Source organism: Pelodiscus sinensis, chromosome Z (assembly GCF_052426305.1).
Source record: "Pelodiscus sinensis isolate ZL-2025 chromosome Z, ASM5242630v1, whole genome shotgun sequence".
Taxonomy (NCBI): Eukaryota; Metazoa; Chordata; order Testudines; family Trionychidae; genus Pelodiscus; species Pelodiscus sinensis.
The window spans coordinates 3,149,447-3,273,782 of NC_143085.1; the positions used below are offsets into that span (position 1 = coordinate 3,149,447).

Here is a 124,336-nt window from a genome sequence, read left to right on the forward strand (position 1 = left end):
CGCCACATAGCCCCGCCCAGCCCCCAGCCTCGCCCCCCCAACTCCCCCTGGCCACGCCCACCGCCACATAGCCCCGCCCAGCCCCCAGCCTCGCCCCCCCAACTCCCTCCTGGCCCCGCCCAGCCCCCTGCCTGGCCCCCCCCAACTCCCTCCTGGCCCCGCCCATCCCCCTGCCTGGCCCCGCCCAACTCCCTCCTGGCCCCCCCCCAACTCCCTCCTGGCCCTTTCCATTCCCTCTTCCTGCTCTCCAACCCCATCCTGGCCCCCTCAAAACCCGTCCTGGCCCCACCCAGCCCCTCAGGAGTGCCCTGCCCCATTCTGGCCCTGCCCAATCCAATCCCCCTCCTGGCCCCGCCCACTCTCACATGGTCCCACCCAACCCCCTCCCCAAACCTTGTCCTCATCCCACCCACCCCCTCCTGGCCCGACCCAGCCCAACCCAACCCCCTCCTGGCCCAGCCCGGTCCTGACCCCACCAAGCCTGATCCTCGCCCACCTCCCTGACCCTGTGGTTAATGGAATCCCACAAACTCGTTTTTGTCGTTCCTCGAGGCCACGGCCGGGAAAACCACGGGGCTGTCCTGTCCCTGCACCACAAACGCCCCCGTAACCACGGCACACCCGTGAAGAGCCACAGAAGAGCTCTACAGCAGATGTCTCCACCCCGCGGCTTCCAAACTTTGTCCCCCATCACCCAGTTGAAGCAAATTGCTGGTGCTTGACTCCCACCCTAATGTGACTAGAATGTGCTCTCTATAATCACGAGTGGTGTGGAGAAAGTGAACAAGGAAAAGTGATTGACTTGTGCCCATCGTACAAGAACGAGGGGCCACCCAATGAAATGAACGGGCAGCAGGTTTCAAACAAATCAAAGGAAGTTCTTCACACCTGCGGAACTCCTCGCTGCATGAGATTGTGAAGGCAAGGACTATAACAGGGTGGAAAAGAGACCTAGATAAATTCATGGCCGTTAAGTCCATTCATGGCTATTAGCCAGGATGGGTAAGGACTGGTGTCCCTGGCCTCTGTTTGTCAGAGGGTGGAGATGGATGGCAGGAGAGAAATCGCTTGATCGTTACCTGTTCGATTCCCTCTAGGGCATCTGGAATTGGCCACAGTCGGCAGACAGGATACTGGGCTGGATGGATCTTTGGTCTGATCCAGTCTGGCCGTTCTTATGATCGCAGTTCCCACTGGCTTTGGACTGACATTCCTGGCCAAAGGGAGTGGCAGGATGGGACGTGGACCGGGATACCGTTTCCCGCAGCTCCTATTGGGCAAGAACAGCGATCCACAGCCAATGGGAGCTCTGATCACCTGTATCTGCAGAGGCTCAGGTAAATATAGTGGTGGGAGCCCACCAAGAGTTACACCTGGCGGACGGGTTCCAGCCCACAGAGCTAGTAATTGCCTGCCCTTGTTTGGATGGCTTCTGAACCCGGCGTATCTTCTTCACCAAGTGCGCAGTCAACCTGCAGGGCCACAGGCAAAGCTGGAGACGAAAGAGGATAGGATAGAGGTCTATAAAATCATGAGTGGTGTGGAGAGAATGGATAAAGAGAAGTTATTGACTTGTTCCCATAATATAAGAGCTCGGGGCCACCAAATGAAACGAATGGGCCGCAGGTTTAAAACAAATCAAAGGACGTTCTTCTTCCCAGAGCGCATAGTCAATCTGTGGAACTCCTCGCCGGAGGAGGTGGTGAAGGCGAGGACTATAACAGGGTTTCAAAGAGAACTAGATACATTCATGGAGGTTAGGTCCACCAATGGGTATTAGCCAGGATGGGTAAGGAATTGTATCCTTAGCTTCCCTGGGTCTATCTACACTTCAGCGTTATTTCGAAATATCTAATTTCGAAATAACGCGCCTGCACACAAAACGCATTTCGAAATAGCTTTTTGCTATTTCGAAATAGCGCGTCCACACTGAATGAACGCCGTATCACATTTAAGGCCAGCCAGAACTAGTTCCAGAAGGGCATCAGGTCAGACGTTACCTTGTGGCCAAAGCGGCCAGCAGGGCACCCTGGAAAGGGCTGGAGACCCCCTATTTCGAAATAAGCGTCTACACAGTGCTTATTTTGAAATAGCAGTTTGAAAACTGGCGCTATTACTCACGGACTGAGGTTTCCCAATTTCGAAAGAAGCCTTCCGCTATTTCGAATTCATTTCAAAATAGCAGTTGGTTTGTGGAGACTCTAGGAAAGTTATTTCAAAATACCGGCTGTTATTTCGAAATAACTTTGCTGTGTAGACATACTCGGTGTGTCTAGACTAGAGGGTTTTGTCAACAAAAGTGGCTTTTTGTCAACAAAACTATACCTGCGTCTACACTATTGCCGAGTTCTGTCGACATAAGGTCGACAGAACTCGGAAGTTTTGTCGATGGCGGTAAACCTCATTCTACGAGGAATATTGCCTTTTGTCGACAGAGTTCTGGCGACAGAAGGCGTTATTGCATCTACACTGTCCTTTGCGTCTACATTCTCATGTCGACAAAGTGGCTTGCTTTGTCAACAGAACTGGGTGTAGTCTAGATGCTCTTTGTCGACAGTATGGGTGTGTGTAGACTACAGGGTTTTGTCGACAGAAGTTTTGTCGACAGATACGGTCGATAAAGCGTCTATCGACAAAGAGCATCTAGACTACATCCAGTTCTGTCGACAAAGCAAGCCGCTTTGTCGACATGACAGTGTGGACGCAAAGGACGGTGTAGATGCAATAATGCCGTCTATCGACAGAACTCTGTCGACAAAAGGCGTTATTCCTCGTCGAATGAGGTTTACATACGTCGACAAAACTGCTGAGTTTTGTTGACGTTATGTCGACATAACTCAAAGGTAGTGTGGACGCAGGTATAGTTTTGTCGACAAAAGTCCACTTTTGTCGACAAAACCCTGTAGTCTAGACACACCCATACTGTCGACAAAGCGTCTATCGACAAAGAGCGTCTAGACTACATCCAGGTCTGTTGACAAGGCAAGTCACTTTGTCGACATGACAGTGTAGACGCAAAGGACAGTGTGGATGCAATAACGCCTTCTGTCGACAGAACTCTACCCACAAAAGGAGTTATTCTTCATAGAATGAGGTTTACCGCCATCGACAATACTGCCGAGTTCTGTCGATGTTTTGTCGACAGAATTCAGCGGCAGTGTGGACGCAGGTATAGTTTTGTAGACAAAAGTCCACTTTTGTCAACAAAAGCCTGTAGTCTAGATGTACCCATACTATCGACAAAGAGTGTCTAGACTACAGCCAGTTCTGTTGACAAAGCAAGCCGCTTTGTCGACATGACAGTGTAGACACAAAGGACAGTGTAGATACAACACCTTTTGTCAACAGAATTCTGTCGACAAAAGGCGTTATTCCTCGCAGAATGAGGTTTACAGCAGTCGACAAAACTGCCAAGTTCTGTCGATGTTGTGTCGACAGAACTCAGCGGCAGTGTAGACGCAGGGATAGTTTTGTCGACAAAAGTCCACGTTTGTCGACAAAACCCTGTAGTCTAGACACACCCTATCTGTCGACGACGCTTCTGTCGACAAAACCCTGTCGTCTAGACACACCCTATCTGTCGACAAAGCCTCTGTCGACAAAACCCTGTAGTCTAGACACACCCTATCTGTCGACGAAGCTTCTGTCGACAAAAGCCTGTAGTCTAGACACACCCTATCTGTCGACGAAGCTTCTGTCGACAAAACCCTGTAGTCTAGACACACCCTATCTGTCGACGAAGCTTCTGTCGACAAAACCCTGTAGTCTAGACACACCCTATCTGTCGACGAAGCTTCTGTCGACAAAACCCTGTAGTCTAGACACACCCTATCTGTCGACGACGCTTCTGTCGACAAAACCCTGTAGTCTAGACACACCCTATCTGTCGACGACGCTTCTGTCGACAAAACCCTGTAGTCTAGACACACCCTATCTGTCGACGACGCTTCTGTCGACAAAACCCTGTAGTCTAGACACACCCTATCTGTCGACGAAGCTTCTGTCGACAAAAGCCTGTAGACTAGACACACCCACCCTGTTTGTCAGAGGGTGGAGAGATGCTAGAGATAGCGATTCTACCCAGCTGGTGAAAAATTAACTCATGTCCCTGTGTTAGAGGGGGAAGAAATTGCTTGAGGAAAAAAAAACCGGGGACTAACGTTGTTGAGCAAAAAAAAAACCCACATCAAAAATAGTCACGATGCTTTTGGAGGGGTCTTCTGCTTTCAAGACAATGTGCCAGGCTACGTTGTTGTAGAGCAGTTCGCCTGTGCTAACCCTTGCTCTTCAGTACAACAGCGTTAGCACAACCCTCGCATTCCTGTTGTTGCTGCGCCGGAAGGCACATATCTTACTGCAGCGGCAAGGAGTTTTTCCATGCTTAACGTCTCATGGTAAGTTGACCCAGTTTTGGTCGAGTCTCCTGTAGCTTCTCACGCCGAACGGACCGAATTATCGCAATTCACCGATCCATTTCCATGGCGATCACGGTGTCCTTTTGTCAGGAGAGAAACAACCCAGGTGCCTACCTGATGCAGTAACTATTCACGTTCCCACTTGAGGGTGCTGTTTGACTTCTTGTAGCCGCCGGCGCGCTAGCATACAGTTCATTATGTGCATGGAGAGACACACACACACATGCACGTTGCCTTTACATAATCTCTTGCAAAACGTTGCTTGGCTTTCATGGGAAATCAGGATTTTATAACTCAGGAAAACGAGGTTTCGTATTTTCACAAGTAACTCTCTAATCTAGTTGAAACAAAATACAGGACTTTGTAGCACTTTAAAGACAAACAAGATGGTTTATTAGGTGATGAACTTTCGTGGGCCAGACCCACTTCCTCAGATCAAATAGTGGAAGAAAATTGTCACAATCATATATACCATACCAAGATGCAGCCTGAGCGTGTAGTTAACCTGTGGAACTCCTTGCCAGAGGAGGCTGTGAAGGCTAGGACTATAATAGAGTTTAAAGGGAAGCTAGATAATAAGCCATCTTAGTCTTTAAAGTGCTACATAGTCCTGTTTTTTGTTTCAGCTACACCAGACTAACACGGCTACATCTCTATTACTATTCTCTTATCTAGTATTTTCGACAGGGTCTGATCAATACACATTCAACAGGCATGGTACCACAGATATGGTTTCTCACGAGGAAGCGGTATATTGAGAAAGTAGATTTAAACGGAGAGACAAGATACCAGCCTGGGATTTGGAATATCAATTTCAGAGGCAGTCTGTTTTGAAGAGTCCGGTAGAGGTGCCAGATAGTGTCCCGAAAACTATCGAACATGGCGGGGAAAAAATTGCTCGAGGAAAAAAAAAAAAAACGGGGACTAAAGTTGAGCAAAAAAAAAAAAAAAAAAAACCCACAGCAAAAATAGTCACAATGCCTTTCAATACCACACTCTCCGCCCGCACCAGATGCAGCAGTGGAAGAATGTACCAAGCAGCCTTCTGTCCGAGAAAAACAAAAATACCAGACATTTTCCACGTCCGGTATTTTCTGGGGTTTTTTTTTTTACCGGACAGAAGCCACAAATACCTGGCAACCCTAAAGTCTGGTGTCTCGTTCGAGCCAATTTATGAATCCACTAATACGTTGAGGCTACGTCTAGACTGGCATGATTTTCCGCAAATGCTTTTAATGGAAAAGTTTTTCCGTGAAAAGCATTTGCGGAAAAGAGCGTCTAGATTGGCACGGACGCTTTTGCGCAAACGCACTTTTTACGGAAAAGCGTCCGTGCCAATCTAGACGCGGTTTTGCGCAAGAAAGCCCCGCTCGCCATTTTCACCCGCGGGGCTTTTTTGCGCAAAACGGTTCTCAGTTGTCTACACTGGCCCTCTTGTGCAAAAGCATTTGCGCAAGAGGGCTTTTTCCCGAATGGGAGAGTCATTGTATTTGCGCAAGAACACCGACAATCATACATTAGATCGTCAGTGTTCTTGCGCAAATTCAAGTGGCCAGTGTAGACAGCTGGCAAGTTTTTCCGCAAAAGCGACTACTTTTGCGGAAAAACTTGCCAGTCTAGACGCAGCCTGAGCGTGTAGTTAACCTGTGGAACTCCTTGCCAGAGGAGGCTGTGAAGGCTAGGACTATAACAGAGTTTAAAGAGAAGCTAGATAATTTCATGGAGGTTAGGTCCATCAAAGGCTGTTAGCCAGGGGATAGAAATGGTGTCCCTAGCTTCTGTTTGTCTTCACACAGCGCAGAGTCAACCTGTGGAACTCCTCGCCGGAGGAGGCTGTGAAGGCTAGGACTATAACAGAGTTTAAAGAGAAGCTAGATAATTTCATGGAGGTTAGGTCCATAAAAGGCTATTAGCCAGGGGATAAAATTGGTGTCCCTGGCCTCTGTTTGTCAGAGACTGGAGAAGGATGGCAGGAGCCAAATCGGTTGATCATTGTCTTCGGTCCACCCTCTCTGGGGCACCTGGTGCTGGCCACTGTCGGCAGACAGGATACTGGGCTAGAAGGACCTTTGGTCTGACCCAGTACGGCCGTTCTTATGTTCTTATTTGAAGGTCTTTAACATGCTACCAGATTCCTTATTGGTTTTGGTACAGTTCCCTCTTCTCCCCCAAACTTTGTGCTTGATTCTGGGGTAAGCTCTCTGTATCCCTTGTCTGTAAAATGGGAATAATAGAATCGCTCTGACGCCCAGAGGTGTGGAGACGATAGCTACGGGGGAGAATCGCCATTGTCTTATGAGGATAGTTTGGGAAGAAGAGGAGAACAGAAATGGGAGCACTGAAACTTTCTCGTTCAGGGGTGTGAAAAACGGCACTCAGAGTACAGCAAGTTACCACACTGTAAAATATCAGTGTGAAGCAGGCTACAGCACTGTTCACTACTCCCCTCGCACGAGTGGTTTCCATGGAGCGATGGGAGAGCTCTACCCTAGTGCTGTTAGCTACTCCCCTCGCACGAGTTGTTTCCATGGAGTGCCAGGAGAGCTCTCCCCCAGCGCTGTTCACTACTCCCCTCGCACGAGTGGTTTCCATGGAGCGCCAGGAGAGCTCTCCCCCAGCACTGTTAGCTACTCTCCTCGCACAAGTGGTTTCCATGGAGCACTGGGAGAGCTTTTCCCCAGCACTGTTAGCTACTCCTCTCGCACGAGTGGTTTCCATGGAGCGCCAGGAGAGCTCTCCCCCAGCGCTGTTAGCTACTCTCCTCACACAAGTGGTTTCCATGAGCACCGGGAGAGCTCTTCCCCAGCACTATTAGTTACTCCCCTCGCACGAGTGGTTTCCATGAAGTGCCAAGAGAGCTCTTCCCCGTCACTGTTAGCTACTCCCCTTGCACAAGTGGTTTCCATGGAGCGATGGGATAGCTATTAGCTACTTCCCTCGCACAAGTAGTTTCCACGAAGTGCGTGGAGAGCTCTTCCCCAGCACTGTTAGCTACTCCTCTCGCACGAGTGGTTTCCATGAAGTGCCAGGAGAGCTCTCCCCCAGCGCTGTTCGCTATCCCCCTCACACTTGTGGTTTCCATGGAGCGCTGGGAGAGCTCTCCCCCAGCACTATTAGTTACTCCCCTCGCACGAGTGGTTTCCATGAAGTGCCAGGAGAGCTCTCCCCCAGCGCTGTTCGCTACTCCCCTCACACGAGTGGTTTCCATGGAGCGCCGGGAGAGCTCTCCCCCAGCACTATTAGTTACTCCCCTCACACGAGTGGTTTCCATGAAGCGCCAGGAGAGCTCTCTCCCAACACTGTTCGCTACTCCCCTCACACTAGTGGTTTCCATGGAGCGCCGGGAGAGCTCTCCCCCAGCACTATTAGTTACTCCCCTCGCACGAGTGGTTTCCATGAAGCGCCAGGAGAGCTCTCTCCCAACACTGTTCGCTACTCCCCTTGCACGAGTGGTTTCCATGGAGCACCGGGAGAGCTCTACCCCAGCGCTGTTCGCTACTCCCCTCGCACGAGTGGTTTCCATGGAGCGCCAGGAGAGCTCTACCCCAGCGCTGTTCACTACTCCCCTTGCACGAGTGGTTTCCATGGAGCGCCGGGAGAGCTCTCCCCCAGCGCTGTTCACTACTCCCCTCGCACGAGTGGTTTCCATGGAGCGCCGGGAGAGCTCTCCCCCACCACTCATGCCTTGGCCATGCTTAATCATTTTTCTGAATGCGGCACTAACAGACGTGCCTTCCAAGCTACTCGGGTAGGAGGGGCTTTACTGTCAGTACTGTCTCTCCAAACCATGCAGAGCCCCGTTCGGCCTCTCTGCTCTCATAGCCTGATGTTTCTATGGCTCTTGCCCTAGCTACCTCTCCCTCCACACCTATCAGCTAGACCAGTGTCTCTCAACCTTTTTTTTTTTTATATATATAAAGAACCCCTTTTTAAAAAAAGGTATCAGTGGAGCCAGGGCAAAGTTGTGAGCAAAAAAAAAAAAAGTTCTGCCCCTTTAAGAAAATGCTTTTTGGCCACATCAGGCTCCCGTCAGATGACAGCATCTTTAATGCTCCATCTTTAAGGGCCACGCCGGATGGCTCCCCTGCCCAGATCAGCACAGGGAGCCAGGAGGAGAGGGCCGGCTTTACAAGCCATGGGGGGGCGGGGCTTCCCCTGGAGGGGAAGAACCGCATGCGGCTCACGAGTTGCCGATTGGCCACTGCTGACCTACAGTTTTCAGACACACACAACTTTTTTTCTACCATTGCAACACATTTGTTTCCACAACGTCATCGTAGCTGGGTGGGCCATGACATTTGTGGGTGTAAAAAGTGCCGAAATAATAAATCGCTGTGAAACTTACAACAAACATTCTGTTTTCTCCACTTTTCAGTGGTGTTGACGTACTCCCCAGACGTCTCTCGAGTACCCCGAAGGGTTCTCATACCCGTGGTTGAGACACACTGGTCTAGAACTTCCCACCAACGGCCGAGGCTCATAATAGGTATGTCTAGACTACAGGGTTTTGTCGACAAAAGTGGCCTTTTGTCGACAAAACTATACCTGCGTCTACACTATCACCGAGTTCTGTCGACGTAACATGGATAGAACTCGGCAGTTTTGTCGACGGTGGTAAACCTCATTCTACGAGGAATAACGCCTTTTGTCGGCAGAGTTCTGTCGACAGAAGGCGTTATTGCACCGACACTGTCCTTTGCGTCTACACTCTCATGTCGACAAAGCTCGATTTGCCGACAGAACTGGATGTAGTGTAGACGCTCTTTGTCAACAGACACTTGGTCGACAGTATGGGTACATCTAGACTACAGGCTTTTGTCGACAGAAGTTTAGTCGACAGATACACGGGATATCAAATTTGTTGAGGAAAAAAAAAAGGGAGACCTAACTTGTTGAGGAAAATAAAACAGGAGACCACATTTGTTGAGGGAAAAAAACGGGAGACCAAACTTGTTGAGGAAAATAAAACGGGAGACCACATTTGTTGAGGGAAAAAAAACGGGAGACCAAACTTGTTGAGGAAAAAAAAAACGGGAGACCAAATGTGTTGTGAAAAAAAACGGGAGACCAAACTTGTTGAGGAAAATAAAAGTCGCTGTGCCTTTAAATTCCCGCATTCCCTCCGCCAAACACGGCAGAGGAAAAATGTCCCTACCGGCCTTCCGTCTGAGAAAAACAGAAAATACCGGACATTTTACATGTATTTTCTGGGGGTTTTTTACCGAACAGCAGCCACAAATATCGGACTGTCCAGCCGAAAACTAGACACCTCGCAACCCTTTGTCAGCCAGTCTGGGAATCAGGCTGACAAAGCTGTGCTCCCAAAATACTCCGGGATGCAGACTCTGTCTCGTTGCTTCAGATCGTTGCTGTGGGGTTGCGACTTCTTTGGAGGATAGGGACATAATTCAAAATGACCTTAGCAAGTTAGAGAAATGGTCAGAGGTAAACAGGATGAGGTTTAATAAAGAGAAATGCAAAGTGCTCCACTTAGGAAGGAACAATCAGTTCCATACATACAAGATGGGAAGCGACTGTCTAGGAAGGAGCATGGCGGAAAGGGATCTAGGGGTCATAGTGGACCACAAGTTGAATATGAGTCAACAGTGTGATGCTGTTGCAAAAAAAGCAAATATGATTCTAGGTTGTATCAACAGGTGTGTTGTAAGCAAAACTCGTGAAGTCATTCTGCCGCTCTACTCTGCACTAGTTAGGCCTCAGCTGGAGTACTGTGTCCAGTTCTGGGCGCCACATTTCAAGAAAGATGTGGAGAAATTGGAAAGGGTGCAGAGAAGAGCGACAAGGAATGATTAAAGGTCTAGAGAACATGACCTATGAAGCCAGGCTTCATGAACTGGGCTTGTTTAGTTTGGAAAAAAGAAGATTAAGGGGGGACATGGTAGCGGTTTTCAAATATCTAAAAGGGTGTCACAAGGAGGAAGGAGAAAATTTGTTCCTCTTGGTTTCTGAGGACAGGACAAGGAGTAATGGGCTTAAAGTGCAGCAGGGGAGGTTTAGATTGGACATTAGGAAAAAATTCCTAACTGTCAGGGTGGTCAAATATTGGAATAAATTGCCAAGGGAGGTGGTGGAATCTCCCTCTCTGGAGATATTTAAGAACAGGTTGGATAGATCTCTGTCAGGGATGGTGTAGATGGAGCTTGGTCCTGCCTTGAGGGCGGGGGGCTGGACTCGATGACCTCTTGAGGTCCCTTCCAGTCCTATGATTCTATGATCCCCTGGCCTGCAAAGGGGCCACCTTCTGGAGTGGAGGTTGCTTTGAAGTGTTTCTCAAAGGGGAACATCTCTTCAGAAGATTCCCCCCATGCAGCCAAGCCTGGATGTTGATTCTACCAAAGAAAGCTGGTTCGGATAGCATGTGAAGCACCGACTCCTTTCAGGAAGGCCGCGGAACAATCCGCAGCGGCCCTGTGGTGGAAGGCGTTTAGGGTGCGAGTTCTGTAGTTGGGGTACATCTCGACAACGTTCTTCTTTCGAAAGGCGAGATGCCCGTTCGGTGCTAAATTGCATGTCTTCTTCCGATCGCTTTTTCGAAAGCATTTTTTTTTTTTGAAAAAAAAGCCGTGTAGACGCGGTTCGTTTGGGGAAAAAAACGCCCTTTTTTGAAAAAACCCTTCTTCCTCAAGACGTGCATGTCTCGATGACATTCCTCTTCCGAAAGAGGAACATAAAGGAGCCCAATCGAAAATGCAAATGAAGCGCAGATTTAAAGCCCCCCCGCTTCCTTTGCATATTCACGTCCGAGCGCTTTTTCGAAAAAGGAGTTTTCGAATGTGAAAGCGCCGTCTACACGGGCTTCTTTCGAAAGAAAAACCCCTCTTTCGAAAGAATCCGTACTCCTCGTTTTTTCAGGAGTACGGGTTCTTTTGAAAAAGGGGGTTATTTCGAAGGAACCGCGTCTAAACTGCTTTCTTTTTTGGAAAAAAAAAAACCCTCTTCCGATAACGTGATCGGAAGAAGACATGCAAATGAGCCCAATCGAAAATGCAATTGAAGCGCAGATTTAAAGTCCTCCCGCTTCCTTTGCATATTCGCGTCTGAGTGCTTTTTCGAAAAAGGAGTTTTCGAACGTGAAAGCGCCGTCTACACAGGCTTCTTTTGAAAGAAAAACCCCATTTTCGAAAGAACCCATACTCCTCGTTTTTTCAGGAGTACGGGTTCTTTTGAAAAAGGGGGTTATTTCGAAAGAACCGCGTCTAAACTGCTTTCTTTTTCGGAAAAAAAACCCCTCTTCCGATACCGTGATCGGAAGAAGACATGCAAATTAGCGCTGAATTTGCATATCGCCTTTCGAAAGGCGAACGTAGTCCAGATGTAGCCGTGCAGAGGCGCGCTTTCTGCCGGCTATCCAGAAAGCGCTGTCGACAGGCTCCAGCGGAGTCTGGTTTTCCTAGATTACATCCGTGCTCGTGTTCTCTGTAGGAACTCACTCAAAGGCTACGTCTAACCTGCAGGCTTTCTTCGGAAGAAGCTTTTCCGGAAGAGATCTTCCGGAAAAACTTATTCCAAAAGAGAGCAACTACACCAGTGTTTCTCAAGCTTATTTGATAAAGTAACCCTTTTCCAAAAAAAAAAATGTTGTGAGTTTCAGATCCCCAGAGCAGACGGAGGTTTCAGAGGGGTTAAAAATCTGCTTCTCCACTTATTACGTGGCTCCTTGCAGCCGTTTTTTCCGTAACGTGCTTCCCCAGGTAACAGTGCACCATACGGACAATATAACTAACATCTATAGATAACAGATTCAAAATGGAGTTTGTGGACTGAGGGATAATTCAAAATGGGAACCTGAAAATTACCATCTGCACACGGCACATGGCTGTGCACACGGCACCACGGTGCTGCACACAGTGCGAAAGTTTGCACCCGACTCTAGTTTTGCACCCAGCACGACACCCTGCTTTGCACTAGAGACGCTTCGAGTTTTCCCGCCTCGAGCTGGATAAAACCCAGAATCCTGAGGAGATCGGGTGGGCAGTTTTACTACACCATCGCGGAAGAAGGAGACCTCTAGTCAGGAGACAGTGGTGAAGGCCGATTCGAGCTGAGAGATCGACCCATTCCATACCTGCCACCCTCGGGGTGCGTCGGCCCACACTGTGCCGATAGCCGAGTAATAGTGAACGTTGGCTACTTGATTGCTCCCTCCATCATCGGGACTCACAGAGCATCAACATCACGGCGCCTAGAACCACTCTGACATCACCCACAAAGTGCGCGTCCGTCCATCGTACCAGCAGCGGTAACATCTAACCAAGCATCTCTCCATACCCTCAAGGACGTCTCAGTGTTCCTCCCACCAAAGCTGCCTCTGATGGACTCAATATATCATCTGCTTTCAGTCATCTCTCCTATATTCTTTTATTTCAGAGGGTGACCGGCTGGGTTACGAGTTCGGTGTCGTGCTGTTGTTATTTGCCTGTTGTATTTCAATATATCTTTTTGGCTGCGTCTAGACATTCCGTAAAAGGGATGCAAATTCGACACATCGCAATTGCAAATGAAGCGGGGATTTAAATCCCCCCCTGTTTAATTTGCATAAACATGGCTGCCGCTTTTTTCCGGCTCGGAGCTTTGCCGGAAAAAAGCGCCAGTCTAGACGCGGATCTTTCGGAAAATAAAGCCTTTTCCGAAAGATCCCTTATTCCTCTAGACACAGCCTTTTATATTTAAATCTGATAGTGCCTGTGTTTATTCAAACTACAGGACTATGTAGCACTTTAAAGACTAACAAGATGGTTTATTAGGTGATGAGCTTTCATGAGCCAGACCCACTTGCTCAGATCAAATAGTGGAAGAAAATAGTCACAACCATATATACCAAAGGATACAATTAAAAAAATGAACACATATGAAAAGGACAAATCAAATTTCAGAACAGAAAGGGGATGGGGGGAGGAAGGTAAATGTCTGTGAGCTAATGATATTAGAGGTGATAATTGGGGAAGCTATCTTTGTAATGGGTAAGATAATTAAAGTCTTTATTCAAACTTAGGTGTAAAGTGTTGAATTTAAGCATCAATGCCAGTTCAGAGGATTCCCTTTCAAGTGCAGATTTAAAAGGCTTCTGCAGCAGGATGCAGGTAATTAAGTTGTTGAGACAGTGTCCTTTCGGGTTGAAATGGCAAGAAACTGTTTTTTCTTTGTGGTGCTGTCTAATATCTGTTTTGTGGGCATTGATCCTTTGGTGAAGTGTCTGAGACCGTCTGTGGCCAATGTAGACGGGCTTTTCCGGAAAAAAGCCCCGATCGTCATTTTCGCGATCGGGGCTTTTTTGCGGAAAAGACTACTGTGCTGTCTACACTGGTGCTTTTCCGGAACAGTTTTTCCGGAAAAGGACTTTTGCCCGAACGGGAGCAGCATAGTTTTTCCGGAAAAATACCGACAATTTTACAGGAGATTGTCATTGCTTTTCCGGAAAAGCAAGCGGTCAGTGTGGCACATGGTCAGTGCCAGCCCCGGGTGCGTGGCGGTTAGGTCAGCGTGGTCAGTGTGGCACATGGTCAGTGTGGCACATGGTCAGTGCCAGCCCAGGAGTGCGGCACGTGGGTGGTGCCAGCTCCGGGCACGCAGCATATGGGTGGCCTCGCCCCCAGGCGTGTGCGTGGCCCCGCCCCCGGGGGCCCGACGTGTGAGCAGCCCCACCCCCGGGCGCCCGGCAGCCCCAAAAGGTTGGGGACCACTCTCCTAGGGAAATCGTTTTTTCTAATCCACCCCGACATCACACCCTGCAGAAAGAATTCCTTCCACAGCCCTCTCCCGGCTACATCTACACCGGCATGCTTTTCCGAAAATGCTTTTAACGGAAAAGTTTTCCGTTCAAAACATTTTCAGAAAAGCGCATGGGCTACCTAGTTTGGTAGGATGCTTTTCCGCAAAAGCATTTTTTGCGGAAAAGCATCCGTGGCCAATCTAGACGCGGTTTTCCGCAAAAAAGCCCCGATCGCCATTTTCGCCATCGGGGCTTTTTTGCGGAAAATAAATCTGAGCTGTCTACACTGGCCCTTTTGCGCAAAAGTCTTTCGGAAAAAGACTTTTGCCCGAACGGGAGCAGTGTAGTATTTCCGGAAAAGCACTTACAATCTTACATGAGATCCTCAGTGCTTTTCCGGAAATTCAAGCGGCCAGTATAGACAGCTGGCAAGTTTTTCCGGAAAAGCAGATGATTTTGTGGAAAAACTTGCCAGTCTAGACACAGCCCAGATGTTCCCCTGAGTCCTTCAATTTAGCCTACTTCTGTGGCCAGTTCTCTCTCTGACCAATAGTGACTTGTTACGTACCAGCCCTGTGCTCTTGGGAGCCAGGGCGTGACACTCATGGAAAACCATCCCCCTCCTCTTCCCCTAAGCCAGAGGTTCTTAACCAGTGAGGTGCGCCTCCCCAGGGGTGGTGTGCGGTGCCTGCCAGACAGTTTACCGCAGGCCTAAGGGAAGGCGGCTGTGGGAGACCCGGGCTAGGTTTCAACCTCGTCAGGTAGGAGCTCTGAGCAGGCCTCTGTCTCCCTCCAAGGCTGGACCCCGACTGAGCTCCCTGGCGGAGTTCTTATAGTCCTAGCCACGCCCCTTAGCTTCCTGTCAGGTGAGGGGGCGGGGCTAGGCAGTGCACAAAATGGCTCCCGGAGGTGTGTCCACATGCAGTTCACTTTCAGGGGGAGGTGTGAAGGTAAAAAGGTTAAAAACCGCGGCACTAAGCCATTGCTAGAAGCAGACAAAGCAAGGAAAAGGCCACCTAAATGGATTACGGAAACACCCCCGCCTCATCTGCATTGAAGATCGAACTCATTAGCATACAGAAAGGAGAGCAGCTCTTCCAAGGCAGGAACCGCACTGAGCTAGGGGATACCGAAAGCAGAGAAGCACTGCCTGATGGGAAATCTACTCCAGATGCTAACGAACCCAGGTCAGCTCACACCCAAATGCGGCGTTATCAGACCCATTCTAGGAACGATCCTAGTGACAGCCAAAATACGGAAACGGCCTAGTTGGATTGTGAGCTCGTTCAAGGAACATGCCCCATAACCAGCGATCTGGCCATATTGTCTCGCCTCTTTTTCTTCGAACTATCCCTATCAAAACTCCTATCCTTGCCCCAAGAAAAACTGATCCGATACCTGGATTTAAACGGCATCAGTTCCATTGAGACATCTTCATCTCCTGTCTGATCTGCTCTGCTTGTCTCCTGCTTCTGGACCCCCAGCTACCATCACCATCTGGGAACCCCGATTAGTGCAAGCTCCATCCAGTGGTGAGGTCTCTCCCACTCTCTCTCTCTCTTCCTCTCCACCATCAACTACCTCTCTAAGCACAGCCTCCTGACCCTGCCCTACGTAAACTGTGATATGGTTACCTTACATTTGTAATCAGTTTCAATTTAGATTTAATACTGTAACTGTTTTGTGTGTTTTCGCTCCCTATATACTAGTTAGGCCTCAGCTGGAGTATTGTGTCCAGTTCTGGGCGCCACATTTCAAGAAAGATGTGGAGAAATTGGAAAGGGTGCAGAGAAGAGCGACAAGAATGATTAAAGGTCTAGAGAACATGACCTATGAAGCCAGGCTTCATGAACTGGGCTTGTTTAGTTTGGAAAAAAGAAGATTAAGGGGGGACATGAGAGCGGTTTTCAAATATCTAAAAGGGTGTCACAAGGAGGAAGGAGAAAATTTGTTCCTCTTGGTTTCTGAGGACAGGACAAGGAGTAATGGGCTTAAAGTGCAGCAGGGGAGGTTTAGATTGGACATTAGGAAAAAATCCCTAACTGTCAGGGTGGTCAAATATTGGAATAAATTGCCAAGGGTGGTGGTGGAATCTCCCTCTCTGGAGATATTTAAGAACAGGTTGGATAGACATTAGTCAGGGATGATGTAGACGGAGCTTGGTCCTGCCTTGAGGGCGGGGGGCTGGACTCGATGACCTCTCGAGGTCCCTTCCAGTCCTATTATTCTATGATTCTATGATATATATAATAAATCACTTTCATTATTAAGCTGGTTGCGTCTCTCTCTTTTTCTCTTTCTTCCGCAAGGGGTGTTGCTTTGGCTTTTCCATTCATTCTGCAACAACGCCTCTTGTACCCAAGCGAAAGATCCCTGGAGTGCCCAAAGTCCTGTGGGGTTTGCGCATCGTGTGGTTTACTAGTGAATGATTGTGGTGTGAAAGTGGGGATAGGGAAGTGCTGAACCTCGGGGGCTGTGTCTAGACTGGCAAGTTTTTCCGCAAAATCATTCGATTTTGCGGCAAAACTTGCCAGCTGTCTACACTGGCCGCTTGAATTTCCGCAAAAGCACTGACGATCTCATGTAAGATTGTCAGTGTTCTTGCAGAAATACTATGCTGCTCCCGTTTGGGCAAAAGTCCTTTTGCGCAAAACTTTTGCGCAAAAGGGCCAGTGTAGACAGCACAGGACTGTTTTCCGCTAAAAAGCCCCGATCGCGAAAATGGCGATCGGGGCTTTTTTGCGGAAAACCGCGTCTAGATTGGCCACGGACAAGCCAATCCTGCCAATCTAGACGCGCTTTTCTGAAAATGCTTTTAACGGAAAACTTTTCCGTTAAAAGCATTTCCGGAAAATCATGCCAGTGTAGACGCAGCCGGGGTGTATGAGGATGGCAGCTGAATGTGTTGTTTAATCCAGATCTCTGAGTCCAAAGACACATGAGGGTGCATTGTGGTATTGCTGTTAACCCAGCCTGCTGAGTCCAGGGACATATGAGGGGGATTACCCAGTCCGCTCAGACATGCTTGCTTCGTCTATATTGGCAAAATTTTGCGCAAATACTCTTTAACGCAAGAGTTTTTGCGTTAGAGTATTTGCGCAAGAGAGCATCTACACTGGCATGTGCCTTTCCGCAAAAGATGTGCTTTTGCGCAAAAGCATCCGTGCCAGTGTAGACTCTCTCTTGCGCAAGAAAGCGCCGCTGGCCGTTTTAAACATCGGGCTTTCTTGCGCAAGAAATCGATGTTGCCTGTCTACACTGGCCTCTTGCACAAGAGGGCTTATCCCTGAGCGGGAGCGTCAGAATATTTGAGCAAGAAGCCCTGATTTCACACATTAGAACGTCAGTGTTCTTGCGCAAGAACTCGCGGCCAGTGTAGACAGGTGGCAAGATTTTGCGCAAAATCTTGCCAATGTAGACGTAGCTGATCTGTTAGGGTGTGTCTACACTACAGGGTTTTGTCGACAAAAGTTGACTTTTGGGGTATGTCTAGAGTACAGGGTTTTGTCGACAGAAGTTTTGTCGACAGATACTGTCGACAAAGCTTCTGTCGACAAAGAGCGTCTAGACGACAACCAGTTCTGTCGACAAAGCAAGCCGCTTTGTCAACATGACAGCATAGACGCAAAGGACAGTGTAGATGCAATGATGCCTTCTATGAACAGAACTCTGTTGATAAAAGCCGTTATTCCTCGTAGAATGAGGTTTACATATGTCGACAAAACTGCTGAGTTTTGTCGACGTTATGTCGACGTAACTCAAAGGCAGTGTAGACGCAGGTATAGTTTTGTCGGCAAAAGTCCACTTTTATCGACAAAACCCTGTAGTCTAGACGCACCCTTGGGGTACGTCTAGACTACAGGCTTTTGTCGACAGAAGTTTTGTCGACAGATACTGTCGACAAAACTTCTGTCGACAAAGAGCGTCTACACTACATCCAGTTCTGTCGACAAAGCAAAGTGCTTTGTCGACACGGTAGTGTAGACGCAAAGGACAGTTTACATGCAATAACACCTTCTGTCGACAGAGCTCTGTCGACAGAAGGCGTTATTCCTCGTAAAATGAGGTTTACCAGCGTCGACAAAACTGCTGAGTTCTGTCGACGTTATGTCGACAGAACTCAGCGGTAGTGTGGACGCAGGTATAGTTTTGTCGACAAAAGTCCACTTTTGTCGACAAAACTCTGTAGTCTAGACACACCCTTGTTGACAAAACTATACCTGCGTCTACACTACTGCCGAGTTCTGTCGACGTAACATCGACAGAACTCGGCAGTTTTGTTGACGGCGGTAAACCTCATTCGACGAGGAAAAACGCCTTTTGTCGATGGAGTTCTGTCAACAGAAGGCGTTATTGCATCTACACTGTCCTTTGCGTCTACACTCTCATGTCGACAAAGCGGCTTGCTTTGTCGACAGAACTGGATGCAGTCTAGACGCTCTTTGTCGACAGAAACTTTGTCGACAGTATCTGTCGACAAAGCCTCTGTCGACAGAAGCCTGTAGTCTAGTTGTACCGTTAGCGGGTGTGAGTGTCTGGGTGTGTTGCTAAGATGGGAAGAACCCCATCCTGAGGAATCTAGTTCTACAGGAGCGCTCCAGTGGGAGGGGAATTGGCAGCAAGGAGAATTCAGCTCCATATGAGAGCACAAGTAGCATAAGCCGCACGCGGATAGAATTGTTAACCTCCCCCCAGTCCCATAAGAGTAACCCTAAGAAATGAGCATACCCCAAAGTATTTGGCAAATCCGGCAACAGAACACCATTCCTGGCTTTTGTGGTTACTCACCGCCATCATGGGCTACTTTCGTAGAGCGCCAGGCATTTCTCACATCTTCCCACAACCTACAGGTTGATGAAGACGGGTGCTGGTGAGAGTAGGTGACCACCAGCATGTTTATTAGTTTAACGAGGAAGGAGTCCTGCAGAAAGGAATCTACGGGTCAGAGTGGACCGCAAGCTAAATATAAGTCAATGGTGTGTCGCTGTTGCAAAAAAAGCCAACCTGATTCTGGGAGGCAGTCACAGGAGTGTTGTGAGTGAGACACGAAAAGTCCTTCTTCCGGTCTACTCTGCACTGATTCGATCTCAGTTGGAGTACAGAGGTTCCCAGCTATAAGTCGTCCCGGTGTGCATCAAAGTTGTTGACGTTTGTAGGAATGCATGCAATGTAAGTCCTCCCAGTCCCCACTATAAGTCGTGCGAAATACTCCCCCAATTTGCTTAAATGGAAGTCAGCCCTGGGAAAAATATTCCACACTCTAAGTTGTTTTGCTATGGGTGTGTCTAGACTACAGGGTTTTATTGACAAAAGTGGACTTTTGTCGACAAAACTATACCTGCGTCTACACTGCCGCTGAGCTCTGTCGACAGAACGTCGGCAGAACTCGGCAGTTTTGTCCACGGCGGTAAACCTCATTCTACGAGGAATAACGCCTTTTGTCAACAGAGTTGTGTCGCCAGAAGGCGTTATTGCATCTACACTGTCCTTTGCGTCTATACTCTCATGTCGACAAAGCCAGTTGCTTTGTCGACAGAACTGGATGTAGTCTAGATGCTCTTTGTCAACAGAAGCTTTGTCGATAGTCAGGATGTGTCTAAACTACATGGCTCCATCGAAGGAGCCATGTAGATTAGGCTGATCGGCAAAGGGAAATGAAGCTGCGATTTAAATAATCGCGGTTTCATTTAAATTTAAATGGGTGCCACGCTGAGCCGACAAACAGCTGATCAGCTGTTTGTCGGCTCAGCGCGCTAGTCTAGGCACTCCCGCGCCAACCTGAAAGCCCTTTATCGACCTCCCCGTTATGCCTCGTAGGATGAGGTTTACCGGGAGGTCGATAAAGGGCTTTCATGTCGACAGGGGAGTGTCCAGACTAGCGCGCTGAGCCAACAAACAGCTGATCAGCTGTTTGTCGACTCAGCGTGGCAGCCATTTAAATTTAAACGAAGCCGCGATTATTTAAATCGCGGCTTCATTTCCCGTTGCCGAACAAACAAATCTACATGGCTCCGTCAACGGAGCCATGTAGTTTAGACATACCCTATCTGTCCACAAAGTCTCTGTCAACAAAAGCCTGTAGTCTAGATGTAACCTATAAGTCCAAGTTTCTTGGAACGTATCTTGGACTTATAGTGAGGACCCCCTGTATTGTGTCCAGTTCTGGGCACCACATTTCAAGAAAGAGGTGGAGAAATTGGAGACGGTCCAGAGAAAAGCAACAAAAATGATGAAAGGTCTAGAGAACATGAGCGATGAGGGAAAACTGGAACAACTGGTCTTGTTTCGTTTGGAAAAGAGAAGATTGAGAGGGGACATGAGAGCCGTTTTCAAGTATCTAAAAGGGTGTTACAAGGAGGAGGGAGAAAAATTGTTCTCGTTGGCCTCTGAGGACAGAACAAGAGGCCATGGGCTTACACTGCAGCAAGAGAGGTTAGGTTGGACATTAGGAAAAAGTTCCTAACTGTCCGGGTGGTTAAACACTGGAATAAGTTGCCGAGGGAGGTTGTGGAATGTCCATCTCTGGAGATATTGTAGAGCGGGTGGGATAGACATTGACCAGGTGCGATCTAGAGCAGGTCTACTCAACTTTGGAAGCCCTGGAGGCCACAATGATATGCACAGCACATGCCGAGGGCCGCAACTTAAATGTGGTTATATATATGCAAATATGTATGCAAATATATGCAAATAGCGTCTTACACACTGACGGGCATGAATACACAGATTAAGCCTTATGCCGTGGAGCCGGACCCAAATGTGGCCAGTCAGCACCTGTCACGCTCTGCCCACAAGGCTAAGCAGCCAGGACTTCCCACAATGCCCCAGCACTCCCGGCACCTCCTCCCTGAGGGCTAGAAACACCGACACCCTGTATCTGTCTATTCCCGCCAGCCCATCCTCTTGTGTCTTTCGATGCTCACCCCACCTGGGAGACGCCTTGCCGTCATGGACCGTGTTCCCAGTGGAGGCCATGTTCAAAGGATCCCACTTGTGGGCCACGTGTTGTGTAGCCCTGATCTAGATGGGGCTTGGTGAGGGCAGGGGACTGGACCCGATGACCTCTTGAGTTCCCTTCCCGTTCTACTGTTATATGATTCTGCAGACATCTACCAGGGATGGTCTAGATGGGGCTTGGTCCTGCCGGGAGGGCAGGGGACTGGACTCGATGACTTTTCAAGGTCCCTTCCAGTTCTATGATTCTACAGACTTTACCAGGGATGGTCTAGATGGGCCTTGGTCCGGCCGGGAGGGCAGGAGACTGGACTCAATGACTTCTCAAGGTTATTTCCATTTCTACAATTCTATAGACATCTACCAGGGATGGTCTAGATGGTGCTTGGTCCTGCCGTGAGGGCAGGGGACTGGACTTGATGACCTCTCGAGGTCCCTTCCATTTCTAGTATCCTATGATTCTGTAGACATCTACCAGGGATGGTCTAGATGGTGTTTGGTCCTGCCATTGGGGCAGGGGACTGGACTTGATGACCTCTCGAGGTCCCTTCCATTTCTAGTATCCTATGATTCTGTAGACATCTATCAGGGATGGTTTAGATGGTGTTTGGTCCTGCCATGGTAACAGGGGACTGGACTCGATGACCTCTCGATGGCCCTTCCAGTCCTAGTGTTCTATGTTTCTGTGGTTCTATAGACATCAACCAGGGATGGTCTAGATGGGGCTTGGTCCTGCCAGGAGGGCAGGGGACAGGACTCTACGTCCTCTCGAGGTCCCTTCCAGTTCTAGGGTTCTATGTTATGCAGCACCAATGACCCAACAGCGCTCCCTGTAGCAAACCTGGATCCACATAGTACTCCCAGGTCCCAGTCAGGGCAGACAGACACGTCATCATGTTTACTGCCTTCGGTTCAGAATTTGTCTTCCCCCCCAGCGGAGGATTTCTGAACGTCAGCACAAGCCTGGGCAGAACGAGAGATCCGGCGTCGGAAAGCTACCCAGCCAGCTGGCCCAGGCATTCGAGTCCTGGCAAGCGTGAGGCATCTGAACTACACCTGGGCTGTCCGTCTGGGCCTGCCTGCTCTGGGTGAGGATCCGGTGCTGGATTTCTATCTTGCTCCGTCCGTGCAGGCCTGCCGACATGGGCGGGTCCGCCCCAGGGCCCTGTGATTCCCAGACGGCTGGCGCTTTAAATCATCGCCCGTGCTGAAAGCTGGGGGAGGGGTATCCAGTGACACAGTCTATCCCCGGCCCTGCCCCTTCCGCCTGAGGCTCCGCCCCTTCTGGTGGGGGGAGGGGAGCATGGTGCAGCCACTCCCACCTTGCCTCGGGGTACTGATCAGGCTGAAGGCTTCCTTACTTCTTACAGACACCACTGGATACTGATTGTATCCGAGAGCGCCTCACGATCTTTTGACCCTCCCCGAAATCCCTGGGAGTAGTGAAATGGTATTACACCAATCTCGTGTTCTGGGGAAAGAGCTTAGTCGCATCGGAGGTCTGTAGCGGAGCAGGAAAATTGACCCTGGGTCTCCCACGTCCCAAGCTATCGCACTAGATACTGTACCGTCCTTCCTCTCCTCTGTTGGACTCTGGAATGACAGACTATGCCGGCGAGGAGAAGAACAGAAGACCATAAGAACGGCCAGACTGGGTCAGACCAAAGATCCATCCAGCCCAGTGACCTGTCTGCCGCCTGTGGCAAATGTCAGGTGTCCCAGGGGGAGTAAACTGAACAGGGAATCATCAAGCGATCCCACTGCTGCCACCAATTCCCACCCTCTGACAGAGGCTCGGGACACCATTCCTTACCCATCCTGGCTAATAGCCATGAATGGACTTAACCTCCATGAATGTATCTAGTTCTCTTTTCAACCCTGTTATAGTCCTCGCTTTCCCAACCTCCTCCGGCGAGGAGTTCCACAGGTTGACCATGCGCTGTGTGAAAAAGAACGTCCTTTGATTTGTTTGAAACCTGCGGCCCATTCGTTTCATTTGGTGGCCCCTCGTTCTTATAGGATGGGAACAAGTCAATAACTTTTCCTTATTCACCCTCTCCACACCACTCATGATTGTATAGACCTCTCTCCTATCCCCCCCTTAGTCTCCTCTTTTCCAAGCTGAAAAGTCCCAGTCGCTTTAACCTCTCCTCATATGGGACATAAGAACATAAGAACGGCCGTACTGGGTCAGACCAAAGGTCCATCTAGCCCAGTATCCTGTCTGCTGACAGTGGCCAGCACCAGGTGCCCCAGAGAGGGTGGACTGAAGACAATGATCAAGCGATTTGTCTCCTGCCATTCCTCTCCAGCCTCTGACACACAGAGGCCAGGGACACCATTTTATCCCCTGGCTAATAGCCTTTTATGGCCCTAACCTCCATGAAATTATCTCGCTTCTCTTTAAACTCTATTATAGTCCTAGCCTTCACAGCCTCCTCCGGCGAGGAGTTCCACAGGTTGACTACACGCTGTGTGAAGAAGAACTTTCTTTTATTCGTTTTAAACCTGCTCCCCATTCATTTCATTTGGTGTCCTCTAGTTCTTCTATTTCGGGAACTAATAAATAACTTTTCTTTATCGGCCCTCTCCACACCACTCATGATTTTACAGACCTCGATCCTATCCCCCTGTTTCAAAGCCCGAATCGTGTTAGTGGCTCTTCTCCAAACCTTTTCTAATGCCAGTAGATCTTTTTTGGAGATGCGGAGGCCACATCTGTACACAGTATTCCAGATGTGGGCGTCCCATGGATTTATATACACCTAGACCTAGACCCACAAAGAAGAATTCAGTATCTGCCTGAAAACTACCAGGGATTTCTATGCAGCCCTGGGAGGAAACAGAAGCCTTCAACTTTTGGTAGCAGCGTTCAGCTCTCTGAGGAGAGGTTCCAACGAGGATGGAGAAAGGCTGTTCTCAGGGATGGCAGACCAAGGAGCAATGGTCTTACGTTGCAGTGGGGGAGGTCTAGGTGGGATATTAGGAAAAACGATTTCCCTAGGAGGGTGGGGAAGCGCTGGGATGAGGTGGTGGAAAGTCCATCCCTAGAGGTTTGGAAGTTCTGGCTTGACCAAGCCCTGGCTGGTTTGATTAAGTTGGGATTGGTCCTGCTTTGGGCAGGGGGCTGGACTTGATGACTCCTGAGGTTTCTTCCAGCCCTGGGGTTCTAGGAGTCTATGAAATTAATCCGTGACACTAGAGGTGGAGAAGGTCTGTTCTCTCCCCTAGCCCATCTCTTACCCATGGCTGTGTCTAGAGTGGCAAGATTTTCTGCGAAATCATCTGATTTTGCGGAAAAACTTGCCAGCTGTCTACACTGGCCGCGTGAATTTCCGGAAAAGCACTGACGATCTCATGTAAAATCCGGAAAAACTATGCTGCTCCCGTTCGGGCAAAAGTCTTTTTCCGAAAGACTTTTGCGCAAAAGGGCCAGTGTAGACCGCATAGTATTGTTTTCCGCCAAAAAGCCCCGATGGCGAAAATAGCGATTGGGGCTTTTTTCGCGGAAAACCGCGTCTAGATTGGCCATGGACGCTTTTCCGGAAAAAGTGCTTTTGCGGAAAAGCATCCTGCCAATCTAGATGTGATTTTTCCGAAAATGCTTTGAACGGAAAATTTTCCGTTAAAAGCATTTTCGGAAAATCCTGCCAGTCTAGACGTAGCTACTGTGTATTTTCTTGAACTCACACTGTGCTTGCCATAGCTTGCATAGACACACCATCTACCGCTCCTTCCGGCGTTAGCGGCTGCCGCTGGCTCCATGAAGGCGATTTAAAAAGCAGACAAGACTCGGGAATTATTAAATTACATTAAAAAATATCTCAGCTCTGAGATGGCTTCAGGGCTGTGTTTGTACATTCAGCCAACTTTTTGGCTGGCTCCAGTATCTGGCAGGAATCGGAGTGCAACGTTTGTGTTGGCATAGTAATTAATTGCGGCGTACATGTTCTTGTGTGCCCGTGTAAGGACGCCTCCCATAGTGCACACGCACAGAGAGATGCCGGGACTGCCAGGGTATATTTCCCACAGTCACGGAGGGTGGATCGCCCTTCGATCCTGGGCATCTTTCCTCTCGTGTATTCTGGCATGATGGCCACTTTCCTTGGGTCATTCTGGGTTTTTATGGGAGTCCCGCATCATGGTAGAATAGGGGAATTTTGCTGCTCACGGGTCTACATAATCCGAAACACTAAAATAGTTGCATAATAGCATTGGTCATAGCACTGTTTCGAAATGCACCATTTGCAGAGACTTATTGAGATGACTCCGTGCCTGCCTAGACGTTTGCACATGGAATCCATTAATTACCCACATGTATGGGCAGCACACTGGGTGTATTATGTGTTTTTGCTCTTCTTCCCATGTTTGGCACTTTTGCCCTTCTTCAGATGTTTTGTGCTTTTGCTCTTCTTCGGATGTTTGGCGCTTTTGCCTTTCGGATGTTTGGTGCTTTTCCTCTTCTTCAGTTGTTTGGCGCTTTTGCCCTTCTTCGGATATTTGGCGTTTTTGCTTTTCTTCGGATCTTTGGCGTTTTTTGCCCTTCTTCGGATGTTTTGTGCTTTTGCTCTTCTTCGGATCTTTGGCCTTTTTGCTCTTCTTCAGATCTTTGGCGCCTTTGCCTTTCGGATGTTTGGTGCTTTTCCTCTTCTTCAGTTGTTTGGCGCTTTTGCCCTTCTTCGGATATTTGGCGCTTTTGCTCTTCTTCGGATGTTTGGTGCTTTTTGCTCTTCTTCAGATCTTTGGCCTTTTTGCCCTTCTTCAGATGTTTGGTGCTTTTCCTCTTCTTCAGTTGTTTGGCATTTTTGCCCTTCTTCAGATGTTTGGCATTTTTGCTCTTCTTCGGATATTTGGCGTTTTTGCTCTCTTTGGCTATTTGGCGTTTTTGTCCTTCTTCAGATGTTTGGTGCTTTTGCCCTTCTTCAGATCTTTGGCGTTTTTGCTCTTCATAGAATCATAGGACTGGAAGGGACCTCGAGAGGTCATCGAGTCCAGCCCCCCGCCCTCAAGGCAGGACCAAGCTCCGTCTACACCATCCCTGACAGATCTCTATCTAACCTGTTCTTAAATATCTCCAGAGAGGGAGATTCCACCACCTCCCTTGGCAATTGATTCCAATATTTGACCACCCTGACAGTTAGGAATTTTTTCCTAATGTCCAATCTAATCCTCCCCTGCTGCACTTTAAGCCCATTACTCCTTGTCCTGGCCTCAGAAACCAAGAGGAACAAATTTTCTCCTTCCTCCTTGTGACACCCTCTTAGATATTTGAAAACCGCTATCATGTCCCCCCTTAATCTTCTTTTTTCCAAACTAAACAAGCCCAATTCATGAAGCCTGGCTTCATAGGTCATGTTCTCTAAACCTTTAATCATTCTTGTCGCTCTTCTCTGTACCCTTTCCAATTTCTCCACATCTTTCTTGAAATGTGGCGCCCAGAACTGGACACAGTACTCCAGCTGAGGCCTAACTAGTGCAGATTCTTCGGATCTTTGGCGCTTTTGCTCTTCTTCTGATGTTTGGCACCTTTGCCTTTCAGATGTTTGGTGCTTTTCCTCTTCCTCAGATGTTTGACGTTTTTGCTCTTCTTCGGATGTTTGGCGTTTTTGCTCTTCTTCGCGCTTTTGCCCTTCTTCAGATCTTTGGCACTTTTGCTCTTCAGCTGTTTGGCACTTTTGCTTTTCTTCAGATCTTTGGTGTTTTTTCCCTTCTTCAGATGTTTGGCATTTTTGCCTGTCAGATGTTTGGTGCTTTTCCTCTTCTTCAGATGTTTGGCGTTTTTTTCCCTTCCTCAGATGTTTGGTGCTTTTCCTCTTCTTCAGATGTTTGGCTGTATGCAGTGCATTGGCCTCTCTCATGGTACGGTGGCTTGTAGAGCCGGACAAACTTATTCAGATGATTTTATCCCCTTTTTCTTTGAGAGTGATCTTCGGAAATCATCGGTGCTGACACACAAGCTTGTCACGCCGCATGATTTCAAGACTGGTTTAGGACTCACTATATTTCAGCGAACAGGTTTCATATTCTATTTTTATTCCTTGTCATAATCCACTCTTAACGCTGGGTGCTTGATCAGCACAGTCACATGCTTTTGATTCTGCTCCCCAATTGGATGGCTCCCAAACCCACAAAGAAATTGCAGATCTGGTGTGAATTCTTCCGGCAGCCACACGTGTGCAAATATTTATTTGCAGGTGTAATCACACCTCCATGGGCAGGAGGGTGACCCATGGGCTTGCGGGAGCTAGACCCCTGCCCAAACTTGCCCCAGACCCAACCCCTCTCAGCTCCCTTCCCCCCACAGAAGCCCAGACACACACACGGGTGTCACTCCCCCACTTTCAGGCTGCTAGAGCACTTCCAACCTAGGAGCCACGGGAAAGAGACAACCAGGTGGAGCATGGGTGGGCCATGCAGGGCTGTTTCGGGAGTTCTAGCCTTCCCCAGGCTACAACACACGCCACCCCTGCATACTTCCTTGTTTGCAAGTGAAAATGGATTCCTTTGCCGGGAGAAAATCTATGGTGTAAACCAAAATAGGCGTTCTTGGAGCAAACGAACACACTTTTTGCATTACTTGTCCATCTTAGGTTGCATCAAGTACTACTTAAGCATTGGAGGGCAGTCACTTGAAAGCAGCCTGGTGAGACATGGTCATATACACAGACACAACAAAGACTGTTTTTGTTGTTGTTGTTGTTGTTGTTGTGTTTGTAGACCACTTAGTACAGTGACAACCCAACTTGCCATGAAGAACATAAAAACATCAGAACGGCCACACTGGCTTAGACCAAAGGTCCATCTTGGCCAGCGTCCTGTCTTCCAGCAGCGGCCAATACCAGATGCCTCAGAGGGAGTGATATCCTAATGTCCAATCTAAACCTCCCCTGCTGCACTTTAAGCCCATTACTCCTTGTCCTGTCCTCAGAAACCAAGAGGAACAAATTTTCTCCTTCCTCCTTGTGACACCCTCTTAGATATTTGAAAACCGCTATCATGTCCCCCCTTAATCTTCTTTTTTCCAAACTAAACAAGCCCAGTTCATGAAGCCTGGCTTCATAGGTCATGTTCTCTAGACCTTTCATCATTCTTGTCGCTCTTCTCTGTACCCTTTCCAATTTCTCCACATCTTTCTTGAAATGTGGCGCCCAGAACTGGACACAGTACTCCAGCTGAGGCCTAACTAGTGCAGAGTAGAGTGGCAGAATGACTTCACGAGTTTTGCTTACAACACACCTGTTGATACAACCTAGAATCATATTTGCTTTTTTTGCAGCAGCATCACACTGTTGACTCATATTCAACTTGTGGTCCACTATGACCCCGAGATCCCTTTCCGCCATGCTCCTTCCTAGACAGTCGCTTCCCATCTTGTATGTATGGAACTGATTGTTCCTTCCTAAGTGGAGCACTTTGCATTTCTCTTTATTAAACCTCATCCTGTTTACCTCTGACCATTTCTCTAACTTGCTAAGGTCATTTTGAATTATGTCCCTATCCTCCAAAGAAGTTGCAACCCCACCCAGTTTGGTATCATCTGCAAACTTAATAAGCGTACTCTCTATCCCAATATCTAAGTCATTGATGAAGATATTGAACAGTACGGGTCCCAAAACAGACCCTTGAGGAACTCCACTTGTTATCCCTTTCCAGCAGGATTTAGAACCGTTAACAACAACTCTCTGACTACGGTTATCCAGCCAATTATGCACCCACCTTATCGTGGCCCTATCTAAATTATATTTGCCTAGTTCATCAATAAGAATATCATGCGAGACCGTATCAAATGCCTTACTAAAGTCTAGGTATATGACATCCACCGCTTCTCCCTTATCCACAAGGCTCGTTATCTTTTCAAAGAAAGCTATCAGATTAGTTTGGCATGACTTGTTCTTCACAAACCCATGCTGGCTATTCCCTATCACTTTATTACCTTCCAAGTGTTTGCATACGATTTCCTTAATTACCTGCTCCATTATCTTCCCTGGGACAGACGTTAAACTGACCCGTCTCATGTCACCCATTCCCAGCTTCTGACAAACAGAGGGACACCATTCCTAACCTCCATGAATCTATCTAGCTCTTTTTTCAGTCTTCTTAATGTCCTGTCCTTCACCACATCCTCTGGCAAGGAGTTCCACAGGTTGACTGTGCACCACATGAAGAAAAACTTCCTTTTTGTTTTTGTAAAACCTGCTATCGATTAATTTCAGGTGGTCACCTCTAGTTCTTATATTGTGGGAACAAGTACATAACTTTTCCTTATTCACTTTCTCCATATCTGTCACGATTTTATAGACCGCTCTCCTCTCCACCCTTAGGGTACGTCTGAACTACATGGCTCTGGCGACGGAGCCATGTAGATTTGTTTGTTCGGCAAAGGGAAATGAAGCCGCGGTTTAAGTAATCGTGGCTTCATTTAAATTTACATGGCTGCCGCATTGAGCCGACAAACAGCTGATCATCTGTTTGTCGGCTCAGCGCACTAGGCTGGATGCTCCCCTGCCGACATGAAAGCCCTTTATCGACCTCCCCGGTAAATCTCATCCTACGAGGCATAACGGGGAGGTTGATAAAGGGCTTTCAGGTCAGTGCGGGAGCGTCCAGACTAGCGCACTGAGCCGACAAACAGCTGATCAGCTGTTTGTCAGCTCAGCGCGGCAGCCATGTAAATTTAAATGAAGCCGCGATTATTTACATCGCGGCTTCATTTCCCTTTGCCGATCAGCCTAATCTACATGGCTCCGTCGATGGAGCCATGTCGTTTAGACACACCCTTAGTCTCCTCTTTTCTAAGCTGAAAAGTCCCAGTCTCTTTAATCTTTTTTTCTTCATTCAGTACGCAGTTAACCTGTGGAACTCCTTGCCAGAGGAGGTGGGGAAGGCTAGAACTCTAACAGGGTTCAAAAAAAGAGCTAGATAGATTCATGGAGGTTAGGTCTATCAATGGCTATTAGCCAGGATGGGTAGGAATGGTGTCCCCAGCCTCCGTTTCTATGGAGGTGGAGGGAACATGGGAGGATTACCTGTTGTGTTCCCTCCCTCTGGGGCATCTGGTATTGGCCACTGTGGGCAGACAGGCTACTGGGCTAGATGGACCTTTGGTCTGACCCAGTACGGCCGTTCTTATGTTTCCCTCATAGGGCAATGATAATACAAGTAATATAATAATTAAAACAACAACGTGGACTTTTGAAGATCCTTCATCAGACAGGCCATGTTTACACTGGGGAGTTCTTTCAAAATAACCCCCCTTCTTTCAAAATGACAAGGCGCGCGTCCACACTACCCAAGGCCTTTATTTCAAAATGAGGGGTGGGTTTTTTCGAAATAATAATTCCTGCTTATGAAGAGGAATAAGCTTATTTCTAAATCGTTCTTTCGGGACTGAGACTATGTCTAGACTAGGTAGAATTTTCGGGGCATTTGTAGTTCTTTTTCCGATCTCACTTTCAAAAGAGGATCTTTCAAAAGTGAAAGTAGTCTGGATGCGGGTTTTTCGGGGGGGAACCCCTTTTTCAAAAAAAACCAACCAACCAACCAAACAAACCGTTCTTCCTTAAAAAAAGAAGGGGTCATAGTGGACCACAAGTTGAATATGAGTCAACAGTGTGATGCCGTTGCAAAAAAAGCAAATATGATTCTAGGTTGTATCAACAGGTGTGTTGTAAGCAAAACTCGTGAAGTCATTCTGCCGCTCTACTCTGCACTAGTTAGGCCTCAGCTGGAGTACTGGGTCCAGTTCTGGGCGTCACATTTCAAGAAAGATTTGGAGAAATTGGAAAGGGTACAGAGAAGAGCGACAAGAATGATTAAAGGTTTAGAGAACATGACCTATGAAGCCAGGCTTCATGAACTGGGCTTGTTTAGTTTGGAAAAAAGAAGATTAAGGGGGGACATGATAGCGGCTTTCAAATATCTAAAAGGGTGTCACAAGGAGGAAGGCGAAAATTTGTTCCTCTTGGTTTCTGAGGACAGGACAAGGAGTAATGGGCTTAAAGTGCAGCAGGGGAGGTTTAGATTGGAGATTAGGAAAAAATTCCTAACTGTCAGGGTGGTCAAATATTGGAATCAATTGCCAAGGGAGGTGGTGGAATCTCCCTCTCTGGAGATATTTAAGAACAGGTTAGATAGACATCTGTCAGGGATGGTGTAGACGGAGCTTGGTCCTGCCTTGAGGGCGGGGGCTGGACTCGATGACCTCTTGAGGTCCCTTCCAGTCCTATTATTCTATGATTCTATGATACGCAGCGGGGGGAGGGAGTTTGTTTGGCATTTTTGCTTTTCTTCCGATGTTTGGCGCTTTTGCTCTTCTTCGGATGTTTGGCGTTTTTGCTTTTCTTCCGATGTTTGGCGCTTTTGCTCTTCTTCGGATGTTTGGCGTTTTTGCTTTTCTTCCGATGTTTGGCGTTTTTGCTCTTCTTCAGATGTTTGGCTGTAAGTTGTGTATTGGCCTGTCTCATAATACTGCGGTTTGTTGAACCAGACAAACTTATTCGGATGAATAAGGGTTTTTTTTCCCCAAAAAAAAACACGTCCAGGCTAGTTTCACATTTGAAAGAGCCTCTTTCGAAAGTGAGAGCAGAAAAAGATGGGCAAATTCCCGCGGAATTTGCATAGCCTCTTTTAAAATTTCTACTACGTAGTCTAGACCTAGCCTAACTCCTGAGATGACTATTTTGAAATATGGTTATTCCTCTTTTGAAAAAAAATGTAGTTTAGACATGTTTAGGGTAGACATAGCCTCTGGTATTGTAGACATTAACGTTCGGATTTGAGGGTTCATTAATTGCAAAAAGATAGGCGTTAGAAACCAGAACAATGAGAACTAGAGAAAGCCCAGGAGAGGAAAAAGGGAAGCCAAAAAGCCTAGGAGATGGACAAGTAGGCAGGACGGAGAAGGAATAAGGGAAGACAGCACATGGAGCACCGCAGTTCAGCTTTTAAGTCTTGAACTCTCAAGTTTGACATGCCATTTCTCGGATGTGGTTTGCCCCGAGGACAAACTCAACAGCTGTGTCATTTCAGGAGATGAACTGTGTAGTTCCCAAGAAACTTCATAAAGCAAACAAAAGGACTTTCAGCCCCCGTGGGCTGGCCTGTTTTCAGTTCTGAAAGGTTTTTTCCACACCCCCGGTAATTGATCTAAAACGAGCGTTTCCTGACGAGGAACACTCGGAGCTGCTTCTTCCGTTCTGCTATCGGTCTGCTGAAAACTAGAGTCGTCCTTAGGATTTATGGGGTCCCACGCAGAACTATTAAACGGGTGTCTCTCTGCCTGACCGCAGTCCGGGAGGGGAGGAGGAAAGATGACTTTTTAGAAATGCGATTTTACTATTGTCAGCAACACGTTAATCAAATGCTTTAAAAGCACATTTTAAACTAAAGAATAACATGCTCAATTTAGAAACAGACAGAATACACCTACCACTGGCAAATGCCTGTTCCATGACTACTTGACTGGTTCTTTTTAACTATCCAAGGGTATGTCTAGACTACAGGGTTTTGTCGACAGAAGTTTTGTCAACAGATACTGTCGACAAAGCTTCTGTCAACAAAGAGCCTCAAGACTGCAGCCAGTTCTGTCGACAAAGCAAGCCGCTTTATCGACATAACAGTGTGGTTGCAAAGGACAGGGTCCACAAAAGGCGTTATTCCTTGTAGAATGAGGTTTACATACGTCGACATAACTCAAAGGCAGTGTGGACGCAGGTATAGTTTTGTCGACAAAAGTCCACTTGTGTCGACAAAACCCTGTAGTCTAGACACACCCCGATCGTCAGGTGCTTATAGATTGCCAGTTCGGCCTACTTGTTTTTCTCTTTGGGAGGCATACCTGGGTGGTCGACAAATGCCTTTGATGTCGACACCCGCGCATCCAGACTATCGCGCTGAGCCGACAAACAGCTGATCAGCTGTTTGTCGGCTCAGCGCGGCAGCCATGTAAATTTAAATGAAGCGGCGATTATTTAAATCGCCGCTTCAGTTTACTATGTCTGGTAGCCTAATCTACATGCCTCTGGCGCCAGAGGCATGTAGTCTAGACGTACCCTTTCTTATCTCCAGTGATGGACATTCCACCACCTTCCTAGGCAACTTATTCCAGTGTTTCACCACCTGCACATGTAGGAACTTTTTCTGAATGTCCAACCTCAACCTCCCTTGCTGCAGGTTTAAGCTCATTGCTTCTTCTATCATCAGAAGCCAAGGAAAACAATTTTTCTCCTTCCTCCTTGTGACCCCCTTTTAGATACCTGAAAACCGCTATCATATCCCTCCTCGGTCTGCTCTTTTCCAAGCTAAACAAGCCCAATTCTTTCAGTCTTCTTTCATAGCTCATGTTCTCTAGACCTTTCATCATTCCTGTTGCTCTTCTCTGGACCTTCTCCTAGAGCAGCAGTGGGTATTAACTTTTGATTGGAGGGGGCCGTGCCATGATTTTGGCCTGCATTTTCTATGGAGGAAGGAAGAAGTATGGGGTCGGGGACGGAGGTTGGGTGTAGAAGGGAGCTTGGGGTAGCGGGCTGCGGTGCAGGAGGAGGTGTGGGGTCTGAGAGGGAGTGGGTTGTGAGTCTGTCAACAAAAGCCTGTAGTCTAGATGTACCCTATCTATCGACAAAGCCTCTGTCGACAAAAGCCTGTAGTCTAGACATACCCTAAGGCTTTGTCAATAGATACTGTCGACAAAGAGCATCTAGACTATATCCAGTTCTGTTGACAAAGGAAGCCTTTTTGTCGACACGAGAGTGTAGACGCAAAGGACAGTGTCGATAAAATAACACCTTCTGTCAACAGAACTGTTGACAAAAGGCGTTATTCCTCAGAGAATGAAGTTTACCGCTGTTGACAAAACTGCCGCGTTCTGTCGACGTTATGTCGACGGAACTCGGCGGTAGAGTAGACGCAGGGATAGTTTTATTGAGAAAACCCGGTAGTCTAGACACACCCTATCTGTCGACCAAGCCTCTGTCGACAAAAGCCTGTAGTCTAGACGTACCCTAAGGGTCGACAGAACTGGATGCTGTCTAGACGCTCTTTGTCGACAGTATCCCTAAGGGTATGTCTAGACTACAGGCTTTTGTCGACAGAGGCTTTGTCGATAGATACTGTCGACAAAGAGCGTCTAGACTACATCCAGTTCTGTTGACAAAGCGTCTAGACGACATCCAGTTCTGTCGACAAATCTTCTGTCGACAAAGAGAGTCTAGACTACGTCCAGTTCTATTGACAAAGCATCTAGACTACATCCAGTTCTGTTGACAAAGCAAGCCGCTTTGTCGACATGAGAGTGTAGACGCAAAGGACAGTGTCGATGCAATAACGCCTTCTGTCGACAGAACTCTATCGACAAAAGGCGTTATTCCTCGTAGAATGAGGTTTACCGCCGTCGACAAAACTGCCAAGTTCTGTCGACGTTATGTCGACAGAACTCGGTGGTAGTGTAGACGCAGGGATAGTTTTGTCGACAAAACCCTATAGTCTCGACACACCCTAAGCGTGCACTCCTGAAGCAGCGCTGGCTGACTTCAGACAGTTTCACGTCATGCCTGTAGTTAAACGGGGACAGCTTCTGTGCCCGGCCTCTCCTTAAGTAACACTCACTGGACAATAAAACCTCCTTCACAGCTAAGTGGCCCGGGGTTTCGTGTTCTGAGTAAACAACTGTGGCATTCCCAAAAGAATAAGCAAAGCGGATTCCCCACTGGCCCCTGCTAAGAGGGCGAAAAGGGCTTTTGACAGAGGAACACTCTGTCGGAAGGAACTTGCTTTTCTTTTTCAGGCTTTTTCCGAACATGACCACTCTAGGGCTGTGTCTAGACTAGCCACTTTTTCCGGAAAATCAGCCGCTTTTCCGGAAAAACTTGCCAGCTGTCTACACTGGCCGCTTGAATTTCCACAAAAGCACGGACGATCTCATGTAAGATTGTCAGTGTTCTTGCGGAAATGCTATGCTGCTCCCGTTAGGGCAAAAGTCTTTTTCCGAAAAACTTTTGCGCAAAAGGGCCAATGTAGACAGCTCAGATTTGTTTTCCGCAAAAAAAGTCCCGATGGCGAAAATGGCGATCGGGGCTTTTTTGCAGAAAAGCGCGTCTAGATTGGCCACGGATGCTTTTCCACAAAAAGTGCTTTTGCGGAAAAATGCCCTGCCAATCTAGATGCGCTTTTCCGAAAATGCTTTTAACCACTAACCAATAAATGTTTACACTCTAGTGTACAGCAGCATTCACCCAACTCATGCCCTAGTTGGCGTGGCGACGTGGGTACGAGTTGATTTAGTTGGGATTGGTCCTGCCTTAGGCAGGGGGCTGGACTTGATGACCTTCTGAGATCTCTTCCAGCTCTAGGATTCTACGAATTCAAAGTTTTACACTAAATAACCATGTTACGATGATAAAGTAATGGAAAGTCCTGAAACATAATTTATGGGATTGGTTCTGCCTTGGGCAAGGGGCTGGACTGGATGATTTCCCGAGGTCTCTTCCAGCTCGATAATTCTATGATTCTACGATTCTAAGAGCTTATTTGCACAAATAATTGGACTGTGCTCTCATTACCGGCACAAATTTCTCTCTCCCTTCCACACTGGGTACGTCTAAACTACATGCCTCCGTTGACGGAGGCATGTAGATTAGTTGATTCGAAAAAGGGAAATGAAGCCACGATTTAAATAATCGCGGCTTCATTTAAATTTAAACGGCTGCCCCGCTCTGCCGACAAACAGCTGATCAGTTTGTCGGCAGATGGGGGCAGTCTGGACGCGCCGCGGTCGACAAGGAAGTCTTTGTCGATCCGCGCAGGTAAACCTAGTGTCACAAGGCATACCTGCGCCGATTGACAAAGGCTTCTTTGTCGACCGCAGCACGTCCAGACTGCCCCGATCTGCCGCCAAACAGCGGATCAGCTGTTTGTCGGCAGAGCGGAGCAGCCATTTAAATTTAAATGAAGCCGCAATTATTTAAATCGCGGCTTCATTTCCCTCTGCCGATCTGTCTAATCTACATGCCGCTGTCGACGGAGGCATGTAGTCTAGACACACCCGCTGTGGGGACACACACACCTTTACCAGTTCCTAGGGCTCCGGGCGGAACGTCTTGCAAGTTTTGCACGATCTTTAGCCACCGAAAGAGCCTCACACAGTAACATCCTTATCCTCTATGTATTGACAGTTTCCAAACAAGCAGAGTACACCTGCTAAGCACGCGGTGTCATGCTCACCAATCCTGGCACAGGCAGACTTCACCTGTTGGCCAGGCAAGATCAGTTTCTCTGGATCTTAGCTGCTGCACGTCACGGTCATGCAGAAAAGTCCCAGCAGCTCTGGTCTTACGCTAGATTTTGGAGGTAAATTCTTCTTCCAAGTCTTCCCCCTTCTTCTTGGTCTTCCTTTCTTTCCTTCTGCTCCTATTACTGGTCTTCTTCTTGGACCCCCGTTTATAAAGTGAAACCCGAGGCCTTCTTAGCTATACCTTAACTCAGTGTTTCTCAACCAGTGGTACAAGTACTCTTAGGGCAGTATTTCTTAAAATTTTTAAGACCAAGGACCACCAAACAATCATTTTTTTTATGAGGAACACCAAGGATTTTTTGTTGAGCAAAAAAAAAGCGGGGGGAAGGGTGGAGAGAACAGTTATTGAGAGAAAAAAAGTTTGGGGGGAAGTTATTGAGCAAAAAAAAAAAAGTTGCCTGCCCCTTTAAGGGCGGCCATTTTGAATTCTGTTCTCCGCAGCACACCTCTGAATGCCTCGTGGCACACCAGGGTGCCACGGAACACAGTTTAAGGAGCACTGCCTTAGGGGTACTAGAGTGAAGTCTGTGAGGGGTACCTCAACACAACTTCTCACAGCCTAGTGTGACACTTCTTCTTCTTCTTCAACCCTTGTACTCCAAGGGTACGTCTACACTACAGGCTTTTGTCGACAGAAGTTTTGTCGACAGATACTGTCGACAAAGCTTCTGTCGACAAAGAGCGTCTAGACTACATTCAGTTCTGTCGACAAAGCAAGCTGCCTTGTCGATAAAACCCTGTAGTCTACACACAACCCTACATGCAATAACTCTTTCTGTCGACAGAACTCTGTCGACAGAAGGCGTTATGCCTCGTAAAATGAGGTTTACCAGCGTCGACAAAACTGCTGAGTTCTGTCAACGTAATGTCGACAGAAATCAGCGGTAGTGTAGACGCAGGTATAGTTTTGTTGACAAAAGTCCACTTTTGTCGACAAAACCCTGTAGTCTAGACACACCCCAAGTGGAGCATAGGTCATCTACAAGTCTCCTCCACTTCTCTCGGTCTTGAGACAAAACTTCTAGCTGACTCCAGGAGTACCCCAGTTGTTGTCCTTCAATCTCAGTAGATCTTCTCCTTAGTGTCCGAGGTCTTCCTCTTTTGCGTTTTCCTTGTGGCTTCCATGATGAGCTTGACGGACTAGGCTGGATGATGGTTTTCTGAGAGTGTGGCCTAGCCATCTCCACTTTCTTCTCTTGATGTGAACATCAAGTGGTTCTTCTGCTCTGTTCCAAACCTCCTCATTCATGACAAAGTCTTGCCATTTGATGTGACGGAGGGACCTCAGGCATCTGTTTTATGTATGTCTATAGCTTGTGATTTGAAGACTTTTTAGTACACCAGGTCTCACATCCATTCAAGAGCACGCTCTTCGTATTTGTGTTGAAGATTCGCCGTTTCGTCTTTGCAGATACTGTTTGTGAGCTCCGTATGGGACGAAGAGTCTTGAATGTAGCTGTTCCTTTCCCTATCCTAGCATTGATCTCCTTGTCCGTTCCTCCACGTCTGCCCATAACGCTCCCCAAGTAGGTGAATTTCTCATCTTCCAGGTCTTCTCCTCCCAATGTGATGGTGTTGTTGTTGGACTGGTTGATCCTCATTGTCATGGTCTTTCCCTTATTCATGCTCAGTCCAATCACTGAAGCAGTTTTGTCTAGTGTTGCGGCCTTTTCTTCCATGCTTTCATGTTGGCGACATCATCAGCAAAATCCGTGTGCTCTAGCTGTGGGAAAGTGTCCACTGAAAGCCCCATCGCTGGCCATCTGTTGACCTGCTCATGATCCAGTCCATGGGGATCAAGAACAGGAAAGGTGACAATAGGCACCCTTGTCACGCTTCTGAGACTATGCTAAATCATGGAGTCATAGAATAATAGAATACTAGGACTGGAAGGGACCTCGAGAGGTCATCAAGTCCAGTCCCCTACCCTCATGGCAGGACCAAATACTGTCTAGACCATCCCTGATAGACATTTATCTAACCTCCTCTTAAATATCTCCAGAGATGGGGATTCCACAACCTCCCTGGGCAATTTATTCCAGTGTTTGACCACCCTGACAGTTAGGAACTTTTTCCTAATGTCCAACCTAAACTTCCCTTGCTGCCGTTTAAGCCCATTGCTTCTTGTTCTATCCTCAGAGGCCAAGATGAACAAGTTTTCTCCCTCTTCCTTGTGACACTCTTTTAGATACCTGAAAACGGTTCTCATGTCCCCCTCAATCTTCTCTTTTCAAAACTAAACAAACCCAATTCTTGCAGCCTTCCCTCATAGCTCATGTTCTCTAGACCTTTCATCATTCTTGTTGCTCTTCTCTGGACCCTCTCCAATTTCTCCACATCTTTCTTGAAATGCGGTGCCCAGAACCGGACACAAGACTCCAACGGAGGCCTAACCAGCGCAGAGTAGAGCGGAAGAATGACTTCTCGTGTCTTGCTCACAACACACCTGTTAACGCAGCCCAGAATCACGTTTCCTTTTTTTTGCAACAGCATCACACTGCTGACTCATATTCAGCTTGTGGTCCACTATAACCCCTAGATCCCTTTCTGCCGGACTCCTTCCTAGACAGTCGCTTCCCGTTCTGTGTGTGTGAAACGGATTGTTCCTTCCTAAGCGGAGCACTTTGCATTTGTCTTTATTAAACTTCATCCTGTTTCCCTCCAACCATTTCTCCAATTTGTCCAGATCATTTTGAATTATGACCCTATCCTCCAGAGCAGTCGCAACCCCTCCCAGCTTGGGATCATCTGTAAACTTAATAAGAGTACTCTCTATGCCGATATCTAAATCGTTGATGAAGATATTGAACAGAGCTGGTCCCTTATATCTCGTTCTCGTTCTATCCTCAGAGACCAAGATGAACAAGTTTTCTCCCTCCTCCTTCTGACACCCTTTAGATACCTGAAAACGGCTCTCATGTCCCCCCTCAATCTTCTCTTTTCCAGACTAAACAAACCCAATTCTTTCAGCCTTCCCTCATAGCTCATGTTCTCTAGACCTTTCATCATTCTTGTTGCTCTTCTCTGGCCGCTCTCCAATTTCTCTGGAGGATTCTGTCAGGTCACCGTGGTCCATTCCTGGTTGTGGTGAGGTGGCTTGTGTGTCTCAGTGACCAAGAGCGCTACGCCAATGGGACCGACAGCTCCTGGAAGGGTCATCTGTAGTGGGTTCGACTGACCACCCACTGACTCCGAAGGGGAGGCGTCCCAGAGCGTTGGTGGGCTACGCCCGGCCCTAACGAGCCACCAGAGAGGTAAAAAGCCCGCCAGCCAGGACAATGAGGCGCCGACCACTGAGGAGGCCAGAGGACGCCCCTACATCTTGAGGAGCAGAGCAAACGCCTGGAAAGGCGGTGAACTGGTGTGGACCACCGGGTTCCCTGCTGCACAGCAGCCTGAAGGAACAACCGACTACCTCGGACTCCCCAACACCCTGCGAGCCACTGAAGAGTGGCCCATGGACCTGGATCCCTGTGACCCCGCGGGAGACCTACGCGACTGTCAGGTACGTGCTGAGGGGGTGGAGGGAAGTGGCTGAGGGGACAGCATGGACGTCGACATGCCCGGATCGGCAAGGGGGATCCAGTAGATATAGTATACTTGGATTTTCAGAAAGCCTTTGACAAGGTCCCTCACCAAAGGCTCTTGTGTAAATTACATAGCCATGGGATAAGAGGGAAGGTCCTTTCTTGGGTTGAGAACTGGTTAAAAGATAGGAAACAAAGGGTAGGAATAAATGGTAAATTTTCAGAATGGAGAGGGGTAACTAGTGGTGTCCCCCAAGGGTCAGTCCTGGGACCAATCCTTTTCAACTTATTCATAAATGATCTGGAGAAAGGGGTAAGCAGTGAGGTGGTAAAGTTTGCAGATGATACAAAACTGTTTAGAATAGTCAAGGCTGTGAGGGACACCAAGAAGATCTCACCAAATTGACTGATTGGGCAACAAAATGGCAAATGAAATTTAATGTGGGTAAGTGTAAAGTAATGCACATTGGGAAAAATAACCCCAACTATACGTACAGTATGATGGGGGGCTAATTTGGCTACGACAAATCAGGAAAGAGTTCTTGGAGTTATCGTGGACAGTTCTCTGAAAACTTCCACGCAGTGTGCAGCGGTGGTCAAAAAGGCAAATAGGATGCTAGGAATTATTAAGAAAGGGATAGAAAATAAGACCCAGAATATCTTACTGCCCCTGTATAAAACTATGGTACGCCCACATCTTGAATACTGTGTACAGATGTGGTCTCCTCACCTCCAAAAAGATATTTTGGCCTTGGAAAGGGTTCAGAAAAGGGCAACTAAAATGATTAGGGGTTTGGAACGGGTCCCATATGAGGAGAGGTTAAAGCGACTGGGACTCTTCAGTTTAGAAAAGAGGAGACCGAGGGGGGATATGATAGAGGTCTATAAAATCATGAGTGGTGTGGAGAGGGCGGATAAAGAAAAGTTATTTATTAGTTCCCGAAATAGAAGAACTAGAGGACACCAAATGAAATGAATGGGGAGCAGGTTTAAAACAAATAAAAGAAAGTTCTTCTTCACACAGCGTGTAGTCAACCTGTGGAACTCCTTGCCAGAGGAGGCTGTGAAGGCTAGGACTATAACAGAGTTTAAAGAGAAGCTAGATAATTTCATGGAGGTTAGGTCCATAAAAGGCTACTAGCCAGGGGATAAAATGGTGTCCTTGGCCTCTGTTTGTCAGAGGCTGGAGAGGGATGGCAGGAGACAAATCGTTTGATCCTTGTCTTCGGTCCACCCTCTCTGGGGCACCTGGTGCTGGCCACTGTCAGCAGACAGGCTACTGGGCTAGATGGACCTTTGGTCTGACGCAGTACGGCCATTCTTATGTTCTAACATACAGAAGCCAGCTCTACAAGTCAAATACACAGAGGGTGTGTCTAGACTACAGGGTTTTGTCGACAAAAGTGGACTTTCGTCGACAAAGCTATACCTGCGTCCACACTGCTGCCGAGTTCTGTCGACCGAACGTGGACAGAACTCAGCAGTTTTGTCGACGTACGTAAACCTCATTCGACGAGGAATAACACCGTTTGTCGACAGTTCTGTCGATAGAAGGCATTATTGCATCTACACTGTCCTTTGCGTCTACACTGCCATGTCGAGAAAGTGGCTTGCTTTGTCGACAGAACTGGATGCCGTCTAGAAGCTCTTTGTCGACAGAAGCTTTGGCGCCAGTATCTGGCGACAAAGCCTCTGGCAACAAAAGCCCGTAGTCAAGACGTACACAGAAGCTCTGGAATCCCAGTTCATCCGCAAATTCAATTCACATGCTAATGGACTCAGTGGTGATATGGGTTGGTGGGGACTCAAACCTTCAGTGGTTATTAAGTAGGTCAACAGCAACTTAGTGGTATCCTTCCTGTTTTAGGAATCTGTCTATTGATTTTGATTTGCATCTGCTTAGGTTTAAGTACCCATCCTCCAGATACTTAATGATGCTCTTTCTCGCCCTCCTCCCCTTCCCCTCTCCTATTTATTTTGAGTTTTCATATCCCCAACTCATAACTCCAGTCATCTGAAGAAGTGGGCTGTGCTCACAAGCTCAACCTCCTCCAGTATCCCAGCTTCTTGCCCCAAGCTCAGCTCAGACCCCCCCTCTCACACTCCAAATCCCTTAATCCAAGACCAGACCTGCGCCCCAAGCCCTCTGCCCCAGCCTGGTGAAAGGGAGGGAGGATGGGGAAGATGGAGGATGGAGTGAGCAGGGGCGGGGCCTCAGAGAAGGGGCAGGAAGGAGGCGGAGCCAGGGTGTTTATATTTGAAGTAGATCTTGGATTGGATTTAAACTCAAAGGCTACGTCTACACAAGCGGCTCCTTGTGCAAGAATGTTTGGCGGAAGAGTCCTTGTGTAAAAAATCTTCCACAAGAGTGCGTCCACAAGCCATGTGCTTTTGCAGGGTGGCCGCTCTCTTGTGCGAGAAAGCTCTGATGGCCGTTTTAACCATAGGGGCTTCTTGCGCATGAAATTCATGTTGCCTGTCTATGCTGCCCTCTTCTGGAAGAGCTCTTGCGAAGGCACCAGGTCCAGTCCCTTGCCCTCACGGCAGGACCGAGCACCATCTAGACCCGTGGTCACCAACCGGTCGCTCGCGAGCTACTGGTCGATCTCGAGGCCTCAACCAGCCGCTTGTGAGGCGTCCTGTCTGCCCCGCCCCCATTTCCCTCCCACCCCCCAGAAGCCCCACTACTTACCTCGAGAGAAGACGGAGGTAGTGTCGGCTTCTGGTGCGCGGGGGTGTGGCCCTGGGGCTTCCCAGCGCGGGGAGGGGGTTGGCGCCGGGAGAAGCACCCGCGGAGCTTCCCTGCACGGGTGGGGGGCTCGGCCGCCTGGGCAGGCGCGCGCGCGAGGCTTTTCTGCACGGGGGGGGGTTGGCCCCAGGGCAGGCACTTCCCTGTCCCCACTCCCCTGTCCCCAACTACAGAATGCTGTCCCCACTCCTGTCCCCACTCTCCAAATTCTGTCCCCATTCGCGTCCCCACTCCCCGAACTCTGTCCCCTGCTGCAGAATCCTGTCCTCTGCCCTCCCAGCACCCTGTTCCCTCTCCCCTGCCCCCAGCCACAGAACTGTGTCCCCACAAAATGTATCATTATAAATGCTTCATTTTAGATTTAAATAGCATGAATAAAAAACAGACCATTTCTTTCATAACTATAGACACCTGATTTTAATTGTATGTATCGCATAATTTAAAAATAAACTGTTTATCAGAGTGTGTAGGTAAGGGCTGGGGATAGCAAGTGATGGACAGGAGGAGAGCAGAGAGGGCGGGGCTTCAAGGAAGGGACAGGGATTCAAGGAAGGGGCGGGGCTTCAAGGAAGGGGCGGGGCGGTAGATCTGCATCTGTTCTGAGATTTAAAAAGTGATCTTGGGTGTAAAAAGGTTGGAGACCCCTGACTAGACCATCCCTGGTAGATGTCTACAGAATCCGAGAACACTAGAACTGGAAGGGACTTTGTGATGTCCTCAAGTCCAGTCCCCTGCCCTCATGGCAGGACCACGCACCATCTAGACCATCCCTGGTAGATGTCTACAGAATCCGAGAACACTAGAGCTGGTCATCTCCTCAAGTCCAGTCCCCTGCCCTCACGGCAGGACCATGCACCATCTAGACCATCCCTGGTAGATGTCTACAGAATCCGAGAACACAAGAACTGGAAGGGACTTTGTGATGTCCTCAAGTCCAGTCCCCTGCCCTCATGGCAGGACCACGCACCATCTAGACCATCCCTGGTAGATGTCTACAGAATCCTAGAACACTAGAACTGGTCATCTCCTCAAGTCCAGTCCCCTGCCCTCACGGCAGGACCACACACCATCTAGACCATCCCTGGTAGATGTCTACAGAATCCGAGAACACAAGAACTGGAAGGGACTTTGTGATGTCCTCAAGTCCAGTCCCCTGCCCTCACGGCAGGACCACACACAATCTAGACCATCCCTGGTAGATGTCTACAGAATCCTAGAACACTAGAACTGGTCATCTCCTCAAGTCCAGTCCCCTGCCCTCACGGCAGGACCACGCACCATCTAGACCATCCCTGGTAGATGTCTACAGAATCCTAGAACACTAGAACTGGTCATCAAGTCCAATGGTTGAGAAACACTGGTTTAAACAAACGTGTTGAAAAGTGTAGGTACTGGGGGTGCTTTATATATATATGGGATACTTTAAAAAAAAGGTTAAGAAACACTCATCTAATCCATCCTCTCTCACTCTTGGAGGCTAGATCCTTCTTTACAGTCACATGCTCTGAGTTTCCATCTACACGAGCAAACTGTGGACCTGGACCAACAGAGGGAGCAACGGCATAGACAGGACTGAGGGGTTTTTAACCCCATACTTAACCCTGCTCTAAGAAAGGCATGATCCATTGTGAGAACACCACAACATGAGTGGATACAAAGAAAATACATTCAGAAAACCACTGACAGACTCGCTCACAAAACTCTCGTCTCCAAATTATTCTAGTCACTTATTATCCTGGACTGAAACCTGGCAAAGGAACTGTCAACAAGTGCTAATTCCGTTTACAGTGCTAATTTGTCGAGTTTATGCAGGGTGCCCATCCTACCCCCTCGGGGTGCATCGAGGGCTATGTTCAAGCATGCCGGGGAATACAGCACTGAAGATGAATAGCTCCAGGGTTGTCAAGTAGGATATCACGCGTAAGTCTGGTTCTACTTAACATCATCATTGATTATCATCATTGCAGATGATACCAAACTGGGTGGGGTTGCGACTTCTTTGGAGGATAGGGACATAATTCAAAATGACCTTAGCAAGTTAGAGAAATGGTCAGAGGTAAACAGGATGAGGTTTAATAAAGAGAAATGCAAAGTGCTCCACTTAGGAAGGAACAATCAGTTCCATACATACAAGATGGGAAGCGACTGTCTAGGAAGGAGCATGGCGGAAAGAGATCTAGGGGTCATAGTGGACCACAAGTTGAATATGAGTCAACAGTGTGATGCTGTTGCAAAAAAAGCAAATATGATTCGAGGTTGTATCAACAGGTGTGTTGTAAGCAAAACTCGTGAAGTCATTCTGCCGCTCTACTCTGCACTAGTTAGGCCTCAGCTGGAGTACTGTGTCCAGTTCTGGGCGCCACATTTCAAGAAAGATGTGGAGAAATTGGAAAGGGTGCAGAGAAGAGCGACAAGAATGATTAAAGGTTTAGAGAACATGACTTATGAAGCCAGCCTTCATGAACTGGGTTTGTTTAGTTTGGAAAAAAGATTAAGGGGGGACATGAGAGCGGTTTTCAAATATCTAAAAGGGTGTCACAAGGAGGAAGGAGAAAATTTGTTCCTCTTGGTTTCTGAGGACAGGACAAGGAGTAATGGGCTTCAAGTGCAGCAGGGGAGGTTTAGATTGGACATTAGGAAAAAATTCCTAACTGTCAGGGTGGTCAAATATTGGAATAAATTGCCAAGGGAGGTGGTGGAATCTCCCTCTCTGGAGATATTTAAGAACAGGTTGGATAGACATCTGTCAGGGATGGTGTAGACGGAGGTTGGTCCTGCCTTGAGGGTGGGGGGCTGGACTCGATGACCTCTTGAGGTCCCTTCCAGTCCTATTATTCTATGATTCTATGATTACCTCGAAGAGGGGGAAACAGCATGCTAGTGAACTTCACGGATGAATCTACATCGGGAGGCGTCACAATACACCATGGAGAGAGAGAAATTAGAGGAAGCGAGCAGGAGTAAGGTTGCACAAAAGTCGCGAACGTGGCGTGGGAAAAAATGGTTGAGCAAAAAAAAAAAAAAAACTGGAGACCAAACTTGTTGAGAAAAAACGGTTTTCTCCTTTTCTCCTCGGTGATGGCACTCACTAAGTTGCCAGGTGGTTTAACAAAAAATACCAAACTCCTCCCCACTTGTTCCCCCTTCCCTCCCACGTCGGGAAAAAATTCTGTTGAGCAAAGAAAAAAAAAAAAAAAGACACTGCGCCTTTAAATTCCCACGCTCCCCACTCCCCCTGCCAGGGGAAAAATATCTCCCTAACCCGGAGGTGTCTACAGCAGGCCTACAAATGGGGAGGGGAACGGTCAAAGAGGCTGGTCCTAGCATCACCACATCGGGACCGATCCTTTCTCATGGCCCTGATCCAACGCCTAGGCAGACCCTGTGCCTGCCACATTGGTTTACAGCCGTGGACAGAAAATACCACTGGAAGATTGTCCTTGGTAGAACGCAAGCTAATGCCCCTAGAGAAGGTGGTCCCCATCAGATACCCAGGAGGAGGCAGGACGCTGGAGACGAGATGAGCCGAGGGACTACTCGATGTGACTTGGCAGTGTGACGTGGCAGCTAAAACGGCTGGGGTAATTTTATGCACTATCTGCAAACATTGCATGATGCAGCCAGAGGGGGGACAGGTTTCTAAACCAGGCTGTGTCTAGACTAGCAAGTTTTTCCGCAAAATCATCCGCTTTTGCGGAAGAACTTGCCAGCTGTTTACACTGGCCGCTTGAATTTCTGGAAAAGCACTGACGATCCCATGTAAGATCGTCAGTGCTTTTCCAGAAATACTATGCTGCTCCCGTTCGGGCAAAAGTCTTTTTCCGAAAGACTTTTGCGCAAAAGGGCCAGTGTAGACAGCACAGAACTGTTTTCCGCAAAAAAGCCCCGATCGCGAAAATGGCGATCGGGGCTTTTTTGCGGAAAAGTGCGTCTAGATTGGCCACGCTGGGTGCAAGAGAATCCCCCAGTTCCCACGCTGGGTGCAAGAGAATCCCCCAATTCCCACGCTGGGTGCAGGAGAATCCCGCAGTTCCCAATCCTCTCTCATGGCCCTGATCTTGCAGTCCCGATGCCTGGGCAGACCCTGTGCCTGCCCAGAGGGCTGTGGATATAGGTGGCTCTGTGAGGATGAAGGGGTCCCCCCCACACCCAGGTGGCAGGCTGGGGGGCAGAGGGGAAAGTAAAGGGAAGTGCCCCCTGCACAGCTGCAGCAAAAGCCAGCCGGGAGCTATTGAAAGACTCAAATAGGATGAAATTTTAAGGTCCTTTCACCCCGATTGGGGCCCCCCCATTTCAATCCTGGCCCCCCTGGAGCAACTTCCACCAGCCTCAAGCAGGTTCCCCGCTATAGACACAGCCCCGACTTGGGAGGGGGGCTCCCGAGGGTCCTTCAGGTAAGAGCCCTCCTGGGAAACCTGCCCCCAGAGCGCTCCGGGGAGAGGGGGGACGAGAACCACCTGTTCCCAAGCAGCCCCCTGCCTTGCTGCCCCGCCCACACCCTGCCCCCCACTTGTCCCCTGGGCTGTGGCCGCGCTGAAGGGGTTAACGCGTCCCCCCCCCCCCCGGCCCCACGTGACCCCGGGGCTGCGTCCCGTGTAATCCGAAGCGGGAGAACAAAGGGCAGCTGGGCGTATAAAAGGGGCGGCGGGCACCCCCCGGCCCCAGGTCTGCGCCGCGCCGCGCTCCGGCTCCGGCTCCGGCTCGCAGCGCTCGCCCGCCCCCTGCCTGATGGCTCGGGCGCCGCTCCCCGCCCTGCTCGCACTACTACTGCTGCTGCTGCTGGGGGGCGCGGCGCTGCCCGCCCCGCGGGGGGCCCGCCGGCACAAGCCCCTGGTGAGTACGGGGCGGATCCCCTCTCTGCCCTCCTGGGGGGCTGGACAGACCGACGGCCACGGGCCCCCAAGTTCCCACGCCGGGCGCGGGCGAACCCCCCCCCAAGTTCCCACGCCGGGCGCGGGCGAACCCCCCCCCAAGTTCCCACGCCGGGCGCGGGCGAACCCCCCCCCAAGTTCCCACGCCGGGCGCGGGCGAACCCCCCCCCCCCAAGTTCCCACGCCGGGCGCGGGCGAACCCCCCCCCCCCCCAAGTTCCCACGCCGGACGCGGGAGACCCCCCCCCCCCAAGTTCCCACGCCGGGCAAGGGAGCAACTCTGCCTAGGGCTGGGGGTGGAGGGAAGGGAGCGTGTCCCATGTCCCACAGCCCCCCTGCGTTGGGGCTTCTCCCTGCCACCCCCACTCCAGAGAGCCATCTTTGTGTTTTGGATACACACACATAACGAGTCTCCTTTCCTGCGCCCCCCTTTTTTCTTTAAGAACCTGCTGCTGCTCCCCATTGGGGCATTTTCCTTGGCAAGCCCCTCCCTGCTCCAAAAGAGAACTTGGAAACTTTGTGTTGTTGTTCTGCTGGGGAAACAAATCTCTCTCTTTCTCTCTCCCCGCTCTTTCCTTCCTCATCCTGCCCCCCTCCCCAAGCTCCAGTTGTCTCCCAGCTGCAGATGCATGGTTTGTTTTGGAGGGGTCAGGGTTGGTTTTTTGTTTTTTGTTTTTTTGTAATGTCAGCTGCCTCCTGTTTTGTTGGAGGGCAGAGAAAGCTGCCCTCTGGCTCTCTGCATGTCAGGATCTATTTTCAAAATGTGCTCCCTTTGCAGAGGGAGGCAGAAGATTACTGTGATCGCTAGCCAGAAGATGACAAGGAATTCTTCGTAAGGCAGGGGTGGGAAACCTTTTGTTGAATCAGAGCCACTGATCCCCAGAAAAATCACTGGGGGCAGCACACACAAGTAAGAGGAAAAACCCTCTCTGTGGAGCCCCCGAATGAGGAGAGACATTCCTCTCCCACGGCGGGGGATAGAGGGTAGTAGACTTCGTGTGCTCTAGTGCAGGTTTCTTACCCAGTGGTACAAGTACCCTTAGGGGTACTCAAGAGAAGTCTGGGGGAGGGAGGTATGTCAGCACAACTGAAACTTGGAGAAAACTGAATGTTTGTTGTATATTTTACAGCGCTTTTTTATTTTTGGACTTTTTACACCCAAAAATGTCATGGCCCGCCCAGCGACAATGACGTTGTTGAAACAAATGTGTTGCAACGGTAGAAAAAAAAATCTGTGTGTGTTTGAAAACTGTAGGTACTGGGGGTACTTATAATTTTTTTTAAAGGGGGGTACTTTATAAAAAAAGGTTGAGAAACACTGCTTTATCCCCACAGGAGGAACTGGCGCAGCAATACTGGGGGGGGGGGCTGAGCCTTGGGGGCTGAATTCAGGCAAGGTGGGGGCCACATTTGGCCCCTGGGCCTAGAGATTCCCCACACCAGCCGTGTAAGTATAAGTATTGCGACATCCGTTGCCTGGTCAGAGTGCATCCCTCGGGCTGTGCTGGCCATTCCAGATGAGAGCGAGAAATGTTAACTGAACAGATGAATCAAAGCAGCGGACTATGGGGAAAGCAGGAGGGTCACCTGCTGATGGATGCCCCTGGTACCCTGGGAACAAAGGATGGAAAAGGGGGCCCAGAATGTAGGGTATTTGGGGGACTTCTCTAGTGGCCCAGTGTCTAAGCGCTCTGTCTCCTGAGCTAGAGGTCTAGTGTTCAAGCCCTACCCTCCACCAATGCAGACTTGACACCCTTAGGACATAAGATTGATAAGGGGGGCTTTGAAGGCAGGGAGCGTGGGATGCTCCCCCAGTAGGCAAGGCACCTCCTGCCAGAGGTCAAGGGTTCAAGCTCAACCAATGTGGACTTACAAAACCTGGCACTTGGACTGAGGCCATCAGCTACTGGAACAGCTGATACCAAGGTGAGGCAGAAGCTGGAGGTGCAGCCAGAGAGGACAGACAGTTGCCTCTTCTAGCACTGTGCCTGTGTAATTGGGTTTATTAGGCACATGCCTTTTGGTGTCTGAACGGGTGACGGAGCAATGAATGCCTAGTAGCACTGCTGGGGATTAGCGCAGGGCCCTGCAATGGTTTTACAATCCTGCTCTGTCATCAGAGAGGTTTAATAACTTGGCTGTTCAGTTTGCTGGCGGCTGGAGCTGGGCTGAACCATTCTTGGCCTACATCACACGTTTATTATTCAACAGAAAATGTCACTGAACACAACCCAGCTGCGTCTCCCTGGGCAGTACAGCAGAGCCGAATGCAGGGGATTTCTTTGCACGTTCCCAGCTATGTTAGCCTTTCAGTTAAACTTTGCCACTGGTCGATCTGTAGCTCCACCAGTGAGCCAGAGTTAGTAACTGACAATTCTGGAGCCAAATCTGCAGAGACATGAACTGGAATAAGAAGAGGAGGAAAGATTCTAAGCCACCTCATGGCATCACTGCATAGGGAAATACAGGACTGGTCTCAAATGGACCGGTTGGGCATCTCATCTGAGTCCTGCAGGGAACAAGCCCATGTTGGTACTCAGTAGGAAGGCATTGCTATCAGCAATGTTCCCTCTAATTTTTTTTTCCTCCATTCGGGTGCAGAATAAACATTGTTCTGTGCACCAAAGCAAGTGCAGATGTGCACCATCAATAGAAACACATTTTGCTGCCGGCCAGTGCTTTGCTAATCACTGTGCAATGTCAATCCCAGATGCTTCAGATAATAGTACACCGCTCCCATGAGGGAAGGAGTTAGGGTTGCCAGATGTCTGGTTTTCACCCCTACAGTTCGGTAATTGTGCCTTCCGTCTGATGTAAAAACCCAGAAAATATTGGACATGTAAAATGTCCGGTATGCTGTGTTTTCCTCTGGTGGAAGGCCATCAGGGACATTTTTCCCCTACCATGTCTGGCGAGGACAGGGGGAGCGAGGAGCGTGGGAATTTAAAGGCGCAGTGACTTTTTCTTTTTTGGCTCAACAGAATTTTTTCCCGACGTGTTTTTTTTTGGTGGGGGGGGGGAAGAGGAGAAGGGGGACAGGGGGTGTTCAGTATTTTTTGTTAAACCATCTGGCAAACCTAGCCAGTGGCATCACCTGACCAGGAGGAAAGCTTCCCCTTCATCCCAGGCAGCCAGCTGCTGGCTTATGTTATCCTGAATTGTGATCGTGAACTACCCAGACAGAGCAAGAGTAACAAAGGATAATATCCATATTCTGCTTAAACCACTGATACATCCTTTCGGCATCCTCATAAACATTTAGTTCCAGAGCTGAGCATTTCACCCACTGGTTGTGTTAACGGTGTGTCGTGCAAAAATACGTTTCCTTTTCAAAGGGACACGGGCAGTCTAGGGCTTTTATTTTTAATCATCTGATTTTTTTTCAAAAATCATTTTGTCGGAGCACCTCTGCAGAAGCCAATAGTGGGGGCTCTTTCCAGAAAGGTTTCCTGATCTTCCCAGCAATCAAGAAACTAATTTTCCAGTTAGTGTCACTGTGTTTCTGTAACTGCTACCAGGTGGATTTGAACCTGGAACCTTAATATAGGACTCTCTACCCTCTCAGCTAAAAGCCAGCTGGCTCTCAGCCCGTGCTGTAGAGGTCTCTTGAGTTTAACTGTTGCTGTGGGCAAAGTGCCACTCTTTGGGACACTGAACAACACTAGATGTGTGGGTTACATTTACACTGCAGCCAAGTAAAAAAGTCTTGCCATGTAATTTAATGGGACGCTTGATTCTTGTATTAAGACAGGCTTGCTTGGGATTTCTGGATTGACCTCTTGATGGAGGCCAAAAACCTTTTGTGGCACCCAGAGAGTGGGGGGGGGGGGAGTTGGGGGTGGAGAGGCTGGATTTCTTCCTGACCTCAGCACGTCCGTTTTAAACCTGAAGCAGGCTTGTTTGCTGTACACCAACACTAAGCTCAAGGCCTAATATTTGTTCCAACTGAGTGGGGGAAATTTAGGGGTCGTGGACAAGATTTCCTCTAAGGTTGTTTTTTTTCCATCCATGGGTGGAATAAATTTTGTTATGTGCATCACAGCATGTGCAGATACGCACCACTCACAGAAACAATGCCATCCACTGTGAGCAGCTGTGGGCACTCTGCTAATCAGCTGGGTGGCCCCCGGATCTCTGCCGGGTGGCCACACAAGGGCTCAGCTTTTACGTTGGCGCCCAAAGGAAGAGCAAATGAGAACAAAAACCGAGCTATCTGCAGCGGTTCTTGTAAAAGCCCAGAACTAAGATCTCAAATTTGCAAAAAAAATGAGGTCTCACTTCTACCCTGACTTGATTAGCTTAATTAACACAAGCAATTTCTTCCATATAGATATATATACCTGCTTCTGTGACTTCCACTTCAATTCCTCTGATGAAGTGGGTTTTACCCACAAATGCTCATCTCCTAATAAATGATCAAGAAGGAGGTGGAGAAATTGGAGAGGATCCAGAGAAGAGCAACAAGAATGATGAAAGGTCTAGAGAACATGAGCTATGAGGGAAGACTGAAAGAATTGGGTTTGTTTAGTTTAGAAAAGAGAAGACTGAGGAGGGACGTGAGAGCCGTTTTCAGGTCACAAGGAGGAGGGAGAAAACTTGTTCTCCTTGGCCTCTGAGGATAGGACAAGAAGCAAGGGGCTTAAACTGCAGCAAGGGAGGTTTAGGTTGGACATTAGGAAAAAGTTCCTAACTCTCAGGGTGGTGAAGCACTGGAATAAATTGCCCAGGGAGGTTGTGGAATCCCCATCTCTGGAGATATTTAAGAGTAGTCAGTGGTCCCCAACACGGTGCCCGCGGGGCCATTTGTGTGCACCCGCCAAGTGCTCAAGGCTGGCCAGGCCCTGGGCATGTGGCACATGTATGGTGCAGGAGCCGGCCCGGGCGCATGGCGCACGGTGGGCGCCGGCCCCGGGAACGTCATGAATTAGCCGCCCGCGCTCTGGGCGCACGGCACTTGGGGGCGGGGGGCCGGCCCCAGGCGTGCGGCCCTTGGAGGGGGGGGCCGACCCCGGGCGCGAATTAGCCGCCTGCGCTCTGGGCGTGCGGCGCGTGGAGGGAGGGGTGGCCCCGGGCGCGTGGCACTTGGGTGGGGGGGGTAGCTCCGGGCGCGCGGCGCTTGGGGGGGGGGCGGCCCTGGGCGCGAATTAGCCGCCCGCGTTCTGGGCGCGCGGCGCTTGGAGAGGGGGGCTGGCCCCAGGCGCACGGCGCTTGGGCGGGAGAGGGGGCAGCTCCGGGCGCGCGGCGCTTGGGCGGGGGGGAGGGGGCGCCGGCCCCGGGCGCGCGGCTATGGGGGGAGCCCTGCCCCCGGGCGCCCAAGTGTCCCCGCCCTCTGGTGCCCGGCAGGTGAACGGCCACGCCCCCTGGCTCCCGGCAGCCTCAGATGGTTGGGGACCACTGGGTTAGATAAATGTCTCTCAGGGATGGTCTAGACAGTATTTGGTCCTGCCATGTGGGCAGGGGACTGGACTTGATGACTCTCGAGGTCCCTTCCAGTCCTAGTATTCTATGAAATCTGTTGGTCTCTAAGGGCATGTCCACATTGGGGAGTTATTTCAAAATAATGCCCCTTATTTTGAAATGACAAGGTGCATGTCCACACGACCCAGCCTGTTATTTCGAAATAATGGGGCTTGTTGTTTTGAAATAATAAGTGCTGCTTGTGAAAGGGTTACATCTAGACAGCGGAGCTATTTCAGGATACCGGAGGAATCCCAAAATAGCTATTACAGATCTTTTACCTGGGCCTGTTATTTCAACATAGATTTTGAAATAACGGGCATGCTATTCCAGCATCCTTGTAACCTTCCATGTGGGTTAAGGGATGTCTCGAAATAGCCCATTATTTTCAAAATTTGAAATAAGCTCTTTCAAAATACATTCGAAATAAGCTATGCAATTTGCGTAGTGCAAACTGCATAGCTTATCCCAAGATGAGGATGCTGTCTAGACACACCAAAGAGGAATACACTTTTTTCAAAATACAGGTTGAATCTCTCTAGTCCGGCAGCCTCAGGACCTGACTGGTTCTGAACAAGAGAATTTGCTGGACCATGGAAGGTGAGTATTGTCTAGCAGCTTACTGGTTGGTTAGAGGACATTGAGGGGTAAATTAGAGCTAAATAACAACATAGTACACTGAGAGCCAGGACTGGTGACTGAAAACAAACTGTATGAGACTGCAGGAAACTTGGCCCACGCCCATAAAAAGTAGACATCTGGCAAACTAACATCATGCCGGACCACCAAAGTTTCTGGATGAGAGAGTTCTGAACTAAAGAGGTTCAACCTGTAGTTATTTTTGGAGTTATTATTTGAATAGGACCCGCCCCACTTCCCTAACGTCAGCTGATGCCATCACCAGCCCTGGGGAAGCTCTGAGTTGTTTTTCCAGACCAAATGGAGCCCCTGGAAGTAGCCTGGTATTCGGCTCCGTCCGGGAAATTATCCGCAGTCCATTTCACTAAGAGTACGGCCAAACTACATAGGGTTGCCAGATGGTTTCAACAAAAATACGAAACACACTTGACATGATGTCACAATCGACATTATGTCTTATTTAGAAAATACCGGACGGTTCAATTTTCTCATTTCCATTTTCTCAATTTGTTTCCCGGACAGAAAACTCACATACTGGGCTGCCCGGTTTGAAACCAGACACCTGGCAACCCTAAAACTACATCCTTCTTTCAAAAGAGGGATGTAAATTAGACAGCAAAATTGCAAATGAAGCCGGGCTTTGAATTTCTCTGCACTTCATTTGCATAATGGCAGCCACACATTCTTTCAAAAAACACTATTTCGAAAGTGAGGCCTTTTTCGAAAGATCCTGTACTCCTCTAGACCGCGGTTTCACTTTCGAAATAGCGTTTTTTGGAAGAAGGCACGGTGGCCATTATGCAGATGAAACATGGGAAATTGAAAGCCTGGCTTCATTTGCAATTTCGGTCTGTCTAATTTACATGCCTCTTTCAAAAGAGGGACATATCTAGACAGTCCCTAGGAAACTAGCCTAAACTATTTCCGGAAACTAGTTAAGGAAACAAAACTGGGAGCATGCAGGTCCCCTCCCCCCCCCCCCCCCCCCCCCCAGACAGTTTACGAGGCAAGGTTGATCTATGCTGTTTGTTTTCACTCTAAATATTGAAGTGAACAGTTCAGGAGAATTTAGACCTGTTTATCCTCCGCTTCAGCAGTGACTCAAGAGTGTGTGTAAACATTTGCGCTCCTGTTAGGGAAGGCTTTGGCAGTGTCTGGCTCCCCCTCACAGACACACACCAACAAGCTACCCTTGCTGAAGGCTTTGTGGCATCTGGCTCTAACATGGCGCAGAAGGGAGGGCCTAGGGGTGTCGGAAATGGGAGAAGGAGGAAAACAAAATGAGTAGAATCCAGCTGCTGCGTCCCCCACACCGAATCACATCCCCAGTTATCCTGTGGAGGATAAAAATAACAGCAAAGGCCCCCATGCTTCATGTTTGAGGTCAGGAACACATCAGCTGGGGTCAGGAGAGATCCCTCTTCCCCCTCCCCCCGCTCTCTTCTCCCCATCACAGAACTGGCCTAGGGGTGTTGGCTGGCTTGCTTCAGCAATGCTGGCAGGGCAGGAGGACTCTCATGTAGGTGTGATGAGCAGTAACGAATGGCTGTGATGAAGTGGGGGGTTTTCACCTGGTGGTGTGGCATGTGATTTCTACTGTCCTATAGTAACTCTGTGTGTGTGCCTCAGTTTACCTGGGCACTGCACCTGTAGGGTTGCCAGGTGTCTGGTCTTCGCCTGGACAGTCCAGTTTTCGGTGCCCCTGTCTGGTGTAAAGAAACATGTAAAAAGTTTGGTATTTTCTGTTTTTCTCGGACTGAAGGCTGGTGGGGACACGGGGATCGGGCAGCGTGGGGATATTTAAAGGCACAGTGACCTGTTTATTTGTTTGCTCAACAAGTTTAGTCCTGCTATGTTCAGTATTTTTTGTGAAAGTATTTGGCAACCCTAAGCACGAGGCCGCTGGCCAGGTGGGCCATGGGCAGAGGGCTGCTCCGAGGTAACATGCAACTGCTACCCAGCAAGCATCACGCGTTAAGGATGATGCTTACGGGGGGGGGGAGGGGTTCACATCCCTACGGCATATGGCAGACCAAGACCAGGCAGGGACCTGCCTTTGTGGGTCCAGAGCGTTCTGCACCCCAGGGTGCCATGCTGATCAGAGTGCCCCCAGGCAGCTGACCCTGCAGGACAAGGACCAGTTAAGAAGCAGGATGAGCTAGCGGTTCAGTCCAGAAGTCGGGGGACCCGGGTTCTGCTGCTGACTCAGCCAGCAGCTCCTGTGGGCAAATCCCCTCTGTGTCCCCCTCGCCCGCCGGGACGTGGGGATAAGATTTCCAGGCACGGCGCAGCACTGAGTGGCTTGGATGAAAGCCAGTGCGAAACAGGAGCCCACGAGGCCGCCGAGAAGGGAGGTGCCCACACTGCGTAGGTGCCCGGAGCTTTGGGGTGCTACCGTTCTGCGTCGGGCCCCAGGCCAGAGCAAAGCTCGGGGCGCGTCAGGTCTGCCGTCGAGGTGAAGCACGTGAACCTGTCTGAGGGCCAGATGCTTCCGCTCCGCGGAGTGGGCCACGCCAACGTGGGGATCTTAGCCAATCAGACGCAGCGTGTGGGGGAGGGTCAGGTGATGTGCTGCCCCGCCCACACGATTGAGCAGCAACGTTTGCTTCCTCTGAGGGGGTCAGTTCCATGCGGAGCCCTGGCACCATGGGCCGTAATGCTACCAGAGACTCGTAGCCACGTCCTGGTTCACAGACGTGCCCTTATTCCGTGTCCAGCACCCTCGTGTCCCTGCCCGGTGGGTCTGAGGGAAAGAGCCACACGCAGAAGTCAGCCCAAGCCGACAGAACCCAGAACGATGCGGACTCGTGAGAGCTGCCTTCCGGCGCTGGCTCTGTTAACTGTTTACACGCACACAGGCAGAGTACGCCCACCACAGGGCCAGCCCAGGGCATCCAGGCTGAAGAGGCAGCCATCAGGAATTGGAAGTCAAAGATGCAGGAACGGGGCCTTAGTGTAAGTTGGGCAAAGATGCAGGAACGGAGCTGCTTGTATGCACGGATCCCCGCCCCCTCCCTGCCATTTTGCTTTGGAAGGCTCCCAGGCAATCGCCCCGTGACCGGGCCCTGTTTCCCATGTGTCTGGTGGTGGTTGTTGTTGGCAACGAAGAACAAAAATGTTTATTTTTCCTTAGCAACAGGGACCACGACCCACGGAGAACTGCAAATGTTTATGCCCTCAGAGTCAGGGAGAGGGCCCAAGCGGATGTACAGAGGGAGGGTGAACTAATGAAGACGTCAGGGTTATGGTCATTTGCAGCCCTTTTAGTCAGGTGATGATAATTGGCAGCTTTGGTCCTCACGTAGCCCCATTGCAGCCAAAGCCTGTGAACTACCAGAGGCAAGAGCGTGCCCAAGGGACAAGGAAACAGATCCCCAGAGATCCGGCTGGCCAAACATCTCAAGAGCCCCTAGTCTGATTTCCAGGGAATTGTGTCTCAAGGAACTTTCCCAGAACGTAGATCAGTCCGGTCACAGGAGGCTTATTCTGTGTGCAAGGTCAAAGCTAAAATGAAGCACCAGCTGTCAGCCCGTGCCAGGGATGGGATCTGCTGGCCTATGGCGTCACCTGTGCGGGGCCCAGAGCTGTCCTTCCTCTGTGCAGCTGCGTTGGGCACCTGAAAATTTTGGCCCCCCCTGGGTCTTCGTATTCACCCGCCTGCCTCTTCCTATCCCTGGCTCTGCTTCTGCCTGCAGCGTGACAAGGCCTGCCAGACGGGTTAGGAGAGCATTGAACCTGTCCAAGAGCCATTGAGAGGCAGGGGAGCCCTCCCCCAGCTGCTCGCCAGCCCCGGCTCTGTCTTGTCCTCTTCTCAATTTACTGTGCGCGTCGACTGGGCCTTAGTGTAAAAATCTGCTTTCAGGCTATTTCATGAGCGTGTTGCTGAAGATTCTCAAAGGAAAAAAATCACATTTCTAACACACACCTGCACGGGCTGTTGTCAGGCGTAGGGACACCAGTTTAATAGTCCTGCATAGGCCCCATAAATCTGCCCCAGCAGGGACCCCCCCACACATGAGGGGCCATGTGCCAGACACCAACACCCACCCAACCTAAGGGGAGCAAGAACGAACTGGGCCAGGGAACAGCACCCTTTATCTAGGAGGATGTGCCTGCCCAGGCCAGGGACTGAGATCCCCCTTTCTATAGGAGCAGGATCCCCTGGGGGCAGGACCCCGAGCTGAGCATGTGCTGAGACACCCCCAGCTCCCTGGCCACCCGTGGAGACCCTCGGGCTACTGGGCGGACGGGCTGAAAACTGCTGGGTCGGGAAGGGCTCACGTTTTCGATCACTATGCAGGGGATTCCAGAACCTCTCCCCGTTGTCACAACACTCTGTTTTACCCGGGTGTGGCCTTTCCAGGACGCACAGCAAGGACGCCCCACCAAGTGATTCTCAGTGGGGCACCGGCCCACACACCTAGACACTGCATCAGGGCACTGGCTGAAAATCTAAGTGCAGGCTGGACCTCCCTAAAGGAGGGATTTTGCTGGACCAGGTGAAGTTGGACTTCAGGCTCACCCAGGGCTCCCCTCCTGGTCACTGGCCCCAGTGCCCTGCCAGTGGGGCACCGCTAGGGTTGTTGGATACTTGCACAAAAAACACCAGACATGGTGGAGGGAAAAAATTGGTTGAGCAAAAAAAAAAAAGCGGAAGGACAAAGTTGTTGAGCAAAAAAAAAGTCACGGCGCCTTTAAATCTCCATGCTTCCCACTCCTCCTGCCCCACTTCTCCTGCCCCCAGACGTGGCAGGGGAAGAATGTCCCAAGCGACCTTCCGTCCGAGAAAAACAGAAAATTTTTACATGTCTGGCATTTTCTGCTTTTTTTACTGGACAGAGGTCACAAATACCGGACTGTCCAGACCAATACCGGACACCTGGAAACCCTACTCATGCTGGGGGGGTGCAGGGGGTAGAAGCGGCAGCTCACAGGCTGGGCGTCCGCAGGCTTACAGTGGATGGAAGCAGCAGGGAGGGGCGAGGGATTGCCAGCTCCTCCCTCCTCCCCCGCCCACTCCTGCTTAATCAGTTAACTAATTAAATGGGTTTTTACATCCCTACGATGCAGGAGACCAGACTAGATGGTGGCAGTGGGCCCTTCTGGCCTTTGAAGCTACAAGTCTAGGTACTTGGGCAGCGCTTTGGGATCCAAATCTGTTCTGGACTGGCGGACGGGCTCGCGCCGCGTGGGGGCAGAGGTGACTGGCGCTCCCGTAGAAGCATGTTCAAACCCAGGCTGGAGCAGGCACATGACTCAGAGCCAGGGTGCAAACCCAGGAGGCGGCCCTCAGTGTGGCTCTGTTCCAGGACAAGAACCGGGGCGTGGACGGCAGCAATTCTTACCCTCCAGTCTCGGAGGAAATAGCTTTACTTGCCAGTGATGTAAAGAGAGCCGATCTTCCCCCTTCCCCGTGGGGTGTAAAGCCGAGACGGGGAGCTTGCAGAAATACAGCGCGTTTGGGTGCAGGCTGGGGGATGGCCCAAAAGGATGACGTCTCCCCCAGTGAAGGTTGGTGTGAGTAGCCATATGATCAGTCATGGCAGCAGCACAGGGAGCAAGAGGATGTCTCGGCTCCCCCAGGAGCTGTCAGAGGGCAGCTGTGATTCTGATCCCCGAGTCCCACCCTGTTGCTTCCTTTGAGAAGAGCAGGAGGTCTGTCCCTAGGGGAAGAAATCGGTGAACTACAGAGCCCTTGTGGCCACTGGCTACTGCGCACAATGCAGTGAAATGGAGTGAAATGATGGGGGGGAATTGCTTGGAACTGGTCATCCCAGAGCACTGAGCTCCAGGTACACCTCACAGGCCCTTGTATGAGCCGCATGACACCGGGGCACTAGCCAAAGGCAAATCACAGAATCCTAGGAAGTTGTTCTTCCACTCTGCGCTGCGCCGATATGGCCTCAGACGGAGCGTTGTGTCCAGTTCCGGCCACCATGCTTCAGGAAAGGGGTGAACAAACTGGAGAAAGTCCAGAGGAGAGAGCAACAAAAATGATAAAGGGCTTGAAAACCAGCTATGAAGATGTAAGTCATGGAGGGGAGGGAGAGAAACCAGTTGAGTCTGTTCCCCTGCAGGGCAGGCTAACCCCTCCAGCAGGGGAAGTATCCAATATTAAACTGCCCTATGCCAAGTTTGCTCCTAGCCAGCTGGGAGGGGCTAAGATGACAGCACATTGTTGTGGTTATCAATATTGGGGTGGCAGCTGAGAGCCTCTGTCTTGGCCCAGGACTCCCATAGGTGTTGTACAAACCCAGGCTACAGCAGTGGAGCTGGCAGACAGCAGGTGGAGACAGCCAGCCTGGTGGGGGAGCGAAAGGCAGCAAGGAGAGGGTGTGGCTCGCAGGACAGCCCGTGGGCTCTGTACACTAGCAGCCTGGTAGTCAGGGTGTTCTCAGTGTGTGTGCACAGAAAATGTTCCTGCTTTTCTGCTTCAAGCCCTGAGTCTTTGCTGGGCTGCCCTCTCGGCAGCCTCCTGTGTTTGGGATGCCTTGGCTCCGTAGCACCCCCCGGGGTTTCACGCGGGACTTTCACCAGCATGAGAGATGCAGCTGGAGAGTCACCGTAACTCCATATTGCCAACCTCTGCCTTGCTCCCTTGGCAGGGAGACATCAGTCTGCAACCCGCAGACCAGTGAGGGCCAATCGAGGCCAGTGAGTGAGCCACAGGGGCGGCCTCCTTCATCTCAGTGGGCCACGAGAGCGTGGTAACCGAGACGCTCTCCCAAGACGGGGCCGTTATGCTCACTGCGCTGGGGTGCTGAGAACGTGCGGGCGGTGCCCCGTAGCAGCGCTGGGAGGGGATGCAGGGGGAGCTAGTGCTGCGCCATCGGCCTGCCCCTCCCTTCCGGTGCCTTTGCTTTACGGGCCTGTCACTTTTGTAATAACAGGTAGGGGGGAAAAACCCCTCATGGATGGAAACCAGTGGAATCTGGCAAGTGGGCGCCAGGAAACGAAACATCCTGTGGGCCAGACACCGAAGCAGACCCACCAAGGGGGGTGGTGCACAGGGCCGCTTCCCCACAACCCTGAGCAGTGGCAGCTGGAGCTAAGGGCCCTTTAAGTTGCTGCTGGAAGCTGGAGGGGGGTGGCGCAGTGGTCCGGGCAGTGCGAGCGATGACTGCCTTAGCCCTGCCCCTCCCCACATGCACACCTTGCCCAGGGGCCCCACATAGAGTGCCAATAGGCTGCACATGGGGCTGCAGCTTGGCCAGCACTGAATGCCCCCCCCCCCAGGCTATTGTCTGTGCTCCCGGTGTGGGTGGGGAAAGTCCTAAAAGGCCAATGAGAATTAGCATCGTAGCGCCTCCCTTCGTGTCCTCCATCGGCTCCCAGGGCCACCCATCCCCAGGGTGAGGCAGCCCCCTGGCAAGAGGGTCTCTCCCTCCAGCCCTTTGCAGGCAGCCCTGGGGGGTGGGTTGGCCTCAAGCGCTGGCCGACATTGCGGGAGAGGGACGCACAGGCCCCTCTCCCCCAGACCCCAGGGATTCCATGGCTCCCGGCTCCAACTTTGGCTCCTCCGCGGCGACGGCTTCTCTTTCCTTGTGGCCCGCTGGAATTTTATCTCCCCTCCAGATCGGGGAGGGGGAAGGGAAGCCCCCCTGGCGCTGCTAAGTAGCTAATGCTTTCCTCAGCCCGAGCAAACCCGCCACGAGAAGCTGTGGCATTCCAGCCCCCGCTTCCCGCCCTGCACTCACTCCTAATGGAGCGGCGGGTCAGGAGGAGCCATCCCCCTTTACAGCCGGGGCGACATCCGAGCCGACGGCCAGGCCTTCCACTCCCTCCCAGGGTCAGCGCACAAAGCAAGCCTGGGGGAGCCCAGCAGGAGGGAGCGTGCGGGCACAGGCTGCCATGGGGTGGGTACAAAGTGGCCCAGCACAAGAAGCTCCTCTACCATGAGCCGAGCCAGCTCTGGGCTGCTTCCTTCAGCCCTGAGAGGTGCTCGGCGGCATGGCAGAGGTGGACGGGACAGAGTCAGAGCAGGAGGGGGCTGGAGCGTGGTGCAGGGCAGGCCCAGAAATCCGGTGGCTCTGGGTAGCTGCAGCGACTCATCACCTCGGGGTACCCATTAGGCAAACCAGCCCCAGAATACGGGGAGACACAAGCTGCCTTCCCTTTGTGTCTGGCCCTTATTGTAGACAGGGCTCAAGTGCGGCTATCGTCACTCGGCTCAGGGCAGGACGATAGTCTCCACCAGCCTAGACCGGGGCAGCTGTAGTAGACCTGGGCTCCAGAAGGTGAGTGTTGGACCCAAGAAGCCGATAACACGCCGCCTCCTCACCTGCCCCAGAACCTGCATGGAGCATAGGAAAAGCTCATGGCTTTTGTCAGAGAAGTGAGCTTTTCCCGCGGAGTGGGTTGTGGGTGGCAGGAAGGGAGAAGTGTGGTGCCGCGGGGGGACTCTGACCAGAGTAGGGATATAAATGTATAACCGTGAGCATGGTTAATCGATGAACCTGGGCTGATCAGATCACATTCACAGTTCTATGCAGGCTTCTGCCCCACTGCTGCAGATTCAGCTTCCACCCCGCACTGTTGCCTCTGTATGGGGGGCAGCCACATGGGGCGGCAGCCAGCTCCCTGGGAGTGGGACCGACATGTGGGAGCCAGCACATACCAGGAGCATGCTTAAAAGCTGGCTTCCAGTGTGCACCAGCTCCTGTGCAGCCAGCTGCTGCTGGGGGTGCATGTAACCATGTAACTGCTGAATTTTTCAGTAGTTACACAATTACCAGCTTTTTAACATCCCTAGGCCAGACTAGGGCACCTTTGGCTGTAGGGAGGGGGTGGGAGGCTGAAGGCTTCAGCTGACTGACCCAGGAGTCCTTCAGCTATGGGGCAGGAGGGGGCATGGCTTCTCCAGGGAGGTGGGGCAGCTCAGGCAGAAGTAGGGGCTGGCAGAGTGTAGCCTGTCTGAAGGGAATCTCTACCCGCTGATGTCCACCAGTGCTCGCACCAGGGGAGCTAACAGGATCTCAACCATCGAGAAACCCATGGGCTCCTCCAGCAATGCCAGGGCGAACCCACAAGGAGTTTTACCCACTTGGGTGTGTGCCCTGCTGGCCCACCGACAAGTCCTGGAAGCACTAATCTGCACAGGCACCACTGTCCGGCAGTGGCGAGGGGCTCAGAGACCGCAACCCACTGGGGCTCATCTCTATTGTGCGACCTGCGGGCTCCTCCTTTGCACCAGTCTGGGACTGCCCTGGGCCGGGCAGTCAACGGAGCTGCCCTGGTGTGCCCCAGCCAGCTGTTCTGAGCGTGAGCCGGGCGGGGGGCACTTTTAAAAGTGTCTCCACGTCCTGAGCACGACACTGGCAGCTCGTCCCGCTACCAACCCTGCGACAAAGCATGTCTGGATCCCTTTGTGCTCTGTCAGGCTCTGCTCCTGGGAGCTGCGGGCGTGGGAGGGAGCCCAGGGGACCCCTGCCTCCTCTTCGTCATAAATCATCTCAAAGCTCTAGTTCAGGAGTGGGTAAGATACGGCCCGTGGGCCAGATCCAGCCTGCCAAGCGGTTTGATCCGGCCCCCGGTCATCCTGCCGCACCACTGCCTCCAGGCCAAGGGAGACCCAGGGGCGGGGGAGTGTGCAGAGTCATCCACTGTTCAAAGCGGCTGGCAGGTCCCTCCCCCCAGCAGGGGTGCTTGGTGTTTAGAGGGCGCCCCGACGGTTTTGGACAGCGAATGACTTCGTGCGCTCTCTGCTCCCAAGCACCAATTGGCCAGGGGACGGGGGACTTTGCAAAGTCTCCTCCCCCCACCAGGGGTGTATGGGGCCTAGAGGGAAACACCTCTTCCTGCTTGAGGCCCCGCCCTCTTTCTGCCTGAGGCCCCGCCCCCTTTCCACCCACAGCCCCACCCCTTCCGGGGTCAGCTGGCCCTTGGCCACAACCAACATTTGCGATTGCCCACCCCCACTCTAGTTCTTGGTGGCTTGAGCCGAAGTGCAGAGCATCGTGTTCCTGGGAGTCGTGCAGCCGCTGCCGTGCCTCCTGGTGGAGCTGGTGGTGGTTGCTGGGGGAGGTCGGACCGACTCGCTGGCTAGGAAGACTCACTCTGGTGTCTCCAGCACGGGCGGCAGGCTGCCGTCGAGGGAGAGGAGTGCCTGGCTGGTGGAGGAGGGCCAGGGCGGGCGGGTGGAGCAATGCTAGAAGCCACGTGCCTTCGCGTGACCTGCCAAGTTCCTGTGTCTGTCCCTGCTGCCCAGCCGGAGGGCCCGGGGCAGCGACATAGATGTGAGCCGCGATGGCGGAATTAATGCCCGGGGCTTCACACTTCATTGCAGCCCCCGTGAATGGCACTATTGTGCTGGGACAGAGAGAGGGTGATGCAGGGGATTAAACGGCAGCTCCCTCCATAGCCAGCCAGCCAGTGCTGGCACCTGAGAGACCCGGGCTGAGGGGCGTCGGGGGGGGGGGGGTGTCTGTCAGCACAGTGAGGTTCCATTGAACAATCACAGCAAACTAGAGCCCTAAGGAAAACGTTAGCGCCCATCCCCTCCAGGGGCTACCCATCTGGGAGCGACAGCGTTTTAACTTCTGGCAGACAATTCTCTGTCAGGGGGCGGAGGGGGGTTCAGCTACCCTGCATGTCAAGTGCCAGCCCAGGGTGCTGTTCAGTGATCAAGCACATGTCATTAGCAGCTGTGGCACGGAGGGCAGTCAGACTGGGCCTTATTTTAAGTATAAGACCACGGGCCCTGCTGTCTTCTGCTGTCCTAAGTATTTGCGCCAGGGGTGGGGAACCTTTTTTGGGCAGGGGCCACTGACCCACTGAAAAATCAGTTGGGGGCTGCACACAAGTGAGAAGCAGAAAAAACCCTCAGTGTGGCCCCCGACTGAGAAGCTGAAAGACACTCCACACATTCTCCTCGCTGGAGGGCCCAAGCTTGTAGATTTTGTGGGCCCTGCAGTGCTGGTGGGGGGCAGAGACCCTGAGCCTCGGGGATCTCCGCATCCGGCCCCCAGGCCTGAGGTCCCCCACCCCTGATTTATACATGTTCATTGCCACGGGATCAGAACATCTGCCCACCTGCTGATACTGACGCTGTCACATGTCACTGTGTGACCCGGTAGGAATAATGAAGTGAGTAGTTCTTAGCTAGCACTTTTTCATGGGTGGAACCCAAAGAAAGGAGGTGTCAGTGTTATCCCCATGGGACACTGAGGCACAGAGCAATCCAGTGGCTTGCCCAAGGTTACCCATCGGGCTGGTGATGGAACGAGGGATACGCACCAGCTACGTCTACACTGGCATGATTTTCCGGAAATGCTTTTAACGAAGAAGTTTTCCGTTAAAAGCATTTGCGGAAAAGAGTGTCTAGATTGGCAGGACACTTTTCCACAAAAGCACTTTTTGCAGAAACGCGGCCGTGGCCAATCTAAATGCGTTTTTCTGCAAAAAAGCCCCAATCGCCATTTTCACCATCGGGGCTTTTTTGCGCAAAACAAATCTGAGCTGTCTACACTGGCTCTTTGGTGCAAAAGTTTTGCTCAAAAGGGACTTTTGCCCGAACAGAAGCAGGATAGTATTTCCGCAAGAAGCACTGATTTCTTACAGTAGATCGTCAGTGCTTTTGTGGAAATTCAAGCGGCCAGTGTAGACAGCTGGCAAGTTTTTCCAGAAAAGCCGCTGATTTTCCGGAAAAACTGGCCAGTCTAGACACAGCCACAAGGTCTTAGTCCACTATTCTATCCACTAGGCCTCACTGCCTACCTGAATGTATGAACTATAATGGATTAGCTACTATCTAGCCAGGCTGGGCTGCCAGGGAGAGAGCTGAGCAGACGGCCACTGTGAGAGAAGGGCGGTGGAACAGCCTAAGCATAGGGCTGGGAGGAAGGGATTTTACACAGAATTCTTCTGCCTTATCCCCGTCTAGACCAACACTTTCCTACGCAGTGTCCGGACTCAGAGATGCTTCTGTCCCAAGTGCAGGGGGGAAGGGGAGGTGCGTAGTTAAACTGATTCCTGAGCATGGTGTGCTTGGGTTAATGACAGCGAGCAGCCAAGTGGGGAAAAGAGACAGGCAGGGGGGATTTACTGTTTAGCAATCTCCTGCTTTTCCCCCCCAAGGTTCTGGTTCCTGCCAAAGCATTTCCCACTGGGGCCACGGGCCAGGAGCCGCTGTGTCTTTCCCAGAGAGCAGCAGAGCCCAGGGGAAGGAGAGAACCAAGACCAGGGTGGGGATGCTGCACAGTCTGGAGAGGAGAAAGGAGGCACCTGACAGAGAGATCAGGAGGGGCCAGTGCGCTGGCTGGAAGGGGGGGCTGCTGCAGGTTTGTGTAGCGATGGGCCAGGCTCCCTCCTGCCATCTGTGAAAGTCACAGCCCTGTTTGTCTCTTGTCTAGGATGGGCCTCGGAAACACCATGCCTGGAAGGAGCAAAGCCCCTGGATTTCCTCCTTGGTGAATACCATGGAGACTGGTGTCTCTGTCAAGGGCTTCTCCAGGGGCACCGCGGGGCCAGCAGCAATCTGGAACCCACCCCGCTGCGGCGTACCGGACCTCCCTGCCCTGCCAGACGGGCAGACCGGGCGGAACCGGCAGAAGCGGTTCGTGCTGTCGGGAGGACGCTGGGAGAAGACAGACCTCACCTACAAGTAAGAACCCTCCTGGCAGCAGGGAGCGAGTCCTGGGCAGGAAGTTTCCATTGGGCGCTTCTTGGGCCCCGACAGGCCTGTCCAGGCTGGGAACCTGTCCAAGAACCAGGAAGCGCAAATCCCAGGGTGTAGGGGTTAACTCTACCTAAGCCTGGTAGAGTTGGCCAATAGGAATGCAGGTAGGAATTTCAAACTGGGACAAAAGAATTGTTGGATTTTTCCCTCCTTTGTCTCAGGGCAGTTGCTCTCCAGATACTGAGGGGGACAGACAACATGTCTCCCTCCAAGAAAAGACTCTTCACTATCTGTAAGTAGGGCAAAGTCTAGATAAATCCTTTAGGTTTTATTGTTTTATGGTTTGGGGATGGGAATCTGATGTCTGTGCATTTAGAAATGGGGTTTTCTCTCTTTTGTAACTAAGTTTGTTCCCATGGGAAAATTCCCCATGAGTTTATTAATTGGTGGCTCTTACCATCTAGCCAAGCCAACTATGCTTGTACCAGGAGTATTGTTCTGATAATAAAAGTTCCTTCTTTATTAACCCGGTATTGGTTCAGTTCTGTGTCCTGGAGAATCTGTCTGTGGGATCTGCAAGCCTCTAACTAGGGGAGAGCAGCCACAGGCTGCAGTTTGTATTTTCTCTTTCTTTTTCAAGCTCTTTGGAGAAAAGAGGTCGGGATACCCTGGGGTTGGTTTCAAGTGTCCATCCCCAGTTGTGGGTTCAAAAGCACTTGATGGTAGCAGTGGATTTTTTTATCCCTAAAATCTAGGGTTTTAAGATTTTGGGGGGAAGTTTTATATGAAAGCCTGCAAAGATCAGTGTTTTGGGGTGCTTTTGTGGGCCCCCACTTCTGCATTCATCATGCCAGAGTGGGGAAAAAGCCTTGACAGCCCCACACTGTCTCACAACACACATGCTCACTGTCGATGTGACAGCCTCCATAGCCACTCACCCACCCCGTAAATGCAGCGCCCTCCCCCCCACGCTACTCACACGCACCCGTCTGTGCCGGGCACCACGCGCACCCCCAGGCTACGGCTACACTGTAGCCTTCTTCTGCAAAAGCTTATGCAAATGAAATGGCATATTGCGGTGCTTCATTTGCATAATTAATTAGCAGCCGCTTTTGCGCAAGAGGCTTTTGTGCAAAAATGGGCTGTGTAGATGACTCTTTTTTGCGCAAAATCCCCTCTTTTTCGTGCCAGAGACGTTCTTCCTGAAAAAATGTGGAGCCCAGGGATTTCCAGTGATTAGAGGACAGCCCCGTTTGTGTTTCCCCCAGGCTGTAGCAACGGACAGTGCTGGCAAGTGATTTTCAGGGTCAGGGGCCAGTGGTGTTAGTGGCAACAGTGGGGATTATGGTGGGGATGAGTGTATTGTAATACTGAATGGTGCTGGGATGGGTCAGCAGGGACTTCTTAGGGTCACAGGGCCCCCCACATATTCTACTTCCCCACACCCAGTGCCCTGCCCTGCCCTGCTTCCTGCACCTCCCACGCACCACAAACACCTGCCCTGAGCCCCTCATGCACTCCCACCCTGACTCTTGCAACACTACCCCCCATCCACAAACTGGGTAGCAGTTTTAAAACAAACCAAAGGAAGTTTTTCTTCACTTAGTGCACAGTCAACCTGTGGAACTCCTTGCCAGAGGATGTGGTGAAGACTAGGACTTTAACAGGGTTCAAAAAAGAGCTAGATAGATTCATGGAGGTTAGGTCCATCAATGGCTATTAGCCAGGATGGGTAGGAGTGGTGCCCCTAGCCTGTTTCTCTAAAGGTGGGTGACAGGGGAGGATCACATGGGGATTACTTGTTGTGATCCCTCCCTCTGGGGCACCTGGCACTGGCCACTGTCGGCAGACAGGACACTGGGCTGCATGGACCTTTGGTCTGACCCAGTCTGACTGTTCTTATGTTCTTAAACTGCACCCCCAGCAGCAGCAGAAGTCCCATTAAATAAAGTCTGTGAGTACAATGTTTCATTGATGCTGTTCTTAAACATTATATCAGCTATCAGTAAAGTTAAGTTGTGTATTTTCAGTCGTGCCATTGGGCATTCAGATACTGGTTCTTTGCCGACCACTTGTTCTGAATTTGGGTGTAGTTTGGCTCTTTGCTTTGAAAAGGCTGCCGACCCCTAATGCGAGATGAGGCTTGGTCCTGCCATGAGGGCAGGGGATGGGACTTGATGATCTCTCAAGGTCCCTTCCCATTCTCATATTCTCTGGTTATACCCCTCCCAGTTAGTGTTGCAGCAATCCACTCTAGCACAGGCACCAAACAGCCTCCCTCTCTATCTCCAAAGCCCTAGCAAAAAATACCCTGTGTCTGCAAAGCCGTTCCAAAATCACCTATGCAGAACTCCTTGCACCACCTTGGACTCAGCCAGGTATCCTGTGTGCTAGAACCCAAGCAATTCTAGAGTGTCCTCTTCAGCAGGCAAAGTCCAGGTCTGTTACTGTGCTAACATGGCCCCGGGGCAAACCACTGCTGCATGGGAGATTGTTGGTAATAACAAAAAGCTGATGGTGAAATTTGTGGAGAGGACATTCCCTGTGGTCCTACTGAAATGGCAATTTGCAGCCAGTGCAATGACCAAAATTCAATGCAGAAGACTCACTAGATGGAATTAGTGTGGACTGTAAAGAAGATGGACAGGGTCGCATTTGCTTAATGGCCATTTCAGTGGTGGTTGTGGTGTAGGGATGTGAATGACTAGTCGACAGGCTAGTCAGCTAGTCACTTCCTCCTGCCCCAGCTGCCTCTATCAGAAAGAGACAACAAGAGGGGAAATGAAAAGGGGGCGTTTCAAAGCAGTGGCGCTGCATGGAGCTGGGAGCCAGACCCCCGGGCTCCATGTGGAACTGCCTCTTTGAAACACCACAGGGAGCCCGGGGCCAGTGGGGGACTGCTTGAGTCCCCTGGGGCTGTTGCTACACTTCAGAGGCAGAGGCGCCCTATCGACTAATCAAATAGTCGATGCGAATTGCCTCGACTATTCGATTAGCCAGTAAATCGAAATTTTACATCCCTACTGTGGTGGCGACAAATGCATCGTAGAGGACGTGAATACTGACAACAAGCTGTTGGTGAACTCAGGGTTCAGTGCGCTGATCCGGGGCCCACTGTGACAGTGACTATGTGGGCGAAGGTGATTTTGATGTTCACGTCCCTTTTTAAGGTATCAGTGGCACTCCCTGCTGCTGCTAATGTCTATAATTAGGGTCGTTCCTACGCATCCGCAGTACCCAGAGCTGTGTAGGGCACCTGAAAATTTGGGGCAACACTGGGACAGCAGGTAAGAGTGAGCCGGGTCCTGCATGTGTCCCTACACCCCTGACTTCTAGAGGCTGGGACTGGATAATGGGATGGAACCCTGGATAAATTGTCTTGTTCTGTTCCCCTCCCTCTGAAGTATTTGGCACTGGCTACTGTTGGAAGACAGGCTATTGGGTTACAGCAGTCACTGGTCTGACCCAGTAGGGCCACTGTGACATTTTTAGGGTTTCCTATCTCTAAACATTCAATCTCCTGCTTTTTAGAATTATAAGATTCCCATGGCAACTTGTAAACACTAAAGTGAGACGGACCATTGCAGAAGCCTTGAAAGTCTGGAGTGACGTGACACCATTAACTTTCACCGAAGTGCACGAGGGCCGAGCCGACATAGTGATTGATTTCACACGGTGAGCACGGAGAGAGAAGCTGTTCTGACCCAAAAGGAAACACCTCTCTTCCCCCATGGGGCGTCGTGTGGAAAGGATAGAGCCCAAAGTCCCCACGAGAGGTGGTCACGCAAGTGGCAGCACATTATTTATTCATTGAAGTTAGTTCCATGCTCTGGTTTCAAACTTTTGTTTTCTTATTTTTTATAGCAGGCTGCCTGGGCAAGGTCTATTGTTTTGTAATATGTGTGTGCAGCATCTCGTGTATTGCAGCCCTTCAGTGCCACCCTACCACAAATTACGTTACTAATTTGCTTCTTATTTAAATTGTTCACTGATTAATTTATGCTACCACTCGTCAGCCAGGGATCATTGGCCAAGAGCTTGTTTTGACGGCTTCCAGCTCCTCTGTCTCTCCCAGGATTGAATGACCTGACCTCTGGCCCCAAAACAAATTTTAGTTTCTTCGTTAAATAAATCTTGACGCCAGGCCTGAGCTTCACTTTCTGAAAAATATTTGCAGGAGCAAAACCTTGGCTCCAATGACTATTTACACAAAGCTAATAAAAGGAATTGTGGAACCCATCCAAGTGAGGATGTGGGCTGTATTCAGGGAGTTTGTCTACTCTTCTCTGCACTGGTCATCTCTAGCCAGGGCTTCCTCGGTCAGCAGGAGTTGAGCCTGAGTGAGGATTTGAGGATTTGGTCCAAAAAGTTTAAATGTGTTTTCTTCAGTTCAGTTCTGCTGCCTTAATACTGGTAGCTTGATCAGCCTTCACTTGAATTTTACGGCCCTCACCTGAATTTCATGGCCTTCTCCTAGAGTTGCCAGATGGTTTCAACAAAAATACTGGACACACTTGACTTGACATCACAATCGACATTCCATCTGTCCATAGAAAATACCGGACAATTCTATGTTCTCAATTTGTTTTCCAAACAGAAAGCTCAAACACTGGACTGTCCGGTTCAAAACCGGACACCTGGCGACCTTATCTTCACCTGAATTTTACCGAGGAAGGAATAAACCCAATGAGAAACTACTAGTTTCTACAGCCTTGCACGAAGGCGCAGGGCTTGTGTGGAGGGTGTGGATGCCTTACAAGGTGTGCAGGGATGGGAGGCCGCAAGATGGTGGAGAATGTGAGATGCTGTTCTCAAGATTCCCCCAAGTTGCCTACTTACAGTTTCACTGAATTGCGCTGTGCTTGCCCTCCAGGTATTGGCATGGTGATAACCTGCCCTTCGACGGGCCGGGAGGCATCCTGGCGCATGCCTTCTTCCCCAAGACACACCGTGAGGGAGACGTCCATTTCGACTACGATGAGACCTGGACGATTGGGAACAACTTAGGTGTGTTGTCGATTCAGATAGAGGCATGGCGGGGGAGGGGAGAAATGTTTCTGAGGGGCAGGGGTGAGATGGCCATAGATAAATTAAAAAAGCATTTAATTCAGAAGGAAGAAGTCTGAAGAGGCTTGTCCACACACCAAGGTGAGGACACCTCATATGGTCTGTGTCCTTGTCTCTTTCTAGGCGCAGTTAAGTTGGGTTCTAACACCAGGTCACCCACAGAGCCAGTTAGAAAATAAAACGGGGGAGAGATGAAGGGAAAGGAAGCCCACAATGCTGAGAGGGAGTGTTTCTCTGCCCGGCTCCAGTATAACAGGCAGATCTCAGAGTCACCATCTGTTTCCAAAACCTTTCTTCCTGAACGCCTCTAATGGGAAACCACATGGGCTGCTAGCCTCTCCCTTTGGCCTGGGAATACGCTGACTCCAAACAACTTGTCATGGTTAACTTGGGGGAGCCCCTTGACTATTTTAATAACAGAGCCAGGCGGGTACCAGTGTATTGTTCAGAGATCGACGTCACAACACCTTCCTAAATACATATGGTGTCGTGGGATCTAGCCAGATCACTGCCGAAGGCCACAGTTCTTCTGCAAGATGCTCAGACAGTAACTCACGGCTCTCATCCTTCTCCATGCCAACAGGATTGACAGGGAGAAGAAAATGAAAACAGCTAAGCTAACACTTCCCTGCAGGGTATATCCCTGTACATCTTGCCTTGCCTGGGTCCGTATTAAGGCTCAGTCCTACAAACACTGAAGCCCACGGCAGTTTCCCCATTCTACTTTACTGACAGTTTGTAAACTCGCTGCAGCCAAGGACTGGCTTTTTGTCTGTAGAGCATCAAGAACACTCCAACACCAGATAATAAATCACCAGTAACTTTTTGCAATGTCTGGGGTACTTCCCACTAGTTTTTCCAATGGGAGAATCTGGGAACATGTGCAATCAATTTTCTCCACTCTCTCACAAGTTAGATAAGCCATTTGAAAAATGTCCTAATATATTGCTCTTAATTAATCCTGTATTAGAGGAGCACTTGAAAACTTGTTGAATCAGACCTTGCCAAGCTCCATCACAGGCCTGTTCGCAGGACTTTCTGGGGTGGGGTGTGTGCTTTTTTTGTAACTATGGACTGTAAGGGTGTGAATGCATTCCCTGTGCTCCCCCAAGTAAGCCGGGAAATCAGCTCCGGCCTTCCCCTGGCCAGTCAGAGCATGGGGGAGGGAGGCACTTGCTCTGTTAGCTGACTCTTCTCCCATTGGGCTGCAACCTGGCAATTTCTGACTGAAAGCAGAGAAGAATTAATCTGCATTTGGACTTCTCAGAAAACATCAGGACTCTTTCCTCAGCGTCTTTCTTGCTTGATTTGCTCTTTTAAGTTCTTCTTTTCTCCTAGAATTTTAGAACCTGCAGCAAGTCAGCTGGGAACTAAATGAGATCTCCCAAGAGGGGACTGTTTCTGCATCCATAAATCCCTTTATGTTCCCTTTAAAGGCATTTTCAAGGAGTTTATGCCTAAGCACGTCCTCCCTTAAACCTGCTAGAGTCTGGAGGGAAAACGCCAGAGTTTATTGGGCCTTTCATGCGCTCACGGCAACCCACCCAAAAGCAGTCTGTGGTCATCTCCAGCTGCCTGGGTAGCAGCCTTTGCTGGCAACTGCTGTTCTCAGGGTGGTGCCCGGCACCGTCAATCTGGTCACACCAGTTGTTCCGCAGGATGGTGTCTTGCTGGGACCCCCGCCGTGTGTGTGGCTAACCGAGGAAAGATGCACCCCACTTTGCAAAGCTGATGTAGTGGACCCCTCTGTAGTGCCTGCTTCCTGGGGGCCGGCAGAATCGTCCCTTCACACGCAAGGGGGAAGATTCTCCGGGGAGCTGGGCCCGTGGACCCCATGTGCTTGGGACGTGTGTAGCAACCCGGCAAACCACATTTCCCTTTTTATGGTCCCATCCTACGGAGCACACAGTGAGCACTCTGTGCCTCCCGGCTCTCCTCCAGCGCACGGAACAACCCTGGCCCCTTCTTCCCTGTGCAGGGACTGACCTCCTGCAAGTGGCTGCCCACGAATTTGGCCACGTCCTGGGCCTGCAGCACACGGCCGTCGCCAAGTCGCTGATGTCTCCCTTCTACGTCTTCCGCTACCCGCTGAGCCTGAGTGAGGACGACAGGCAAGGCATCCAGCACCTCTATGGGAAACCAAAGGGCGGACTCCTGCCAGCCCCGACGGAGAAGGTGGAACCCAGCCCGCCAGACATTGAAACGAATGAGATCAGCCACCTGGGGGTGAGTGACCAACAGCACTTGTGTCGAATCCACGATCACCAAGTGACCCCGATGGCACTAAGGCAGCCCCAGCTAGTCTCCTAGAATGCCCTCCCACCCCCCCAGTGAGGCTCTGGGGGAACCACAGCAAGGAGCAAGGAGCGTAGGGACCCAGTGGGAGTCTCGCTGCGCTGGGAGCTGGCTACTCCAGGCTTGGATGCAAGGGAAAGGGGTTTGATAACGGCTGAACCCCCGCCCACCTCCCAGCGTGGCTCACGTTAGCACGTGCGGCAGCTCCTGGGGAAGAGGAGTGCAAGACTTGCCTTGCAAGGGCAGTGGAGTCTGTTGGCGGAGCCGGTTCAGGGGCCTGAGGACTGCCGTGGTAACAATACTTCGCTCTTAGTCTGCGCTTTTCACTGGCAGCTCCCCAGGCCCTGTGCACAGGAGATCCGTGTCAGCAGAGGCAGGTATCTCCAAGCAGGACAGACTCACCAGCGGGGCTGCATGGGGAAGCTGGCACGGCCCTTGCACATGCAATGCCAGGTTGTAGCCAGGGCAGGCTTCCTGTCATGTTAAGAAACCAGTCCATATCAAGAGCCACAGAGTCCTGATCGCCCCAGTGCAAACCTCCTGCAGGCAATGCAATAATCCACACCAAGGATGACTTAGGCTTCTGCTGTTTAAAGCTCCTTCTCGCCCCTAAGTGTCTTGATTCAAGCACTTGTCTTAATCATTGGCGCATGGGGAAGATGCACATACTATTGGGGAAAGAGCCGGTTGTCTGCAGCGACTATCTGCAGTCTCCTCGGGCGAGGCATGGGGCCGGGCAGGGTAACCCCCATGCTTGGCACCAGGGCAGGAGGCCCCACGGAACTCAGCACCTGACTGGCGTACGGTGTTCTCAGTCTATGCAGCCTGATGCCTGCGACACGGATTTTGACGCTGTTTCCACCATCCGGGGAGAGCTGTTCTTTTTCAAGTCGCACTACGTCTGGCGGCTCAGGAATGGGAAGCTGCAGGCCGGCTACCCGGCCCTGGCCTCTCGCCATTGGCAGGGAATTCCAGGCTCTGTTGACGCAGCCTTTGAGGACTCCCGAGGCAATATCTGGTTTTTCCAAGGTAAGTGAGAACGGAGACGGGATCAGAGGGCTAGAAAGGACGAACTCCTGTATGGGGTGGGGGACACAAGACCCAAGAGGTTCCAGGGCAGCATCAAGACCCTGCTCCCCTCTCCATATATTGATCCTTTGTTTGTTTTCCTCTCTCTTTAGTTTAAATATTTTAGCAGTTGCCCTGAGTGGGAGCAGGGGGGTTCACTTTCATTTTAGACAAAGCCAAATATCAAACTTTTCTTCTTTGGAATGGGAGCAATTATTTGCTGCCCCGTGTCGGCCTAGAAGATCTGAAACCGTGCCTTGCTCAGAGATGAGGCATGAAGGCAACCCTTAGCGCCTATCCTGTGGGTGTGAAAACTGGTGAGGAAGAGCAAGCCAGCTCTTTTTCCAGTGTCATTGCCCAGTGGGTTCCTAAGACTCCCCTTCATTACTTAGAAACAAACCGAGCATATTGAACAGAAAAGGCTCTGACTGATTCTCCACTATTGATGGGTATTTGTTTATTCCTGCATTTCATTCCAGATAAAAACCTAAGCTTGGTCAGTTTCACGTTTTATAGCCAGTGGCCCCCGTTCTCTGGTCTGATCACAGAGTACTTTAGTGTAAGTCCTGAGCCGGGGCAAAGACGGCTTAAACCTGCAGTGAGTTCCATCCTTCTCCCAGCAGTCTGTATTTCAGTCCAGTGCAGTGACATGCTGGAAGCACCCGCTGGGCGTTACGGGACAGTCCTGCTTTCCATGCAAGGGCTCACAAGTGCACAGTGCAATTTGCAAACCAGCATAAGCTCGTTAGTAACCAACACTCATAGGACTAGATCGTAGGGAGCCTCTATGTGTCCCTGTGGGGGGAGGGGTACAAGGAACATTCCCCACCCCAAACGGTGTGCGGGGCAAGCCAGGCTTATTGTGCTTCCAGCATGATACAGGCTTACCAACATGATGGTTGTCAGGCCACAGCCTTACCACCCACTTTCTGCACCAGCCATCCAATGTTCCCACTCATTTTTCCATTTGTGTGCAGAATAAATTGTGTTCTGTGCACCGAGGCATGTGCAGATGTGCACTACCACTAGAAAAACATGTTGCTGGCTGTGGGCGCTCTGCTGGGTGGCACCTGAATTTCTCCTGAGCAGCCACTAAAGGGAACACAGCAGCTGTCCAAGGAAAGGTGGTGCAAGAAGTGAGGCCTGGTGCACTTTCAATATTCTCTGTCTAACATGAGTTCCTGGGGTGCCTGCAACCAGGGCAAAGCATCTGCACAGCTTCTTTCCTGTTACAACAGGGGCTGGGATTGTGAGAGCTGGACCAGAGCCCAGAATTTAAACAAGATCCTTGCATTCCTCGGGCTGCTGCCTGCAACCAGATACGCATCCTCTGCTAAGTGCAGTGACTTTAAAAAACAGTGCAGACACCAAATTGTGTTCCTGGGGGATCTCTGGATCCCAAGAACAACAGTTTTCCCTGCTTCACCTGAATAAACACTTGCTGTTCTCTTTAACTCTCTTGCCAAGTTTAAATTATGGAGAGAAAATCCAGAGGCTGGTCAGGTTTTGTTGCCCAGTTTTGTGTGTATGCGTGTTACATCATCACTCACTGTCTCACAGACCATTATCAAATGGCTCAGCAGCCAGAATCCGATTGTCCCAAACCAGAGAATGTGTTGAACCAGGGGAGGTCAATATTGTCTAGCAGCGTTGCCAATTCTTCCACTGCTCACTGGGCATTGAGGGGGTAAATCAGAGCTAAATAGCAGAACTCTGAGAGCCAGGAAAGGTGGCTGTAAAGAAACTTTATGAGACAACAGGAAACTTGGCCACACTCATGACAAATGGACATCGGGCTTACGGACATCATGCCAGACGACGGATATTGCCAGACCAGGGAGTGCCGGTCTAGAGAGGTGCTACTTATCCAGACAGATCTGCAAACAGAAGTTTAAGAATGCTAAAACTGGCAGGATTTTAACTAGGTCAGTGGTATGGAGTGTTGCTTCAAGAAACCATTACTTGCCTAGGAGTAGTGAAGACTGCACTTTTAATGTAAACTCGAGATATTATTTTTGTCTGTTATTTTATTTTGACAACTTCTTGCTCATTTTTCCAGACTTCCCACTTAAACACACATGCACACTTACAGATGTACTGTATTATTAATCATGTTCATTACAGTAGTGCCTAAGGGCCAGCCAGAAATGGGATCCAGTTGTGTGCAGACTGAATGCCCACAGCACAGAAGTTGGTTCTTACACTGAACCACTTACAGGTGGTTCTCCTTTCCTCCACCACAGCCTGGACAATCTCTCTTACAAGTAGCTATAACCCGAAACGGGTATTTGTTTTGTGTTTTTGCCACAGGGAGCTGTAGATTTCCAGTGAGTGACAAGGAAACATGCAATGAGGTTTTTAAAGAAAGCAATAGTTTGCTGAAGGGTTCCTAGCTACACTCAGCAGTTAAATAAACAAATTAAAAGAGCCCTCTCAAGGATGCTTCATTAATTTAAATTTAATTTCCATTTCCCACACTTTGCAATACTGCAGTAAGAATAAACATAAAACCATTTCCCCTCCTCTCATTTAGGGGTAGGGTTTTTTCCCCCCATTTTTTCCCCTGCCTTCCTGTGTTTCTCTCTCTAGTGAAGTTTGACATTCGCAGGGCTTGTGTTTGGCTTGTTTATGCCGCAGCGTCGCTGATGGCCCCATGTGGACAGCTCACTGCAGCGGGAGCATGAAGCTGGTTTATATGTGGTCCCACAGAAGAGGATGTTTAATTTCAGGCACTACAATACTTAGCGGAGCCAAAAGCCTCCTTGGGCAAGGTGGGGGGTGCGGCTACATGCTCCCACCCCTCAGCACTGTCCAGAGCACAGAGCACACATTCCCCCCCAGCCCAGAGCTCATGGAGCAGTGCTCTTGCAGAGAGGTAAAGGGCTTTGGCTGCTGCTCCAGCAAGCAGTAACGAGAGCCCGGATCCCCTTTGAATCCCCAGGTTCTGGGACAGCTGCCCCCTTTGCCCTCTCCCTTACCCCAAGTTGGCAGGCCTGACAGTACTGATTGTAGACCCACATTTTCAGTGCACAAGGATCTTACTTCCTCACTTAATTCTCTCCCCCACGCCCAAGTGAGGCCCATTTTTCTCCTTCCCTCTCCCCGCACCGCGCCCGCACTGGGAGAATAAAAGAGACAGGGATTGTGCTTTGGCAGCATGACTCCACAGCTTTCCACCTCCCCTCCCGGACATTATCATCCTCTTAGATTAAAAGCTCAGCAGCCTCAATAGATGTAGCGCTGGCAGGATGGCTTGGCCTCCCTCAGCACATTCAAAGCCCAATTCAAACCCCATGCTTTTTGATCCACCGACCCACAATAACCACTTTAAAAAAACAACCAAAGCCCGCTCACTGCTGTGTCTGTACACGTCCCCATTGCTGGAAGCTCTCCCACACCACAGGGGAACAGGCAGCATGTAACAAGCCCGGCCACCCTAGAGAACGAGGCCAGCTCATCCTTCAGATGCAAAGGCGGTAGCTATGCAGGCTTTCTCCCTGGCCTCCGCCCTGCTTAGAGGCGAGAGCAGAGTTTGTTCTCCCCTGCCCACTTGTTGCCTGGCCTCTCAATGGCCATGCAAAGGCGCCAGCTGTGCTAGTGGTTTTTCTGTCATGGACACCTCATTTGACACGGTGGTGACCCTACGGCTATTAGGCAATACACAGCATGTGGTCACCCCTGCCAGCATGCATTCTCCTTTTATCCCGTCCTCAGGCTCCCAGTACTGGATTTATGATGGCGAGCGACGTGTGTCTGGCCCTGCTTTGGTCTCGGAACTGGGCCTCTCTGCTTCTCCAGTCCAGGCAGCTTTAATGTGGGGGAAAGAGCAGAACAAGATTTACTTCTTCCACGGAGGCAGTTACTGGCGCTTCAACCCAAGCGCCCGTCAGGTGGAGACCCTCCACCCCCGCAGGATGGCTGACTGGCGTGGCATCCCTCAGGAGATTGACGCTGCTTTCCAGGATGAGTTTGGTAAGTGCAGCTCCGAAGAGAGGCCGGTTCACGTGTAGGATTCCTGCATCTCCGGCACAAAGGGAATCGGTGGTATTTGGACATTTACCTTAATCGGGATTATTAATAGTGAAGCACTTTTACAAATGTTTCATCCACAAACAGAAATATAATAAGCACATGAGTGTTACAATTTGTGTCAAGATCGTGCAGGTAAGCTTGCAATGGATCAGAGGCATTGACCATAAATTCTGTAGACGATCATGTAATCAAACAATTAAAACCATAATAGTGCCATTAGTCCATACACCAAAAACACATGCTGGACACAGCAGCCACTTTCTTTGAGGGGGGAGATGGAGAGACTCCCCAAACCTCTTGTAATCACAAGAAAAGTTAAGGAAGAAAAAGATTCACAGGTGACTGAATGCCATACAACATTTTGCTGCTTATAATGATGTTTGGATATAGAAAATAGTCTACCATTTCCCCGGGCAGGGCTCCTTGCTGAAAACGGTACAATGACAATACACAGCCTTATCATCCAAGGATATAACAGATATGTCAAGCCATATATCCTCTCCTTTCTATGAATTATTTTAGAAATGGTTAAACGTTTCAGAGGGGTTGCCGTGCTGGTCTGTAACTTTAAAAACAATGAGTAGTCCAGTGGCACCTTAGGGACTAACAAAAAAAGATATATAGTATCATGAGCCTTCATGGGCAAAACTGTGGGTTGTGCCCATGAAAGCTCATGATACTATAGATACATACAGAAACCTGTTGGTGAATACTTTAATCTACCTGGTCACTCATTAAGGGGATGTCTACACTGCCACACTAGTTTGAACTAGGGTGGTTAATGTAGTCATTCGAACTTGCAAATGAAGCCCAGGATTTAAATATCCCGGGATTTATTTGCATGTTCCTGGGCGCCGCCATTTTTAAATGCCCGGTAGTTCGAACCACCTGCCCGCGGCTACACGCAGCACAGGCTAGGTAGATCGAACTAAAGCCCCTAATTCAGACTACCGTTATTCCTGCAATGAGGAGTAACAGTAGTCCAAATTAGGGGCTTTAGTTCAAACTACCTAGCCTGTGCTGCGTGTAGCCGCGGGCAGGGAGTCTGAACTACCGGGCATTTAAAAATGGCGGCGCCCAGGAACATGCAAATAAATCTCGGGATATTTTAATCCCAGGCTTCATTTGCAAGTTCGAATGACTACATTAACCACCCTAGTTCGACATGCCCTTAGAGATCTCCAAGTTGCTGTTTCATTACAGACCAATTCCACAAGTCAAATACACAGAGAAGGACTGGAACTACAAATCATTCACAAGTTTATTTCTCACCCCTCTGAAACATTTCAATCAAGATACTGGATGGCTGGGACATTATCAACCAACCAACCAATGAAGGTGCCAATGGTTCTTTGTGTCTGTGAGAATCTGGTTTTAGTTCTCTTCCTCTCTATTGCTAACTAATGGTTCTTATCTGCCTCTTTTAACTGACTAGTTTGTAGGTGCTATTAGACTATCTGTTGTTTTCCAGTTTTTCCAGTAACATACATTCTCAGCTTTCTCTTTGATACTTATCTACCCTCTGCCTCTGTTTCCCCCCTCCCATTTTTTCCTTCTCTCCTTCTCCTCCCCTCCCCCCCCCCCCACACACACATCTTCCCTCATTTATTTTGGTTCTGGACATCCAGCACTCCAGTCATCTGAAGAAGCAGACTGTGTCATGAAAGCTCATGACACCATCTACATGTTTTGATAGTCTTTAAAATGCTACCAGACCATTAGTTGTTTTTTAAGTTTATCCTCTTCCATCAAGTCTTTGCTGTGCTGATAAAGAGCCTCATCCTGATTTCTCAACTCTCCTTGATCTTTCTACAACCAGGTCCTGTAACAATATTACAAACTAAAAAAAAAAAATTTTTTTTTGTTTGCTACTGTAATAAAACAAAATAGCCCAAAAGAGCACTGCGGAGTCAAGAAGCTGGGTGGAGTGGACATGAATCTTGTAGCATCTTGAGCTTCTTCCTCATCCTGCTTCGCTAATGAACCGTCCTTCACTGTGGGCCTTTGCCACCCTTGTGCCTACTGGCAAATTGAGCATAAAGTCCCCTACGGGGCACAGACACTAGGAGTAGTAATGCTAGACAGGGAAGAGCCTCGCACACCCCATCTTCTCTGCCTCCTCTGATGCTCATCTCTGCGCCTCTGTCTCCGCCACAGGTTTTGCCTATTTCCTGAGAGGCCGGCTTTACTGGAAGTTCGACCCCGTGCAGGTGAAAGTGCTAGAAGGTTACCCACGCCAGATTGGCCATGACTTCTTCAGCTGCGCACCCTCCTCCAATTTCTTCAGATGAAAGGCATTCTCCCATCTCCTCAGGTCTCCAGCTGTTGGAAAGGTGCGATGCTCTCATACCGAGGAATCTCCCATCCGTTCTTGGCCTCCTGCTGTGCCCATCTCCTGACACAACGGTTGCACCCCTGGCTTAAGAAGACCCCTGGCTTGAGGTTGCCTGTTTTCAGATTCCAGGGCCCCTCCATCACACTTAGGTGTTGGCAGTAAGGATGCAGAATGATTGCCACTGGTTACGTTAACACTTCCCACTGTTAGATGCCAGAGGCCAGTCTGGGATAGTAGTTTTCTGGGCCCATCCCCTTAGAAAATGGATCCCACAGGTATTCCCCATGTGGACGTGGCCACAGTAAAGCCATCTTTGCCATTGCTCAATCTGCCTTGTTGAGAATGGATTCCCCCAAAGGCCACTTCCCTCGCATTGAAAGGGGACTTTTAACTGTGACAAAATTCAGATGCACCCAGGTCGTGGGAACTACTTCACCCCAGTCATAAAGGTGAGAGGGCCCCTGCATTTCAGCGTTTGCATTGTATTGTCACTAATATTCTTTATAATTTTGTACTGATTTGTAAAAACATCCTGTTTGTTTTTTAAAGGTGCTGGGTTTCAGTGCTGGACACTGCCCTGTATCTCCGTATATTGTTACTAACTCTGGGATCTCACTAAGACACTAGCTCCCCACAATATTGGCTGGGTGTCTGTAACTTTTACAAACATTTCAGGTTCTTAAGCTTATCCAGATTCAGAACCAATGCTTGTGGCTTGTTTCACACTTCTTTACTCTCTACCTATTGGTGCAAATCAACACACAGAAGAGGGCTGTGCATTTTCTTTCTTATCTAGTCTTTGTCCTGTCTGCCTTCCCATCTTTCACACATGCTAGTCATCTCCCAAACCGTATCTCCAATTGAGCAAAAATGTAACTGCTTCTAGATCTCGTGGTTTGTGCTGCATAGCAAAACTTTATGGCTGTGTCTACATTGGCATCCCTTTCCGGAAAAGGGATGCTAATGAGACACATTGCAATTGCAAATTCTGCGGGGGATTTAAATATCCCCTGCGGCATTTGCGTTTACATGGCTGCCGCTTTTTTCCGGCTCGGGGATAAGCCAGAGAAAAGCGGCAGTCTAGACATGATTCTCTGGAAAATAAGCCCTTTTCTGGAGGATCTCTTATTCCTACTTGAAAGTAGGAGTCTAGACTGCCGCTTTTTTCCAGCTTATCCCCAAGCCGGAAAAAAGCGGCAGCCATGTAAATGCAAATGCTGCAGGGGATATTTAAATCCCCCGCGGATTTGCAATTGCGACTCGTCACATTAGCTTCCCTTTTCCGGAAAGGGATGCCAATGTAGAGGTAGCCTAGGTCTTGTAACAATCTTGGGTAGCACAATAAACTCCAGTGGCCTTTTCTGACTGCCTAAGAAAGGGAAGTCAAGAGAAAGTAGAAACCTACTCAGTTATCCTTGCTATTTATCAGCTTTCCTTCAGATTTAGCCAGTAGAGACAAGGTGGGATTTCAACCTACCCACAGCAAATAAAGAAATATGACTCAGCGGCCTTTATCATCCTTAGGCCTGCACATTCTCTCTAAACATTGAAGTTTTACCTCATTCATATTTCAGGACTAAGGTTTTTTACTTCTCAGTGTTTATTTTTACAACCCTTCTTCAAAGTGAGTATGTAAATGTTTGTACAATGTGTATAAAACCTTTTTATATATACTGTGTGTATGTATGTATATATATACTGTGTTGCAACAATAAATGTGGTCTTTTTTCTATGCCCTGTTTAGTCTGAATTGCTTTTAACACCATGTTCAACTACAACTTTAAAACAGAGCCCACCTACACACCCTTATCTTGAGCACTATTTTATGCTGTTAGTACAAGGGTGTTTTTGAAATCCGACTGTGACCTGCTGCAACAAATATAGGTGACTTTAGGTCATACTGTCACTATTGAACTTTTATATTACCGCAGCACTTAGAGGCCTAGATCAAAACTGGGGCTGTGAGAAACATTTTCCTCTTGAGAATAAGAAAACTGTAGCAAGAGTAAAGAGCATTTTTCATCAGGAAGCACAGCAAGCAGTAAATAACTACGGAATGGTGTCTCTAGGGTGGCAGCAGCTCGACTCTGCTATATTTAAAGAGACAGACAAAGGCATGCTGGGAAAATGGTTCTTATAAGAGGGCAGCATTGCAGCAGGGAAAGCGGACAAGGATCTGTGAAGGAGGGGTGGTATATATATCTCCTGCAGGTGACCCCTATGCAAAGACAGGGCAAGTGGTGTAAGACAGGGATAGAGGAGGCACTGGAGTAGGGATGCTGTTCATACAATTGCAATTGCAGCCCGGTGTGCGGTGCTGGGGAGGCGAGTCCTGGCTGGGGACACTGGCTGAGCGGACCAGACGGGGCAGCTCCCAGCCTGACGGGCTGTCCCCGCGCGCTGAAGCGAGCGGCTGGGATTGGCTGGAGAAGGGGAGGGGGCGGGGCCGAGGAGCTGCCTGTGGGCGGGACCCGCAGGACACGTGTCTGCCGGCGCCGCGCGGGAGCGGGGGGCGGGGCCCACTCACGTATGCAAATCCTCACTGGCCCAGGCTCCGCCCCGACCGAGCGGCCCGGGCCCTGGGGGGGGGCGGGGCTCGCTTGTCGCGTGGCCCCGCCCCTCGGGCGGCTAGGGGGGGGGCGGCGCATGCGCACGGAGGCCGGGGACTAGGCCGCAGCCCCCGCGCCCGCCGCCGCCATGATGATGATGGCGCTGAGCAAAACCTTCGGCCAGAAGCCCGTCAAGTTCCAGCTGGAGGAGGACGGGGAGTTCTACATGATCGGCTCCGAGGTGCGCCGGGGGCGGGGGAGAGGCTGGGGGTGCGGAGGGGACTGGCGGGGGGAGGGGGAGAGGCTGGGGAGGGGGAGAGGCTGGCGGGGGGAGGGGGAGAGGCTGGGGGTGGGGAGGGGACTGGCGGGGGGAGGGGGAGAGGCTGGGGGTGGGGAGGGGGCTGGCGGGGGGAGGGGGAGAGGCTGGGGGTGGGGAGGGGACTGGCGGGGGGAGGGGGAGAGGCTGGGGAGGGGGAGAGGCTGGCGGGGGGAGGGGGAGAGGCTGGGGGTGGGGAGGGGACTGGCGGGGGGAGGGGGAGAGGCTGGGGGTGGGGAGGGGGCTGGCGGGGGGAGGGGGAGAGGCTGGGGGTGGGGGAGGGGACTGGCGGGGGGAGGGGGAGAGGCTGGGGGTGGGGAGGGGACTGGCGGGGGGAGGGGGAGAGGCTGGGGGTGGGGAGGGGGCTGGCGGGGGGAGGGGGAGAGGCTGGGGGTGGGGAGGGGGCTGGCGGGGGGAGGGGGAGAGGCTGGGGGTGGGGAGGGGGCTGGCGGGGGGAGGGGGAGAGGCTGGGGGTGGGGAGGGGGAGAGGCTGGGGGAGGGGAGGAGGCTGGGGGTGGGGAGGGGGAGAGGCTGGGGGTGGGGAGGGGACTGGCGGGGGGAGGGGGAGAGGCTGGGGGAGGGGAGGGGGCTGGCGGGGGGAGGGGGAGAGGCTGGGGGTGGGGAGGGGACTGGCGGGGGGAGGGGAGAGGCTGGGGGTGGGGAGGGGACTGGTGGGGGGAGGGGGAGAGGCTGGGGGAGGGGAGGGGGCTGGCGGGGGGAGGGGGAGAGGCTGGGGGTGGGGAGGGGGCTGGCGGGGGGAGGGGGAGAGGCTGGGGGTGGGGAGGGGACTGGCGGGGGGAGGGGGAGAGGCTGGGGGTGGGGAGGGGACTGGCGGGGGGAGGGGGAGAGGCTGGGGGGGAGCTCGGGGCTTGGCTGGCGGGGAGAGGCTGCAGGAAGCGGGCGATACGGGGCAGGAGGGTCTGTCCCTGGGGGTGGAGGCTCTGACTGAGGCGAGCTCTCCCCGCCTGTGCGAGCCCCCAGGAGCAGGGAAGAGGCGGCCCTAGCTGTAGCTCGGGGCTCCCACTTTTCCCATTGTGCTTCTGAGCTGCCCCCTTGCAGGGAGGGGTGAGCACCTGATCGTAGGATGAGGGAGCTGTCATGTTCCCCAGATGCTGCCCTAATTGCTTAATCCAGAAGAGGCTCGGAGGCGTTGCCATGTGAGTCTGTACCTAAAAACCTTAAACAACAAATGGTCCTGTAGCACCATAGAGACTAACCACAAAATACAGATAGTGTCATGCAGGTGCCCAAGAAGATGCTATCTATATTTTTTTGGTTAGTCTCTAAGGTTCTACAGGACCATTCATTGTAAATGTTTTTAATTCAGAAGAGTCTCTGAAGTTGCTGCCCCTCTTTAGGAAGCCTGGTTCACAGTGGCTTGTAAGGGGCATCTTCAGCACCCACAAGATGCGTCCGTGGAATGCCCACATCTTGAAAACTCTCTACGGAAATGGAAATTCCATCAAATACTTGATTAGTTTACTAGCTGCTATTTAACATGATACAGAGGCAGTAAAGGGGGAAGTGACTAGTCAAGTAGTGACTCAACTATCCAAGAAGCCTAGATTCTGTACATGACGACTGGAAGATGGCTAATGTGATGCCAATATTTAAAAAGGGCTCCAGAGGTGATTCTGGCAATTATAGACCAGTAAGTCTAATGTCAGTTGAAACTATAGTGAAAAATAAAATTGTCACACACGTATAGATGAACATAATTTGTTATGGAAAAGTCAACGTGGTTTCTGTAAAGAGAAATCCTGCCTTACTGATCTGCTAGAGTTCTTTGAGGGGGGTCAACAAACATGTGGCCTAGGGGGATGCAATGGATATAGTATACTTAGATTTCCAGAAAGCCTCTGACAAGGTCCCTCACCAAAGACTCTTAAGTAAAGTAAGTTGTCGTGGGATAAGAGGGAAAGTCCTTTGTGGATTGATAACTGGTTAAAAGACAGGAAACAAAGGGTAGGAAGAATTGGTATGTTTTCAGAATGGAGAAAGGTAATTAGTGGGGTCCCCCAAAGTTCCCACTGAGATCAATCCTATTCAGCCTATTTATAAATGATCTGGAGCAAGCAGATAAACAGCGAGGTGGCAAAATTTGCAAATGATAGCAAACTGCTCAAGGTAGTTAAGACCAAAGCAGACTGTGAAGAACTTCAAGAAGATCTCACCAAACTAAGTGATTGGGTAATAAAATGGCAAATAAAATGTCATGTTGATAAATGTAAAGTAATGCACATTGGAAAAAATAATCCCAACTTTAAATACAATATGATGGGAACTAATTTAGCCATAACTACTGGAGAGAGAGATCTTGCAGTTGTGAATAATTCTCTGAAAACATCCACTCAGTGTGCAGTGGCAGTCAAAAAAGCAAGAAGAATGTTAGGAATCATTAAAAAAGGAATAGTGACTGACAGAGGATATTTTATTGCCTCTATATAAAACCATGGTATGGCCACATCTTGAATACTGTGTACAGAAGCCTAAGGGGGTATATGATAGAGGTCTGTAAAATCATGACTGGTGTGGAGAAAGTGAATAATGAAAAGTTATTTACTTATTCTCATAATATAAGAACTAGGGGTCACTAAATGAAATTAATAGGCACCAGATTTAAAACAAACAAAAGGAAGTATTTCTTTACTGGGCGCACAGTCATCCTGTGGAACTCCTTGCCAGAGGATGTTGTGAAGACCAGAACTTTAAGGGTACATCTATACTGCAGAGCTATTGTGCTATACCAGAAGTATCCTGAAATAGTTATTCCACGTCTATTGAAGCAGCCTGTTATTTCAAAATAGATTTCAAAATAATGGGCGGCTTATTCTGATGTCCCAGTAATCCTTGTTCCGTAATAAGCCAAATTCCAAAATAAGCTATTTTGAAATACACTCAAAATAAGCTACACAATTTGCATATCTTATTTTGAGCTAAGGCTGCTGTGTAGACACATCCTAACAGGGTTCAAAAAAGAACTAGATAATTCATGGAGGACAGGTCCATTAATTAGCCGGGATGGGTAGGAATGGTGTCCCTAGCTTCTGTTTGTCAGAGGCTGGGAATGGGTGATGGAAGAGGGGTCACGTGATGAGCATTCCCTGTTCTGTTCGCTCCCTCTGGAGCATCTGCCATTAGCCACTGGCAGCAGAGAGGATACTAGGCTAGATAGACCTTTTGTCTGTCCCAGTATGGCCATTCTTGTGTAGAATCCGGATGTGCTTCCAACATCTGTGCTGTGCTGGCTGTGAAGCTCTGGCGGATGTTTATAGCTACGAGGACTTTAGGACAGGGCCGGGGAACCTTTTTTTGAAAAATAAGTGCATGGCCACAGACAAGTGAGGAAAACTGAGGCTTATCAGGTAGTCAAGTCAACGACTCGCGTTCTCCCCTCCCTCCCCCACCGCCTCTGATACAGGGGCAGCAAGGAGGGTGAAGCAGGAGTCAGTGCTGCGGGGGAGATGGCTTAAAAGCTGTGTCCCCCCAGCGCTGTCTCCACGGTGCTGCCTTCCCTTTTCCCCTTGCTGCTGCCTCTGTCAGCGTGGGGGGGGAGGGGTAGGAGTAGGGGAGGCCTCCAGCAGCAGCTGGGACCCCATGCAGACAGGGGTTGCTGTTGGCCGGGCAGGCAGCCCAGCCCAAACCCAACTCATGCCGGGTCCAGAACCAAACCCCACTGTTAGCTCTGCAATTTAAAAGGCAGTAGGAACCAGGCAGCCTGCCCCTTGGCTCCTATTGCCTTTTAAATTGCAGAGCTGCAGCAGGTTTTGACCCTTAACCTGGCACAAGCTTGGACTGAGCCAGGCTGCCTATTGACTACTCAATTAGTAAATTAACTTTATTTTAACATCTCTGTCCCAAGCCTAAGGGTCTGGATACAGGTAAGCCAGGGAGGGAGGCTGCATCTGGCCCGAGGCCTTAGATTCCCCACCCCTGCTTTAGGAGTTCTTCAGTTTGCGTGATTGGGTGAGAATGGGAGTAGAAGCTGAGTCAGTGGTTTTCAGTGAGACTGGCCATATACAAAAGTGTAAGCATGTTTAAGTGTTAGCCTTGTTGAGGTGTAAGACTTAACCCAAACCACGATTGTGTCTGTTCTCCAAGTCCCAACTGTCTGAGCATCATCACACTCCTTAACAATGTTATTGTGGCTGTCTTAGCATTTGTAGTAGAAAGATCCTCAACTTTCCAAAAACTGTCTTGTGATTAAGTTAATAGAAATGGTAATATTAAGTTCAGGCTTTTGCGAGGAAAATCCAATGAATGCTCCCAGAGTTCTCATTGTTTTGGCACACTAAAGTAACTACTTGCTGAAGCAGTGCTTCTTTCAGTCAAAGAAGTTTCACTACCTCTATGAATTGGCTCATGCCTCTCTGGGCACCTGGTGCTGGCCACTGTTGGCAGACAGGCTACTGGGCTAGATGGACCTTTGGTCTGACCCAGTACGGCCGTTCTTATGTTCGTTCTTATGTAAGAACCTTTGATTGGCTCAACAGTATCAGTGATCTGGTGACATTTTTTATTAGGGGATTGTTACGCTTGGCGCGCGACCCCCCCCCCCACACACACACACAGGTAGGCATCTGTCCTTGGGGGAGGGCGCAGGAGCAAACTGAGGGCAGGTTTTCTGGCTGGGGCAGGGGGGGAGGAGCAGTCGAGGGGTGCAGGGTCTCAGTCAAAGAAGTGGGGGGTTGGGCTCGGGCTTGGACATTGGAGAGGACCTAATGTGGCGGGGGGGAGAGGGTCAGGCTCAGATGGCAGATAGGACACAGCACAACCAGGATGGGGGTGGGGTTCAGATAGAGGAGGGGAACCAAGGGTGGCGGGGGTTGGGCTCTGATGGCGGAGAGGTCTTGGCACAGCCCAGGAGGGTTCAGGCTCAGATGGCGGAGGGGACCCAGTGCAGACCAGGTGGCTTGGGATCGGGCTCGGCTGGTGTAAAGGACCCCAGAGGGGAGTGGGCTCAGATGGCAGAGGGGACCCAGCGCCGGCAGCTCTTCCCCAGTGGTACAGCCCCTTGGGGCATGGAGCAGGAGCTAGACCAACATGCTCAGAAGGGAGGACTGAAGTAGGAGGCAGATGATGTGATGTCATCACTCTGTTGTCCCAAGGGAGAGAGAAAGAGAGAGAAGACACAGGAAAATGTGTATTTAGCGCTGTTAAAGTGGGGAGAGGAGTCTTGTCCAACTTAGATCTTCAGCTGTCTATTTTTAACAGTGACAAGGTTCTGGTCAGTGGTACTTCCGAAAGAATTGGAAAAGTTGTAAAATGAAAAAGCGGAGATGTTACTCTTCTGTTCGCTAACCAGTAAGATTGCCATCCTGAGGGTATGGAAGGAAAAGGCAGCTTTCTTCTCTTAGGGTACGTCTAAACTACATGGCTCCATCGACGGAGCTGTGCAGATTTGTTGTTTTGGCAAAGGCAAATGAAGCCGCGATTTAAATGATCACGGCTTCATTTACATTTACATGGCTGCCGCACTGAGCCGACAAACAGCTGATCAGCTGTTTGTCGGCTCAGCGCGCTAGTCTGGACGCTCCCCTGCCGACATCAAAGCCCTTTGTCGGCAGCCCCGGTAAACCTCATCCCACGAGGAATAACAGGGCTGCCGACAAAGGGCTTTGATGTCGGCAGGGGAGCGTCCAGACTAGCGCGCTGAGCGGACAAACAGCTGATCAGCTGTTTGTCGGCTCAGCGCAGCAGCCATGTAAATGTAAATGAAGCCGCGATCATTTAAATTGTGGCTTCATTTGACTTTGCCTATGTGTCTAATCTGCATGCCTCTGCCGACAGAGGCATGTAGTCTAGACACAGCCTCAGCTACCAGCTGAATTCTAATCCTATTTACCAATAGACATCAAGTAACAAAAAACTGTATAAGAAAAGCTAAAACTAGGCTGCACTTTAAACTGAAATTATGACCATGTCTCTATGTGACCACCTCCATGAGGAGAGTCGCTAACAGCACTGGGAGCCTGGTTCATACTGATGCTTTACAGTTCTGTGTAACTTGCTTCACTCAGGGTATGTTTTTTCACACCCCGAGAAAGTTACAGTGCTGTAAAGTGCCAGTCTAGACTTAGCTTAATATAGAAGAAAAGCCTATTATATGACATTCTGCAGGCTGCTGGTATGTTACTGCCATAAGTGTTAGTTTCATAGTCTTGAAATAACCTTATTGTTCACTAAAGCTTACTGTAACCTTTAGTGCTTACATAAAATAACACAGGTGCAGACATTATGCCAGGAAGAATGAAACTGCTTTACAGATGTTGACTGAATTTTAAAAGAGATTGTTGGCAAGTGAGTCATTAATTTGTGATTTGTGTTTGAAGTCTGCATGTTCATCAGAGCATTTAAAACACAAAATGCAAACCAGGTCTTAAGTTACTAGGTTCTGAACAAAGAAAAATGTTGCAAACAGCAAAGGTTCAATATAAAAAATGGTAGTGGGGGAATAACTAGAGTCCTGTACAAAATCTGTGTCCGCATCTATAGCCACAAAAATGATAGTTGTGGCCCCTGCTGCTGTCACTGATTTATAGATTGATACGCAGGGATATCCACACATTTACATGGTTCTAGATCAGGGGTGTGAAAGTATAACCGTTTAAACGGTTAATTGATATGCCTGGGCTCCCACCCCCCTGTTTCCTCTATATCAGGGCCAGCAGCGTAGAAGTGGCAGCTAGCTCTGCTGGAGCGGGGCTGCAGGCGGGAGCCAATATGCACAAGGAGCTGGCTTAAAAACTGGCTCCTGGCATACACCAGCTCCCGGGGAGCCAACAAGAAGGAGAGGCCTTAAGCCATTTAGGCATGCACCAGCTCCTGGGGAGCCAGCTGCAGTGCTGCAGGTGTGCACAACCGTTTTACTGCTGAGAATTTAATCAGTTACCTAATTACCTGCATTTTAACATCGCTATTCTAGATTTAAAATTTATGTCCGCATCCATAGCTGCAAAAATGAGCGATGGATATTAAGTGGATATCTGCAGATTTGCAGTGCTCTAGGAATAACAATAAAACTGATAAAATACAAATTAAGATGGGATTCTCTCTCGGCTAAGAAAAGGAATGCTGGTCAATATGAGTTTTGTTTCCTAGGCTTTGTCTACACTGCCAGTTGAGCAAGAAATTTGTCATTCTGAGATGCTTAATCCCGTGCCCCCTGAAAGACAAAAGTCTTGTTATGGCAAAAGGCTCATTGTCAGCAGAAATCCTGCCAGGTCCAGAATGAAAATCCCGCTCACAGGGTGAAAGTATTTTGTCATCAAACAGAGTTCACACTGCGTAACTTGTCACTAAAAGCTGTCAAGTGTAGACAAAGCCATATATTTCTTCATAAGTCTTGGTGTTGTCTAAGAAAGTGTTTTGTTGCTGATTGAGTGCTGTATTTCACCAGCACAAAGAAATCAGTATGCCTCAGATTCTTGCTGGACACACCTTCCGTTTGAGCTGCATCCCTCAAAACAAACCTTCTCCTTTTTGCTCATAGGTGGGGAACTACCTACGTATGTTTCGTGGCTCCCTGTACAAGAGGTATCCCTCTCTCTGGAGGCGACTAGCCACGGTAGAAGAGAGGAAGAAAATAGTTGCATCTTCACATGGTAAGAAAAATAATAAATATTCCAGAAAGGACATTTTTTAAAAATGAAATAAGTACATTCTTAAAAATGCCCATAAGTTTCGATTTTTATTGAAGCAGCTGTATGTGTTGAATTGCAAAAGATTTATAAATTTCTAAATTAATTCCATATAATTTCACTGGGCATAAAAGGCTTTGTATGTATAATATGTACACACAACCCTTTTGTGATGTTGCAAATTAATTTTCTTCTTGAGAATGAGGTGCTTTGTCTGACCACAGTTCTCTGTGTAGAAGGGTGGGAAGAAAGTTTCCAGAATTAGTGTTGTTTAATAGTTGTATAAAAGACAATAAGAATCTTGTTCTCTCCTTGGCAAGAGAAGCAAATAATGAAACAAGGTCCCTTTAAAAGATAGCCTTACAAGCTACAGGGCTGGAGTACAGCAAACCTGACATGTTATGGATTTATGTAGTTTTCTGCTAACTTGTTGCTTTTTATTCTTTCAACAGAGAATCAGCGGACTCACAGCCCCAGAAGATGTAAGACTTCTGCTTATATTCATACTTTAACTGGAGAAAGAATCACTGTTGTGGCCCCTGCTGCTATCAAATATTATATTCAGATGTTTAATTATTTTCTCTCTTGGCTCATCACACTCATGTGAAGAGTGGTATAATTCTTTTTTCCCTGTGCTTACTCTTTCCTTGGCTCTTGTCACTTTTAAGAGGGAAGTTTTTTCTGTGTTTCCACTGACTGTACTTCCTAATCCATGGGCTCGTCTCTTCTTTTTCAAGGGATTTTGTGGGCATGCAACATACAAATGGTTCTGCCCCTACTCTGTTCTCAATTTTTGTTGTTATAGCATTACTGCAATGGAATCAGGCCTTTGTTAATTTTTTTGATAGGTCCGTTCAGCGACTCAGTTCTGTGATTAACCTTTATCACCGCTTTCTGACATACCATTTGTGCGTCCAGGGTTCATTTGTTTCTGGGGTATTCCTTCTTTGCTGCAGTGGGTACTCAAATGTATCACACCAGAGGGCTTCAAGTGCACATCAGAGCTTATGGCCGAGATGGCATTTACAGACCTCTGTGGCACAGTGAAAGTAGAGTGCTGTTGTTTGGCCTTTTTTCATTCTGAGTAGAGGTCTTGCCTCCAGAAATGTCTCTGCGCTATTTGTGGATTATGATGTTGGATCCAAGAAAAGCAGGTTAGTAGGATTTCTTTAATAGGAATTCCGGGCCAGAAATCATATTTTTAATAGACTGTGCATTAGCTGTAGCTCTGACAGCTTATTTTAATGAGGATCTAAGGATTTCTGTTGTTTTGTTTCAACAACACTACTACATCTGCGTTCTTCCTTTTGTCCTTCAAAAAAACCTGTTTGATGCTATAACTAATGGATCTGGAAGCGCTGGGTTCATGTGTGTGTTTGTTACAAGCCTCGGTCTGTTTTCTGTGGACTCTGGTCCATGTTTCAGAGCCAAACGCCCTGTTCTTGATGGTCTGCTCATGATGCCGAGTTATAGGCGAGTTATATAGCAGTTACACATAGCAGAGTTATAGGTGGTAATCACTGCAGTACCTAGGTAGGGATGTGTGAGGCAAACTATGCTCCAATAAATCTGTTAGTCTATAAGATACCACAGGACGACTTGTTGATCATGCAGAAGGTCCTCCTTACTTTTTCGAGGCTGCTTTCTAATTCTGCGTGGCTGTTCAGCCAGCAATAGCAAGCCAGCCTGGGTTCCGAGGTAACTTTGGGAAGCCAAAACATGTTATGCAGAGACACCGTTGTTAACACGTGATAGAGCCCTGCCATTACTGTTTTTGAACACTGACACTGTTCAAATATCTGTCGCTAGTTGGCTGTCCCAAGGAAAGTACTCATGAGCCACTAGACCCCTGTGCTCTGGACAGGGTGTGTCTTGGGGAGAGCCAACATTGCAGGAGAGACCTTATAATTATTACAATCTACACATTCCCCAGGTTGTGCTCATCCTAGAAGATATTCACACTGAGGGTGACAAGCGGAAGCGGGGAGGGGCTAGTGGTGGGAGAAATTTGTGGATCTTTTGCAAGACTGCAGCTTCTGCCCTGGCCCTTATGTGGCTTGCCTGTTTGCAGCAATGTTCCTTTCTGCCTCCATGATGGCACAGTGGTGCAGACATGTTACCCACAATGGGGCAAAGAACCAAGATGCTCTGCTAAAGAACCTGTGGCAGCGGATTGCCCAGTATCTCCATGGGACTTAGACCTGAGCCCAATTAATGTGAAATGAGTGTCCAACAGCATGTTACACCTCTCGAACTTGTGTCAGTATGAGCACCATACAGATCTGCAATTGCTTTCTGCAATCATCCTGCCCCCAACTACTTGCTTCAGCAGTTCTCCTAATGAAAGTCACTTTTTGGGGACCTGCTCTGCTGTTTGTGCTTCCCCATGGTCTGACTGCTGTGACTGGTTAGCCTCGTCTACGATAGCACAGAGCGCCTGACTGCGTGCATTTGTGGATGCTGAATCGTCCACTCCCTCTGGTTCCTCTCCCCCTTCAACACCTTTGTCCATGTTTTTTGTTCACTCTTGGCTGTCACAGCCCCACCAAAATCTTTGAGGTCTTTGCAGTGGAGGTGTCTTCATTCCCAAGTATCGTATCCAGCTCATTGTAGAATCAGAATGTTGTGTGCTCAGCAGTGGAGCAGCAGTTTGCCTTTTGTGCTTTGTGCAGCTCTTTCACTTTGAACATGCACTGCAGTGCGTTCCGGCCTTGGCTTTTTTGGGTCCTGCATCTTGATGTCTGCCCATCAGTATCGTGATTTCTACGGTTGGAGCACAGGAACAGCCTCCTCTCCTCAAACGCTGATGAGGTCCAGCACCTCAGCATTGCTCCAAGTAGAGGGCTGCTTGGAGCAGGCGATGGAGCAAGCATGGTTCCCTGGAAGGATGCACTGAGAGCACTCCATGTGTCACTGAGCAAACAGCAAGGGGGCTTTCCAAGTTCCCAAGGAATGTAAAGGGCCTGCCCGAGGGTTGGTCACCGAAGGGCAGTGTAGTATCTGATGCGTGGAGATGGGAGAAGAGGCATTAGGACAGGTACTGGAGGCCAGTTGTTGTGCAGGGCATGCACACTGGCACTGCAGCGCTGTAGCCATGGCACAAGAAAGCTCTGTGCTTGTTGGAAGTGGTTTTCCTAGAGCACAGCAACTGCTGGGTTTATGCGCACTGTGGACATGCCAGTGATTCATGGTTATCCAGATCAAAGGACTCTCCCTCCATTCTTAGCCTCCCAAGATTTTCTCTTCAATTTGTATCTTTCCACTAACCTTAATAGGCTACCATTATCATTTGCTGGGTTGTGCCAGAGTAGAGGCTTGGCGTGAGTCTTTTCTGGCTAGGGAGGGAGCTCCTACCTGCCTAATCAACCCTTCCTGTTGTGAGGTGGAGCAGAATGTTGTAGCACAAATTACAAGCACACTTTTGTATCTACAAACACATCAATTCATAGCCACAGGCTGCAGTCATATCTCAAATGACTGTCAGGGTCAGAACCTCACAGGCTTTCGTAAAAGACCTTACTTGTCATTTTTATGTGCCCGTCACATACGGTCATGGGATTCAGTTGCACATGCTTTGTGGTTCAAGCCTCCTGCTTTCCCCGGTGGCTGGGGAGGGACTGGGCCTGACTGGCATGTTACCAAAGTAAAACAAACTTGCCTAACCAGCCGGACTGAGCCCAGAACTAGAATGCATATTCTCTGGAACAAGGACCGTCTTTGTACAGCAATGAGCATACAGGGGCCAGAGCCTTTTGGAGCTGCTTGTGCACAGGAGTAGACCACCTAACTCCTTCTCTAAAATGAAATGATTTAAAGGGACAGGATGAAGGAATCTGAGCTATTTGCAGGTTTTTAGATGCTCTCAGTAAACGTTAACATTGCCAAACCCCAGCAGGCAGAATCATTACTTAGTTCCACGATTGACAGTATTTCCAATGCTCTTTGGTCACAGATCACGGTTATACAACACTAGCTACTAGTGTGACTCTCCTGAAAGCCTCTGAAGTGGAAGAGATCTTGGATGGAAATGATGAGAAATACAAGGCCGTGTCTATCAGCACAGAGCCTCCCACTTACCTCAGGTAACAAACACCGCTGAGGGCGAGTCGGTGTAGAAGTGATTGGAAGAGCTATTTTTACAGTGTTTAGTGGAGTATCTCTTGTTCTCTGTGTTCCCTGACATTGCTGACTCATTAAATTAAGATCTTTGATATGGAAGGATTTGATTGTGGGCATACAGGTACCTTGAAATTTGGTAACATTGCTTACCTTAGAATTGCTTCACCCTAGGATCTAGTGAATGCTCGGGGGGGAAGTACATCCACATTCTGCTTCATCAGGGTGTAGAATAGAAATAGGTGCGTACTCCAATGGTCACTTAATCTGGTATTTAAAAATGGTGCATGTGACTAGCATTTTTCAGCTGGGGCAGAAATAGAATATAGACAATGACAGTCTCTTAATTAAGGGAAGGAGTGCTTTCTAATGGTTAGAGCTTGGTGAGCTAGGAGCTGGGTTTCTAGGTTGACCATGGGCAAGTCACTTACCCTTTTTGTACCTTAATTTCCGTATCTGCAAATTGACTTGCCTTAGTGGGATTATGTATGGATACAAATTAATGTCTGTAACACATTTTGAGGTCCACAGATAAGAAGCATTATATAGAAGGACAAAGTAGTATCACTTAGGCCCATAAGTCCTGGCAATGGATTCTTTATTTGGCCCAAAAAGGATGGGTGGAAATAGATTACAACAGTTTTTCTCAGACTGTGCTGACAAACTGGAAACATCGATACGTACAACACATACAATCAGTGGACCGCTGGGGCTCCGCATAAATTTTTACGCATGTAAAGGGCTCTGGAGCCCAAAGAGTTTGAGAACCACTGGATTAAAACCAAGTGAGATCAAAGAGAAAAGTCTGGCCAATTAATTGGAACAATGGTATATGCTAAATAAAGTGCTGTGAGCTCCCTCAGGTGAGCACTGTAGAAGCACCATGTGTTATCAGATGGCTACAATTACTTTCCAGAAGGCCAGCCCCGACGCTTCCAGCTGGGGTGGGATTTCTCCATTCCGCCATTTGGAGACTTATGAATGGAACACATTGCACCATGTAACTTTCAGGTTCTCATTGTAAGAGCCTGCAGTCAGGCTGAGAGCTGTGTATATAATTGATCACACCTAAAAAATGAGAAGTAAATACTCAATGCTTGAACACCGAGCTTTAACGTGATGTCTCCTCCTGCAGAGAGCAGAAGGCAAAAAGGAATAACCAGTGGGTGCCAACCCTACCCAACAGCTCTCATCACCTGGATGCTGTGCCATGCTCAACAACCATCAACAGAAATCGCATGGGCAGGGATAAGAAGAGAACCTTCCCACTCTGGTGAGTCAGTCACCTGCTCTTGGAATCTGCTAAATTTCCCTGCATGATGGCAGTTGTATAGAGGATGCCTGAAACAGGCATGTTGCATTGTTTGTTTTATGCCTTTAAAAATGCCACGTTATGCTTAGTGATAAAGACCTGGCTGTCCCCAAACTAAGACACTTGGTTAGGCTGGGCTTTTTGAAGCTAAGTACTTATGCATCAAGCATGAAATTCACCGTCGCGTAGTACACGAGGCCCTGTACATTAGGTCTTCGTACCATATAATGCTTCAGGAAACTTGAATGGCACACTGACCCCTGCATGAGGTGAATTTCACCCCATGTGATAAAAGTTCAGGGGCAACAGAAAATGCTTTGCCTGGTTAATATTTCATGCACCGTTATGGGTGGCCTCCTTTGCTGGTCTGTGTTTCTACCACTGCTGTCTTTCTCAGAACTTTCAGATCTGCAGCCCTTGGCAGAGACCAAATGGTGTTATAAAATGTATGTGGTGCCATAGAGCTAGCTTAGCATTCTGTTCTGCACTAACTGAAAGAACTAAGGCGTTAGTGTACAGTCCCCCAGAGTTTCAGGGAGCTGTGAATATTGTGCGGGGGGGGGGGGGGGGGGGAGGTGCGTATAGTCCATGCAAAATGACAGCAGGACCATTGAATTGGTACTAGGTTTGTTTAATTTGAAGTAGAAATGGTGGCAGATGCTTAATCACAAACTTCATTTGGCAGCAAATTGGTATATGTGTTAATAAGTTATTAACCTAATTCATACGTTATCCTGTGGATAAGGACACACCAATATTAGGCTGAAGAAGTCAGATATGGACAAGGGAGGCTGGGCATTGTATGAATATTCATGACAGGCCTTAGCCCATAAGAAGAGATTTGGACCATCACTCGTTTGGCATGTCAGGGACAGAGTAAGGACCCTTGTGGGCAGCCACCTGTCTCATAACAGCAGAACCCAAAAAAAGGATGTGAGCCTTTGAAATAGAATGCATGATACGACTTTAACACTACACGAGTGTTAGCTTCTTATTTGTGTCTTGAAGCACTTTTATTAGTGCAGCTGGTAAAGTTTGGCTTTGCCCTTGGCAGGAGTGCCTTCATTGTACACATCACAGTTCCCAGCCAGACACACAACTTGTGCCCAATTGTCAGCCTTCAACGTAAATGTGACTGTTTTTTTTGATAGGACACACACAGCCCAGGCAGCCATGCAGGCTTTCCTGGGCTGTTCTTTGCCCTGCCTCCACACTCTCTCAGGATGGGCCATTGTCAGGAGCAAGGAGATTGTCAACAAGGATATGATGGTGGTTATGAGGTGCACGTTTGTCCTGTGGGCACTAGACTGAGATTGCTGCTCAGTTCACATGGAACAGTAACCAACCATTCAATAGTAATGGTCTTCATTTGCTAAAGATGTGTTCTGAAGTTGAACACCATGGGCAGGTCTACACTGTGGGTGGAAGGCCAATCAAAGCTATGCCATTTGAGCTCTACTAGTTGCAAAATTTAAGTGGGTTTTCTATACTGGATCTCCCCTGTTGATTCTCCTTATTCCTTTTGTTCTGGTGGAGTACTGCAGATGACAACATCCAAGCTATCAGTGATCAGTTTAGTGGGTCTTCACTAGACCTGCTAAATTGAACCCTGGTACATGGCTCACTGCAGCCATCCATCTGGTAGTGAAGACAAGCCCCGTGCTTAGAAGAGAGATGTGTATCCCACAGTGATGAAAGTCACATTACATGGTTATTCTCCTGCTGTTAAATAAGTCCTTTATTTTTCTGCAACTTAGCAGCTAGACAGTGACTCATATGATTTTATACCTTCCATAAATGACTTGTCCTGGAGAGTTCAAAAGAAGCCAGTCATGCAAACTAATTTGAGAATCTTCCTCCTTGTATTCTCTAGGATAATATTTTACCATAAGCACATTCAAGGTGAAAATGAAACCCAGTGTCTGTTGTTGCGGTGGACCTGTAAGCTTATGTTTTCAAGCCCACGCAAAGGCTATGATTGTCAGAGGGAGGTACTGCTGTTAAATCCTGTCTCTTCTCTCACGGACACTGTTGAACCTTTTACTAAGGCCTGATGTTGGTGTTGGCGTGGTTTGTTTTCAGCTTTGATGACCATGACCCAGCAGTGATCCATGAGAATGCATCCCAGCCAGAGGTTCTGGTTCCAATCCGACTGGACATGGAAATCGATGGGCAAAAACTCAGAGATGCTTTTACGTGGAACATGAATGGTATGTAGACAGCCAAGTTTTGTCTAAGGAGCTTGGAGGGATTCAGTTGCATCCATACAATGACAAATGTTTTTTGATATAGACACCCCCTGCCACACATGGGCAAAGCTGTCAAGGAGTCACATTTCACTGGGATTCCATTTCAATGGTCATGTCTCGCCCTGGATCATATGTCCTTCCTGCTGGCTGCAATGATCAGTAGGCACATGTGTATAATTTGAGGACATCTTTTGTAACTGGCCTGTTTTCCTGACCTGATTCAGTGATGCCACAGTCCAGTGTCCCTGAACTCATCTGGTATGCAGAGGAGATACGAGTACAAAAACACAGAAAACCCATTTCCATAGTCTCATTCATCTGTGTGTTAGATTGCAGCAACATTGTTCCCATAGGAACAAATAGTAAATAGTGTCCATTCCTTAAGTCAAAGTTTGTAGATTGTTTATGCCCTTAAAAACCAGAGTCTAAAAACCTCCTTTTCCAAGGAAGAGGTTTACTAGAGACTTCCTTCTGCGTGGTGGGTTGCAGCAAGAGGCTCAGTGCCTTGTAATTGGTGAGCGAGCAGAAGGTTCTGATTGCTGCCTGCTCTGACTGAATTAAGGGGGAATACCGGCGTGTTCAGATTAAATTGGTTGTCTGTTCTTCACCTCTGACAGAAAAGCTAATGACCCCGGAGATGTTCTCGGAGATTCTCTGTGATGACCTGGATTTGAATCCTCTGACCTTTGTCCCTGCTATTGCCTCTGCAATTCGACAGCAGATTGAGTCTTACCCGACGGACAGCATCCTAGAGGACCAGTCTGATCAGCGAGTTATCATTAAGGTAATGAGGGAGGGGGACGTGACCTGAGTTAAATTATTTTGTAGAAGGCTGTTTGGGGAAGGAAAAGCACATGGGCGCCGCAAGCTAGGAGTTTCTGGCTCCCAGTCCTGTGTCTGGATCACATCTCTATGCACTGTGTTGAGGCCCTGGTGGCAGACTGGTGAACACTGCAGTCCTACACCAGGAAGTGAAATGGTGCTGTAACATGTGAGCTCCAGAGGGGGAAGTAACATGGTCGTGTTTTGTGGAAGGGAGCTAGAATTCCTCACACATCATTTGGCTGCCCAGCACTAATAACAGCAATAAAGAACCCGAACACAGTAGTTCTAGACGTGCATGGAGTTGGTTCGACCATGTATCTTCTTTGCCCCTGAAGTTTTACCACATGCCTTAAATAAGCATGATCATGACCAGGTAATGCAAGAGATTAATATGTGTAAGAGCATTTGAAATGCAGACAAATCTGACTTGTGTTTTATGACATTGTGTACAGCTGAATATCCATGTGGGAAACATTTCCCTGGTAGACCAATTTGAATGGGACATGTCGGAGAAGGAGAACTCCCCGGAGAAGTTTGCACTGAAGCTGTGTTCAGAGCTTGGGCTAGGTGGGGAATTTGTTACCACCATCGCTTACAGCATTCGGGGACAGTTGAGCTGGCATCAGAAGACTTATGCCTTCAGGTACAGAACATGGTAGTCTTACCTTATTGGAGCATGTGGCCTCGACAGAATAGTTCTGGAAAGGTTTGGGGAGAAGCTCTCGTCCCTTCCTCTTTCTCCTGTTCTATAAGTGTCAGTCAGTCAGTTAAATACCTGCCTCTAAATTGCCTAGGGAGGTTGTGGAATCTCCATCCCGGGAGATTTTTAAAAGCAGGTTAGACAGACACTGGTCAGAGACGGTGCTTAGTCCTGCCATGAGTACAGAGGACTGGACTTGATAACCTCTCAAGGTTTCTTCCAGTCCTGTGATTCCTTGTTAAAAGATATTCTCTGGGAAACAGTTCTGCCGATATACCCGTGTCTCCTGTCTGGGGTTCTTCAGCCAGGCTGCCGGCAGTACAACCGCATGGCTGGGAAGAGCTGCTGGCCTGGGTTGCTGGCTCCTTGGAGTGGTGACACCACACTTATCTCCTATGACTGCAGCGCCTTCTGGGAGTAGAGCCCTGCGGGTCAGCAGAGACCACGTTCTGTCTGTGGGTGTCCGCATCTGTGTGTAGACATCTGTATCGGCACTGCACTCTCCCTCTAAGTCTCTTGCGTTCCCTCTGCTGCACTGATCATTAACCAGGGTGTTGTAGGTATTTTTGGAGCGTAATGTGGATTAAAACACCCACTATAGAGCTCTGCATTGGCCACAATAAAAGCTCGTGCAATTCCAAACCTGCTTCCTAGCTGGCATGCAGTGACTACAGGATTTACATATCCTGAGGAGACAGGTGTTACAGGCAATGGCAGGTTCCGCTTGTGAGATGTAGCAGTCTGTGGTGTTAGTATGTGGATGGCTTTTATCCTTTCTGTTTTACCTTCTGTTATATTACAGGTATGGGAGTAGGGGCTAGGCATTGAGCTAGTCTCTGAGCTGGCTTGGCAGACTAAACTCTCATCTTTGTCACCCTGTGTGAAGGGTCAGAGCTCAGCACTTGAGAGATGTTTTGTGGGGCCAGCAGCAGCTGGAGGAAAGGAAATACCTAGCCTTGGTTTTTAGCAGTTCTGTGTGACCATTTCAGGCTGTCACAATTGTACCCCACAGTGCTTGAAAGAGAACTGCACCCTGGATTGAAGGGGTGGGTAATGCCTAGGGATTGATTCTAGGGCCGGGATGGGCAATAATATTTGACTGGGGTCCACTTTAGAAATATTTGAAGTGGCCCCAGGCTGCCCTGAAAGTGAGGGGAGAGGGGGGAGGTGTTCAGGCAGAAAGGGCAGGGCCAAGGCACTTCCGTGCTCCCCACCCTGATTGAGCTGTGGGTAGGGGGGTGCGTGAACTCTGCCTCCACCCCCCTTCCAGAGAACCGCCAGCTGTTCTGAACCTCCATGCAGGAGAGGAGGAGACTTCACATGCTCCCCAGGGCAATCAGGGCCTGGGGTCGAGGGGAGCATGCAAAGGCTCCTCCCTCCCTGCCCCCATCCTGCCAGGAGTATGTGGTGCTTCTAAGTGCCATGCACTCCTTGCAGGGCAGGGGCAGGGCTGGAGAAGAGTTTGTGCACTTCCTGCCCCGCCTGCAGTCCCTGACTGGCCTGGGGGCGGTGGGAGCGCAAGGTCTGTCACTCCCTGCCCTCAGGCACAAGGTGCTTAGAGTCAACTGGCAGGATTAACTAAGTGCCACATGCTCCCCTGTCCTTAGGCCCTGATTGGCCTGGGGACGGGTAGTGGCAGGGCCTCCACGGGGTGGATCAACCCACTTGGCAGGCTGAATCTGGCCTGTGGAGGCCCTTTTGCCCACTGTTCCAGGGGATGAGGGAGCATAGAAGCAGAAAACAGGAAATAGCTTTTCAAGGTTCTGAGACCTTCTGGAGTTAGTGTAGGTGTAATAGGCTAGTCCGCAGAATTACTCTGCTTAATGGAGCAAATAGAAGTAATTCTGTGCTGGCACTTAAATTCCAAGTTTGACATGTTTATTGTGTACAAGGCAATCCTCAGTCTGCCTAGTTTGTTAGAGTTCACGTTGTGTTGTGAGAACTCTCTAGCCACTACAGTCACGTCTGTCAGCTTTGATTACGTTAGAAATGTCCCTGCCAGCTTGTATCCTTGGCACCATCGCATGACTTGAGCATATGTCGGTGTTACAGTAACCTTCTGCCTTTTGCTCCTGCCAGTTGTCATGGTCTTTGTATGTTCCAGACTTTCCATAACCTGCTTCATGGCTGCCTCTTGTGGAAATAGCTCACTGAGTGCTGTAGACCAGCAGCTTTTTTATTCCTCATGTGCCTCTTGGCACTTCTCAGTTACTTTTCCTTCAAGAATATACCCAGAAGCAGTGTCATTCCAGTTATCACCAGTGCAATGTTTGTTAGAGGCTGGAGGGAGACAGTATAAACCAAAGGTTAACATAAAATACTCTCTGCTTAAGTTTGGAGAACAGCCTGTCTGCAGAGGAGTTCAGGAGTTTGTAGTTACAGGTTTCAGCAAGAGTACAGTCTCATTGTTAGAGCTTGTGGGCTTGTCCTGTGTCCTGCTGCTGGCATTCCCTCTGTTAGCATCTCTGGATGCTATTTATACCTTCCTTTTGTTACTGGAATCTCCTGGTGCTGTTTTTGGCATCATTGCCAGAAGGGATTTTGATCTTGTTCACGCTAGAAAAGCTGCAATGTTGACAGGATTGTTGTGTCTTTCCCACTATCTTCTAAACTCCTCCTGGTAGAGTTGAACTCAGTAATTGGGAAAATGTTGTAGGCACATCTGCACTATTGCCTCCACCAAGACAGAATTACAGATGTGTTCCTAATTGTAGGTGTAGTCCCTGAGATTGGGTAGAAGTACATCCCAAGCTCTGTGTAGTGGTGTCGGAAATAGTTTTATCCTGGCCATACTAGGGAGTAAACTCTTGGAAAACACTGGGGTAGGGGGACTGTCTTTTGGATAAGCCACAGATAACTATTGCTCCATTCCTTAGAAGTCAGTTTAAATTGTTTTCTGCCCCCCCCCCATTATAATGTATCTCCTATCCAGAGGAGACTAGCGTTCCTTGATGGCCATTCTTCATAGTTCTTGTCCCTTACTGCTTCAGAGGGGTCCTATAAACTTGCTAACGTACCTCTGCTTCCCATTTATCACAGATGGCCTGGTTAGGGAGGAGGTCATTTGCGAGTAGATAGCTATTGTTCCCAGGAAGCTGCTTGCATGAAAAGAAAATAGACCTCCCTGACACAACTTAAAAAGCAGCGAATGGTCCTGCAGCACTGTAGAAATTAACAAAACATGTAGATGGTGTTGTGAGCTTTTGTGGGGACAACCCACTTCTTCAGATGAGTGGAGTTAAGGGGTCATAGGTACAAATAAATAGCAGAGAAAGAGGGGATGATGAGGGAAAGAGAAGGGGGAAAAAATGTCAAGTTGAGTGTCCATGTTAAATGAGGCTAATGGAGTGGGCTCTGCCAGGTACTTAGAATACTTAGAGCCCCTCTTATTAGCCTCATTTAGCATGGGCACTCTGACAGTTTTTTTCACTATTTTCCCCTTTCTCTTTCTCTGCTATTTATTTGTACCTGGAACCCCTTAACTCTGGTCATCTGAAGAAGTGGGCTGTGCCCACGAAAGCTCATGATGCCATCTACATGCTTCGTTAGTCTCTAGGGTGCTGCGGGACGATTTGCTGCTTAAGATTTTTTTCAGTTAGGGTGTGTCTAGACTACAGGGTTTTGTCGACAAAAGTGGACTTTTGTCGACAAAACTATACCTGCGTCCACACTGCCGCTGAGTTCTGTCGACATAACGTCGACAGAACTCAGCAGTTTTGTCGACGACGGTAAACCTCATTCTACGAGGAATAACGCTGTTTGTCGACAGTTCTGTCGATAGAAGGCATTATTGCATCTACACTGTCCTTTGCATCTACACTGCCATGTCGACAAAGCGGCTTGCTTTGTCGACAGAACTGGATGCAGTCTAGACGCTCTTTGTTGACAGAAGCACTGTCGGACAAAACTTCTGTCGACAAAACCCTGTAGTCTAGACATACCCTTACAGACTAACACAGCTGCTCCCTGACAAAGGCAGTTCTCCCAGACAGTGTACAGTAGGCCCCATGGTCCCAGCTGGTGGCTCTACACCCTGGCTTGTTAAAGCCAGTTTACCAAGGACTTTCTACATGGCCCTGATTCTTAAGGAGAGTTTTTACAGAGCGGGTGATTACAATAGGTAGACCTCAAACTTCCTTTAAAAGATAAAGGAACCTTATCGCAAACAATGAAATCAAAATGTTGGCTGCTGCAGGGAGAGGAGGCCCCAGCAGAAGAAAGTAATCATCAATACTCAGACATCATCTCTTGTTTAAAAAAACACTAATTGAAACCTTGTTTTGTTTTTCTTAGTGCAAATGTCCTCTTCCGTCTGCTTCTCCTCCAGCAGAGGGGTGGCTTTGAAACCTTGTGATTAATGATATTTGGGTTCTGTGGTTGGTTAGTTCCTGAATTCCCAAACCACACTAGTGGTGGTTGCTAAAGAGAGACATTCCAGGGATGTAGGAGAAGGGTCTGCTGTAGCAATATCAAAAGAACATCCTTAATATCTCCAGGGACTGTCGGAGTCTGAGGAGTCATGCAGATCTTAATCGGAGTCTGAGGGAGAGGTGAAACCGAGCAGTTTTGTGGGATTCTGCTTTTGCTGGTCAGCATTGTTAGTGCAAAACAAGGACAGAGTCAGAAGCAGGGCAATGCGCCACTATACTGAACTACTTTATACAGTGAGGTGTGGGTGGGGGAGTAGCCGTAAGTAGGACCCATCAAGTTCTCCTGTCCCTATAACTTATAACCTGTAGTGACTAGGGATGTAAAAATGAATAAAATATTAACCATGTAAACAAAAATTCTATTCTGAGTGGTTAAAATGGGCATCCGAGATATCAGAAGTCGATTCAAGTGAGGCCTCCTCCCTTGGATTAATTTGATTGGAAAGGGGTATAAAGGTTGGCCATTCTAGATGAATAGCTTTGCTGCAGATAACCCATTTCCATGGTGATCAGCAGTTGACTGGTGTCTGTGACTCAGAGAGCTGGGATTAGCTGCAGAGAAGTGATAGGATCCTACCCTGTGTAGTGGTGTTCCTGTGAGAGCGGCCAGATGTGGCTCTGTGCACCTGTGTGAAATGCTTGGAACAAATATTTACACTGTGACGTGCCTGGATTCCCAGTGCCTCAGTGTACACTCACCTAACCACAGAGTTCTAATTCTGAAAGGGAACGGGAGTGAAGACTGCTCTGAGCATCTGAAGGTCAGGGACTGTCACTCATGTCTGGAATACCCAGTGCAGTGGAACCCAGTGTGTGACGAGGCTCTCGAGTCAGTGGCAGTACAGTGTTGCTTTTCAGTGGGAGGCAGCATTAATTGTTGACACCAGGTCTTGTAAACGGAAGGGCTATCCAGAGGCTGCGAAGGAAGAGCGATCGTATTGGGTGTACTAGGCAACTCGGCATTACCCCTTGTATTTTACATACATTGAGAAATGCTGGCAAGACCCTCAGGAAGACAGACTCTCCCAGATCGTGAATGGCACCTTGGATACGACACAGCTTTCAGCATTCATAGACTGATATGATCTTTTCCTTAGTGTGATCATTGACCCTGAATGCCATCTGTCCATTAGCCGGTTACATCATCTGCCTTGGGGTGGAGAGGGGAATCTGAGACTGGGATTGGTATTCAGAACCTTAATGGCTCTCTAAACTGCAGCCCTCATACTGTTTTTAATATTGGTCGTATGCTTCCGATGGCCCATACCTTCTAAAATAAGGACTTGTTTAGTGACAAGGAGTCCTGTGGCACCTTATAGACGAACAGATTTATTGGCGCATAAGCTTTCATGGGTCTTTGCCCATGAAAGCTCATGCTCCAATACATCTGTTAGTCTATAAGGTGCCACAGGACTCCTCGTCGCTTTTGCAGATTCAGACAAACATGGCGACCCGCTGAGACTTGACTTTTTTTAGTGTTTGCTTTGATTCTTCCTCTGCCACTGGAGCATACAAGAGATGATGGCTTTGAAGTATTAGATTCATGGAAATCCTAGGATCCAAGAACTGCCGTTTGTCTACCAGGCAGGAACCAGAATGTACCAAGCAGATGTTATAAAGCTCGTCCTGACAGAGCTGAGGACCACTTAGTAACTCCCAGCCCTTCGTGCCCCTCTTAGCTCTGGGGCAGTGCCCAAGGGAAGCAAAAAGCCTGTGCGTCTTGCTGTTGCAATTCAGATTTTGCTGAATTTTGTTTTGTCTTGACCTGGTGTTTTAGTGAGAACCCTCTGCCAACCGTAGAGATCGCCATTCGCAACACAGGTGACGCTGACCAGTGGTGCCCTTTGCTTGAAACCCTAACAGACGCAGAGATGGAGAAGAAGATCAGAGACCAAGACAGAAACACCAGGTGCGGTCCCTTTGTACAGTTTTTATTCTGGTCCCTCTCCTCTCTAGGGTAGAATTTAAAAGCTTTGAAGTTTTATTTTTCTCTGCTGAGAGCCAACTGGCAAGATTTCAGATTGATACACCAGAAAGAGGGTTTATTTCCCCTTTGCTTCAGGATATTAAACTGTTATCACTTCACTCTGCTAGTGTCTTAACATTTTCTTTTTAACCCTCTCCTGGTTAAAGCTAGCTCCCGTTGGATGCAGGAATATCTGAGGCCCATAGGAGTGTTAAGATTAAATGTCCCATTTGACTAGCATCCTAACAACGCTTCTCTCATATATCTGGTGATGCGCAGTTTGAAGTGGGAGTAAAGTTGACTGCACTTCTCCCTGGTTGCTGGCACAGACAGGAATACAGTTGTGATAACAAGAGCAGCTTTTGCCCTTGTAGGGAGAGACTTAGAAAGCGGCAATGTTAAAGGTGTCAAACCTGCCTAGATTAGAAGTGAAATCTTCCTGGCTTCAGAGTTGTCTCCACAGGATACTGAAGGTCATAACATTGAGAGTATAGTGCAGGGGTGGGAAAAGCCCCTCCCCTTCCAGCCAATCAGGGCCAAGGAGCTGGGGAACGTGCAGTGCGGCCTGAGGCCACTTCAAAAATTTCGGAAGTGGTCCCTGGTCAAAAATTGTCCACCCTGTTCTAGTGGTTCTAGCCACAACCCCGGGTGACTCAGAACTGTGGAGACCCTGCCATTTGTAGCTGATAACTCTCCCCCAGTCATTTAATACTGAGTTTGATAAGACTGTGACCTTCTGTTATTCAGCTGTAAGCTTGTGTAATAAAGCTGAATTGTCAGTGGCTGATGGAGGTAGAAATACAGCTCATACATGAGAACACGTGGAAATGGGTAACCAGGTTTCTCCACAATGGCGGAACTGATATACGCTCCTACAGAGCTGTGCAGATGGGAATGAGGTTCAAGTAGTACAACCGGGCTAGGGTGTTAACTGGCAAGTAAGTTTAGCAGACTGTGCAGTAACTTTCCCTTTGGCATCTGTGGGGGCAGTGTGGTATGAATCCAGGCAGATCTTCTAAGCATTTTTCCCAACACTTAACTGTGCCTTTTTTCCCTTTGCTTCCTACAGGCGCATGAGACGTTTGGCCAACACTGCTCCAGCCTGGTAATCCTCTCTGCCGAGAGAGTGGTGCTCATCCTACAGACTCTGTCTCCACTCCGCTCCCCCAAGAGGTCCGAGGGTTGGCAGGGGTTTGTCTTGCATCTTTCTGGCCCAGAATGAGGGGGTTACATTCCACTTGCTAAGCAGTTCAGAGTATTGCTGACTCCCTTGCCCCTACTTTAAGACCATGTGCTGAGAAAGTTGCATTAGCACATTCTCCTTCCTAGGCCTGTGGCAGCTGTCAGAGCCCTCATGTACCTGTATGTGGACTGAGTAAAGATTCCTTTTTTTTTTATTATTATTGTATAGGTGCAAAGTGCGCTGTTAGAACTTTTTAAATAAAAGGAATGCGTAGTCGTTGGTTTGAATCAGTAGCGTACATGCAGGCCTCCCGTTGCTCGCGCTCATGCCAGTCAAGCATTTCAGGGGCTTAGTGCTAGGCCTTGGAGCTCCTCAGGCTGTTTCCGGCCCTGCTCCTGCTCCCCAGGTTTGCAGGGGGGCTGGATGATCACACCTGGTGCGGAGGCCTGTCCTCTAGCTGCTCATTTTGAATAGATCTAATAGGCTTCAAAGGGAATCTTGCCCAGTATTGTCTTTTGCTGTGGGACTGGGCTTTGTGACTCAGTGATGTGGGAATAGCAAAGATCATGAGGCCTCCATAGAATGTTAACATTTTCCGAATCGTGAAGGAGCTGCGTCTGTTTGGTGCCCTCAGGGTGATCAAAACCAGCCGTCTCTCTAATTATCTCGGTGCAACTGGAGCTCGGCTGATATGCTCGGTGAACATGGCTGCTGCCAGGCTTTGAAGCTCATCTTTGTCTAGTGTTACTGTGGGTTGGTTGAGAGCCAAGTTGGGGAGAATACACCAAGACTCCCCAGACTAGCAGGGAGTGAGACTGCAGACTCTGCATTTCAGTTCTGACTTAGTTGCTGAAACTGCATCTTTCCTTCAGCAAAAAGCCACTCCTGTAGTCACTGTGAATGATCACATGTAGTCAGTCCCTCCCTTGCTTCTAACAATCATGTGGTCACTGGGAGTAAAGCTGTATTCACCCATGACCCAGACACTTTGGTACCAAGATTTGATCAGGCTGGTGAGAAGAGACAGCTGCCCCTTCCCACTGGCAGTTTGATTTAGCTGCTTATAAACAAGATATAGAAGTATCAGCTTTTGGGGTTTTTTTATTTACCTGGCAACAAAGGCAAGCTGGTTGGCTGCTTTGCTAGAACTTGCACTCCTTCCCCAGGAAAATTGAGAGAAAATGTAGCAAGCAGGGAAGATTGTCTGTATAATCCGACACTGATGTCATGGCTCTTGTACTAAAGGAGGCTGTAAAACCTCTTCATCCTTGTCCACCCGCACTTCTAGCATTGTCAGAAATCTCCTTTTAGCCTGAGTGTTGTCATGCTGCACCTTGCACCATGGCAGTTTGAAAGTGAACAGGTTTCTGATGGGGGGGGGGCACTAGGCTGTGAGAGGGAAGATATAAAATTCAGATGTCAGGGAGTTACCAAAAGCTATGGACTTCAGATTCAGCTGCTCTGTCACTGCTGTCTTACCCCCTCCACTAACCAGCTATGCTGCCCAAGTGCTATTTCCCTTTTACCAGTAGGTTATTCCAACAATTTCCTACTGTCAAAAGCTTGACTGCTATGCAACTAAGCTTAGAATTTAAATGAGTAAATTTCCTTGTGACCCCCTCCTCACCATGAATGGGGCTCGGTAGCACTCGATTTTTCATTGTGTGGGTGCTAAGGCTATGCTGGCTTCGCGGGGAGAAGTCTTCAGCCTCTGCTTACAGCAACACTTGATGCAAGCAGCAGAGAATAAAGTTTATGGCTGATCATTGAGCTTTCTTTCCCTTCAGGCTTCTACTGTTTGGCTTCTGCTAACAGTGATAGTTACTCACCCCACTCTGATTCCAAGGTCACTGGTGCTCTTCTAATATAAACTGTTTGTATTAGTTAAACGGGTGCAATTGTGCATGGATCCTTAGTTAAATGGGTTTCAATTTTAGATATAGTTCACAGGCATTTACACAGGTTTAGTGCAATTGGCTTTTTACACAGTGTAACTTTGACTGTAGATACAGCCTAAAACTTATTGCTAGGCTGTACAGGGGCAAGCCTTGTTATTTAAATGTAGTGACTTAACAGGTGAGCCACTGAACAGAGCCTCAAAGATTGAGCTGTAAGCACTGTTAGAACCTGGGGCCACAGCCTGAAACAACCCTGTGACTTACACCAATAAGGCCCTTTGTGTCTTTACGGATCCTGCATCACCCTGAGTTTGTCCAGCATCAAGGGGACATATTTCCTCTCCATGCAGCATTCAGGCTCCCATCATCCTTGTGGTGGAGCTCTCTCTCTGGAGGTAAATTCACTCTGCCTTCCCTGTTAGAGCTGAATGCGAAATAGTTTCCCCTTAGGGACACTGCCCTTGCTAAGTCTCAGACTAGTGCCTACGTAATGACTGTTCTAGGTTGCCGCTTTCCCAGCCAGGTGCAGCCCTGTCACTGAAAAATAAAACTAGGGGGAAAGGAGAAGAGGGGCAGAGCTGAAGCAATGCGCCCTTGTGATGCTCTAGGACTGGGCTGGCTGGCATGTTGCAACAGCTGAACAACGTGAAACTTCATGCACTTCCCTGGCATTAAACAGACACACATACCACTTCTGCACATATGTAACTTTTCAGTCTATAAATATGATACTCCAGAGAACAGCTTGGCAAACAGGCTAGTGCAAGAGAACAATGAGATATTAATACAGACTAAAATCAAGCCCAGAGCAGTTCAAGGCAGCCTTGGTCCATGGCAACACTCCCTCTGCCTTGGGAACAGCATCAGTCCAGCAAGAAGAAGAGTTTGGCCAGGTGGGGGAGAGCAGGTTCTCCCCACTACTGAGGCGGCGGCTGTTGCTGATTCTGTCCTGGCTGGTCAGCTGGCCAGTTCTCCGGCTGATCCTCAGGAAGGGGGTTGTAGTTGGGATCCTCTTCCGGAGTGTCAAACACCAGCTTCCTGGCAGGAACCAGGCCCACCCACAAAAGAAGCAAATACCAAGAGTTAGGCCCAAGAGGGACAAAAAGCTACCCCCTCCCTCCTAGGACCAAACTCTCTCAGGGACAGCCACTGTCTGATACAACATCGGGAGGACTACCACAGCACCTAGTTCCCAGCTGAGTTAGGGAAACAGCAAATGCATTGCTAGCCACCCTCCCCAACAATCTGCTCCACGGTTACCAGTACCTTGTATGTAAGTTAAAGACTGGAGCCGCCCTCGTGCGGCAACAAGGGGGCCCAAGTCAAAGCATGTGAGAAGCAGCAGAGCATATAGAGACACCGTTTAAGGCATGGGATGCTTTCCACAGCAGGCAATGCTGCATGTAGTGTTTGTAGCCTGGTCCTTAGCCTTCTCCAAGGCAAGACTAGCCCAAGGGAGGCAGGTGAGCTATTCCGTGATGGAGAACACCCTTGGAGGGGATGGTGCACTGCACCCAGGAAAGGAGACAAGAATTTCCACTTACAGGAAGCCTGGAGTGAGTAGCAACTTCTTCCCTCCAGGCTGGCTGGGAAAAACATCTTCAAGGAAGTAATAGATGTGACCCACTGCAATTCCTGTGGAGAAGAGGAAGGAAAAGGGTTACCTGCAGATCTCTCTTCACTGGAGCAGAGGGCAGCTATTCTCTCACTGAAGTTATGGAACAGGGTGGGGGGGAAGCTACCCCAGCAGTTGTCCCACAAGACAACTGCATTGTCCCTGCATGCTTAATTTGGGGGGACTACAAGGGAAGGGAGGGAAGTTACCTTCAGCCCAAGGCCTTAGCTTTGAATGGCTTTGTGCTCCAAAGCAAAGCGTGGCTGGAGAAAACTCCTGGGATATGGGCAGTAAAACAAAGACCTGGGAACTGCTCTGGAAAAAGCAGGGAGGGTAGAACAACAGGGCATGAGTGTCTGCTTAGAGCTCACCCTCCCATCCCTATTACTGCTCAGCCCACTGGGCAGCTCTACTGGGGATTCATAGGGGGCATTGTGCTGTTCAAAGTGCACTGAATTCCTAACACTGAGGATGCACTTGTGTGTCCGGGGAGGGGCACAAGAGGCCAGGCCAGCTGTGCTCCTTGGAGAAAGGGTGTGGCATCAGCAAGGGGGCACGAAGGCCGGGCTTCTGCGTGATGTAATGCACTGGGGGGTCACAGCTGGAAAATGTGCGCTCATACAAGTGCCCAGAGGGCTACTTACCCAACAAATCAATGATTATGGAATTGCCCAGCAGTAGGGAGAAGCCCATCAGGACCCAGGGCAAGAAGGGGGCCTGGAAGTTCAGGAGCCCGAAGAAGTTCATGCGGATGTACGGGTTCCGGCGGCTCCACACATACACCAGCATGATGGTGAAAGCCTGGCCCAGGAAAAAGAGGCTGGCGAAGAGGCCGAAGAGCTGAGAGCTACAGAGTTCAGGAGAACACCCCAAAGCAGCAGGACAAGAGATACAGGAGTTCTGACAGATTACTTAGACAGCTGCCCAGGACTTCAGTGTCCTGGGGTTGATTATACGAGTGACAGATCCCAAAGCCCGGCCCACTCTCCATGCAGTCTGGGACACACCTATCCTCTGCCAGTCCCACCTCCTCTCCTTCCCTAGTAACAAAATATGCACTGACTGTCATTTACACCTCAGCTACTCTGTGCTGCCTCCTGTGAGGTGTGGCAAGTGATGGTCTGCACCCTCTCCTCTCTTTCCCCCCCTTCCCCCCCCCCGGACACTGGCCTCACCTGCAGCACAGGACAATACTCCCAACACCAGATGCAGGTTTTGGGTTATTTAGGGAACAGAGTTCTCTATAACCTGGAAGAGACCTAATTACTGACCGGTCATTACAAGGCTTCCAGGGGTGTTAATAGAGCTGATAAACTCTGCACGAAGGGAGACTGAATATGAGGGGTCCCTTTGAACCCAGGCCTTGTATGACTCTGAGCAGGGCCAGTCTGGATGCAGATAACTTGAACAGCCATGTGACTGCACAAGTCACCAGATGTACCCTGCAGAAGTTCATCCCTCACACTTACCCCTTCCTTGTACCCAACCCTCTAATAGCAGCAATGTGAGCAGGCCGTTCAGCTGAGGAAGAGCGATGTCCACCCCAGGGCAGCCGTCACCCAAACAGCTCTTATTCCCTAGGGAAGCTTTGTTAATTCTCGCCTGTCATCTTCCAGAGCACGAACTTAGTTGCCAGTGGACTTGCCTGACAGCCCACAGCCCTCTGAAATCTTTAGCCTGCCAACCACTGTTCTTCAGTAAAAGCGCCTCAAACACTTGGCAAAGGTGGGCAAGCCAAATTTCTGCTTTTCACCCCTGGGGAAGTTAATGGAGAATGGTAAACCTATCCGCGCCTCCTGTGAGTCTGTGCTTGATCCCAGAACACTCCCCACCCCACCCCCAACTCCCTCTACCATGGCCAGCTCACAAGACCAAGCTGCCTTCCAAGGCTGTGGGGAGTAGGTCTGTTAGTGCAACACCCTGGCTTTCTTGGCACCGACATTAGTCCAGTCGGAGCTGGACTGAGCGCAAACACCTCTTCCCCGGGGCTCTGAACCAGCACCAGAGGGTTGTAACTACTATCTAGGGCTAAGCTGCCCTAGAAGGAGAGTCTGTCCCCCCCCTTAGGAGGCTTAGGAGCTAGCCAGGCCACTTCTCAAGTTTATGTTTCACCTTTCAAGCACAAGAGGAGTGCCTGCTATTTATCTGCATCCAAGCCGACCCCACTTTGCCCTCTGCAAGAGAGTTCTGTCAGAGAGACCCTAACTTTTCTCTGTTCCTTTGCCTGCCCAGGGAGAGGGATAGGTGGTTTCTAACACACCAAGGACCCTACGGGCTAGCTGCAGGGTTGCAAAAGTGAGGCCGGTCTTCGCACTCATTGCTCCTGCTGTGTGCAGGGGCTCTGATGCAGATGAGAGCTCAAGAATGGGGACAGCGCAGGTGCATTGGCATTGGCCTCACTAAGCACTTACAGACACTGCCCACAGGATGTGCAAGTCTGCGCAGTATTTACATAGGAACGCACAGCTGTAGAGGAAGAGCGCTGCTTGCGGTTAACACATGGGCCACAACACCTCTCAGGGGGCACCCTGCAACAGGTGGCAGCAGGGAACTCCAGAAAAGTTTGTCTACCAAGGGAGTTTTTGTCCTTCCCAGACGTGTTTCTCTTACTTTAAATGGTTCCAAAAGCTTAAAACAATATTCACACTAGGTACAAAAAAAGAAATCAAAGTAGCCCTGGTCACGCCCATTAACACAGCTCAGCCTTATGCTACACAAGCTGCTAAAGATTCAGGACCAAGCTCTGTGTTCAGCTCCATATGTGCAACTCCTCTTCCCAGTCCCATGCTCTCTGGGAGCTTGGGGCTAAATGTTTTAACTGCTGCTGCTCTCTAAATTAGACACTCCAGTGTGAGCTGGTTTTGTGGAGTAACCACCTCCCTGAAATGACAGCCTGGATCAGGGCAGAGAGTCCAGCAGCCCAGCAGAGTTATTTAAGATAGTTAAGAACCACCCGGCTCCATGTCTCACTAAACCTAATGATCCAACAGCTTCCTGCACCCAGTGTTACACAACATGCCACCTGCCCTGCCCAAGTGTATCTGGAGAGATTGTGTACATCAGCACTCCTGTGGCCAATGGAAGAAACAGTTTGACTGGCAGCACTGACAGAGGCTGCCGTCTGTGAGAAAAGCCATCCAATGAGCAGAATCTGCATCTGCCAGCCAGGTGGCTCCAGGGTTTGTCTGCCCTAGGAAACATGCATTTCACACCCTGCAGCCCCTGTTGTATCCTCACGTAATGCCAACCAGAGTAGAGAGGGGCATACAGAAGAGCTTACGGTGCTCCTCCATGCAGTGGAGTAGCAGCAGCCGCCACCCCTGGAGTCTTGGCCAACTCGAACAAAGGATACTGTCATGAGAAATCCCCCGAAGAGAAACATGAAGACAAAGTCGGCCGTCCTTCCCCGAAAGGAGCCTTCCTCTAGCATTCGGCAATATCTGTACCTGAGAGTGGGAAATGAGAGGGTTTGCAGTATAGGAAAATTAACAGCTGGCTACCCTGCGTCACCGACTAAGCCACAGGGTTTGCTGGCAAGTAGTTTCAGGGGAGGAAGCTGGCAGCCAGCAGCTGTCCAAGCCCAAAGCCAGAGCAGTGAGAGTCATCTTGTGTTACCAGACTTGAGGAGATTGGGTCACCTGCTCAGCTCTGCCCAGCATGGCTGCAGAAGCCACACAGCAGTGTAGTTTCAGGTCAGAGCACTGTCGTCTCTGGCGGCAGCTAACACTGCCTGTCTCACTGATACCACCCCAAGGCTTTCCTCCAGGGGAGCTGCCCCCACCAGACAGGTCTTTTAGACAGCCCAGCAAATGAGTTATGGACTAAGCTGGAGCTCTGCAGCCGCAAGCTTGGTCATCTCCCATCTAAGACACCAGCAGGCTCTGGAGCAGTGTTTCTTAAACTGTGTTCCATGGCACACCAGTGTGCCACAGAGAACAGAATTAAAAATGGCCACCCTTAAAGGGGCACACGACTTTTTTTTTTGCTCGCTCAACCAAAAATCCCTGGTGTTCCTCATTAAAAAAAAATTGTTTGGTGTTCCTCAGTCTTAAAAAGTTTAAGGAACATTGATCTGGAGTGACCACGTCTGGGAAGTGACTTTTCCGTTCTGACTGGCAGAGACTGGACGAAGGGAAACGTTACAGCCTGGCACTGAAGATGAGACAAGCCAGCTAGATGAGGAAGGTGGGTGTGTGAAGAGTCCAATTTAAAACGAAAAGGGACCAAAGAGTGCTGCTGAGACCAAAGGATACAAAAATATCATGTTGAAAAAGAAACTGAATCCCAAGGGCCCAAAAAAGAGGAAGTTGGTGATGAGCCTCCAAATCTGTAAGAGAAGAGACAGGAAAAGAGCAAGATGGACAGTCATATCTCTTCTCCAATTTGAAAGCTCCCACACACACATCTTCCTATCCCGTATTGCCATTTTGCCCTGTTAATCACCTGCAGGAAGCCAGATGCTTGTATGACATGTCTCCTGTGGTTCCAGCTACCCTCTCAGCACCCCGGTGACAAGGGACATTTCCACACCTTCCCAAAGAGAAGGGACAATTTCTGATCCCAGCTCCCAAGTCAAGACACCTTCCTCTGAAGGCGAGCGTCCCCTCTCCAGCCCCCAAGAGACTTAAATCTCACCCAGCCTTCTTGAAAGGGACTGGAGTAAACAGTCTTAGGGTCTGAGTAGAACAGGAACGGGACCTAGAGAACCCACTCCGGTGTGAGGCAAAGGGAATGGGAAACGAGCACGGTAACTGTAGCCCCACCTCCACAGCTTCTGCTGAGAAAGTGCCCTACAAGGCCCAGCAGCCACGTTCACAGAGGACAAGAGACTATGGGGAGTAAAGAAACTCCTCTCCGGAAGTAGGGCAAGTAACTAGGGAAGCTGGGTTGGCCGGCTACTGGCTCCAACTCCAGATCAGGGAATCTCTGGGCTATCAGGCTAGGAAGAGAGCGAGGGACTGGGCAGAAAAAGGACTCTCACCTGGAACTTCCTGAAGATCAGGTCGGGGTTGAAGTACAGCTGGAAGGGGGTGATGAATTCCAACTGCTGCAAGGAAGCGAGAGGGGCCAGTTAACCCTGGAGCGAGACACGGAACAGGCCACGCGCACGGCACGAGCACTCAGAGCGGGGGCTCTTATGGGGGGCAGGGCACCCGGCCGGGCGGGGTAGGGGGTGGGCTCCGTGTTGGGCCCCCGGGGGCCAGCCCCCCCCTTACCATGACGGCGGTGATGACGCAGGGTCCGGGGGGGGCAGGACCCGGGGGGTTCGGGGCCGGGAGGCCCGGGGGGGTTCGGAGGGGCCCGGGGGGGCGGGGCAGGGGGGGGCCCGGGGGGGTTCGGGGTCCCACCCCCCTCACCACGGCGGCGGTGATGACGCAGGGTCCGGGGGGGGCCCGGGGGGCCGGGGGGTTCGGGGCCCGGGGGGGGTGATGACGCAGGGTCCGGGGGGGGCCCGGGGGATTCGGAGGGGGCGGGGCCCGGGGGGTGATGACGCGGGGTCCGGGGGGGGGTTCGGGGGGGTTCGGAGGGGGCGGGGCCCGGGGGGTGATGACGCAGGGTCCGGGGGGTGATGACGCGGGGTCGGGGGGGGGGTTCGGGGGGGTTCGGAGGGGGCGGGGTCCGGGGGGGGGTGATGACGCAGGGTCCGGGGGAGGGCCCGAGGGGGGCCCCGGGGGGGTTCGGAGGGGGCGGGGTCCCAGCCCCTCACCACGGCGGCGGCGGTGATGACGCAGGGTCCGGGGGGGGGCCCGGGGGGGTTCGGAGGGGGCGGGGCCCGGGGGGGTCCCAGCCCCTCACCACGGCGGCGGTGGTGATGACGCAGGCCGAGGTGTAGGCGCGCGTGACGGCCGGCACGCCCAGGAACTCGTGCGCCAGGCCCTGGTAGGCCATGGCCGCGCGGACCCGCACGCGCCGCCGCTCCCGGAACGGACCCTGATGTACGGGGCGGAGGGAGCGCGCGCCGGCAGAGGGAACCAATCGCGGGGAAGCGCGGCAGCCAAGGGGCGGGGCGGAGCGGAGAGTGAGGCGCCCCCGGGCCAATGAGCGCGCGGGGAGGTCGGTTACGCGAATGGAAGGGGGAGTGTTGTTGTGGCGGGAGACGAGAGGGCCACGTGTCTCTAGGAGGCGACCAATCCGCGCACAGGAGGGCGGTGCAGGATCACATTCGGCCAATAGGAAGCGTCCGTGCCCACGGGGGGGGGGTATGTGTAGAGCTGGGGATGCAGCAGCCAGGTGCTCGGGGGGCGGGGCTCTGGGCCAGCCTGAGGGGCGGGGCCCGGCTGAGACCCCGCCTCCATGGAACAGCTGGGACCCGCCCCACCGCGCAGGGAGGAGACAAGAAGGGGGGGCGGGTCCATGGGCGTTGGGAGGGGTACGGGTGCGGGGGGGGGTTGGGAGGGGTACGGGTGCGGGGGGGGGTTGGGAGGGGTACGGGTGCAGGAGGGGGTTGGGAGAGGGTACGGGTGCAGGAGGGGGTTGGGAGGGGGTACGGGTGCGGGGGGGTTGGGAGGGGGTACGGGTGCGGGGGGGGGTTGGGAGAGGGTACGGGTGCGGGGGGGTTGGGAGGGGTACGGGTGGGGGGGGTTGGGAGGGGGTACGGGTGCAGGAGGGGGTTGGGAGGGGGTACGGGTGCGGGGGGGTTGGGAGGGGTACGGGTGCGGGGGGGTTGGGAGGGGGTACGGGTGCGGGGGGGGGTTGGGAGAGGGTACGGGTGCAGGAGGGGGGTTGGGAGAGGGTACGGGTGCGGGGGGGTTGGGAGGGGGTACGGGTGCAGGAGGGGGGTTGGGAGGGGGTACGGGTGCGGGGGGGTTGGGAGGGGTACGGGTGCGGGGGGGTTGGGAGGGGGTACGGGTGCGGGGGGGGGTTGGGAGAGGGTACGGGTGCGGGGGGGTTGGGAGGGGTACCGGTGCGGGGGGGTTGGGAGGGGGTACGGGTGCGGGGGGGTTGGGAGGGGTACGGGTGCGGGGGGGGGTTGGGAGAGGGTACGGGTGCGGGGGGGTTGGGAGGGGTACGGGTGCGGGGGGGGGTTGGGAGAGGGTACGGGTGCGGGGGGGTTGGGAGGGGTACGGGTGCAGGAGGGGGTTGGGAGAGGGTACGGGTGCGGGGGGGGTTGGGAGAGGGTACGGGTGCAGGAGGGGGTTGGGAGGGGGTACGGGTGCGGGGGGGTTGGGAGGGGTACGGGTGCGGGGGGGTTGGGAGGGGTACGGGTGCGGGGGGGGGGGGGGGTTGGGAGAGGGTACGGGTGCGGGGGGGTTGGGAGGGGTACGGGTGCAGGAGGGGGTTGGGAGAGGGTACGGGTGCGGGGGGGTTGGGAGAGGGTACGGGTGCAGGAGGGGGTTGGGAGGGGGTACGGGTGCGGGGGGGTTGGGAGGGGTACGGGTGCGGGGGGGGGTTGGGAGAGGGTACGGGTGCGGGGGGGTTGGGAGGGGTACGGGTGCAGGAGGGGGGTTGGGAGAGGGTACGGGTGCGGGGGGGGTTGGGAGAGGGTACGGGTGCAGGAGGGGGGTTGGGAGGGGGTACGGGTGCGGGGGGGTTGGGAGGGGTACGGGTGCAGGAGGGGGTTGGGAGAGGGTACGGGTGCGGGGGGGGTTGGGAGAGGGTACGGGTGCAGGAGGGTGGTTGGGAGGGGGTACGGGTGCAGGAGGGGGTTGGGAGAGGGTACGGGTGCAGGAGGGGGGTTGGGAGGGGTACGGGTGCAGGAGGGGGGTTGGGAGGGGGTACGGGTGCGGGGGGGTTGGGAGGGGTACGGGTGCGGGGGGGGTTGGGAGAGGGTACGGGTGCAGGAGGGGGGTTGGGAGGGGGTACGGGTGCAGGAGGGGGTTGGGAGAGGGTACGGGTGCGGGGGGGGGTTGGGAGGGGTACGGGTGCAGGAGGGGGTTGGGAGGGGGTACGGGTGCAGGAGGGGGTTGGGAGAGGGTACGGGTGCAGGAGGGGGTTGGGAGGGGGTACGGGTGCGGGGGGGTTGGGAGGGGGTACGGGTGCGGGGGGGGTTGGGAGAGGGTACGGGTGCAGGAGGGGGGTTGGGAGAGGGTACGGGTGCGGGGGGGGGGGTTGGGAGGGGTACGGGTGCAGGAGGGGGGTTGGGAGGGGTACGGGTGCAGGAGGGGGTTGGGAGAGGGTACGGGTGCAGGAGGGGGGTTGGGAGGGGTACGGGTGCGGGGGGGTTGGGAGGGGGTACGGGTGCGGGGGGGTTGGGAGGGGGTACGGGTGCGGGGGGGGTTGGGAGAGGGTACGGGTGCAGGAGGGGGTTGGGAGAGGGTACGGGTGCAGGAGGGGGGTTGGGAGGGGTACGGGTGCGGGGGGGGTTGGGAGGGGGTACGGGTGCAGGAGGGGGGTTGGGAGGGGTACGGGTGCAGGAGGGGGTTGGGAGAGGGTACGGGTGCAGGAGGGGGGTTGGGAGGGGGTACGGGTGCGGGGGGGTTGGGAGGGGGTACGGGTGCGGGGGGGGTTGGGAGAGGGTACGGGTGCAGGAGGGGGTTGGGAGGGGTACGGGTGCGGGGGGGGTTGGGAGAGGGTACGGGTGCAGGAGGGGGTTGGGAGGGGTACGGGTGCGGGGGGGTTGGGAGGGGGTACGGGTGCAGGAGGGGGGTTGGGAGGGGTACGGGTGCGGGGGGGGTTGGGAGAGGGTACGGGTGCGGGGGGGTTGGGAGAGGGTACGGGTGCAGGGGGGGGTTGGGAGGGGGTACGGGTGCGGGGGGGTTGGGAGAGGGTACGGGTGCGGGGGGGGGGTTGGGAGGGGGTACGGGTGCGGGGGGGTTGGGAGAGGGTACGGGTGCGGGGGGTTGGGAGAGGGTACGGGTGCGGGGGGGGGTTGGGAGGGGGTACGGGTGCGGGGGGGTTGGGAGAGGGTACGGGTGCGGGGGGGGGTTGGGAGGGGGTACGGGTGCGGGGGGGTTGGGAGAGGGTACGGGTGCGGGGGGGTTGGGAGGGGGTACGGGTGCGGGGGGGTTGGGAGAGGGTACGGGTGCAGGGGGGGTTGGGAGGGGGTACGGGTGCGGGGGGGGTTGGGAGAGGGTACGGGTGCGGGGGGTTGGGAGAGGGTACGGGTGCAGGGGGGGGTTGGGAGGGGGTACGGGTGCGGGGGGGTTGGGAGAGGGTACGGGTGCGGGGGGGGGGTTGGGAGAGGGTACGGGTGCAGGGGTGGTTGGGAGGGGGTACGGGTGCGGGGGGGGTTGGGAGGGGGTACGGGTGCGGGAGGGGGGTTGGGAGGGGGTACGGGTGCGGGGGGGGGTTGGGAGGGGGTACGGGTGCGGGAGGGGGTTGGGAGGGGGTACGGGTGCGGGGGGGGGTTGGGAGGGGGTACGGGTGCAGGGGGGATTGGGAGGGGTACGGGTGCAGGGGGGATTGGGAGGGGTACGGGTGCAGGAGGGGGGTTGGGAGAGGGTACGGGTGCGGGGGGGTTGGGAGGGGTACAGGTCCAGGATGGGGGTTGGGAGGGGTACGGGTGCAGGGGGGGTTGGGAGAGGGTACGGGTGCGGGGGGGGTTGGGAGGGGGTACGGGTGCGGGGGGGGGTTGGGAGGGGGTACGGGTGCAGGAGGGGGGTTGGGAGGGGGTACGGGTGCAGGAGGGGGTTGGGAGGGGTACGGGTGCAGGGGGGGTTGGGAGAGGGTACGGGTGCGGGGGGGGGTTGGGAGGGGTACGGGTGCAGGAGGGGGTTGGGAGGGGTACGGGTGCGGGGGGGGGGTTGGGAGGGGGTACGGGTGCGGGGGGGTTGGGAGGGGTACGGGTGCAGGAGGGGGTTGGGAGGGGGTACGGGTGCGGGGGGGGTTGGGAGGGGGTACGGGTGCGGGGGGGTTGGGAGAGGGTACGGGTGCGGGGGGGTTGGGAGGGGTACGGGTCCAGGAGGGGGGTTGGGAGGGGGTACGGGTGCAGGAGGGGGGTTGGGAGGGGTACGGGTGCGGGGGGGTTGGGAGAGGGTACGGGTCCAGGAGGGGGGTTGGGAGGGGTACAGGTGCAGGAGGGGGTTGGGAGGGGTACAGGTGCAGGGGGGGTTGGGAGGGGTACAGGTGCAGGGGGGGTTGAGAGGGGGTATGGGTGCAGGAGGGGGTTGGGAGGGGTACAGGTGCAGGGGGGGTTGGGAGGGGTACAGGTGCAGGAGGGGGTTGGGAGGGGTACGGGTGCAGGGGGGGTTGGGAGGGGGTACGGGTGCAGGAGGGGGGTTGGGAAGGGGTACAGGTTCAGGGGAGGATTCTGACCTGAAGGCAGACTGCAGGAGGGGTGTGGTGTCTGGAGGGATGTGTTGTGACCTGGAGCAGAGATGCTTGAGGAAATGCAGAGGTTTGGGTTGTGATCTTGGGCAGGAGGGTTGGAGGGGGAACAGAGGGTTGTGGGGGAGGAAGGGATTTGGTTACCTAGGCGCTTCTGGACAGCATCCCATCAGGACCCTCAGGCAGGCTGTCTGCCTGCCACACCCCCACATGCTGCTCAAAGTGGACAGCTGCAGGGACCATGTGCTCTCTGGTGCCATGAGCCTGGGGCAGAAGTACTTTGCACACTGCCTGCACCATAGGTACAGGCCAGGCGGATCCCAGTGGCCTTTTTCCGACCAATGGGAGCGGCGAGTCTGCTGGCGGATAGAGGTGGGGACAGGGCCTCCCCCCACTCATGGTACTCAGAGATGGACAGGGCCCCCTGTGAGTAGGCTGTGTTTTTGCCTTTGCACAGAGGAGAATGTCACTCTCCGTTCCTATGTCAAAGTAGGTCAATGTAGATAAGCTAAAAAATAGCACACTGGACAACACGTAGGTTTGAGCAACTCACAGAATTGTGTCGTGGAAGCTCAAAGTACATTCAATCTGGAAAATTCAGCAGATGCAATTCCTGCTTTTTATCTCACTACAGGACAACACTCTATCCACTTGTCACTCGCTGGGATCTAAAATAGTCTTTGTGTGGCATTTATATCCTTTTTTCAAATGCCAGCAGCTGTTTTTTTTACTGTGTTCTCTCTTGACATTTTGCAAGGGAGTTCTCATTGCCACCCTCGCAGGGTATATTAGTAATGTTAGTATTCATGCTAACCTGCTCTTAAATATCTCCAGAGCTGAAGATCCCACAACCTCCCTGGGCAATTTAATCCAGTGTTTAACCACCCTGACAGTTAGGAACATTTTCTTAATGTCCAACCTAAACCTCCCTTGCTGCAGTTTAAGCCCATTGCTGCTTGTCCTGTCCTCGGAGGCCAGGATGAACAAGTTTTCTCCCTCCTCCTTATGACACCCTTTTAGATACCTGAAAACGGCTCTCATGTCCCCCCTCAGTCTTCTCTTTTCTAAACTAAACAAGCCCAATTCCTTCAGTCTTCCCTCATAGTTCATGTTCTCTAGACCTTTCATCATTCTCGTTGCTCTTCTCTGGACCCTCTCCAATTTCTCCACATCCTTCTTGAAATGTGGTGCCCAGTACTGGACACAATACTCCTACTGAGGCCTAATCAGAGCAGAGCGAAAGAATGAGTTATAGTGTCTTGCTCACAACTCACCTGTTAATGCATCCCAGAATCATGTTTGCTTGTTTTGCAACAGCATCACACTGTTGACTCATATTCAGCTTGTGGTCCACTATAACCCCTAGATCCCTTTCTGCCGGACTCCTTTCTAGACAGTCACTTCCCATTCTGAGGGTACGTCTAGACTACATGCCTCCGGCGACAGAGGCATGTAGATTAGGTTACCAGGCATAGGAAAATGAAGCGGCGATTTAAATAATCGCCGCTTCATTTAAATTTACATGGCTGCCGCACTGAGCCAATCAGCTGTTTGTTGGCTCAGCGCGGTAGTCTAGATGCACGGGGGTCGACATCAAAGGCATTTGTCGACCTCCCAGGTATGCCTCCTGGGATGAGGAGGCAGCCATGTAAATTTAAATGAAGCAGCGATTATTTAAATCGCCGCTTCATTTTCCTATGCCTGGTAGCCTGGAGAGTAAACTTCTGCACCTAGGTCCTTTTTTTTAGCCATGATACACTGAAAGTCTAGTCCTAAATCAGAAGAGCTGAGTAAACTTGTATAGGAACTCCTTATCTATCCCACCCAATTTACAGGAGAGGGTTCATGTGAGGGTTACTTGTTGTGTTCTCTCCCTCTGGGACACCTGGCATTGGCCACTGTCTGCAGACAGAGTACTAGGCTGGATGGATCCTTGGTCTGACCCAGTCTGGCCGTTCTTATGTTCACCCCCAAAATGTACTGTCTATAGTGTAGCACCTGTGAAGCTGGCTTTAATGAAAAGTTCTACCTGCCTTTGCTTTATTTCTTAGATTAGCAGAGGGGCCAGGAATGACACATGCATCTTTGCCCCTTTCTATCCAGGCAGTGGCTTTTGAAAGCTACCCAAAGGCATTCCACGGCAGACAGGCAGAGACTCGCAGCAAGTCAGTGATTCACGGAGGAGACGAAAAGCACTTTCAAAGTTTCCTGACTAGGATGCTCTGTTGCAGGTGAACTTTGCACAAGATCTGAAAGGCCCCCAGGGAGCGCACAGACCATCATTAATCACA

The 124,336-nt window shown here is 50.6% G+C and overlaps 3 protein-coding genes across 4 annotated transcripts; 2 read left to right on the forward strand and 1 right to left on the reverse strand.

Moving 5' to 3' along the window:
* The first annotated feature begins 47,325 nt into the window (after positions 1-47,325).
* MMP11 (matrix metallopeptidase 11) lies at positions 47,326-82,772 on the forward strand. 2 transcript variants are annotated; one of them, XM_089775157.1, is made up of 8 exons: positions 47,327-47,494; positions 65,978-66,228; positions 69,775-69,918; positions 71,117-71,250; positions 73,289-73,536; positions 74,421-74,634; positions 78,388-78,645; positions 80,863-82,772. In XM_089775157.1, exons 1-8 carry the CDS (start codon positions 47,390-47,392, stop codon positions 80,994-80,996), a joined length of 1,488 nt encoding a protein of 495 aa, XP_089631283.1. In that variant the 5' UTR covers positions 47,327-47,389; the 3' UTR covers positions 80,997-82,772. The 2 variants fall into 2 exon arrangements, with proteins under 2 accessions (XP_089631284.1, XP_089631283.1); XM_089775158.1 differs by lacking the exon at positions 69,775-69,918 and having other exon boundaries at positions 47,326-47,494.
* Positions 82,773-83,677: 905 nt separating this feature from the next.
* On the forward strand, positions 83,678-108,613 carry SMARCB1 (SWI/SNF related BAF chromatin remodeling complex subunit B1). Its single transcript, XM_089775125.1, has 10 exons — positions 83,678-83,830; positions 91,398-91,509; positions 91,998-92,027; positions 95,498-95,627; positions 96,797-96,934; positions 99,056-99,183; positions 99,840-100,006; positions 100,500-100,690; positions 106,955-107,086; positions 108,213-108,613. Exons 1-10 carry the CDS (start codon positions 83,738-83,740, stop codon positions 108,250-108,252), a joined length of 1,161 nt encoding a protein of 386 aa, XP_089631251.1. The 5' UTR covers positions 83,678-83,737; the 3' UTR covers positions 108,253-108,613.
* Positions 108,614-110,929: 2,316 nt separating this feature from the next.
* DERL3 (derlin 3) lies at positions 110,930-117,798 on the reverse strand. Its single transcript, XM_075897938.2, has 7 exons — positions 117,636-117,798; positions 116,821-116,886; positions 116,093-116,166; positions 115,192-115,285; positions 112,484-112,679; positions 111,769-111,859; positions 110,930-111,262 (listed from the first exon to the last, which is right to left on the reverse strand). Exons 1-7 carry the CDS (start codon positions 117,726-117,728, stop codon positions 111,142-111,144), a joined length of 735 nt encoding a protein of 244 aa, XP_075754053.1. The 5' UTR covers positions 117,729-117,798; the 3' UTR covers positions 110,930-111,141.
* Between the last annotated feature and the right edge of the window lie 6,538 nt (positions 117,799-124,336).

Excerpts from the sequence above, each read along its gene's own strand:
- MMP11 (XM_089775157.1), top strand. The coding sequence starts at position 47,390 with ATGGCTCGGGCGCCGCTCCCCGCCCTGCTCGCACTACTACTGCTGCTG. Across the intron at positions 47,495-65,977 it reads CCCGCCGGCACAAGCCCCTG|GATGGGCCTCGGAAACACCA; the intron begins GTGAGTACGGGG and ends TCTCTTGTCTAG. Across the intron at positions 66,229-69,774 it reads AAGACAGACCTCACCTACAA|AATTATAAGATTCCCATGGC; the intron begins GTAAGAACCCTC and ends CCTGCTTTTTAG.
- SMARCB1 (XM_089775125.1), top strand. The coding sequence starts at position 83,738 with ATGATGATGATGGCGCTGAGCAAAACCTTCGGCCAGAAGCCCGTCAAG. Across the intron at positions 91,510-91,997 it reads AATAGTTGCATCTTCACATG|AGAATCAGCGGACTCACAGC; the intron begins GTAAGAAAAATA and ends TTCTTTCAACAG. Across the intron at positions 107,087-108,212 it reads GACCAAGACAGAAACACCAG|GCGCATGAGACGTTTGGCCA; the intron begins GTGCGGTCCCTT and ends TGCTTCCTACAG.
- DERL3 (XM_075897938.2), bottom strand. The coding sequence starts at position 117,728 with ATGGCCTACCAGGGCCTGGCGCACGAGTTCCTGGGCGTGCCGGCCGTC. Across the intron at positions 116,167-116,820 it reads TGATCTTCAGGAAGTTCCAG|ATTTGGAGGCTCATCACCAA; the intron begins GTGAGAGTCCTT and ends CTTCTCTTACAG. Across the intron at positions 111,263-111,768 it reads CTACTCACTCCAGGCTTCCT|GAAGCTGGTGTTTGACACTC; the intron begins GTAAGTGGAAAT and ends GGTTCCTGCCAG.